The sequence below is a fragment of the Chamaea fasciata genome, unplaced genomic scaffold (assembly GCF_029207755.1).
Source record: "Chamaea fasciata isolate MVZ Bird 193981 ecotype frontalis unplaced genomic scaffold, bChaFas1.0.hap1 SCAF_4, whole genome shotgun sequence".
NCBI lineage: Eukaryota > Metazoa > Chordata > Aves > Passeriformes > Sylviidae > Chamaea > Chamaea fasciata.
In genome coordinates this window covers 24,484,110-24,628,288 of record NW_027094089.1, presented here as the reverse complement: position 1 = coordinate 24,628,288, position 144,179 = coordinate 24,484,110, and the positions used below count along the sequence as shown (strand labels likewise).

At 37.5% G+C, this 144,179-nt stretch overlaps 1 protein-coding gene across 7 annotated transcripts; it reads left to right on the top strand.

Moving 5' to 3' along the window:
- Window positions 1-25,074: 25,074 nt before the first annotated feature.
- Window positions 25,075-86,090, top strand: FGF10 (fibroblast growth factor 10). 7 transcript variants are annotated; one of them, XM_066181126.1, is made up of 4 exons: window positions 25,075-25,094; window positions 26,107-26,896; window positions 79,032-79,135; window positions 82,891-86,090. In XM_066181126.1, exons 2-4 carry the CDS (start codon window positions 26,560-26,562, stop codon window positions 83,086-83,088), a joined length of 639 nt encoding a protein of 212 aa, XP_066037223.1. In that variant the 5' UTR covers window positions 25,075-25,094; window positions 26,107-26,559; the 3' UTR covers window positions 83,089-86,090. The 7 variants fall into 7 exon arrangements, with proteins under 7 accessions (XP_066037223.1, XP_066037220.1, XP_066037219.1 ...); XM_066181123.1 differs by lacking the exon at window positions 25,075-25,094 and adding an exon at window positions 25,332-25,522; XM_066181122.1 differs by lacking the exon at window positions 25,075-25,094 and adding an exon at window positions 25,559-25,659.
- The last annotated feature ends 58,089 nt before the right edge of the window (window positions 86,091-144,179 follow it).

The following is a 144,179-nucleotide window of genomic DNA, read 5'->3' as shown; positions in this document are numbered from 1 at the left end:
GAATGAATTAGGCATTTAATTCCAAAATAATAGCCCTGAAAACTGTTCTTCAACACCTTCCTAAATTTTGCAGCTCTCTATTATTACGAATATCTATCTAAAATAGATAATTTACTAAATAACCTATCTATTAAATATACTACATGGCTTCTTTAGGAAGACTAAATAGCTTCTTTCTTAAGCCTTATATATTGATCCTTACTTAATTTACCACTTTCTTGTGGCCAGACAGAGACTGCAGCCAAGACCCTCCCACTGTGCTGTGGGGGTCCACAATACAGGTGCCCCATTCTGAAATGCCACCAGAAATATTTCTATGGTCAAGGGACATCATGTCACTGCAGGTAAAAGAGTTCAGGCAAAACAGACCTTCTCCCAGAATTTGCTCAGAACTATGGTACAGATTCTACTCATTCTTTTGTCAAAAAGACACTTACCTCAGACATTGATACTTAGAGATAGGTAAAAGAACTCTAGATTTGGGGTCACACTTCCTATGTTAACAAGCATTAATTCTCTGAGCATGTCTACTGAACACCAGTGGAAGTAGGACGTTCATAGAATGCAGTGGCAATCCCTTTCATTTGGAAGGTGTCTGCCTTCCCTTTTACACTAAGGGATCAGAGCATGCATGCAGATTATGAAAAAATAGTTTTCCATCTGTGCCAAAATCCTCCAGCTATTGGCTAGTCTGATGATCATGTCACATAAGGAATTGATAGTTCAAGACCCTCTTAGTGAAGCTTCTCCACTGAACAAACAAAACAAAACTAGAAGTTTATTGAGTTGGATGAAGACAGCAAGAAGCAGCAAGACTTTTTGCAGCTTGGTGTTCAAATCTCCGGTTTCCTGAGAAGATTCCAGAGGCAAAAAGTGCCAACTTTCTTTTCTACAGAAAACTTACCTCTCAGCACAAACCCACATGCCCACCTCTCATGAGGTGACCCTGCTTGAGTGTCACACCCACTTGGCACTCCACAAGCCTTTCAAAGTGAGATCCCTTTCTGAAATCCTAACTAAAATACATAAAACACTCAAGACCAGAACAAAGATACTACAAACTACAAAGAACAACACTGTATTCAGTACCTTTTACCTAGACTAACTTAGGTGACTCTAATCAGCTGTTTTGGATTCCATCTGGAGTTTTTTCTCCATGTGGAACCAATGCAAATTCTGGATTATTTTCCAGGCACTTTTTTGATAAGAAGAATGCAGCTTCCTTAATACATAGCTTGCTTTTGCCAATTTTAGACCTGACCTTGCACTGAAAGTCTGCTGTTTATACACTGTATCTGTATGGGAAGCCTATGAAATTCTCAGCAAGTGTTTTACTGTGTTATAGGAGTTTCTGAAGAATGGAGGCCAGAATTTGAAATTCTCCCTTGCTGACACAGATTAAAATAAGGACAGCAAACTGAATAAATATTTATTTTAAAAAATCAATAAAATCCTACATTACAGGATTATTAGACATAGAATCACAATTATTTAAGTAAGGATCACAAACAGTACATAATAAATCACAAGTCTAAAATTGTTAGCAATGCTTCTTTTATACTAAGACATCTTAAGTGTTATTCTGTTGCACTGATTAATAATTGATAGAGCACATTACATTGGTTTTCTTTACTCAGCTTTCTCTCACATGAAACTAATCCACACATACCTTATTGATAAATAATGCACACCTCTCCTGTTCACAGCATCTAAATAATGCAGAATTAGGAACAGCTGACAAACTAATACACATAATTGTCTATCCTAATAGATATGACTTTATTTGTAGCCAGTGGGGAACCTCACTTTTGTGTAAAACATACTTGGTGAACCTCACTTTTGTGTAAAACACAAAGCTTAAGATTGAAATGGAATTTTTCCATAAATGCCAGAACATTTGGCTTTCAGATTGATACCTGTCTCCTTACTCTTTATATTAGACTTAATACAAATATGCATGCAAAAGAATCGCTTGAAATAATGCAGCCTGATAAAAATAAATTTTTTGCAGTATTTTAGAGTAACTTGCAAGTATATCAGTACTATCTTGCACTGTAGTTGTCCAATCAACAATAAATAAATATCTACCAATGTTCATTCCTGCTTTCCTTTTACAAAACAATGCTTATTTTCATCTAGGAACTAAACACATCAGTATCACGCAACATCTCTCAACAGTCATGAAATATTTAGCACCTAAGAGTGTCACCCAGTACAGATTTTCAAAGCAATAATATTAAGTTACATTTGCATTGGGTTTCCAAGAGGAAGTATGAGTTTTCCTATGCAGATACACAAAGTCAAATCCACCTCATCTGTTCACTGAATTTACAACTGGAATGAATTTGGGCTGTATGCAACCACCTGAAAATGCTGACATAAGCACTAGGGCTTCTAACCCCAAAAAGGTGGCAGGATCATTAGCCCAGCAGAAATACAGCTACACCAGTCCACACTGCACGGAAAAGCAGCAGGACTCATTGTGCAGAAGGGAAAATATTACACAGTTGCAATAATAAAAAGTGGTGGGAAGAATTGCACAACTGGGGTACTCTATTAGAGGGCAATCATTCAAATGTGTTGAGTTATATTTGCATCTTCAGCTTTATCTAGAGCCAGAGAAATAATGGCCTGAGAAAATCCTCACAGAATATTCATTATTTAATAGTACAGTTTTACAGAGAAGTGAGCAAAATTTGGCATAAAGTTCATTATATGGTATATATTCTGCCTATTATGACTGGACAGCTCAGGTGAACAATTCATAGGGCCAATGACGTACATTGTGGGGTCTGAGGCTTTTTTGATCACTGGGGCAATACAAGTACAAGACAAAAGCATAAAACCCTAAAAGCAAGCCATTCTTCAAATACTGAAATCTAAATCCCATTTTATTATGCTGTCAATGAACTGCTGAGATTCTCCTTTGCTTGTTAACATGATAGCAGACAGATGAGAAGAAATAAAAAGTACTGGCGTGTGAAAGGCAAATCAAAAGGGGAGATTGAAGGGATTTCTCGAGTTACTCAGGTGAGTCTTTAAGCCCCAGCCAGTGACCCAGCCAGTGGTCAGAACGGTGCAGGTTCCGTTTGGTTGCTCCAAACACTTAGACACGGTATCCAACTGTCTGCCCAAAAGGCTGAGAATTTGCAGTTTCTTTGTAAGCTTACTGCACAATTAACAAAAGAAGGGAATTTGATACTAACTAAACAGAGAATGAATAGTCAATAACATTGTATAAACTTTTTCAAGTCACAAATCTTTATGCAGCAGGAGCGACTTTGCATGTTACTGGAGTCTTTTACTGCAAAGATTGCTTTTTGTTGTTGCTCTCTATTTAGTTGTAAAATGTATTTTTCTAAAATGGAACCTTCACCTGTTGGCAGATAACAAATCCCTAACATAAAAAGAAAGATAAACCACAGGCTCCACAGAAGGCACAGTAAATGAATAAAATGAAGAACACTGTGGTTAGATAGACCCTTAAATGTGCAGAACTGCAAAGTAATTACTTTTTGATTTTCAACATGGGTAGCATAATATTTATGAAAGAAATTATTCCATTTTTTAAAAAGTATATTTTTTCACTGCTGGATTTCTAATTCTTAATTTTAAAAAAGCATTCAAAGTACCACAACCAACATTTTGAATTAAAAAAAAAAAAAAAAACAAAACAACAACAACAAAACATGAAAAAAGTTCCATGCTATCGTAACAACTACAAAATGAGGTGGCACATGAAGAAGAAATTTAGCAGACAAAATGCAAACACAATTATATTTGTAAAACAAGTTTGAATGCAGTTAACTAGAGTTTATAGACCTCAACCTGAATACTCTTACAGTGGAAACATTATTGTTTGAATAATGGTGTATATTTCTCAGAATGCACTAGCTGTCAAGTTGAAGTAATACTTTACATACCCTTTTCATAACTGCACAATTAGCTTTATGAAACCCAGCTGTTCAAAATAAAGCCTGGACTAGCAGTGCCATCTAGCATCTTTTAAAAAACCCCAACAGCAACAAAATCTCTGTGCACTTACAGAATTCGTAGATTAGCATTTATTAAGACGATGAATCTTTGTAATAGATCTATGCATCAAGTCATAACCCTCAAGTGAGTAACAAGACATGTTTTGATAATCAGTGTATTACCAAATATAACATCTGTACATGTCACAAACCATCTGGACAATAAAAGTGTCAGACAAAATTCTCTAACCTTTGAAAGAGTTCTGACACTGGGAAGAAGGGGACTGCCTTTACTCATTCAGTGTTGGGTTATAATATGTGGAGAGTGTGGTGATAGTATGGGAAGAAGAAGAGGTGAGGTTTTCTATTGGGAACAGAGACTAAATATACAGACAGAGACCCATTTCTTAAGGAAGACTACTGTGTGGAGCCTGGGTTAAAGACGTGAAAGAAATCTTCCCACTCTGGTACTGCTCTCTGATTATTATTCATTCTTCTAGTTGAAAGTGATGAAGTTGTAACAAGAAATCTGAGGGCAATCAGAAGAGACTTCAGGGCCCTAGAATGACTGGTTGAGGAATCAGTAGCAAGTATTTTTCCTCTATCCTTACATTTTCAGAGATTGATAAGAGAAGAGTCGGAGACACAGCAGATCAATGCCAGTGTCCAAGCTTGGTGTAACCGGCAGAATTTTGGTGATTTTGATCCCAGGTCAGTCCATATGGCACCAGACCTGATCACAACAGGTGGGGCACACCTGTCTCAAAGGAGAACAGGATCGTTGTGCAGGAGTTAGTAGGGCTCACTGAAAGATCTTTAAAGTAGATTTGAACAGTGAAAGGGATAAAATCAGGCTCCCTAGAGGAGACCTGAGGGTGTCATGCCAATGTCAGAGGACAGTGTGGTAGTGAAGTACTTCAGTCTTGCTGTTTCAGTGGAGAGAGAGGGGGATGGAGATCAATGCAGCAGCAAAGATGAAAGGGCTATTGACCTGTTAGAAACCATGGAACCACCTGAAAATGGTGGCATAGGAATTAGGGCTTCTAAGCCCAAAAAAGGAGTTGGGGTCAATAGCCCAAGAGAAGTGCAGCTACACCAGTGCCCATAGCATGGGCAACAAGCAGGAGCCATTGAGCAGCAGGAAAACTATCACACAGATGAAATAATGAAAAGGTGGTGTGAAGACTTGCACAACTGGGGTGCTGTAATAGAGATCCAAATTCAATAGGCAATGAAGAACGGACTGTAGCATACCCCTATTTGTTAGAGAGTGGTTTGATTGTCTAGAGCTTACTGATGGTGACAATAGGGTTGCGTGTTTATGGGTAAGGATCAGGGAAAGGCCAACAAGGCAGATATCCTTGTGGGAATCTGTTATGGAGCACCCAACCAGGACAGAGATAAAGACAAAATATTCTATAAACAGCTCAGAGGAGTCTCACAATCACTAGCCTTTGTTCTCATGGGGAACTTCAACTTATCAGATTCTACTAGAAAAATAATATAAAGGAGAGGTAACAGTCTAGAAGGTTCCTGGAGCATGTGGAAGAGAAATTCCTATTATGTTTTACCCAATCAGCTGGTTTAGACTGAGATATATAACTTTACCAATGAATTGAATAAAGAGATCAAGTGCACCCTTAGTAAGTTTTCCAACAGCATCCAAGTTGGGCAGCAGTGTTGATCTGCTGGAGGGCAGGAAGGCTCTGCAGAAGGATCTGGACAGGCTGGATCATGGGCTGAGGCCAATGGTGTGAGGTTCAACAAGGCGCAGTGCTGGGTCCTGCCCTTGGGTCACAACAGCCCCAGGCAGGGCCACAGGCTGGGACAGAGGGGCTGGAAAGGACCTGGGGGTGCTGGTGACAGTGACTGAACATGAGCCAGGGCGTGCCCAGGTGGCCAAGAAGGTCAATGGCATCCTGGCCTGGATCAGCAATGGTGTGGCCAGCAGGAGCAGGGAACTGAATCCTGTATTGAGTTTTGGAAGAAAGACACTGAGGTACTGGAGTGAGTCCAGGGAAGGGCAATGGAGCTAGGGAAGGGTCCGGATGGAGCACAAGTCCTGTGAGGGGCAGCTGAGGGAGCTGGGGGTCTGGAGAAAAGGAGGATCAGGGGAGACCTTAGTGTTGGAGGTCTTTAAAAGGCCTGTGGACGTGATTCAGGGATGCAGTTTAGTGGTGGGCTCAGCAATGTTAGGCTTACAGTCAGACTAGATGATCCTAAATTTCTTTTGTAATTTAAACAGTTTTTTGACTCTATGATTCTACCTCTTCTTAAGCAACATAAAATACATACAATGCTCCAGATGGCCCAAAAAATATTTGCTGGTGTATATGCTTTTCATGGTTTATTAAATGAATTTAATCATCATCCTGAAATCTCATAAGCTTCTGCTTTGCACAGGTTCATACTGACATGTAAAAATACATGCAAAGTATATTAATTTTCTCCTTTGTATATGGAGTTAAAAGACTTCAGATTTGAAAAAGTGTAACAGTGAGCAAAATTTCACCCACTTTTATTGTTTGTTGAACAGAATGAATTGCTTGGCATTGCATAAGACAAAACATGAAAACAAATACTGCCTCTCAGAGCCTACACTGTAGAACACAGGCTCTGAAATGACAGGATGTACTGGGAAGCCTTGAAACACATTCATTAATTATTGTCATTGTTAGTAGCAAGCCTTTAGAAAGAACTTGAGTGCAAACAAGGATGGGAACACTGTAGCATATGAAGCTCAGGGAAAGAGAAGTAAGATGTTATTCCAAGTTCAGTCACCTTAGCTGATTAGTACTATCATATATAGATACAGATATATAACCACACATTTTAGCCCTATAAATAAGGATAATCTCTATATTGTGTAAAACAGATTAATTAATTGCATTACAGAAATGATAACGAGATTATGGATCTTTCAGTTAAAGCCTCTGAAGAATCATTACATGGTGAAAAATAATGCCTTAATGACTTTTAAACAGATTTCACCTCCCACAGTTTTCCCCTGTTCCTGTGCACTTTTGTGGGGATGCTCCCTAAGAAAGATTTTGTTGATACAGAACTCTAAATGTAAGATAAAACTTGCAGTACCATAGCTTGTTCTGCTCATGAAGGAAAATTCCTCCCCCATTCGATAAAAGTTTTGTTGGGATAGAAATAAAAAATTCAATGCAAAGATTTAAACAAATATTGTTGAAACAAAAATAATCCCATCAAATTTAGAAAATATAGATGCCCAGTAACTGAATTCAGACAACCAGTGTGACCAGTCTATGAGACACCACCAGTGAACTTTCTTTCTGAAGAAAAACATACAAAAAACCCAATCAAGATAGCTTAATATACATTCTGGCTCACATTTCAGAAATAAAATTATGTCACGTAACAGTTTGACAGCCACTGTTATATCCCCCCCAGCTATCTCAAAAGTTCTTTTAGAAGGCCTAGTAGAAAAATTCTGTGGCTACGTATATATATTAAGATGTAAGTTTATTTTCTTTCAAGGATCAAGTATCTTTTTCAGCCACACTTTACTATTATTTACAAATTACAGCTGGTATTACGTAAGGTTTTGTGAGCTTCAGCTACAGCTCAGCATTCAGCTGAGTTTGAGTAAAGACTCAAACACTAAATACATATTGTGATATTCTCATTTTCTGTGTTAGCACTTGGACTGTTTGTTTTCCAAAATATACTTTTTTCACAAAGAAAAATCTTCTCTGTAAGAAGAGTTATTTTTAAAATGCAATGTACTTTCAAAAAGACCAGCATGCCATGTGTAGAGAAGTGAGGCAACAGACTGTCAACACTATAGTCTGATAAGATGTTTTTATCTCCGTAAAGGGGAAAAAAAAGGTGGCAACATGCTATGTGTTTTCCATTACAATCACCCTAACCTTGGACCATTTTTGCCATTTTCGCCATTTTCTAAGAAACTTTTATTTTCCCTTCTTATTTTATTTCTGTTACAGCATACTGGTGTGATTGGGAATCCATAACCACTCTGTAATTCTCTGTTTCCAGACCTAGGGAGGCAAGATCCCTTCCATACACTAGAGCAGCTATTTATGCAGCTCACATCAGTTCGCTCACATCATATGCCTGCAGAGCTCAGGGCTTGAGATGAGTGTGCTCCCATTTCTCAAGCATCATCCCTTTAATGATTAAATAGTAAGAATGTTTACAAAGGAAACAACAAGTAGAGACTAAAATGGGGGGGGGAGGGGGGGGGGGAAGGGGGCATGGTACATTCAAACTAGACTCTCACACACACAACCAACCCACTGGTGCAAAACTGATTAGCTGCCTAAGGCCACTGAGAGCGCAGGCACAGGATGTTTTCCTAAAGGGAGGAGGGGCGAGCTTGACCTTTTAATTTATAAAGGGAAACCACACACCCAGGTGTCGCAGCTCTGCTCACAAAGAACAATTAGGACATAATCTAGGTTGTTTATTTTGTTGGGTTCAGAGGTCCATGCTGAAAGATCAAAAAGGTCTTATAGACACTCAGTAATCTCCATGCATGTGATGTTTTTCAATGGCCTTTTGTGTTGGTACTATTTAGTTATTTGTTTGTTTGGAAAGAAAAAACAGTCTCTTTAAGTAGGAAATCCCACTTGAGCTACAACAAGGCAAATTGCCCCATTCATGTTAAAGCTGGATTTTAAAGGAGAGGAACAGCTTCCTCAGAAGGGGAAGTGGAGGGGTAGGCACTGATCTCTCTGATTATCAGTGATGGCACCTGAGGGATTGGTGTGAATTGTGTGTCAGGTGAGGTTTAGGCTGGATATCAGGAAAAGGTTCTGCACTCAGAGGGTAGCTGGGCACTGGAACAGACTCCTCAGGGAAGTAGCCAGAGAACCAGCTTGACAGAGTCCAATAATTTTTTAGATTACACTCTCAGACACATGGTGGGATTCTGTGCAGGGCCAGGATTTGGACTCAATGATTTTGATGGGTCTCTTCCAACTCAGTATAATCTATGAGTTTCTATGAGAGTCTACGATAAAAGAAAGCATATAGGCATCAATTACAACAGATATTTTAAGGGCAAAAATGTCACAGCCAAAGCTGCACAATTATCTCTGCAACTTTCTCCTGAGGAAAGCATAAGGCCTGCATGGCTCTTCTGACCCAAACTGTGCCAGCAAGGCAAAGAAATTTGGGCAGCATTTAAAAAAAATTATATATATATATATATTTTTTTTTTTTCTCAGGCTGTCAGCACAAAATGAATAGTAGAGAAATAGAAAATACTGTGGCACCCAACCTCTGCTGTGTTCAATCTCTCCAAAGATTTATAGGTGCTGTCCTAAAATGACTGTCTGTCAGCAGGGTCCCAGGTTTCTTTAAAACAGTCCTGCATCAAAGATGTGCACAATGGACTTCTTGGCCATGGTATTGTTTCAGGGATAAATCTGACTGTAAAAGCTTGTGCTACCAGTTTGGGTTTTTTATAAGTGGACGTGTAATAGAGTACTTTAAAGATAATTTCTTCTGTCAGCCACACAGGAAATCAAAGTCCCTCTGCAGGACAAAACCTATCATTTATTATAGTTGTGTATGTTGTTGTATATGTCATTTATTATAGTTGTATATATGTATACAACTTTTAGCATAAAGTAATGTGCTGGAGAGTCTTCTAGAACAAAAGAGATTCTTTCCCTCTACTGAAGTGCTGAAAAAGTAGGAGAGTAAAAATAGACAATCTTCACAACAAATTCCTTTCCAAATCTTCCAGATTGCCTGTCGCTGCCTCTTCTGTGGCTGCTGTTCTCGCAGCTACAGGGGACTTTGGCCGACTGGATGGCAGGCAAGCCATACACTGGAAATTCTGAAATCTTGAGACTGGCACAGAAAGATGTCAAAACCCACCATCAGGGTTACTGTACTTCAACAAATAACTGGTTGAGATACCACAATCTGGTCACTTCTCTTGCAAAGACTTTACAGAACCTCAGGTTAACACACTGTTAGCCTGATTCAGAAAACATGGATAATAATGGAGACCTTTTTCCAGCTGATGTAACAGGCTGTAAGTTCAGGAATTATAAACACTGTACATTTTCTTTCAGTACCATTTCTTTCAGTGTATGAACTTAAATGAAGATGTTTATGATGGCAGCACTTTCCTAGGACATGTTGGTATACAGCATCCAAAAGTATTAGAACAGAATTAATACAAGGTGCATTTTTTTTCTTGAAATATTTGGTTTATTTCTAATGTTTGCTGACATTTAAACTAACAATAAGAATAAAGACAAACTGGCTCTTCGGCATTGCCTTTACTATTCAGAAACTTTCTCTCTAGAGTTTTTATAAGAAGAAAATAAAAACCAAGTCTAACATCTCAATCTTTCAGAACAACCAATAAGTCTGTAAATGTCTAATTCCTATCTTCCTTTTTTTTTTTATTTCCCCACAAAAATTTGAGCAAGTAAGTTTTTCAAAGAAAATGGCATACAAAAAAAAATCAACATTGTAAGATCTGATCCACTGCAACATTTTGACTCACACAAAAACCAGTGATGTAGAGATGTGAGACATTATTATTTTCTGACATTATCTGACATTAATATTTTCCACAGGTTTGATAATCTAAGACAAAAATTACAATGGAATCAGTTCTGTTATCTTTAGCTTCACTGAAGAAAATCTACAGCATTCTGTAGGATTAAAACTAATCTTTCTTTCATCAGAGTTAAGAAACAATTTTTCAGGACACAAAGAGCAAAAAGAGATAAAATCTGTTTCTGAATGCATCTGTTGATTATGAACACAAGTTCAGCTAAGTTTTTGTTCTTTTTAACTGATAGAGAAGATTAAAATGTCAAAAAATACAGCAAAAGCAGAAAATAAAATTTAAAAGTTTCTACATTTCATTCAAAAATAAATGTTCTGAATTTAGATATCAATTTCTTCAGTTTTAAGTAACTGGAACATATTTTCTATGTATAAATGTTCATTTTTTGGGGGTAAGGATGTTGCACAGAGTCATAAATTTCTAGTCCAGAAGAGAGTGGATGTCACCCTCAGAGAGTATTCCTTCCTCCTTATAGAGTTGACTTGACTCCACTGTTGAAAGCTTTTGAAGAGTTCCTTTTAACCACAAGTTATTAGATGCAGGGATTATGTGGAAGATACATGCAGGAAAGAGGAGCTTTCCACAGCGCATGTTAAAACACAAGATTGACCTGATAGGCATGGTGGTTACTCCTGGCTCTAGTATTAATGAAAAAAAAACGGAAGCTTTATCAGTAACAGTTGTAAATTTGTTACCATGTTTTAAAGAATGCCTACCAGGTACAAAGCTATGGAGCTACAAGGCTGGTAGCAATTTAAAAAGAAAGGCATATTTGAGAAAAAGAGAAGCAAATTAATGGTTTATTTCTTAGAATTTTAAACCACATCAGTTAAGCAAAAGAGCAAATGAATAAACACACAGGTGAACAAGACTTTGTCAGATATTTTACAATTCCAAGTAGACACTATATGAGAAGAAAGAACATGCTGCATAGATGAAGTAGCAGACTTAGATTCTGGAGATTTTGCTCTTGCTTCTGTTACTGGCCTTCTGAGTTGCCTCAGCAAGCATAGCTTGTAGCTCAGTTTAATAGATTTCACAGATTTCCTCTGAGAAGCACTTAGTGATGTCTTGGTAATCTGTCATAAATTGCAGTTTTTACATCTTTTACTGTGACCTTGCCCTTTGTAAAAACAAAATTTAGTTTGGGCAAGTGGGAGACAATTTATCCCCACCATGCTACCATTGGGCAAATAATGCTAAGCCAGGGTTATTTGCAGAATATGAAACGGGATTTAAGGCAGACTTTTGCTAAAAGATTGTTTAATGCTCCTAGGAGCATCAGGCTTCAACAAAGGTGCATTGGCACCTACACATCAACTTCTAATGTGTTAAAATGTACCTGAGCACCTGACACTGGACAGGACCAAGGAACTCTGCACACTAGTACATACATACCATACACACATACACACATATGGTGTCAGCACATGTCCTGTTGGAGTTCTGAAACTGAATCTCCTTATTTCCATGAGGTATTCAATCCAGTGAGTGTTAAAAAACAAACAAACTGATTGAAAATGAAGACAGACTGAATTATCAATGCCTGTTTAAACTGCCACTGATTCATTTTTCATTAGGTACTCATAAAATGCCTAAACATGCCACGGAGCAATAACTGGAACCCAGATCTTCTAGAAGAAAAGTTTAGCCTTAGACCACAGCTGGTATTTTTCTGGACACAGGCACACAAATTAGAAAAATTACATTAGAAATTATTAAGATGATAAAGAAAGATTTCACCTAACACAGCTTAAGCCCTTTTTATACTCTAGATAAGACTGAAATCTGCTTCAGGAAGAAGTATTTGAAACAAGAGATCCTATCACATTAGGAAGAACTGTGGATGAAAAGTGATCACTGCTTCTTCTTTCAGATCTGTTTCAAATTATTGGTTCCTACTTCATTTGAGCAAAGGTTTACTTGAAGTGCCTGTAAATTCAAATAAGAAGGGATCTTCCCCCTGTATGGAAACAGCACCCTGGCTGGTGTTTAGGTATCTAGATAGCTAGGTACAAGGTTTTCTCTTAGCTACACAGACAACAAATTAGATGCATCAAGCTGTAGCTTCTTCTAGGGGAACCAAGTATCACACTTAGGGACTGTGATGATGAACAACACAAGTGCTGAAACCCTTTATTGTGAAAAGATTCTCCTAGTAGCTGCATTGCAGAGAAACAGAGGTCACTCTTGACATGAAGATACCTCCAGATACGCAGTAATTTTTGGCTCTTGCAGTGTTTCAGCTGAAGTTCCAACTTTGTAATTCATATATTTTCTCATAAAAATGAATGTTTAGGTGTCTTACATTTACCAGTGAGAAATGACATTCTGACAGTCAAGTTATTATCCACAACCAATCTGAGTCAAATACTGTATGTGTCTGGTTCAGATCCCCAGTATCTTAACCTGCTGTCACATTTATTGCAGCTAACTCCTAGAAAGTTGCAAAAAGCTACTGGTAGGAGGGGTGAGGATTGAGAGTGTGTGTATGCACAAACTCTTCTAAAGAGTTTGATTTGGTATAAATTACAGCTTCCTGAGTTTTTATTATTGAATTCTTTGTTTAAATGCTGGCTATCTGATGGTGTGTTATTGGTGCAGTTCCCTGGTCCTCATATCCATTTATAGAAAATAGCACAAAATCTGGCTCAATACAATTAGCAGAATTACATTTTTTAATGCAATTCAAAACAGCAGAGGTTCCATGAGTAAAAAGGCTTCAGAACTGGTCTTGGACAACTTACAGGACCTGGATTGGTAACACAGCCTCAAGTACGAGTGGCAAATAAACAGCATCATGACAGAAGCCACTGCTCTGAGTAAGAAAGCATCTTGTGACTAACTATGCCACTTCTATGAAGGTTGATTATATCAACAGAAAAAGATTCCTCCTCTGACTCAGTACTAGAGGAGTAAAAGGAACTTAGATTACCTGTTATGATCTGCTACCACCATCCCCAGCTAAATACCTTGGTGCATCACACACAGCTCCTTCTTACGCTGTCATAGCAGACCCATGCCCAAGAAAGCAGAACAAGGGTCTGATGAGGTCCTCCTTTTCTCAGCTCTAAGGATGCATTCTTCAGACTAATTGGTTACAAATGTTCACTTAACAAGAAAAGTTATTCATATGATACAGCAATGCAATAGTGAGTCCTGATGACTCTAAATGTTGTTCACTTGTCTTTCTAAATCAAAATCAGACAGAAATTATTATGGAAAAAAAAATCAGTACTTAAAGAAAATGTCATTTTGAATCTAGGGGGAAATCATATCCCAGAATTTAATGGATTTTTTTTTTTTTTAACCAGGGTACAAACCCTTACTTAGCTAGGAAAAAACTCAAGGATTAGAAATAAAACTAAAAGCCTTTTCTAGTTACAGTATTGATCTTTTTCACTAAGATGTGATCAAACACTCATACTATCTCACAGGTATTCATTGCACTGTGTAAAACAAAATGCTAAATCAAATTCTTAGTGGATGTGTGCTCATGACCCAATTATAAACACTGGAAAAAATATAAGTCCAACGAAAAAGAAATCAGCATACATTGATTGAGCAATAATTGCTGTCTTCTTTAGTTAACACTGGGATTTTCCAGGGAATTTCTAGAATTGCCACACACTGATGTATCTTCTGCAGTTTGGTCAGTGCAGGAAAACCACACAGAATCTGTTGAAGTCATCTGCCCAGAATCAACTGAAATTTGAGTCCTGTTTATTCTCCAAGTTTAGCAGAATTAGAGTTTTACAGAGATGATCCTTATAAGAAGAAATGGAAAATAAATTATTGTGAAAGGATGAGAGAGCTTGTTCTGTTCTTGCTTGGGCTGTAGTTTTGCAGAAGTTAACACTTAGTAATGCAAGCATTTTGTTAAGCTTTTAATTGAAATCCATTTGTTTTCTTCAAAATCAGAAAAACTATAAATAAAGAATTGAGCAATCATTTAAACAGGTCCTTGCACCAGATCAGGTCAGCCTAGAGCAACCCAACAAATTCCTTTCAAATGCCTTTAGAAACTTGTTATGAAAATTAACAAAAAACTTACTGGTTCTTCACAATTCTCACCAAAAAACTGAGCATTCAGTCCATAATAATTAATTTCTCCTGAGAGGTGAGGATGCATAATGGCTACTTTGGTACCATTCATTCCAATTACAAGAATGTCAGTATCTTTCAGAGTTGAAAAAAGTGCCTTTTAGAAAGAATTTTATGAGTTTTACATTTTGGATAATTTTTACTATCTTAGAAGTCTTTATCATCTCACTCTTGAGATGCAGACTTCTACAAAAAGAATTCAACATCTGAGAAATTTTTACACTCTAGCTGAAAGTACGACTATGAAATGATTAATAATCTGCTCTAAGAGTACTTAACTGCACCTGTAGATTTGAACATAGGTGCTGTCATGTTGAAATTTATTGGAATATGCAGCTGCTTAAGCACAGGCATAAGAACCACAAAGAATCACAGAATGAGTGAGGTTGGAAGGGACCACAGTGGATCGCTTGGTCCAACCTCCCTCCTGCACCTGGAACATGTTACTCAGAATTTTGTCCAGAGGGTTCTTAAATAGCTCCAGTGAAGGAGATTCCAGAACCTCTCTGGGCGACCTGTTCCATTGCGTGGTCACCTGCACAGTAAAGAATTTCTTCCTCATGTTCAGGTGGAACTTCCTGTGCATCCATTTCTGCCCGTTGTCCCTTGTGCCCTTGGATACTTCCAAGCAGGGCCTGGTCACTCTGACTCCTCCCTGCAGACACTGATAGACATTGATATCACCTTGTCACCTTGAAGCCGAACAGCCCCAGCTCCTTCAGCCTTTCCTTGTAAGAGAGATGTTCCAGACCCTTAACTGTCTTCTCAGGTCTCCCCTGGAGACCTCACTCCAGGCATTCCACGTCTTTCTTGTCCTGAGGAGCCCAGAGCTGGACATAGCAGTCCAGACATGGCCTCACCAGGGCTGAGCAGAGGAGCAGGATCACCTTTTTCGAGCTGCTGGCACCACTCTTCCTAACGCAGCCCAGGATACCATTTGCTTTCTTGGCCACAAGGGCACACTGTTGGCTCAGGCACTACTTGTTGCCCACCAGGACTCCCAAGGCCTTCTCTGCAGACCTTCCCAGCAGGTCAGCCCCTAGCCTGTACTGGTGCATGGGGTTACACCTTGCCCAGGAGCAGGACCCTGTATTTGCCTCTGTAAGCTTCAGACAGTTCTCTGTCCCTCCCTCCAACTTGTTGAGGTCCCTCTGAAGGGTTGCACAGCTCTCCAGGGCATCAGCCACTCCTCCCAGTTTTGTATTGTCTAAGAAATTTTCTAGAAGGCTGGCAAAGGGCTCAAAGTTCTGCAGAGCCATGCCCAGTTTTGCCTGAAGATTTCTAACAGATTAGAGAAAGTCATTTATGGATAGTGTTTTCTATGTCATGATTTTGTGAGTTGACTTCTACTTACTTCTCTGCCATCAGTCTCAGTAGCGACCTCTTCATAGATACAACTTATATAATTACTCCTGTTGTAGAGGATAATACATTTTACAAATTAGCTGTTTGCTTTCGGGAAATCCAGTCTGGATGTAGTCATTCCTGGTGGTAGGCCACTCCCTACTCCCAGTTCTATTCAGTGTCCAGAAATGACATCTGTATGTGTCGCTCATCAATCAAAATACTGGGAGACAGCATCCTAGCCTCCATTTCTCTGCCAACATTTTATGTCAGAAATGGGATAGGCTGTTTTCAGGGTCCACAGTACTGTGAGTTTCTTAACAGAATTTCAAGGACAAGTTAACATTTTGGAGGATTTATGGCTACTCCTAAGCTGCCATCTGACAATACTAAACAATTGCAAGACATTTCTTCTGAAGGCCACCAGGGAACAAGCTTGTCCACTTGTCTAGGCTACCTGAGTTAGACTTCTGGAGGAGCACAATTTCTGTAAACCATACAGAAACTAAGAGCTTTAGTTTCTTCTTCTTCTCTCTCTCCTCAGAAACCCAACTTCTGGTGTTTTATCTGGTGACATGTTTTCTTCAAAAATACATATACAAATCCATAGAAAAATTGTTTGGTAATCAAATTGTATGGTTTGAATCAATACATTACCTGTAAATGCTTTTAAACTGTCATTTAGTAACCATGAATCTAGCTAGCTCTCTCTCATGCCCAGAGTTTTTTTGTAGGAAACATTAACCTGCCACTTTACTAGCTAACTAACTAACTAACTAACTAACTAATAGAATTGTTAATTAGTTGAAATGCCTTTTGATGTATATCTGACAAAAGCACCAACAAGCAAAGCCAACCTGGGGCTGTCTGAAGCAAGTGTCACCATTGTTTTGTTAAACTGTTTGTACAACAGGCTCACAGAAGTTCTGAAGACACTAAAAGCACTGGTCTTAGATGCCTCAGAAGCTAAGCAAATCTTTTTACCCATATTTAATCATCTGTGGATTTTACAGGTTAGCCTACCTATTCAGCCCTTCCATATGCTTTTAGACATTTTGAATGTAAGTAGTACTTTTTGCAGTCAACAGACAATATTTGCCACAACTAAATAACTTGCCCTTTCCTATTTATATCATTTAGATAGATATAAATGGCTCCAAGATGACATTCTCTTCACAGTAATCACATGAATAGAAGAACTTAATGATTCAAAGCTGGAAGGAATATCAGAGGCAAGGTAGCATCACAAGCAGGGTCAAAGAGAAAGAATGGATGTAAAACCCTCCTTTGCTCTCCTCCATTCTCTGGGTGCATGAAGTTTCTGTACACTTCTGAAAGCTACTCAGACTGATCTTATACCATATATATAGGCTTCTATTGCTTGTTATGATCATTATTGTCTCTTGGTATAACAAATACAAGTCTGCTTTAGGGGGTACATATGTCTGAGCTGCACTAAAAAAAAAACCCCACAAAAAAACCAACCCTCCGCCCCCAAAATGAAATAAAACAAACAAACCAGAACAAAACAAAAACCCATCTGAACCACCCAAAACCCAAACCAAATCAAACTAAACCACCAAAACCAAACCAACTAAAAAAAACCCAACAAAAGTAAAAACAAACAAACAAACAGAATAACAAAACCAGAAAAGAAGACCTGCAGCAATGTTGTTTGTATTTATAAATATCCAGGGAAGGTATTTTAGCAATTATTGGCATAAAAAAAAAAAAAAAAAAAAAAAAAAAAAAAAAAAAAAAAAAAAAAGAGGTGTGTTATTTTCAACTACATGTAGGATGCATGAGATGTGATGTCAATTTTACCTAATCTGGCTTTGAGGAGCTAATCATTATCATCAGTAAATAGCAACATGGTAAGGTCTGCAATGATTTGGATCTGTGTGGCCAGTTGTTACCCATATGCCATAAAGAAAAATAATCTCCTTAAGCCTTGCAGAATGGATGACTGCTCTTCAGAGAGTTGCTTAAATCCTTAACATGCTGCAAACATTTTAAATCAAGCAGGAAAGAAGATACCATATTGTTATCCTTTTTCTCTGTGTTTGATCTTAATAAAAAGCTAAACAGTCTGCTAATAAACATAGAACTAATTAAGCTGCATTTTCAAAACCATAATCTGCAGCTGGAGAGTACCCTATAACAGACGAAAATCATCTTTTAGAAGATCACAACTAAGCAATAGGCTGAATCTGGGGGACTCATTCTTTGACACAGAGACTAGAAAACAGCAGAGTTTGGCTATTCTTTTTGAAATCCAGGAATAAATATTAAGAGTGTATCTTGCTGGGGAATTATATCTGAGTCATCTTGTTCTTATGTATAGTATTAAGTGTCCTAGCATGTTGTGAGCTGCAAAGCATTTAGGAAAAAATCCTCTATGTTCGAGCTGACTCCACTTTTGGTTCTTGCCTTCATGGTATCTTTGGTGAGACACATTTGTCATCTATATGTGAAAAGGTATGGTTTTTGGAAAGGTGGTATCCAACCCTGCACAGCAATTATGTGGAAATGCAGGTGGAATGCACCCTGTGAGAGACACTGTGCTGCACATCTCCTGGGTGATGCCATGCTCCGGAGGGCTGACACCTGCCCAGCCGGGCTTCGCAGCAGCTCCAGACCTGCCTGCACAGTGGGAGACAAGGGGAGCTGTCCCTTCCTTCTCGGCCACGCCACTGGCTTCTCTACTAGCCAAGGGCTCATATCCATCTCCCTTCCTCACGCTGAGAGGTGCTTACTAACAGAAGTTAACCCAGTGACTGCTACAAATTAACTGACAAAGAAGAGGCAATGTGTGAGCTCCCTCTGCAATGTGTGAGCTATTAACCAGCTCAGAGGGAGCCCAGCTGGCTACCCTGGTCGCCTGTGGTGAGGCAAGTGTGTTCAGCTGTTGGGCTGATGTTCCTAGCTGTCAGCTCTGTTTCAAATTGCTACACGAGCAAAGACTGGAAGTGACTTATTCACTCCCTTTCAGTAGCACTCAAGAAGGATGGAGATGTGGAGTTTTACTAAGGCTTTACTGCCTTTCTAAAAGGGATTGTGTTTGGATCCAGGTAGAGTACTGAATAGTAGCACCTTTCAGGGTACATACCCCTGTGAAAAAAGTACATGTAACTTTTTTTCATTTTATCTGCTACATCCCCCACCAAAAAAACAAAACAAAACAAAAACAAAAACAAAAAAACCCCCACCAAACAACACCTTTCTCTAGTAAACAGACACCATTCAAAGACCCAAAGATGACATTTGAGTACCCTATAATCTGTTTCTGGAAAGTTTCTTCCAGGGAATGGAAGCTTTAGTGTCACCAATGAGCCGACACATTGTTCCAGCTGAAGGTTTGGGATCCTGGACTAGTGAAAATGTTTACAGTGTATCTTGAGAAAAAGTTGTACAAATAGTTAGATGAAATAGTAGCGGGGGAGGGGAAGAGGGGAAACATTACTACTGCCATTACATAAAATACTCACAGGTGTATGGGTTCATGTGGAAGGTATGTCAGAATGCACGAAGTATTTCCTCAAAACTTTAGTAGGATTCTCCATGGAAAATGTAAGCTTAGAAGACACTGAGTGGGAAGAGAAAATAATTTGCAAAGGCCTAATGGACATTTGCCTCCTCTTGGCTTTTTCTGGCCGGTTTGTTCTCAATTGCTCATATTTATAGGAAAATCTAAGTAGTCCTCATTCATGGTAGTACGAAAAAAGAAAAACAAATCCTCTAAAATTAAAGTACCTCCTTGAAAATACTGCCTTTTTGATTATATTTGTGCCACAGAGTAGGCAAAAGTGGCTGCCAGCAGACCATTACTAAACACAGTCATTGTCCAACCCACACACATAGCTACTTATGGCACTGCAGCTCTGTGTCTAGAGCTCTATAATCTCCTCTTGCTGACCTTCACAGAATGCATTTTTTACTTATTTCTTGTTCTTCTCTTAATAGCTGTATTTACCAAACAAAATTCATACAGATACTTTCAAATGTCATATAACTCTTTGTTTTTTCTTTTTATTTTAACAGACACAATGTAACTATAAATGCATTTTGAGGGAAATACTACAATTAGCATTTTGGAGCAAATAAACCACTTTCTTAATTGTTTGCTTGAGGTGCAGAATTCAGACAGTTTTGCCAATGCACCTGTGAGAGAGACACACATACTATTAATCTAAGCAATGCAGCAAAACCCTCCTGGTACCACAATTTATATGTCTATTCACAAAAAGATGACTTGTGCAGTCCTAAGAGCTGCTACCTTTTGTTTGTGTTTCTCAAAAGAAAAACACTAAACAGGGTATATTCCAGTTAATCATTACCTATCACCTGTGGTAGTGCTAGCCCAGCCAACACTTTGCTCTTCCACCAGGTCTCAGAGAGTGAGTGGCAGCTCACTCCTCTGGAGGACTCAACCTCAGCCTGGGCAGGACACTTGGCCATTCTCACCCCTGACTCTAGTCTGGTGGAACCAGCTCTGGCTTAACTCCATTTTGGTTATCTCAGACTCATTTTCCATGTCTCTGTTATGTCTGACCTACAAATGCAAGTGATTTTGAAATAAAAAAGAAATGGTAAAACATGCATTTTATTAACCTTTGCTAAACTCTGCTTGAGTTCTTCTCCAGTTTTGGATACTTGGTTAGAAAGGAGTGTTCACAGAGGAATATGCTCTCACTATGAAGTCCTGCTACAGGCAGCTAAAACAGTGCTCTAATTTTATATGTCTTATTCCAGCTACAAACACACAGATAAGTTACACCACCTGCAGTCTTGATCTTTGACAACTTAAGAGTTTATATGATACCTCATGCTATACATAATATTGGAATAATATTAGTATTTTGACACTTTCTAAATGTCATGGTAATACACGAAATGGTAACAAATAGAGATTAAATTGTGATTTTGCAGATTTTTCAGAAGAAAAAATGATTTTTTTTTTCTCAAGCTTTAAGACACATTTTATTAAATAAAATGCAATGGCCTTCAATCCCTATTGTTAGGGAGCATGAACTACACAGTGTTAATATTTCAGCAAGCAGCCCTGTATCTCAAATCAACTTGTCTCTTTGATGGCTGCTGCTGTGTGCCACTGTCTTTTCTTTGTAATTCAGAGATTCAGTGCTACAGGCTGGGACAGAGTGGTTGGAAAGGAGCTGGGGGTGCTGGCGACAGCAACTGAACATGAGCCAGGGTGTGCCCAGGTGGCCAAGAAGGCCAATGGCATCCTGGCCTGGATCAGCAATGGTGTGGCCAGCAGGAGCAGGGCAGGGATTGTCCCCCTGTGCTGGGCACTGGTGAGGCCACACCTCGAGTGCTGTGTCCAGTTCTGGGCCCTCACTGCAGGAGAGACACTGAGGTGCTGGAGTGAGTCCAGAGAATGGCAATGGAGCTGGGGAAGGGTCTGGAGCACCAGTCCTGTGAGGAGCAGCTGAGAGAGCTGGGGTGGTTTAGCCTGGAGAAAAGGAGGCTCAGAAGAGACCTTATCACTCTCTACAGCTGCCTGAAAGGAGGCTGTGGCCAGGTGGGGTCGGTCTCTTCTCCAGGCAACCAGTGACAGGAAGAGAGGTCATGGCCTCAAGATGCACCAGGGGAGGTTTCGCTTGGACATTAGGAAGAATTTCTTCACAGAAAGGGTCATTAAACATAGGAATGGGCTGCCCAGGGACGTGGTGGAGTCACTTGAAGGTAATTTAAGGAAAGAATGGAAGTAGCATCCAGTGCCATGGGTTGGTTGACAAGGTGGTGTTCAATCACAGGTTGGACTTGATGATCTCAGAGTTCTTTTCCAACTTAATTGAATCTGTGATTCTGTGATTCAGTGTTTTACAATAATACCCAGTTCTGCAGTTTGGAATTGATGTACAGAGAGAGGCATCTGAGCCACTGATGGCATTTGGCATTCTACACTTGGTTCCTGGCAGAGTTGTCTCTCTGGTAGTGACAACCCTGGCCAAAATTTCTCTCAATGAAATCACTGGCAAATTTCCCAACACCTTGAATAAGAACAGAATGGGGTCCCATGACCAGAAGATGCATGTGCATCATCATACTGTAAGCAGCAAATGTTCATGATTGCAATCTAGCAATCCAAACTGAGGGGCAAGTGACATCTGGGAGTAAGTTGATTATATTAACACCCAAAGACATAAACAGAACTTATTTACATCACCAAAAAAGATAAGACCTTGACTAACAGAAATCATGCAAGGCAAAATTTATTCCAACTACGTTAAAATAATCCTTGTCTGATCCAAGTCATCTTCTTAGGGAAAAAAACAAACAAACCCCAACCCAAAAAAAGCCCCAAATATCCCCATTTGCTAATCAAAAGACAAAGACATGACATAAGCTATTGCTATAAGTATTGCTATAAGCCTATTTTTCAATAAAATTCACCTGTGCAACTCATTTCCCTGAACATACTTTGCAGAGAAAACACTTCAAAAAGAAAATTCTTAAAATATATTTTCTACCTTTTATAATTTTTTTTGGAAAGTGTTTTCTTCATTTCTTTCTGGATGAGTCAATGTAATTCATCATTCATAAAACTGAAGTGCAGTAGATATTTCACAGAATTTTACAGTGGTAAAAGGCAAAACAGAAGCACTGTTTTTGAGCAGAAAGGTACCATTTCTAGTCTAGGACTTGTACTGAAGGTAGCTGCTTTTCAAGCTTAGCAATGGAACAATTAATAAAGAAACCCATTAAGGTCTGATTGTTGCTGCTAAAAAGGAAGGTTGAATTTCAGGCCTTTGAAGTAACTGAGAATGATTCAGGCCTCATTACAGAGATATAATCTACATTCATACATTTATGTTAGTGATTCAAATCTATTGGGACAGATTGAATTCCGTTAAATAGTGCATCTTTCCTGTGGAACTTTTCTCAGGCTTTCTCAGGCTAACCTAAGAGGTGACCTGACAATACAAAGTAGTGGGGTATTTAGGGATTCAACTGTGCTATAAAAGAAAGGCTATACAGAAAGTAGAAAAAAGAATGAGATATAATCTAAAAAGCTATGTCAGCTTTTCATTTGGACTCTGTTTTGTAAATGCCCTCCTTGTCATCACACAGGATAGAAAAGGACTCTGTGCGTTGCAGTAGTTTAAAGTACTGTCCTGAATATTGCATCTGCCAGAAGTAGATCTCATGTGAAATTCTGCATGTTAAATTTTCTATTCTTAAGCACAAAATCTTACAACGAATATATAGATAGTCATGAGATAGAAATATGTTTAAGCATAACTCTTCTTGAGTAAATTCAAGACATTACCTATTTTTAGGGTTAATTATAGCTGTTTAACACCCAAATTATTTCTAACTCCAGCCAGAGATCATAAAATGCCAATTCACTTCATTTTCCAGCATTTGACAGGAAAAAAAAACCCAAAAAACAAAAAAATCCAAACAAACAAACCCAAAAAAAGCAAACCAAAACAAACCAAAAAAAGAAAGATGTCTTCAAATCTAAAATTTTAAGATATTATAGAAATTGTTCATAATTCAAGCTGTTGGATTCAAAATAACTTTGATTTTAGAAATAATGTGTTAAATCCTTCATGACCCAGGCAGCACTCCTAACACTGACATAAGCTTTGTAGACACACATGTAAGCTGTCAGGCAGCCACAGAAAGGAGGGGGTTGCTTTACATTTTGGTTTTGTTTCTTTATTTTTTAAAATTAATTACCAAAAGGAAAAGCCTTTGGCAAAAGGAAAGCCTAAATCAGATTTGCAAAATGAGAGATTTCTGAAATGCTTTGCACTCAGTGCAAATACACGCAGAAGAAATACTCTGAAGTACCATAAACAACATCGTAAAACATATTGATTCTAACATTAAATGGTTTCATTTTTAAGGCTGTTTAAATGTCACCCCCAGCAGCTGAACACATAAATTTAAGAACAAACTCTCTCCAGAATAAACATCATAATTGGAGAAAATAATTTCTAATTTCTGTTGTGAAGTTAACAATATATTTAACATCCTAATCTAATGAATCTGTCTAATTTTAGAACTGTTTGTTCTTCCTGCATTTTCTGTTGTTTAAACTAAGATTTACTCCAAATGCCAAATGGAATCACATAGGAGGTTTTCCATTGCATTCCACTGATCTGCATTATTTAACTGCCTTTATTTAAAAGAAGTTTTTGGTTTACTGATTGAGCTACTCACTGTGTTTCTATACCTATTTCCCTGATATTCTGTTCTCTTAGCAAATGTTCCATCCACTTGTGTTCCACAGCAGGTATTTAACAACGCTAAATACTGACTGAAATACAATAGCTTGCATGCTGCCCATGCCCTGTCAGTTCCTGATGCTTTATTCTGATATTAAAAGATAATACATCATATGGAAGACGCTTGTTAATTACTGGGAAAGTTAACAGTTCAGAGACGGGCTAGAAATATGAATCTGTCATTCAGTATGTGAAATGATAAATCCACTAGAAGACATGGAATCATAGGAAAAAACAACAACATATGCCCCTCCAGGAAAATAATAGCTTGAAAAATCTCTTAAAATAGCCTTGCAAATGGAAAAATTGTTTCTTTCTGGCAAGGGAAACTGCATTAGTTTAAAAAAATTAAAACGACAGCAAAGTATTCAGACAGATTTTATGGGGAAACCTTTGCAATGCCAATAAAATCCCTTTTGCTTTGAAGTCAGACGCGTGATTCAGTAAACGACTCATGTTAGCAATTAGAATATGGTCATTTAGGGCCCTGATTTCTTTAGAGACAAGCAGAGTGAGGGTGGGGAAAGAGACACAATAAATCTTGAGAGGCTTAAAAGGAAGAGCAGGCTAAAGTGTGAACTTTTTATTTCAGCAACGGAAGCGAGAAATCAGTGATTCATTGAAGGAGGGAGAAAGACCTCCATGGAAGCTGGCAGAGAAGAAGGAAAAGGAGCTAATTATGTCTCTTCCCTTTTTACTCTCTCTGACCAGCATATAATCTGCTTTTCCAGGGTCTGCCTGTAGCATATACTCCTTTCCAACCTCTCCACCCAACCCCTCCTCCAGCGGGGGGGAGGGGGAGATCTTGCAGGCAACAAGCTCCAGGTGGCTTTCTCAATCACTTCACTGCCAAAAAAAATAAAATAAAACTCTCCACTAGAAAACAAGTTGGGGTTTGGGGGTTGGTTTTTGTTAGTTTGGGGGGACTTTTAGGGGACGAGGTTGGTTGGATGAGGGGTTTTTTTGTGGGGCGGGGGGGGGGGGTGGGGGCGGGAGGGAGAGTGGGGGAAGAGTGAAGGGGGAGGGAAGCCTCCCTGGAGAGGATTGGTTCAGCTTGGAAGACAGGGAAATCAGTAAAGCATGAGTCTCTAAGCCATGCTGGTGGCCGGCGCTCCGAGGAGAAGGACGCTTTAGGAGCAATTAGCAGCGAGCCGAAGGCGGCAGCTGCCGCGGCTGCCGCAGCCCGGGAGGAAGCGAGGGCAGCTCCCGGGGCTGCCTCCGCAGCAGGCACCGCTTGCTCCAGCTGCAAAAAGGTTTCAGATGTCCCACCACTGCCTGACCCCCTGCAAATAAGGGCTGACCACCAGAGGCACATCCCACCTCTGACTTGTAATCGCTGACATTTAGGCTACAGCTTCCAACCTGTTTACAACCAAAGGGGGAGGGAAAGGCAAGGAAAGGCGGGGGGAAAAGTTGGGATTTCTCCCTCTCTTTCTCTCGTTGTTGTTGTTGTGGGGGGTTTTTGTTTTGTTTTGGGTTTTTTGTGTGTTTTTTTTGGGGGGGGTGATTTTCTGGTTTTTGTTTGTTTGCTTGTTTTGTTTTTTTGTTTGTTTGTTTTTTTTTAATACTGTCCTGGAGAATTCAAAGCAAAACAAAGAAACTTCCTCCTCTGAGGTTGTCAGTGAGAAAAGGACGGGTTGTGCAACTGGTTTGGGATTTGCAAAAAGGCAAGAGGGTGGGGATCAGAAGAAGGTGCAAAGCCACGAAGTGTGAGTGCGCGTGTGTGTAAAGGTGTATGTGTGAAAAATCCATTCCAGCACCCCTCTCCTCTGGTTATTATTTATCTTAGACTTTGTTTTTGCTGTTGTCATTGATTTTGCTGTCATCTATTTTTCAGACCTTTCTGCATCTAAGATGGTGAAGAAAGGAGTGAGGAAGAGAACAAAATAGCTACTGGAAAGTCTCAAACCAGGTTGGGGAGTGTGTGTGCATGTGGGGGGGTGGGGAAGGGGAAAAGGAAAGAGGATTAACTACATCAACCCCCCCACCCAAAAAAAAAAAAAAAAAAAAAAACCAACCAAAAACCAACAACCAAAACCAAAAAACAAAACCAACAACCAACAGCTCTTTTTTTCTGAGGGAGGACTCGAAGGATTAAAAGGCAGCAACTTCTGAGGCGATTTGTCCCGAGTTATGGATGTTGGTGCACTTACTTCAGGCCAGATCAGAGCTCAGAGGAATCTAACCAGAAGCAGCAACCACCGTCTCTCCACTTGCCTTTTACCAGGTTTTACCCTTCCAGTATGTTTCATTTGATAAGACATTTTCCAGCGCCCAGAGTTTCAGTACAATGTGCAAATGGATACTGACAAATGGTGCCTCAGCCTTTTCCCACCTGCCTTGTTGCTGCTTGCTGCTGCTCTTCTTGGTGTCTTCCGTGCCTGTCACCTGCCATGACCTCGGCCAGGACATGCTGTCCCCGGAGGCCACCAACTCCTCTTCTTCATCCTCCTCCTCCTTCCCCTCGTCCTTCTCCTCTCCTTCCAGTGCGGGGAGACACGTGCGGAGCTACAATCACCTCCAAGGAGACGTGCGCAAGAGGAAGCTCTATTCTTACAACAAGTACTTTCTCAAGATCGAGAAGAACGGCAAGGTCAGCGGCACCAAGAAGGAGAACTGCCCGTTCAGTAAGTACGGCTCCGCTGCCGGGCGGGGGCCGCTGCGCCCCCGGGCCCGGACGCCCGAGCCCCCGGCCGGGGAGGGAAGGCAGAGGTGGCGCCGCGGAGGGGAGGGGGCGCAGGGCAGGGTTGGGGGCGTTCGGCTCGGCTCCTCAGGGACGCCGCACTCCGCCAGCCCGTATCTGCGGATCTCTCCGGTTACATTTGTTTTGCAAATGGCCTCGGCTGAGCCCCGTTTGTTTCTTCGCCCGGCAGAAGAGCAAATTAGAAAGATTTGCAAGGAAGTGGCGGGGAGTGTGTGGGGGACATTGTCTCCTGAATCTGAAAATCATTATCCCCTGTCATTAGAGTGCCTTGACGAGAGCGCTGCATTGGAACAATTAATCGATTTGCCCGCACGCTCCTCTCCCCGAGCCGCCCGCTCCGCGCTCCCTCCTTCCTCCCCACTCCCGGAGCAGGGGTGTTCATTCCCGCGGGCCGAGGTCTTGCCCGGGTGCGCTCCCCGCAGCGGGGGTGCCCGGCGGCGCCGGGAGCCGGTGCGCGGCCGCGCTGCCGCCCGCGGTGCGGCGGAGGCGGTGCCGGGCTGCGCCCCGCCGGTCCCGGGCTGCAGCGCTGCTATACCGCTACTCGCTCCATTGTAAACATCTGGGGCTGCCTTCCCACAGACCTCACACGCGTTTCATTGTCCTTTTCTTTTTTTTTTTTTTTTTTCCTCGCTTTTTTTTGTCTCTCTCTCTCTTTTTTTTAAAATAAATTATTTCAGAGCAAAAGTCATATGGCACTCTCCATAGCTGAAGTTTCGAGCTTTTCTCTAGAACTAATTAGATGCTTAGTAATAGCGTGCTTCTGGTAACGTATTTTTGTTCGTTAGTGTTAGAAATGTACCCTTTACTTGGTTTTCCCGCCTGTGCTATCTCAAATTGAATTGTACAAAATTACAATTATTGCTTTCTCTTGCAAATCTGAAGTGACTATGCCCCACTATAGGAACACGCTGAGAAAATAAGCACTGTTATGCAACCCGAGGAAACTCTAAGACTTTCTTCACTGGTGAAGTGGATCTTGTGTTGTTTTACATAAATCCAGATAAACCCAAGAATCAATCTGCTGTTAAATTAAAACAACAGAAAGTGAATTAAGTAGATCCCTTGTTAGATAATGTGTAAAATACGGAGTACTTCAGCAGGTTGCCAGGCTGTATGTTAGACACTGCTGTTAATTCAGCTGTATTTCTAGTAAATACCCATAATACCACCTTACAAACAGTGAGAAAAGGGCTGGAGTATCATGTGTCACTGCTTCACTTGCTCCACCTTGCAACTTCATGCTTTATCATGCACTCTAATGTTTGTAAATGCTTTAGATGTCAAAGCAGCTGAATCTTGCCACCTCCCTTTCTGTATTTTGTAGAAAGGCAAACTCTTAAAAAACAGAGCCATGAGGGAGGCTTAACTTTGATGAATTCATGTGGAATGAGGTCCTAGAATGGTGTTTCTTAGATTACCTTTGGATTTGGAGGGGAACAGCATCCCTAAAATGGTATTCTGAAAGCCTTGCATGCATTTCTGAGGACATCAAACCATTCTGTATAGCATATTGCTGCCAAAAAGGTCTGTAAGGTGCCCAGTCTGACAGTAGTGTACTCAGAGAAGTAACTACACATCTGAGCAGTCCCACTTACCCAGCAGAATTGCTCAGTGAGTAAACTAATCCACATGCTTGAACTTCTCAAAATCCTGCCAAGAAGTGATACAATACACTGAAATGCACGTATACATCTTCCTACCTTTTCAAGCTTCATGCAAGAACAACCCCTCACAACTATGGGAAGGGATGTGCGTGGTGTGTCCTGGTTTTCCAGTCAGTGCATCAGAAAGGGAATTGGCCTTCTCAGTGGTGTCATGGTTACTGTCACATCTGCAGAGTATTTGCTGAAAGAGAGGAGAATGTAATTTGTTTCATATAAAAGCAAAACAATGCCTTTATTATATATAATTGCATCCTATCACTGATTATATGCAGTGAAGAAGGGACTGCAGACATCTTAAAACTTGTAGCTTCCCTACCATACTTACATCACAAAAGCAGACCTAGTGTACATCCTTCAGTTCAAAACTATTACCACCCAGTTGGCAGAAGTCAGAGATCTATGTTGTTGATTAATAGTCATTATAATATGCAGTGTGAAATTGTGTATTCAGTAAAAACGTAGTCTGAGATCACTTAAAATGTATTTATTATGCCTTTATTCAAGGCTGTGTAACAAAATGTTGCAAGTGAATTCACTAAATCTGCTTCTTTCACAGCATCGTATGTAGCAGTGCTGTCATAATACTGCTAAAATCCCCAGTTGGACTGATTCCATACAAAGATATGGTATCTTTCATATGGTCTGAAAGAAGTAATTACATGTGAATAGATTTCTGCCATGCATTGAGTTAGCCAGAGAGGCCACTAAATTGTAGCCTGTTTAACATTACAGGCTACAATTACTATAACCGTTACTATTTAATCTCTAAAATTAGTTTCTCCCTCTGAAACCATGTTTTCCTAAACCAATAAGAGTGACTATTGACACACAAGAATGAAATATTCTAATTTGGTGGCTAATTTTCTCATACGCTAACGTTTAAAATCCATTTATGCTGCAGTAAAGCCTTATCAGTAGGTCTGTAAGATCGTGATGTGCTGCGTAATTTGACAACAGCTTTCATGGCTCACTGCCAATTAAGGATTATCAAGTAAGAAGAACAGTTGGAGAAAGTCAGAATAAACATTCAGAAAACAGAATTTTGTCTCCAGCCTTTAAACAGGTCAAGCAGCATTCATGGATTCACTCTGTAAATACTGTGTAGACTGCACTAAATTAAAGCTTACTCTGGCAGCTGTATTCCAACTTGGTTGCTTGGAACTATTCCATCATCCTTCCTCTACCTGTGGAGTACCAGGTGGTTCCTGGCTGTGCTGTCAGAAGACTGGTGGAACTTGCAGCACTTGGCATGGCTGGAGGCGTCTGTCACTAGATGGATGTAGGACACTTTATTTTATTGTTCCTTACATCTGGAAATTTGTCCTCAAAATACAACTACTGCCTTGTCCTGCAGCAGCACAGCTGTGAAGTCCCTTGCCCCTGTTCCTGACAGAACCCTTCACAAGCACAAATAACACACAAGCTGTAGTGTTTTCTGGAGGTTTACACACTAGAGGAGAGACAGACAAATCCAAAAGTCCTCCAGAGAGCAATTACAAAAGCTTTCACTATAGCTTGAGCTTTGGGATCACCAAGAGAAGCTGAAGACATATTAAAATTGAGAGGGAACTGCATGTGGTCAGATTTTGACTTTCTCTTGATTAAGACAGTGAAACTCTCTGGGATTAATGGTTGGCATGCATGAAAGCTACATGATTTATGATAAGCTGGTTCAAGAAAACTTGAATGTATGTCTCAGTGCTATACAATTTTCAGTTGACTTGTAAGGTTGCTATTCACAGTACTGTAAGGGCACACAGACTTCAGATTTGCAGGACAGACCTGCAGACAGTTCTATTTGAAGAACAATAACAAAATACACAATACTTCTCTAGCAGCAGCTGACCTGCCGTCTATGGAGGGAGTTCTGCCTGAGCAAAGGATCAGGCTTTTACTTAGGTACATGTTCAGGAATTGCAGTCTGTGTCACTGAGCCTGGAGATGAGTGGGAAGGATTGCTGGAGGAATTCCTGCGGGCTTTGGACCAAGCAGTGCTGTGCAAAACCTACAGTAGATGGCGGCACAGCCGCTGCCTGGTGTCACCTCTGCTCAAAGAGAAGGGCCTGCACCCTCAACTGTGTAAGCTAATTTAGTTCAAGCAAAGCCAAAAGGGCTTGCACCAGCTCTCTATTAATTTGCCTTCTGACCAACCCAAGTGGACTATTTAAAGAAAAAGGCACTCTGTTGCCGCAAGAAATAGCAAGAAGGAAGTAGCAAGAAATAATTAGCCACTTCCCACAAGCTAGCCTATTCTGGGCTTTTCTTCTGAGTATTCAATTATCTTTTTTACTAAGCTTTAGGAACTCTTGAAGTCCCTGATAGTCTTTGGTTTTGCTTTGTTTAGCGTGGGATAAGCTTAACAACACAGTGAGTGAAAGCAAGTAAGTTTTGAGCCTTATTCTTTCGCCCAAAAGATTGTAAACAACCACTCAACTAACTACTAGAAGTGCTGAACATTACTAATGAGGATTTTAATTGTGTGCATACATGCATGACATACAAATAGGTATTTGTATTATAGATTGGGTTATATGCAGAAAAATAGTATTAAATGTGTTCTGATTAAATATACTTCATTTGAAACTCATTTTTTTTTCACCATACCTCTGGTGCAGAAAAATAATGAAGTGCCATAGGTACCTTAACATCAGTTATGAAGCTCCAAGCAAATTAGAATAATTGGTAAAATGCACCCTTTTGCTACTGAACATATTGAACAGTTTGTAAACTAACAGTTTGGGATTATTGACTCCTTAGCATATGTGTTTGTAAATCAGTGTGAGAACTTTTCACTGTTTTTCTAAAGACCGATTAAGGTTTTGCTGGTTTATTCTCCAAAGAGTTCTGGTTTATGGCTTTACCAATCAAAATACTTAAAATAGGAAATAATAACGAGTGAAGTAATTTGAAACATAGTCTCCTTACTGTGAAATGTGTATGTTCTAAAGGACATGATTTCTCACTTTCAGCTTGTGTTGTTATTGTGGGTTTATTTTGGGGCTTGCTTTCTTTTTCTTTCTTTCTTTCTTTCTTTCTTTCTTTCTTTCTTTCTTTCTTTCTTTCTTTCTTTCTTTCTTTCTTTCTTTCTGGGTTTGGTTGGGTTTGGTTTGGTTTGTTTTTTTGGTTTTGTCTGTAGAACTCAGTTATATAATTTATAACCAGCTGTACAAAACCGTAGGCACTTAGGATTTATGAATGTGGAAAGAATTGTACTATTTATTGTCTACATGACACTCTCCTGTTACCCTTACTGCATTCCTGCCTTGTGGACCCTCCATGCTGATACTGTAGCCCTGCCATAAATCTTTTCAAAATACACAGTTGTAAGAAGTCTTTTTGTCTTCATAAATCTAACTTATAGCCACTTGGGGAAAAAAATCCCAAGAGTTAGGAGCAAATGGAAATTTGTTCCTAAAACCCCAGAAGAAAGAAAACAAGGGACATACAGGTTTATAGATGCCATGTTTCTGTTTTAATGGGAAGGTTCACAGGTAGTGGCTCGGTTGAAACTTCCCCTGAAGATGGCAATAGCTGAGTGAGCAGTATAGAATGTGCTTACAGTTCTGAAACATCTTGGATGCATTCACTCATAGGATAAGATCCTCTGTTTTGAAATAAGCCATTTTAAGATGACTTTCAGATGTCTTTGAACTGTGTGTGTGAATAGGGGCCTTTTCACTTCAAATGAAAGTCAGATCAGATCCTGCAATAGGGGAGTTCTCATTTATTGCAGAGATCCTTTCATGTAAAAAAAAGAAAAACCTTTCTATAGGTCAACCTTGTTAACCTGTGTCTTAAGTTAAAAATCGCAGGTACCTGTATGAACATGAGCAACAACTCATGTGATGTAGATTGCTGACTTTCCCTCTGAGTAAGTAATGATTGCACAAGGAAAAGTCTAAATAGGAAGAAGTGTATATGTAAATAATACATTTCTATTTTTAGGCTTAGTATTTGGGCTGATAGTGTCAACAAAGCAGAGAAATTACTTGGTCAGCTTGGGATTTCTTATATACTTCCTTCTCGATATTGACATGCCATGAAAAAACATTGTTTCATATTTTGTGGAGAGCTTTTTGAATCAAGTTCTTACAGTCTCTTTTTCCCCAAAGTAGCACCAGGCTGAAGTTTCAACTTGCTCATTTAAGCACTTGCTACTGCTTCTTGTAGTTGTGTACGTTACTGAACTACTTTACCCTAATATTCTGGGATATATCATCTAATGACCTCTTTGTCACTTGGAACAGCAAAAATATTTTGTTTATGAGCATTGCCAACCAGTGTCAGCTTGATGAGGCTGCATGGAAAAGTAACATGTACTCACTTTGGGCTGTGAATACCAAATTACCAGATAAGAAATGGAGGACAGGTTTAGTTAATCTTAGCACATTTCTTTCTCAGTTGGTAGGTGTATTAGTGCCACTAGTCTAACTGTGTATATCTGTCAAGGAAATTTTCTTTCTTTTGCTTAGACAATTTATTTTTATGTGATATTTGGCTATCTTGCATCCTTTTATTGCTGAGATCCTTTAACACGGAAAAGTATCAGGGGTGCTTTCAATGTTAATTCTGATAACTGGAGGGATCCTTCCCTAGCTCCCCTAATTGCTTTTGGTTCTTGTGCCAATTTGTTGTAAAACATCTCTGTTGGTTACAACATAGTAAAAAGGCGACAGGAAGCAGTGTTTCATGAAGTTATGAGAAGTCAGCCTGGGAAAGCTCTCTGTGTTTATGAAGAGAATCAAAATCTTCAAGGGTAGGAGTCAGAAGGAAGTGGCTAAATCCTTAAACACTGAATAGATATTAAAACTGGATTCATTAATTGTGCAGATTATTAAAATTGATTTTGGTGCTTCATGCGTACAGTGCAGCAAATTGAAGTTGCAGGGGAAAGAAATGGTTACGGGTAACCCAAGTCTCATACTAAATAGTGGCTTTTAGGAACTGTTTTTCAATTAGGTCACTTGTGTTCTTTCTTTGAACATTCAGTTCTAATTGCAACAGTAAATCAAAGAATATGCTCAAAGTAGATTCCCATGTGAGGTGGCCAACTGGACAGTGCCTTTTTACTGCTACTAACACGTGTATCCAATTACTGGGTTGATATATTCACAATGTCAGCTGTAAAGCATTCCCCTATTTTATAGTTAGCCTAAAGAATTATTAGCCTGTCCCCTTTCACATTTACCTCTAAATAATCTGTCAGTAATGTATATCTTCTACAGTTAAAGAGGAATTTTCACACACATCGAAGTTGACTTTCAAGAAAAAAGGAAATGTTGAAACTACACCAAATAGTTTTATTCCTTTTCTCTTTCCCCTCTTCCATAATTTCTGGTGTTGTCAAAGAGAGGAAAAGGTTACGGATGGTAGGAACATAAATGATTGTGAATGTTATATAAAAATAAAGATCAGATCATTCATAAACCTTGATTTAGGAAAGCAATATTATGCTCCTTTCATGGTGTAAAACATGTGTGGAGGACAATTAGCTGTGTTTTGCCATGTTGGACTTGTCTTCCTACATGGGGAGCAGAACTGAAAATGAGGGGGTTGTGCGGGGGGGGGAATTATAAGGAGTCTCTTTGCTCTTCTTTCTTCTGCCCCTGATATTAGAGGTTCAAACATTGCATAGAAATAAATGAAATGTAAGTTTTCTTTAGGTTTCTGACACACAGTTGTGCAGCTGTAGTCAGCATGTGTGGGAGTTGGGGAGGGAATGTTGAAGCATTTTGGAATAATTCAGGATGTTATTTAATTGGAATTAAGGCACAGTGCTAAGTGGAGAGTGGGTATAAATCAATGATATTGTGCCCGCATTAGAGGAAGTGGGTGGGATGCGTAACAAGTACCAGATCAGTACTAGAAAGGATGACAAGAAAGAAATAGGGGCAGGATGTGTCATGAGTGGGAGAGAAGTAGGGAGATGGGGAGTGTGGCTTACCCGTTTTGGCAGCTGTGAACTGCCAGAGATGTTGAGCTGTCCCGTCTGATCTCACTGTAACATCTGTTTGCTCACAGACTGAAACTATGAAGACATTAAGGTGCCTTTCGAATTTGTATAAAAGTATGTGCTTATTATTAGGGTACAAACTCGCGTCTCCAAATTTCTTTGTATCTTCACTGGCCCTATTTTGTAGATACTAGATACTTTTTGGTACCTGCTCTAGGGTTTTCCTCTTCATTTTATCCTCTTCAAGAGGATTAATAACCTGCTTTATTCCTGATATCAAATTCAGCATTGACTAATTGCTAGCAGAAGGGTGGGTGAATTTGCCCTTGAAAGTAATAAACTATTTGAAAGAGCTAGAAGTTCTGTACTAAAAAAAAAACCAAAAAAAAAAAAAACTTGGGGTTTTATTTGGTTGTTTTTTTCTTAAATTTTTCAGTATGCTAATACTACGCACTATATTTGTTAAGAGGAACATATAGCTGAAGGACATCAAGGTACCCTAGAATTCCATGCAGTTTGATTTTTGGAGCATGAAGTAGGGTGGAGTAGAGCGTTTTGGTTGCTGGTATGTTTAGTGTTATCAAATATGTCATATTTTGCAAGCTTATCATTAGGATTTGAAACAGATCTATAGCTACAAATTTGTTGCTACAGTGAGGAAGGGAAAACGTGTATTCTAGAATGGAATAGGAGATGACTGCGTTTAACATAATTAATGTTTTCTAAGACTGCATGTTTAGTGTCTTCTTTTCACAGTTTTATCATTACATTTTAGGGGATTCTAGAGCTTCTGATGTTCTCTGAAGCAGTCTTTTAACCTCAACAGAAGAAACTTTTTTCTCATTTATTTCCCAGATACTTAATTTTTCTCTATGTTTTTTCCTGAATGTAAACACCAAAAGTATAAACCATGACATAAAGCCATAGAACTGTATAATATCCCAAGTCAGAAGGGTCTCACAATGACTATTGTGTCCAGGTTTCCTGGTTCTGCACAGGGCAGTCTGGAAGTTGATCTGGAAGTACCTCTCTTATCCTCATGAATTATCCTAGTACCTGTGGCACGTTTCCCTTGGAGACAAGCTAATGAAAACCTTTCCCTGAACTGTAACCTGGGCTCATGACTCTGCCCCTCTGCTCTGTCTCAGAGAAAGCAGAGTGGTGCATGTGGTTCACATTCTGATGACAGGACACCTTTCCCTTGTCAAAACACTAGTGCTAATAACTGCAACACAGAAATTCTGGGCTCACTGAGAATCTGTAACTGCAAAACTAATGGTAACTTGAAAAGACGAAGAAGAAGAGTCTAGAGCTACCCTCATCATTCAAGGTGGGGTTGCTTTCTGCTTGTGTGTCTAGGCCTGGTTACTCCATCTCCTCAGATGCTGTAAAGATGACCTCCCATACCAGATACTTGTGTGGTTTTGGTGCTACCCTTACAAGCAGCTGGGTCAATAATTCATACTTTGCCTGAAGAGCTGAGTTAAAGCACCAACATATGTAAACTGGAGCAGAAAAATGTTACAAACCAAGTTTCACCAGGCATTCTGACATACAAACAATTGCAAGCTCTTTAAATTTTCACTTCATGTGGTTCTGACAGAAATAGCTTAGAAAGTGAATAGAATGGAAAAAATGGAAGGAAATTTCAACTACAGTTGGAAAGACTAGAACTTGTGTGGCTGTCATTTCAAAGCAAAGTTGAAGTTGTTTCAGCTTCTTAGAGGTGAAGATGCTGATGAAAGCACATGTGCAAGTCCAGTTCTTATGAACAGTGACATTTAATGTCATATCTGATAGCTTTTATTCGTAAAGCAGCAATGTTCTCTGCTTCTAAACACCCATGAGCACACATAAGCAGTGACTCACTTCTTAGTCCAATGAGTACCACTTAAGCAGCTAATAGAAAATTCCGTGAGGTACAAGTTATGCCCTTTCCGAGGCTTAAAGGTAGATTCAACATAAGCAGTTTTGCTGCTTTTCTTGGATTTTGGTTTGTCAGCAACCCTACTCCTAGGCCAAGAATGATAGAGGGAGATGCTGAGATCATGCAGGCTGGTGATTCTCTCCACCCTGGGAATGATGATGTTTCCTATTCCTGACATGCGGTGGGAAATACTGCAGGATAGGGAAAGGGGGACAAGGCAACACTGCAGGACAGGGAAAGGGTGACATGGCTAAAAAGAAATCTGTGCTCCAGGTTCTATGAACAGACCATTTCATTCACAGCTTTCTGTGTCTGAATAACCTGAGGGGTGGCAATTGGAGCTCAGCCTGTCTATGCCATGGCATTTAAACTATGTAACAGCTCTGTAGTAGTTATTCCTTGGTACTTCCTTTCCTCATATGACATAAACCATTCAAGAACAGTGACCACTGATTGCTTGAAAGGTGGTGAGTATTGTTTATTAAGGAACTACAAGACTGAATACACCAACATACTAAAAACATTTTAAGAATACTCTATGGAAGACAGAAAGGTTACTGTCAGTAAATACAGTGTATAAAATACCTTGTTATAGGGCTTTGGATGAGAAAATGCTTTTCATCTGAATGACATACCTCACAGACCAGCTATTCAGTTGAGTTTGTCTGGGAAGGAAAAGGTCCAACACCAGCTTTCTTTATAGAAGAGATTGCACTGTGTTTGAACTTTAGAAAGATTCGTAATGACTATGGTAGATTTTTTTCTCAAAACAAGACTGAAACAGATACGGACTGGAGTAATGATGTAGGATTACAGGAATGATTGTCCTTCACCATGTGCTGTGATAATACTGAGGGGATAAAGGAAGCTGAGGGAATCCTCAGAGTTTACTAATGGTCCTCATGGTGATTGTCAAGTAGCACAAAGTAGGAATCTTCTTAAAGACAAAGGGTAGAAGACTGGACAATTTGGTACAAGGATAATCTGCAAGAATTAAACTTTGAGTATAAGGAATTCCATAAAGTATTAGGAAATAATAGGTCTTAAATGTTGGTTATCTGTTCTTTCTCAAAATTTCTGAGAGTATTGAATCTAATTTTTCCTTAGCTCTTTGCTGCTCATAAAATGAAGTTAGCAATACTTCCTACACAAGCGAGGGTATTATGAAAGGCATTTCTTTGTGAGACACACCAGTAACACTATGATGAGTGCCAGGGGAAAAAAAAAAAAAAAACAACCAAAAAAAAACCCCCCAAAACCCACCCCCCCCAAAAAATTTAAAAAAAACCCCCAAAAACAAACAAACACCCCCCCCCCAAAAAAAAAAAAAAAAAAAACAAAAAAAAAAATAAAACAAAAAACACTGAGAGGGTAATATCCTCTTCACTGAAAGGCTTGAATTTGAGGAATAGTAAGGGCAGTTTTGTCTTCCGATAGAGCAGGGAAGAGTAGGCAACTTCTTAATTCTGTCAGACTAAGGTATTTTTGTCTTTCAACAGGAAAAACTTTTAAGTTTCAAAAAAATATATATTACAATATAACCCTTCTTGCAAGCATTATGCCAAAATTACCCAACAGATTTTTTGTATAGCATAAAACAAAAATTAATGTCAAGATAACTCCCAAGCAAATAGCGTGAGTGAAGGCACATACTGGATCTGTAGTGTAAAACTGGATCTGGTTCTGCTGCACGAACATTATAATCACAAGCAGTGTTAAAATTTATCTTGCTTTGAAGGTATAAGCCTTACAGTGTTTCAGCTCAAGGATCTGTATAATTTCCATGATGAAACAGTTAAAATATAATTGTTATTTCACTATCTTCACTGTCAGGCCTGTCACTAAAAGAACTTTGAGCATGATTCCTCCTAATATTTATTGTATTAAAGTACTATATATTTTTGTAAGTGCCTTTATTTCCCCAAAATGTTTTCAATCTATTGGAGTTAACCTACTGAAATTATTTTTCTGGGGTTTTATTTATTTTCTACTATTTTTTAAATTATTGTTACTTCCCCTTTAGTGTCACAGACATTATTCTTTCAATTTAATTTATTACAATTACTTCTGCATGTCACAACTTTGCTTTGAAATGACAGCCATCCAAGTTATAGTCTTTTCAACTTTAGTGAAAACACTTATAACGAGGCTGACACTTGGCTCATGTGGGATTAATCTGGTCTCTTGGTCATTTCTTCAGTTTCTCCTGCTGCAGTCAGCTCTCAAAAAGACATATCTGCAGCTGGGGAGTACATAAGATTAACTTCCGCCTCTCTGTGGCTTCTTGCCTCAGACCACACACCAAATAATTCCTCAAAGCATTATCCAGATTTGCTCAAAATTCACCATGCTTGCTTTATTCCTTTAGTTCTGCCACACATGCGTTGGTGGACTCTGCTTACAGCTGATTCTCCTTATGAAACAGGAAATATTTTGCAAAGATGCGTATTTAGAGACAAACACTCTTGTAAAATATCTGTATTCATTTTTCTGTAGCACTCTTCCTTTTTCTGGTTTTGTTAATTTTATACATGTACACAGTAGACCATAAAGGTCATCAAGACATAACTTTTTTGTTTCCAGCCATACTAAGGACATAATAAAAACTGATACAGCTTTTCAATACCAACTGAATTACAGTAATTCCTTTACTCAAAATGAATTTTTTAAATAAAAAGAAAAACACAGTGTTTATATAAATGAAGAGCTTTAGTGCTGTCTGAACTATTAAGTTCAATAATGTTATAAAAATTGCCGCTGGAGGAACTGGAGTCAGGTCTCTTACCCAGGGACCTCCAAACCTTAATTGCAGTTCAAAATCTTTTAGACAGGAGTCACAGATGTGAGGAATGCATTCATGTGCTTACACAGCAATGCAGACTCAAAAAGTATCTAATGATCAGCAAAAAAACCCAGCAGATAAAAACATTAATTCTTTCTATTACCTTGCGCTATATGCAAGAAGTTATAGGTTTGATTTCATTAAACCCATAAAGGGGAAGTGAACATAATTTTGGTGTTTGAGTCAACTGCAGCCTGGCATTTTCTAATACTCATAATATTGGGTTTTCAACTAAATATTTTTTTTCAGGGAGGTTTCAGAATGTTTCTTCTTTCCAAAGAGCCAGTATGTATAAATATAAGCTCTTCATTTATATGTGTGTCTTGTGTGCTAAGCTATCTAACTCCCTTTCAGAAGTGCAAAACTCCCTTTTCAGATATACTGACAATGCAAGGGTAGATTGCAGGACAGTGCAGCTAATGTAGCACGTAAAATGAAGTTTCCAAAGAATCTGTAGAGGCCTGACTGAAAAGCACACTTACGTTTTGCCCCAGCACGAGAAAGATATTTAGGTCTTGGAATGAGTCCAGAGGAGAGCCTCTAAGCTGATCCCAGGCCCAAAACACCTCTTGAGAATAAGTAGAAATATGTGCCGTTGTTTCAATATTTGAACACATGAGTACCTTCAGTAGAACTGTAACATATTCTTTACCTAGAAAAGGATGACAAATATTAGAGACTTCTAGACATCCAAAAGCAATTTCAGAATTTAGTCAGTTAAAGAACTTATCTGTTCTTCAGCTCTCTTGTTCCACTGGCAATGAGTCCTCATCAGCATGACCTTGTAGCAGAGTTTGTTGCTGTTGTCGGTTTTTTGTGGTTTTTTTGTTTGTTTGGTTGGTTGGTTGGTTTGGGGTTGTTTTGTTTTTTGTGTTTTTGGGGTTGTTTGTTTGTTTGTTTGTTTGTTTGTTTGTTTTTGCATTCCTTATCCAAATGGTAGATTTGTTTTCTGATTCTGAAGGAGAGCTGATACTCACAAGTCATTTGTCACAAGCCACTAAAAGTGTCAAAGTCTTACAGCAGGTCCTTGGTGGCTTGTTAATCTCTCCTTTTTTATCACCCTTCGTTTTTTAAAGGAAACAGATTAATTCACTTAAGCATAATGAGAGCCATGCTTGCTATAGCCTACTATGTCCTACCAGCCAAAGTAAAATCTGTCTTGTTTCTTCACCTCCTTTTCTTGGCTCCAACTTTTAAGCACAAAGCTGAAAAGCACAGGCTTTCATGGCACAGCTATTTCGTGTGTCAAATGAAAAACGGAGGCTGCCGTTTTCATAACAGAAAAATGTACAAATGTGCTTTTCCTTTGTGCCCCCCTCCCTTCTAAATTATCATCAGCAACATGCAAAAGATAAACCCCTATGTTAAATAGGGAGACCAGATGTATGTTTAACCTCTCACCCCCATTTTTCTAACTGGCTTCCATTAGGAACAAAAAGTTAATATATTCTAAACAAAAAGAACTGATATGGTAAGGTGAACTTTTCAACTGGGTAAGAGTTCTTTAGAAAGAGACAGTATTACAGAGTCCGGTGTTAATGCTGTTTTACTGTAGTAATGTGCAGAACAATAACTCCATGGTGACTTTTTTTTGATAAGTAGTGGCTGAAAGTTTGTTGAGGTGCAGCAAAACCAATTGTAACAAGTACTTAAATTCTCACGTGTGACAGAAAATCTAGTAAGTAATATGTTATAGATCCCAGGTTCACTATCCAGTGTTAGAATTTTTCTTCTCTACAGTCATTCCCTATTCCAAACTTGAAATATGGCTATGTTATTTTTCCTCTTCTTTGGAGACAGGCACTGAGGCAGAGAGTTTAAAGATCAGGATTTTCTCTATTTTATCTTTACTCAAGCTTATTCCACTGTAAAGCCATAGACTGATGATTCTACTCTGTTCATTATTTTGTGTTCACAATACAATGTTGATGTTCTCATTCTTATTAGATAGGGGAATTGAAGGATAAAGAGTTCTGTTCAATACTGTTCAAAATTTATAGCAGAATATTTCTCCAACCTAGATGTACATGTATGACAGACTAGATAACAAATTTAACAATAATTACAGATATAGGATACAGAAGAAAACTCTACAGAAGTGTTTAAATAGAGACAATAGACAATTCTGTCTAGTTACAGTGGTGTTGTCTCTTGGTAAAAATGTCCATCAGACAGAGTAAAGAAAGTTGGCAATGTTTGATAATGAGGTACTCTTAGTGAGCAAAGTTAGGAGCTGCATGTAACCTGTAAGATTTGTTTTATCAGGAAAGCTAAATGTTTAAAGTGCTGTTAGTGTGTTCACTACAGATATCATCTGTAGAGAGTCTGTCTTTTTGGAATTACAGTCGGAAAACCAGTAGATTTTGCATATGGGGCCTAAACTCATAGTTTTAATTGCTTCCTTTTTGTACTGCTAGGCTTGTATGGATAAATTAATGTTTAGAAGAGATTTAATAGAAGAGAGGATACTTACCCAGGAATCAGGGAGCATTGCTTACAGAACAACAGGAGAAACGAGTCTGAAAAGAAGCTACTGCAAGCAGGAAATCCTTACCAGAAGTAAGTAGAGAAGACCTCTAGGAACTTGTTCTGATTCCTCAGCTGGATGTTGCTAAATCTCACCAGCTCATGTTAGCATTTCAAATCTTCCCAAAAGCAAAATCATACATCCTAGCTTTACTGGCATAAATACAAGATTTCAGGCATTCTGAATTATGTTACCTAAATCAAGAATACATTGGAGTGTTTGGAGAACAGCTAAGCTCCATCTGGGGAAATAGCATAGAGTGGCTGGTATAGATTCCTTTTTGCTTTAGGCATGATTCATAAAGGGTATGTATGATGTTTTAAAAGGGGGAAAAAAGTAAAGGAGTGTTAAAAATTGGGTGACATTTGAAATAAAATTACCAAAATCCTTTACACTCTGAACAGAGAGGATGGTGTGTTGACCCAATCTAGAATCTCAGGATTTCAGTTATGTATTTCTATTATTTCTGTGAAGTTGGCAATGTAAAGTATTGAGTTTATTCCCACTGTGATTTCAATTTCTATCAAGAGTATCATTTCAACACCTTATAATGCCACCTTAGAACCTAGTCCAGGAGTAAATACCAGTTGATTTCATAAGCTGTGTCAGTCCTGGAAAAAGTTGCAGATGTCAGCTTTGCAGAAGGCTGAAATAGCCAAAGGAAAAGGTCAGTAGTGGGATAAAAAGGAAAATAAAATTAAAAAATAATACTTTGTGCTGCAAGGTGCAATGAGGAGGTAGGAGCACACTGAATTCCTACAAGAAACTTCTCAATTTTTTGTTCCTTCCGTCTACTGTAGAAACTCTGTCTTCTCATTATCTGCATAAATTTCAAAGGCTAAACCGTATTGCAACCATTCTTACTGGATAGTTCCAGCAGGCAGTTTCTTTGGAACAGCAGCCTATGCACAGCAGCAATGATACCTTTACCACACCTTCAGAACGTGTCATCCACAAGATAGGCAGCTCCAGATGGCCTCTCCCACGGATAAACATCTGTCTGTGGCAGTCTGGGAGCTGTGGGTAGGTGGGAAGTGGTTTGTGGCTCTTGGTCTAGAATAGGAAAGTTCTGTAAAGCCATGTAAGAAGTAACCAGTGAACTTAGCATATGAAGAACCAATATTTGCTTATCTTTTCCTGACTTGGTGCATCACTTCAAAGTAGCCAGCCAGGCCTTGTGTCCCAGTATCAGGAAGGAAACAGCATTGCTCTGTGATTTATGATGACTGGGGAACTCTGTTGCAGGAACAGCCTTGACACAGGCATTTGTTATATTTAATAAGTGTGTGTCTGTTAATTAAAAATGTGTCAAATCACAGAAAAGGTGGAGCAAAGAAAACCTCCTGGAAATTCTAACAACAGCTCCTGTTATCACTAGTATTCATTATACAAGTGTTTTCAGAATTAACAAATGCAGTCAATACCAGATAGGTTTGCTCACCATACTCCTTGGCTATAGGCTGTTCCACAATAGAAGGGCTACAAATAATTCTAACTTTCAACCAAAATGCTGTGAACAGGACAAGAGGAAATGGCCTCAAGCTTCACCAGAGTGGAGGTGGTTCAAGCAGACATCAGGGAGAATTTCTTCTCTGAAATGTTGATTAAACATTGGAATGGGCTGCCCAAGGAGATGGTGGATTCACCATCCCTGGAAGTGCTCAAGAAAAGACTGGACATAGCACTTCATGCTATAGTGTAGTTGACAAGATGTTCAGCCAAATTTTGGATTCAGTGACTTTGGAGGTCTTTTCCAACCCTAATGATTCTATGATATAGTGATAATCAGAGCTGCTTTTTCAGTTAATTCACCCAAGTAATATCTTTGACTGACCCAAAGATTTTATTCTGTACAGTTCACTACACAATGTACACGTAGGAGGCAGTTGTATTCTCTCCTTTTGCTTTTCCTTTTCCTCTGCTAAATTTAATGCTAAAACAGAGAACAGTGTGCTAAGACAACCCACTATCTTGACCCTGAGATTAACTCAGTTGGTCAGAGCATGGTGCTAATAACACTCAGGTTATGGGTCCAGTACCTGTATAGGACACTCATTTAACAGTTAGACTTGATGATCCTTGTGGGTCCCTTCCAACTCAGAATACTCTGCTATTCTGTGACCTTCCTGTTAGTTCTGAATGCAAAGCAAGATAGATACATTCACATAGGTTAAGGAGCTAGGAACCCTTTTGGAGATTTTTGTTACTATGTCACACCCTGAAAACATAGATTTCTTGTTTTCCAATTCCAGGTTTAATACCTTTTCTGGGGCAGTTTAATTTGAAGTATTTCTTGGTGATCTTTTGGTTGGATATGTCTGGACATGTTCTTTTCTTGTGAGGTAATGCTTTCATTTCCTGTCTTTCAAGGAATGCTTCTAGGTACCTGGCCTTAAACTAGAGCTTTGCACCATGTCCAAGACCTAAAAGAAGAATACCAAGATTGCCAAAACTAGTGAGCCATGATACAGACCTCATTTCTGCCACTTGGCAACGGCTGCTTTCTCCCCCATTCATAAAGCAGGCATGGTCTAGGCATGGTTTAGAGTGCATTTGACAGGGCAGAGTGTTAAAAATGTTGAAATACTCTTTGAGAGTGATTGTCAGAACACAGTGATGCAGACAAATGAGTGACATGGACAAAAGCGAATTTAAGACATTGTGTAATGTCAAAAATGTAGATCAAATTGATTTGCATATCAGACCACTTGAAATTTGTAAGGATAATACCAGTTAATGGGTGTTTTGGGGAAAGAACTTATTTTCCCTACTTTCTTAAATATGTGGAAATGCTTCAGCATTTTCCAAATAGGGTGGATAAGAAATATTGAGAAAGATTTTCCTACAAAATCAAAGTCCAAAATAATGTCAGTTTAGATGAAGCATGACATTTTCTGGGAATTAGTTAGAAATATATAATGAAAACTTTCCAATTGAATGGGTTTTTTTCACTGTGGTAAGTTTGACAAGATGTTTCTCTGTTTCTTTTAGAAGTATAAAAAATTAATTTTATCACAGTATTTAGAAAGTTGAATTGCAAATTTGTTTGAAGCCCATTACCTCTATGGGGAAATGAAATTAATTTGGTGATATTTTCAAATGAAATAATGTTTGATTTTAAGAGTTCCATGTACAGCTTAGTAATTCAAAAAAGGAAAAGGACTGAAGAAAAAATTAAATGCTCAGAAGACAGTTGTAGTATCCTTTGCCAAAATAATCAAGCTCTTCGCTGACATGATGCTAAAGGCAGAAAATAACTATGTTGTGTTTTGCACAGGCCTGTGTCCAAATTCTTGGTCCAGGCAAGAAGTTTCACAGTTTATAAAATGTCTAAGTCAGTACTTGAGGTTCAAGTTCATACTTTGATGCCTGTATGACTGAAGAAGTAGGAATTTCTAGCCAGTGCTTAGGTACCTTCTGTCACTGGGGCTTGAATTAGAAATACTAGAGAATTGCAGCTCATACCCATTATGGCTTAACACTGTACACAGAACTGTTGATTTTCTTGCAGAAACCTCCGCATGGGTCATTCTCTCTCTGTCCCACATGTAGAAGGGAACAGGCAGAGCTCCACCTTTACTTCCTTGGCTTCATTCCTCCTACTAAATGATTTGATTTGAAATAAACATTAGGAAATATGCTTGCATTCTTCTGCCCAAGGAAAGCATTACTTTCCTTGACATTTTTTAAGGAGAAGCAAGACGACTGCCTTTTGTGCAAGCTGAGCAACCAGGACGATATTTCATTAATTTGTATTTTTTATGGTAAAAACACATTTCATTTATTAAAAAAACAAATAATACTGTAATACAGGTCTCTTGCTTGTGTGTTGATGAGGAGAGAGAAGAAAACATTGACAATGTGTGTTTTTTCCATATTGTGACAAAAAAAGTAATATTTCCTGAAATCTTTAGGTATAATTTCACCTGTTCCTGTCATTCTAAGATGGATATATCAGCCAAAGCTATTCTTAGTCCTCCCCTGATGCATCAGGATGTCACAGAAGAAGTGTGGACTGTTGCAGCTGATACATGGGGATAATGGGCACCACATGACTTGGTTTTTTTTCTTTTTTTTCTTTTACTGTCTGTATGTCTGGGTTTAATCAGTCACTTCTCTGTGAAATGTTTCAATTGGGCCTGAACAAACTCTCTGCTCTTCTCTGATATAGACCTGTGGATTATAGGTGAAGCTACATTAAGAGGCTGCAGAGGTTAATTACACCTGAAGGTTTCCAGTCCTCTCCACATCAGTTGACACTCTCAGCAAACTATGTAAACAATCTGGGAGAAGCTATCATTAGCAAAGCATGACTGCTGCACTTGCCCAGCCCCTGCACTTGCATTTTGAAGCTTTCATGCATGCTTCTGCATTTTGCATGACCCATTTATGCACAGAAATAAAATCGTAGGTCAGCTGCATAGCCTCTGAGTGATATTTCCTTCATATATATATATATATATATAAGCAAAAAGTTTCCAACCTGTCCTACAAACATTTAACAGCCAAACAGTCCTTTTTAAAACCTTCAATTTTTGTTTTCAAGTACTTAATCTTTCTTTTTTTAATTAAATCTTGTATTAAATTTGGTAGAACACCTGCAGATATTGTACTTGTCAGGAACTTTTGAGGTTCTGTAGGCATATTTTTCAAGTTTAAGAAAAGTTTTTTTCCTCTGTTGAGCTGAATGCTCTTTTTTTTGGGAAATATTAAAACTGTTTAAACAGTAGTATTGTCAAGAGTGCAGTGTAAACGTCCTGATAAATCATTTCTCTCTTTTTAATGGAATCCATGTAGATATTAAGTTAAAAAACAGAAAACACAAGGTTTTCAAACAAATGCAGTCCTCAGGACAATCGTGTTTCATTTTAGATTATTTCAGACCAAACTCCACTTAACTCAGTTATCTCCTATACAAAACAAAGAAATGAAAGGGCAAGTAGCTGCTTCCCTTTATCTCTTGTTATAATGTTTTCTTACATTCCAACACCACTTTCTTTACTGTTTTTGAAGAGAGGAGGCAGTTTTATGCTTTGGAGTGTGCAGGAACAAGTTGAGGAAAGGCTGGAAGGTCAGCCAGTGAGCTCAAAGTGTGGCAATTCACTTCTGTCTCACCTCATTCCTGCTTCTTCAGAGCAGCAGCACAATAATCTTTTAAATCTGTTTGATATGGCTCATATGCTTGAAGCAACTTGGACACTGCTTACATAGGAGCTGTCTTGAATTTGCCTATATGAGATCACAGAAAAAAAATCCTAGGACACTCAAGGAATTCCCCAGGTTGCTAGATTTAATTACCAGAATTTCTAAGGAATTCTTTTGTACCAAAAATAATTGGATCATCATTTTTTAAAGTGGATTAGATACAAAAATATAATGTAAACCAGCCATTATGGTGAGGTATGATGTGGGACATTTTTAGCTGTCAAAATGTGCTTAGAAATGTATAACAAATGCCAGCATGATACTGTGAATTGTGAAAAGAAAAAGACGTGAGTTCTGCTGTTTGCTGTTGGCAGTAAATGTCTACTTTTGTTTGGACACTGTTACTACAAAAGCCAAGATAAGATTGTGATTTGCCAATTGTTGCATTGTGCTGTCCAGCTCTGGTTTTGAATTAAAATACACATATGTGCCAAAAAATATTTTTATATAATTTAGTCTGTAATTATATAATTTAGTCTTTAGTTGTGTAATAAAAGAGTATTAGGTAGTCCAGTTAATGAAATTGTTAAATTTTGGCAGTGTTGTTAAATTAAGTTTGTATTTAATGTCTTTTAGGACATTGGGTGGAAGGACAGTTGAATTCTATTTCATATTAATTGAAACAGACTAAGTCGTTGATACAATAATGCCTGTAAATAGCAATTAACTGCATTCTGACAGTAGTTTTTTCTAAGAGGATAACTCAGAAAGTGCTTACTTTGAAATAAAACAGTGTAAAGTGGAGTTTTTATTCCCCCTAAGCAAGAGCGTGTGTAGCCAACATCCCTTTTTGGACGTATTAGATGTTGCTGGTCCCAGGGGAACCACAAACTGAGGAAAATGTCTTACAACTCATAATGCAAGCCAAAAAAGGAGAATTAAATATTCAGTGCTAGAAGCTGGCCCATGGGATATTGCACACCTTTTTATCCTATGTCAGAGATCTTGATTCTCAGAGTGAGTGTGGCCTTTTCCATTTTTTTGAGTACATGTATAATTTTTAGGATCTCATTCTTTATATCAAAGCCCTATTGCAGTCACTTGGATAGTTTTCTTGAGTTTAAATATCACTTGGATGGAGAAGTTTGCAGGATTAGCTTTGGTTTCTTTGTGAGCTGCCCAAGCACTTTCAGTTGAAAAAAATCTGCACACCCCAACTTTTAGAGTTGTTTGTTGTTTATTTTTCCATTATCAAGATAACCAGTTATATGTTTCAAAAGTAGGTTTAAGAGTGTGGCAAACAGGCTGCAGTCGTCCCTTGTTTGGTTTGACACACTTCATGGACACTAACACTTAATTAGTCATTGTCTAATCCAAAGAATTTGAGTAGCTTGTTGGTTTTATTTGTTTATTCCATTCCATCACATCAGCAAGCAGAGAAGCATAAAACATATCTGGAAGCAGAAGATGATGTGAAATGTCCATGTTGAAAAATTTCTTGTCATAGGTAACAGAAGTTTTACCATTGCACCATTCTTAAATTCATATTCATTTCGCAATGAGAGATTACACTCTTGTAAAATACATATCAGAAAAAGCTGAGAAAAGCTTGAAATTATAGTTAGGAATAGAACAGAAAACTGAAAGTGAATTTAGACACTTTCCGAAGCAAGAAGAAAGTCAGTCAAAATTTGAAAATGTAATCTACTTAAGCTTGATTGAAATAAAGATGTCTGGAAATCAACATTAGCACTTTCAAAGGGTTTGTGCTGTTAGTCGAGACATATACTCCTCTTTCTTCTGAGCATTTGTTTTCTCGTTTGGGTTTTACTGAATAAAAATGTTGAAAAGATTTCCATGCAGACAAAAATACCAGCCCCATTCCTTTTTGAATGACTTATATAAACACTTGCAATAACTCCATCCCAGGATGTTCATTAAAGTCAACGTCTGCTAAGCCTCAAAATTTCTGGCTTTACTGTGAATATTTCCAGGTGTTGCAAACTAGGTAATTAGGTTTTTTTCCCTTTAACACAGCATATTTTGCTGCAGCAATAAGCAAAGAAGTTGGTAAAGAAGTTTTAAAGTGTCATTTTTTTGGCCAATCCAAGCCAAACCTTGACAGTTTGTATTTGTTTGAAACCTTTCCCTTCATATTTATTTTAAATTGGAAGAAGTTTAAAATCTTTGATGCTAGAAGCTAACCCTTTGGATATCTACTGATAATGTCATGTCCAAATACGCATACCTTAACACCTTAAACAAAAATATCACCACTGACATACAGATCATGAACATTTGCTTAGTAGAAATATTTATATAGATGACCAGATCTTACTGCCCAGCTGTAGGAGGGCATTAGTTGCCTTGTAGTGTTACCAGTGTACAGAAACCAAACTAATTGAAAAGAGTAGAGTGGGGTGTAAGATATGTTACACAAGGTGTTTACTGCAAAATAAGGACTTTTTCTGGGTTTTTTTCTGGGTTGGATGAGGGGTTTTTTTGGTTGGTTTGATTCTCATTTAAGTTTGGTTTCGTTTTGATTTAGTTTACTTTTCATTTAAGTCATTTGTGCTGTTATCTAGCTGCCTGGTTTTATTCTCCTGGCTGCAGTTGTTTTGCCCAGATACACTCATGCATGAACATTTATTGCAAGGAATTTGGAGGAAGGATTTACAGTAATTTACGGAAGTTAGCCACATGAAATAAAAGCAGGGCCATTTCTGTTAGAAACCTGGCTTCAGCTAGTGTCTGCCTAGCCACTGTTGAGTCTAATGAATAGCAATGGAACCTGGTATTACAAAGTGCAGGGAATCATCAAAGGTAATAAAACTGAGATCAGACCAAAGCAGCATCTGCGAGTGAAGTTTTAAGTGGCAGACAGGAATGTGTACTAATTATTGCATTGTTAATATGTTGCATGTGTTGGTTGAATAGAGATGGTGTGACAAAGGGCAGTCAGTAGCACAGCCAGTAGCCCTGGATTTTATCCATCACAGATTCTGTATTAAATCTCCAGCTGCTTTATAACTTTCCTAATGTGACATATTCCCATGCAAAACCTGTCTGTCCAACTGAGCACACCACTTCTTTCAGATGTCACCAAATTTATGTAGCAGCCTAGGACCACTTGGCTTCCTGCTAAACCGGATTGAAAGCTTAGAAAAGACAGCTGGACAATGTTTCACTGCTACTAAAATACTTGCATTGTATGCATCGGGCACTCCAGTTCATCAGAGTGCTTTGATGGCTCTTCTCCTATAGATACAGGAGGAATATTTAGTCGAGATGATGCTGCAGCACTGGATTCAAACACAGCATTCTAAAATGTTTTTTATCCCTAAAGAAGACTGTTCTTTCTCTGTATAAATCATTAGGCTTTGGAGAAAGTACTGTTTTCTCCTAGTATAAGGTGTGCCGAAAAAGTACAAAACAGGAACACTACACCAGTCAAAAACCCCTCTTTATCCTGAATTTACATGTCTATTATTTGAAATATCAAAACTGTGAAATTAAGTTTAATATTCATCAACCTGTTGAAGGGAGTAATATATAGCAATTGTAGTTCAAATTTTCAAAGCCATTGTAGCATAAGTTAATTAATGTTCTGGAAGCACAGGTAGCAATAAAAATCCTGTAGTGCTTTGAATGTGATGTAGCAGGACAACATAATCAGCTTCCTCATGTCTGCATGAGAAATAGTCTTGAACGCTAGCTGAAGTAATAGTAGTCATCATTTACCTCCATTTAGTCTTCCAATTTTCAGGCTTTTACCATCTTTGCTGTTCAAAATGCAGAAAATTCACCTGTTTATAAGTAATATGAAATGGAGTTAGTTTATCAAGAGGTTAAAATGAGGTATTGAATACTCCACTGACACTCCACTGATGTAGCTGGCAATCTGTGATGAAAACTTTTGGTTAGTGAGAAGTGGAGGGGCACTGAAGGTACAGTGTACAGTGGTACAGTGTTCTGAGGTGCATCAGAACAGTTAGTTATGGTTTTGGCTCCAGTCACAGAGCCATCAGGAAAGAAAGCAGCAGGGCATAGGCCACTGGCTTAATTATGGTGCTCTGGACTTGTTCAGTGATGTTCAGTCCCAAACAATCCAATGGCCAGATCCTAAAGACACTAAAGAATTCATATTTGAAAAGAGAAAGGGGAGGTGTTTTGTAGTTCTTCTGGGCTTTGTTCATTCTCCTGAATGCTATTTTTGCCAGTTTGACAGAACTGCAATAGGGTGTTCCCTATTCAAGTTTTGTTCTCTGACTCTAGGGATGAGAAAGTCTTATCTTTAAATTTTCCCCCCAACTCTCTAGAATTGGAAACCTATATTCTGACTGTGTATTTTGCTCTGTAACATGTTTTACTTTGGACAAAAATGCCCACACTGATTGCAGTGCTAGCAGTAGTTTGGTCAGCCTCCATGGTGCAGAATGGGAACATTTTTGAAATCTGGAAATGTTTCCTGGGCTAGAGAGATGGTTTCCCACCCAGTTCTAACTAGCAGTCACATATTTATCCATGGAATCCCCATATGGCTTTGTGGGTGGTAATGTGTAGAGGGCAGATTTCCCACCACAGCAGTTTCCCTCAATACAGATTTATTTCTTTTTTACTCTGCAGAGTTTTCAATCATAATCACTGCTAATCTTAGGCCTGGTGTTTGTATTAACTCTATGATGAAATAGTCTATATTGAACCTTACAGCTCCTTGTTTCCCATTTGTTACTTTTGTCTTTAAAATTGGATAATTATTTTGAAAGTTTCCTCATCCTGACTAGAGGCAGAATAGAATGTACAAAATCCTGGCACCAAGACTTTAATTAGAAGCTCCAGCCTGGAGGCAAATTGGTCACTCTGAGGGATGAAAACTTCAGCCATGCAGAAAGCAAAGAACCAACAAAAACAGAGTCCTCTGGCTGACTCCTGCAGATGAGAGCGCTGCACTGCTCTGTGTACATAGTGGGGGGCAGAGAGAAGTCAGCTTTTGGCATCTTTGTCAGCTCTGAAGTCAGCACTCCTTAGAAATTCATGGCACAGAAATATTAGAGCAAAGGGGTCATCCTGAAATTGATAAATACCAGCTTGAAAATGTCTTACAATGTATAATGATGGGCCAGAGCCATCCTGAGGGGGACATGTTTTGTGGTGTTAACTTGTGAGCTGAATCCAGGATTTTAGTTATGTACCTGACTTTTGCTATTAATATGCTCCCAGAGGCTGAGAAGTTTTTTTGGCTCCAGTCCAGTATAAACAGATCCTAGCTCAGTTAGAAGATAACTTTCTGGCAAATGTTGCTTATTCTCTAATTTTTAGGAAATGTTTTTTTATCATGGTGGGAAAGCAAAAGGATAAGGAAGGCGTGGTTCATTTGAGACCTGGGATGCAGGAGGCCTTTTCACACACACTGTGACCTTCCATTGTGGCTTGGTGCAAAGGCAGATGCCATGCCTGGAGATAGTGGGTGACTACCTCCTCTTCCCCGTCAGGGTGCATGATGGACTGCTGTTATTCCACTCCTACCACACTCATGGAGCCCAAGTAAATTATGAGTGCTGCTTTGCTAGGAGTTTTTCTTCATTTCATGGAGTTCATTGGAGGTTTCATACCCACAGGCCAAAGTGTTTCTTAAACACTTGAGCTTTTGACAATATTGGAAGATGATTCAATACAAAATATAGAAGCTGTTAGAGGTATTGGTGTCCATGCAGAAACCTCAAATTGGTGCACCAATGTTTATCATCTGGCTCAAGTTTGAGTTTTTACTTTTAAGACTGCTTTCAAAGTATTCTCCACTAAATGCTTAAAACTACATGAACATCCTCATCATCTCACTGTGTTTTATTACTTCACAAGTGCTACTACCAGGCAAAAATATTGTTGAGTGCCTCAGCCATCTCCTCATCCATTCTTACCAGTTTTCCAACATTGTTTATCAGAGGGGGTTACACCTTCTTTCACTTTCCTTTTGTGAGTCACATGTCTGTATAGAAGCCCTGTTATTCCTTGCACCTCTTGCTGGGTTCAGTTCCAGCTTGTCCTTGGCTTTCCTCACCCCACCCCTATGTAATCAAATTTTGTCTCTATATCTTCCCTGCATCTATATCTTCCCTGAAGCCTATCCTGGCTTCAGCTGTCTCTGTATTCACTTCTTTTTCTAGTCTGACCACAAGTTCCCTACTCAGCCATGTCAATCTCTTGCCTTCCTTGCCTGATTCCTTGCCCCTGGAGTTGTTAGTTCTTGCACTCTATAGAAGGTCCTTTCACTTGAGACATGGCAGAAGAGACCAACCTTCCTCTGGCCACAACCTCGTTTCAGGCAGTTGTAGAGAGAGAGATGGGTCTCCTGAGAGCCTCCTCTTCTCCAAAGTAAACTGCCTCAATTCCGTCAGCTGCTCCTCATAGGACATGTTTTCTAGACTCTTCACCAAGTCTGTAGCCCTCTTTGCACATTCTGCAGCACTTGCGTGCCCTTCACTCTAAAAAAGGGAACTGAACTCAGAACTGGACACGGGATTCGAGGTCTGGGCCTCACCAGTGCCCAGTACAGGGGAACAATCCCTGCCCTGGTCATGCTGGCCACACCATTGCTGATCCAGGCCAGAATGCCATTGGCCACCTGGGTTCACCCCTAATTCCCTCTCTGCTGGGTAAACAGGCTCAGCCACTCTGCCCCAGCCTGTGGCACTGCCTGCAGTTGTTGTGACCCGAGTACAGGACTCAGCACTTCACCTTGTTGAACCTCACACCGCTGGCCTTGGTCCATCAACACAGCCTGTCCAGATCGCTCTGCAGAACCTTCCTGCCCTCCCATCTAATATGTAATTAAGCACCTAAGGCCAGCAACTTCCTTCTTCTTAAAAAAACCAACTTGTAAAAGCATCTGATTTTCTGCTTCTGCAATTAAAGGAAAGATCTCCCTGAATTTTGTATGGTTTGTAGTTTAAAGACATGAGGTATGTTCTCCTCTATAGCAGCATTACCCTGATTCAGACTTCTCATTAAAAGAAATACTGAATATTTCTGAAAGTACATTTGAAAGAGATCAGGCTGCTTTTTCATTGTTTCTAGTTGTTTAATGATTTGAGGCAATTTTCTTTGTATGAAGTGGTTGGATTCAGGGACCCCAAGGGCTGATTTTGAGGTGCTGTGCAAGCACTAAGAAAGCACATTTTCAGTACAAGTGGAGTGTTTCACCTTTGCGTTTAGAAACAGCAAGGACAACAGCAGAAAGAGGACATGTCAAGAACTCTTATCAGACTGGGGATTTCAGGATTTGTCGTCATAATTGTGGGACCTTAACCTTACAAAATGATTTTACTTCTGCTTTCGGAACAAAAGTTTTCCTTCCCTAGTTGTAAGTTTAGTGTAAGAGAAGATTGAGTAGAACAACTGCAACATGCTCTGGAGTAAGCTGACTCCCAAATACATTTGCCAAGTTCGTTGAAAGATATAAGAAGAGGCTGATTCTTGATAAATACTCAGAGAATTAGATTGAACAAAGGGAGCTGAGCATTGAAAAGCCTTGTAAAGTGCCCTTGACCCTCTGTTTGCTTGAGTGACTTAGTGGCAGTACATTAAATATTGCATCTGATTGCAAGGGAAGCAGAAAGTTCAGCAGTTCATGCATTTTAATGCCTCTTATTTAGAAAAAAAAAATCAGAATAAACCTTAAAAGAGAAAACAATAAGCATAAATCTGAGTGTTTTAGTCAAAAGCACTAGAGAACTCTTTCTAAAATCCAAGACAAACGTTTTCTTTGTAATGTAAATCAAAGGTATCTTACCCTGACACTGTGATGCAATGTCTTATCAGTGATAGAGTAACAAAATATACACTTTTCATTTTCTTTCCTAAGTTGGCAGAAGTTAGTTTTTTGACAGAGGTAAAGTCAAAATAATGTCCTCAGCAAATTTTATGCATCTGTTTGCTGTATTACACCACAGTAAGAAAATAGCAGCTGGAATTTCAGGACCTGACAATGTTCTCTGTCAAACAAGCTGTAGTTTTGCCATTGACTTCATTGGGATTAAGGCCAGTTTACATTTCTTTAGTGTAAACCACTGATTTCTGAAGAAGAATGACACTTCTAAAGCAACACTTGAACTACCGTTCACAACCTTCAAGTCTTAAGAATGTCCTGCTGATACAAAATAATCAGTTGAAAAAATAGTGCTCTTGGTAGTCGCTGACAGAGGCATTCCCAAAGGTGATCTTTGTGCATAGCAGATCTCAGTAGAGATTGCTTCATTAGCAGCAAGGAAAACCTTCACATTTTCATCTTAGAATGACATCTTATTTTAAGCAGCTACTACAATAATGTAGCAATGTGCAAACTGAAAAATCTCTGTTGAAGTTGCTGAGGTCGTTTGTGTCTGTGTGTTTTTAAGTAGCCTCTAAATTTTGTGTCACAGAAATAAAAAAGGAAAACATTTTTCTGGACATGAGTTCTTTGTGGGTTACTAGCATTATTCCAAAAGTGACAGAAGCTCTGAGCATCCCCATTTGAAAGTCACTAAATTACTTAAATTCTAGAAAGCAAGTATTTCATTAGGCTGTTATATGCCACCAGTGTGTTTACACATCATCATGCTCACAAAATGCAAACAACCTCAGATTCAACATACTTTTTGTACTACCCACATGACACTAATATATGGTGCAATACCTCACAGTGACATAAAAGAGGATCTCCACTGATTCCAAGGGAGCAGCTTTGATATCAAGTAGATCATGGTTTGATGCCTTTATTTTACAGAGTTACTTAAGTTTTTGATTGGCTTTGTGAGTGGGAAATATTTTGCTGTTTTGATTTTGGTATTCAAATATTTCCCTTTTAGAGGTCAAATAGGAAACATCCCCTCATATATGTTTGCTGAGAGTTGTTGATAGAGTGATTACAATACTTTTTCTTTGAAGAAAAATATGTCCTTCACTGTAGATTGATTAAAAACAACTGTTGACTGTATTTGGCACAGACATAGTTGATCATCAACGTACATTAATACATAATTTTGCTGTGTTTTATCTTACAGGCATTTTCTGTGTTGTGTGTATATTTTCAGATTGTGATAAAGTAATATATATCTAATAGAGAGTTGAGTTTGAGTTGCAAGGAAATGGACTTCACTGAGATATGTGCCATTAAAGGATCCAGACTGAAGTTCATGGAAACTTTTCTACTGGCTCCAACGAATTTTAAATCTGATTCCTAATGAATTTCCAATTCAAGTTGCCTTATTTTCTTATATTACTCAGAAATACTGCTCTGTAGTTTCGGTTCACAACTGGACAGTAACAACATTTAGCTTAAACACTTGAGTTCCAACTCTCCTATGTAAAACATTATTTTATAAGAGAGAAGTTTGTTCCTGCACTGATAATGTGATATTAAAAAGCAGGTACTTCTTTGTGAGATGAGGAGATGGAAAAGTATTTCATAGATCTGGCTTCTATTTTGTTTGACCTTTGGTCCTTTTGTCTTCAAGAGCTCCTCTTTACCTTAACTTTTAAATGGGATCTTTAAAATCATGTTTAAATGCAGCTCCAGGAAAATCATACCTGTTTTACGTACAGTTTCTTAGAGTACCCCAGATGTGTAAATGTGTATCCTATTTAAATTATCAAATTACATCCCACCTCTCCACTCACCAGTCTCATAAAATGCTTCCTATATACTACAACTGCTTTATATGTCTGAGACTTTCCATGTCTCACAACCAATTTAATTTGCATTGTTGTCCAAGTTACTAGAGAAAACATGGAAAGTGTATCAACTTTCCTGCAATCCAGCCAGATAGATCCTATTTATCTTTCTTCTCAAAAAAAACCCAGTTACCGAAGACAATTATCAGATTACCTTGACATTATACTCTTTTGGAAAAAGCATTTTACATTTTTATGCTATTTTCCATTTATTTCCATGCATTTTAAGTGAATATAGAAGAAGAGAATAACTTTATACTATGATTTTTATATTATGTCAGAATTACTAAGAGTAGCATGCTTTCTCCTGAAACATAAGTAAATCCCAACATTGCTGTTTTTTTTTTTTTCTTGATAATATCCAGTGGTAAAGCATTCTCTTTATTTTTTTTTCCACTCTGTAAAGAATATGTAATGGATAGGTGTGGCCAGCTACCACAGGACAGAAGTCTCAGGATGCCACTTTTTTAGTAAAACCTGCCTCTGAGGCCCTATGTTTATGGAGCACCTCACCCAGTGACGTTTTTCTGAAAAAAAAGCTCAAATTCATCTTGTGGAAAAAAATATTACACCCCACACAAGCACATGGGCACTGTTAAGGGTCACAGTCTGTCCTTGTTTATCAGCAGATGGAAGCCAAATTGCAACCTTGCTGTCTTCATGCAATCCAGAAGGTGAATGTAAATGCATAAGTAGGAGATGAATATGTGAACAAAAAAAAAAGAGACAAAATTATTCCTCTTATCTTGTAATTATGCGTCATCTGAACTTAATATACACAAGGATTTCTGCAATTCCTCCAGATGTCAGAGGATAAATTCTTTGAGGACAGCCATTTGTCCAGCAGGACCCTTTGAGAGAAAACTGTGTTCAGATTAAGATGCTGGCAAGGAAGAGTTCAAAGTCGTGTCAGAATTGCTGTCTAAGATCATTTTTCAGGGGGATCTATGCTTGTCCCTAAGGCAAAGCAAGAAATTTGATGCTTTGTCGTCTATCCCAAGCATACAGTAATTTCTATGGTTCATTATAACTTGGAAATATAGAATGGCTTCACACAACAAGTAACTTAAGTCAACTTTACTACCGTTTGTTCTTTATACTATGATTTAAAGCATCTAACAGGAATGTGTAATTTAAAAATAAAAATTTTGCTTTTGTTAATTTTAGTCATTTAGTTGATTCCCAGTGTTTGAGAATGTTTAACACTCTTTTTACTAACCACAACGTATCTGCAGATTTGTATGTGCATAGTTATATGACTTCATAAACAGCTACTCAGATTCATAATTTTTCATGTCTGGTTTTGGTAGAAAATGGTAGATGATAAGTTAGTTATTTGCAAGAAAAATATTACGTATGGCTTTTGTCAAGCCACATTTGGAAAGAAACCAGCACGAACTAAAAATTTCAAATGCAATAATTTAACTTTTTTTTTTGTTAAATTACGTTAAATGACATTATGTTGGAAGCATAAAAATTTGTCAAAAATTGCTTTTCATTTAATTTTAACTAATTTATTAAGAAAAGAGGAGTAAGCAGTTAGTTGCTAAGCTAGCTGATTCTGGTTACTGTTCCTTTTTTTTCTTTTCCTTAAGCAGTAGAACTCCTCTTCTGACACCATATTTCTTATTGGTAATAATTGATTTCTTTCCTGTAACAAACTCCACTATTTTTCAAAATCCAAATCATTTCTTAACTTTGAATGGATGACTCAGTGACACATATAAGTAGAATAAATCCTGATGAAGTTATTTTCTCTGCTAAAACTCTGATGCCAGGTGTTTCATCCACATCCTTTACTACTTAAGTATTTGATACCTCACTATATTAGCAAGTGCACAACTGCATTTAATATCATAATTTTAGTTTCAGTCTTAATATGTTGTCATACAATTAAACATTAAATAATAGAATCATAGGACCACTTGAGCAACTTCCATTAATTACTTCATGGAAATACACTAAGCAACTTTGATGATTCAAAATCTCCACACAGCTAGTCAATCACTCCCTCCTTCCAGTGAGATGGGGGAGAGAATCAGAAGGGTAAAACCAACTAACTCATGCCCAGCCAGTCCCTGAGCAATGGCAGCCCCGGGCAAACACCCTGCCCAACCCAGTTTTATTGTTGTGCATGACACTATATGGAGTGGAATATTCCTGTCATCAGCTGGAGTCTGCTGTCCCAGCTGTGTCACCTTCAAATTTCCTGTGCTCCCATTTCCTCACTGGTGGGGCAGTGTGAGAGCCAGGAAAGGCCTTGGTTCTGTCAGCTCTGCTCAGCAGTAGCAGAAACATCTCTGTGCTATCAGCACTGCTTTCACTGCTTACCCAAAATGCAGCACCATGCAAGCTACTATGAAGAAATTTAACTCTATGTCAGCCAAAACCAGTAAGTTTTTAACACAAAAGGCCAGCGTTCCATTTAGACTTGTACACCCTACTACAATCATAGTATCTCTTGATGAACTTAAGGGCCAAATGCTCAATCTGTAGATACCCAGGATGCATGATATTCTAAAGAGATGGAGGGATGCAGTGTTGAAATGAATACTACAGTGATTTTTGTGTAGCAGATTTATCAATGAATGACCTTTTCAGATTTAGGCCAATCTTAAAAGTCATTGTGCATTTATCTTATATGACCGCTCTAGTGGCACAAATAAAATATTCTTGCAATTAACAAGGGAAAATAATGTTGCCTTGGAAACTGTGTGATGAACTGTGGTTTTGTGTACTATATTATGTAATAATTCTGCAATATTCACTAAACTTTTAATTATTCATTATGTTTTCAGGGCCCTCAGGCATTTTTCAAGTAGATTTTTTCCAGGATTAACAAGACTTCCAGGCAAGTGAAAATACCTTATGTGGTGAGGTCAGAGAACAAAGAGATTTGACTATAGCCTACACCTCTCTACCGAGACTTCTGTCACCACTGTATTTGTCAGTTGTGTTTACATCTCACAGGAAGAAAATCAATAAATCCAGCCATTTTGTGCACCTATTGTCAGATACTGCACTTCATTATTACATTTAACAGTTCCCTTTAGGCAAAGCCAGCCCAAGGTTTTTTGTCCAGGCATATTTTTTGACAGTGCTTTGGTGATGCAATTGCAGTTAGTCTGTGAGCATCCTGTGTGAATACACTTCAGCCCTGTGGTTTAGTGCACACTGGAATACAGTCCAGCACTTTCAGTTTTCATCATGAATTCACTTTTATGTCACTTCATGATGTTTCTACTTATTTATAATATACAGAAAAATCATTCATTGGGCAACTGGGAGACAATTTCTGTGGTATGGAGAAAGGTGAAAACACCTACATTAATGACCTTAATATTCATAGACTAGATTATCAGTAGTGATAATTACTATGATAATCACTTATCATATTAATGATATGTGATATCACAATTATTATTTTAGGGATATATCTGTGTAATCCTATGTGTTATCTGATGTCATCAAAACAAAGTCATGGTCTTCATAGATGCTTGGTAAAAGTTAGCTAAACACAACTCAGCTGAAAAGATGCCCATAATTAGTGAAGAAGCTTGGAATACTTTCTGAAAGATATCATTCTCTCATTCTAGCTGTTATTGCTTTTGTTTGGCCTGCTTCCAGATGGGAAATAGCTTAGACAAGATCTATCCTTTAGACGACATTGACATCTGTCTTGTGGGTAGAAATATGAGAAGGGAAGATAAATGATGTCTCATGCCTGTGCTGAAATATATCAAATTTTAAGGGAAACAAATTCACCCTGTGCCCTTGGGTTACATGAAATATTTACAGTATGTCACTATCATTTTGCCTGCATGTAGAATCCCTTAACAATTCTTTCTCTACATCATTTTTTGTATCAAAAATATTAATTACCAGCTTGGTCAGTTTATACAGGTTCAATCCTGATGGGAAGTGTACCAGGGATTTTGCATCCAGGTAAATGTACTTCAGAGCTAAGGAGTATATTTAAATAAAATGTGAAATGTTCAAGCTGTGTGTGTAAATATATGTGCATATATATGTCTTCATGAACAGTACATCAGTAGCTAGCATTCATATTTTTGGATCTATATTTTAAAATCAGCAACATAATGAAGTACATCTATGTACATTTAGTATGTTTAATACATAAGCAAAAATACACATATGAAAAAAATCCCTTTTCCTACATGCAGTTTAATGCTGTGAACAGTGAATATAGACACTTGCAGCTGCATCAGTGAAGTTGTCAATTCAGTATTATTGCTTAACTTAATTTGATTTTCTGGTGTCTTTTAAGTAAAGAGTAGCGTAAAATTTTTTGTGGCAGCTTAGCCTTTGCAGCCAGATGCCAGTCTACAAATGCTACCATTTAAGACATGGTCACATAGGAACAGAAGTGGAAGCATCATTGCTTAACTGGACCAATGGTCCAGCAGCACAGAGAATCAGATTTACTCAGACAGAAATGTTGAGCCTTAGTCTAGAGAGGAGACCATTTCTTCACTACAGGGTTACAAAGCTTTTTAAATTAGCTTTAAACAAGCTACCCTGAGAATTAACAGCAAGGAAACGCCTGGGCTGAATCCCTCTGCAGAGCTACCACAGTGGCATAGTGAGCATTTAGAAATAATTGAATGGTCAGGGTTGGAAGAGACCTTAAAGATCATCTATTTCCAATGCCCCATGGTGCTCATTCCTTTATGCTTAACAGCACAAGTACAAAATAAGAAACAGTTCCTCTGAAAAAAATTTGCAACATATATACAAAATAGATGTTAATTTATGTAATAAATATATTTAACACATGTAAATATGCATTTACATATTTATAATACATATAAAATTAAACACATTATTTGCTTGTTTGGGGGAAGTGGTATTTATCAAATACCGTGAAATGCCCCTAAATGCATTACATTCAAGTTGAACTCTTTAAATTAAGTAGTTCAGGCTTCTAGCCTGCCATGGAAGTTTGTCACACAGGTAAGTTTGCTTTCTCAGGTAGTGAGATGTCTTAACAAGCAGACAATGCCTGTTTTGGGTTTGTTCTTTTTTTTAATATTCTCTTTACTGCCTCAACTGTTGCAAAATCTTTGTAGTTCTAATTATTCTGGTAAGTGATGTTTCCCAAGTTTCTCTAGTCACAAACACTAATGAATTCTGAGGGTTTCAGAAGATCTGTATTTAGTTTAGACTGTGGTATTTTAATTTCTCTCTTAGAGCAAGCTCCTGCCTCAAATCTGTATATATATAATTCTACCGTTTCTAGAGTGCTACCTTTATTTGGTAGTTCCCTCATGTATGTGCTATGTGTATCACTTTCCTGAGAGACAATGATATGCAAATTTGGTTACAGATAAAATAGATATTTTTGTCTTAAACAAAATTTTTCATACTTGAGGTTTTCTCCTTTCTTCTGCCTGAAGTCTTTATTACAATTTTTTTCTAGAACTGGATTTTTCACAATGAATTCTATAGACAGTGTACAGCCTGTATATTCCTGATGCCCCCAAGCATCTATAGTTTCTTTCCACCACAGTGTGGAAAATAAACTAATACCAATTATTATAACAATTGTTTAATAAATTTATCTCATATATTATGGCATTTCTTATAATTGCTGAACTGTGGCAGTTGTATGTGGCAGTTCAAAGCTGCTAGAAAGCTTTTGTTACAATTCAGCTTTTTCATTATATGTTTTCTTTGAACTTGCACTGCAATGGGGAGGATGAAGAAAAGGCTCTACTGATATTTAAAACACATCAAAGGCTTAAGAAGCTAAACATGCAAGACAGATGCTTTTGTTAATGTATCTCATTTCACAATCTTTAGCAGCATCATGTGAAATCATGAAGCACATACAGCTTCATGATTTCACATGATCACTGTTTTCCCTTATTAAAGTGAAAATTTGATAGAGTAAAACAGTTTTTGTTTCAGTATAAAATTCTGATTTTTTTACTACAATAATAGCTTAAACATGCAATGTTGGGGAAAAAAAAAGAAAAAAAGGGGGCGAAAGCAATAATTAATTGCTTTAAAAATTGCTGGTATAAATCAAATCTTAAGGTTCTTTATTGTACGGAGAGATGTAGTCTGACAGTTCATTGCAACCTATTGCATGTAACACTAAAACAGAGAATATTAACTCCCACATTTAGCATCTGTGATATATGGCTAATCATATAGCCAGTTAAGCATTAATCTTGGGTTAGACATCAATATTTAGAAAAACTTCATTTTTTGTTTGCTAGGTGGTACCAAATCCCAATCCAAATTTTTCACTTAAGTAATTTCTTTCTTAATGAGTTTTCCTGACTTTGTCTTCTACAGTTTGATCTCTGCTGAGCCTTTAAGTATTTTACATTAGGCAGCCATCTTTTCTTTTTTTTTCTTTTTTTTTTTTTTCATTAGCAGAAACCTCAGCACAGAAATAATCCAAGAAGTGAGCAGAGTTAACCACTATGATTGTTAGAGCAAATTCTGCCTAACATAGGCCCAGCTCTGGACTTCAGTTCTGTAATTTGAATTGGAAACTGTAGAGGAGAGGAAGTTTAAGACTCCCCATTCCTGCATGTGGAAGAATGCCCCAGGCATGCTTCCCCTTGACCTCCTATATTATTAGCTTCTGATTGCTGGTGTCTTTTCTTGAAATAAAGTGATAGTTATGGTTAGGATATTCTAATAAATTGCCTAATTAATATGAACAAAATTGGCGAATATTGCCCTCTACTGCAACAGCTCTCAGGATGTGCACAGGTCCTGTTTACAGTTATAAGTTCAAGTGGTAGAGAGGTCTCTTACAGCAGAAAGAGCTGGGTACTATCCTCACTTCTGCTTTGTAACCACAAATTTGTTACAGTACTTCACACATACTGCTTTCCATTTGTAGACTTCATTGAAAATACTCATCTGTAAATATTCCCAGCTTTTCTCCTCGTTCAGAATATGATATACCCCTGGGAATTCCTTATCTTGTTTAAATCGAAAATGGGCATGGACTAAGACTGTCAGTTTTGGTTTATTCCATTATAGTTAAAGTAGCAGCCTTTAATCATTACCAGCAATATTAGTGCCACAACAGTGTTTACATCTCAAATATGCTTCTAATTTTCCCAGTCAAAGGCAAATTGTTGGTGATATCTTAATGTTTTTTAAGGTAGTTAATGCCAAAATGCAAGGTTATGATCTTGATCTGAATATTTCCCAGATGTGTGGTAAGGTGAAAGGTGGAACAGCTAACAGAACTTGACTTCCTATCTGTATTAGACTAAGTTAAGTGAATTCTAAGTCAGGCATAATTAGAGAATGAGACCCCTAGAAACCTTCACCTTCACAACTGTTTGAGATGAAAGCTTAGCGCTTGGGTGAGTGTAACATAATCCACATGTTGGAAGAGAAATCAGAATCAGCTGTCATTGTCTTCTGCATATGTTTTACAGTGCCCCATTAGCCACCTTCTTGTCAGACGCCAGTGATCTTCTCTGAGCTTAATGTTTCTAATTCATTTACAGTGGAATCGGGACCAGATTCTAAATCTGATGCCAGTTTCAACACAGTGCCTTCCACCGAGGTTTCAGCTTGCATATGACAGATCCAGTTTGGAAAGGTGTAGTTGATCGAGATGGATTCCAATGATCCTCAGTCACAGGAGTCACTTAACTCTTTTTCAAGACAACCACATCAGATATAACATAGATAATAAAAACAAGAAATAGAACAACATGTGAAAATTTTGAATTTGGCCCCTGGGGTTTTGACCAGCACACCTTCAAAGGCTTTTTCAACCTTTAGTAATGTCTGAATTGAAAAGCCATCTAGAAATCCCCTGTGTCCAAGAACATTGGAATTGTTAAGGTGGGATTCAGACAGTGATTCAAATCATTTGAGATAATTAGGAAAATTCAGTTATTGAATTATTGTAGTGTCACCAGATAAAACACTGACGTAGATTTCAGATCTCAGAGTCTTCTTCCAAGCTTTGTTATTATTCTGCAAGGTCACTGCAGCAAATCAGTCAGCCCTCTGAAATAACTGTTTGCTGGCTTTCCAAAATCGTCTTACTGGCTCTGATTACTAATAATCCTGCAAAGAGGGTCACACGCCTACCACACATGTGGTAATATGTATGCTAATATGTTAAAAATAAGCAGAATGGCATTCAGGGGCATGTCTGTTAACACTTACAGAGGCAATGGCCTGTTTTTAATGTACATGATAAAAATCTTTTCACCAGGGTAGAGTGAGAAGACATTGTAGAATGGTCTCATAACAAATCCATCACTGATTTGTTTTAGCTCCTTGTTACTGAGACACAAGCCAGGTTTCTTGAAGAAGTGAAGTTTAAGTATTAGTTAGCTTCTCCTAATAACTTTCACTTATGCTGGAAATTTTAATGCACTTTTGTTAATGAATGACTCAGAGTTTCCATGTAAATGAAAATGTAGCTCCAATGAGAAACTAAGCAAGAAATCCAAGAAGTTACAAATCTTTAGTTCTGCACTAAGAAAAATGGTGGGGTTTAATCCACCACAGGCTACAGATTTGCAAGAATGTATTTTGTAGTTTTCCAGGCTATATATGTTTCATTAGAAGCAGCACAGAAATTAGAAATTGCTGAAGTATCAGCTGCAAATTATATTGCAGTATAATCTGTGATAGTACTGGTTTCTGGTTTTATGTGTTACACCTTTAAGAAGAGATAAGCTTCTCTGAAGCCTCTCTAAAACAGAGCGTACTTCCCATTAAAATCTTTCTATTTCTGAGCATTGGACTTATAAAGTTTTTGAGCAAACAATGGTGAAATAGCTGAGAATAGTGACAGCCTGCTCACTTACCCATTTGTCTGGCATGCCCTGTTGAAATGGAATTTGAGGAGGAAGGGTAGATCTGGCATAAACTTACATCACTGTTTGGAAATTCACCATCTTGACAGTGTGTGGCTTGCCCTTCTTTGGGAATGTGGCCACACTTCTCCATTTCACGTGCCCCATTAGCACTGGAATTGTTGCTTTTGACATCAGAGATTGAGATTTAAAGTCATCAGATCAATTACAAGGAATTTCTGAGGTCAGTGGCCACTGGATCTCGTCAGCTGATATTTTGGCACTGGCACTGGAAGCTTTGAGATACTTAAGGCAATGTGTTAGATCCTTTTGTATGAGAATAGTTCTGTTTTGATACCAGAGAGCTGAAATGTGGCTTGCCAACAAGAATTTCACCATCTTTTTCCTGTTAAAGATTTTACAGAGCATTTGGTGTTGCTCACTATGTAGGTGAAACATATGAGACCTGGAAATTAAAAATCACCACAAGTAGTTTCAAATTATGTTACTCTGTTGTTATAACAAAGAAAATATTTGGAAAATAATTTTTACCCTGATAAGAAAATTTTGTCTGTGTTTCCATCCATATTTTTTCCTTCTGCTCTCTCTGAAAGTTTTTGTGTCTTCATAGGCAGCTGAGAAGGTAACTGGGGGACTGAGTGAGGTCAGGTAGTTCAATTGCTCTGTAGTTGCATGGAAGTGAATTATGATTGAGCAGATGCATGACAATAGATTCAGCAGTGTTGTAACGGTTGTTTATTGTGTTCTTTGAAAACCAGCAAGGAGCTCCCAAAGCATGATCTTGGCACAAAATTTTGCAAAATATGTAAATTAAATAAATAGACTGAGATTAAAGGAAGCCACTGTGATCCTTAGTCATATGTTTCGACTTACTCTTTTTCTATCAAGTTCTTTTGTTAGTGTCTACAGGAAAAAGGGTGGAGATTACCATGTGGGCTTGAGGATAAAAAGAGGCACTGGAAAGTGGAAAAGTAGGGGGAAAAAAAAGTAATTCAATAGAGGTGGGAAGAAAAACATGGCCATTAGGATTCAAATTTTCATACATGGTATCTTCATGCTCTGCCTTGTGGGTTACTTGCTATCTGATTTGTGAAAGGATACCCACATACTAATAATTCTTGTCAGAACTGCAGTTGGGAGTCCAGTTTCATGTACTGAATCACAGGTTCTGTAGGATTTACCAGGATTCAAACACATTTTTTATTTTGTTTTTAAGTAGAAGTCCCTTCACATTTCAGTCTAACAGGACTAGTACAGTTGTCAATTATTCCTTATTTACAGAAATCATTGCCTCACATATAAACAGCACTGACTGCAGTGTTTGAGTGGTTTATAATAAAGCAAAAAGGAAATATGCTTAATGTTGCATTTGATGAGATCATAAGCACAAAATAAGCTAATGAACAACATGGGGATAAGAGACATAAATCTCACAACTAAGAGGCAAGTATACAAACTATATGCTATCTATAAAGACAATGATCACACTCCTGCTATTGCCTAGGACTACTATATGAACTGTCTTCTGCTGCTGCCTGGGCCTTTTAATGTTTCTTTGCACTTCTGGAATTCCCGTGCACTAATCAGAAATACCATACAGTACTTTTGACTGGTTCCTTCATAGCCAAAAATCAGCAGCACACCATGCCCACTGTAAGTACACTGAAGTGCAAATACTGTAAAAAATACTGCTCTAAAGTGTAGTAAGTCAAACATATTCAGAAATTATTGATTGACTTTCCGTGTGGGAAAACACAGTTTAATGGGCTTGGAAGTATTCTCAAGAGATCATGTGGTACTTCCCCTTGTCCCACAACATATCTATCATCAACTCAGCTGGACACTTTTATCACCTGCTCTTAAAGTCTGCACACACTCCAAAGCATCTTTGATGAATAAAGAGAGTTTTTATCATCTTTATTAAAATCTTGTTATTCTTAACATCTTCCATCTTAACATCCTTACTCTTCTGTGTAGCTGAGCCCATTATTTCTGTTGCCTCTTGCATGCAATATTCCCTCCTCTTCATGAAAATTTTTAAGTATTTGAAATTTACTGTTACACATTTTCCTCCCAACTCTCCTCTTCCTAAGATAAACAGGATAACTTTATTTAACTTTCAGTTACAAATCTTGTTTTTCTATGCCTATCACTATGCTTGTTGCCCTCCTTAGACATAACTTGAAACAAGCATAGATCTCAGATGAATCCTTCTAAATGCTGGATTGTATGGAAGGACTTTCTTTTGCATTTTCAACATGTTTAGGTGTGTTAAGAAGCTATTTTCTTTTCATGTTACTCCCTCAAGGTCACATTGTACACCAGTACCCACTCCAACTTTTCTGCAAAATAGTTACCTTGTTCCTCTTCATCCTGTATTTGTGTTTCCTCTACCCTTCATTCCATTTTTGCAGTGAATCATTGGCAACAATTGTCTAAGTGCGGTTTCTTAGCCTGTTTTTCATCCCACTTAAAATAAAATAAATTTATATTAAACTAAGACGTTTATGGTAATGTAATGTAGTTGTGTGAAAAGCCTAACTGCATAGCCATTTTCATGACATGACCTGTTATGCTGTTATAAAATCAGATTAGATTTAATGGAATTTGCTCCTGACAGGTCTTTGGTGGCTGCTTCTCTGCTTTTTTTTCATTTCTCTTTATGGGGGAATGTATATGTAAGAATTAAAGGGTGACTCCACTGCTTCAGACTAAAGGTCAGTCTGGTTTCCTGTCTCTGACAGTAGCAGTAGGAGAAACCCCAAGAGGGGAAGGACAAGCATACAGTGCTAACTGCCTGCTATACTTCCCTAGGGTTCATCAGTATGAAACTCAGACTAATGATGGTATTGATTTACATGGCTTAGGAACAGATTTATGGAATTAATTGCTCTGATTGCTTCTCAGTTCAGGTAAATTGACATCCTAACAGTGGCTGCTCTATCCTAACAAGTGTGAAAAAAATCACATATTTTTTTTTAAATATTAAATTGTTGTTTTCTGGCCAGACAGATTCAGTGCATAGTAGCTCCTTTCACATTTTGTCAAAGTTACCTAGTTTTACAGATTTTCATTACTGAAGCCACCCTGTAAAGCCTGGTGGTTTAGTTATTCCTCAAATATTAGTTAATCGTTATTTTGGACCATGCATGTTGCTCTTTCCTGTAGTTTTTCCAGTTCTGGTCTATTTTTTAAGAGACAAGGGTAGCATTTGCATTCAAAATGCAATTGCGGATGGATTTAAACTTTGTGGATGTATTTTTCATTTCCTAAATATTCCCTACTCTTCTCCAGTAAATTCCTATATTTTTTTAGTTCCTATTGTAAGACCAAGAACTAGCAGCTGGGCCATAAGCCATTCTGTAATTATCCATGTTTATAAATCTAATGTTATTTTTCCCATATGTGTCCCTTTTTACAACCTTCACTTACACTGAATTTTTTCTAGTATTTCATTGCCTTATCAGCTTGGGTTCTGACAGTCTTTTGTAGTTATTCCCAATTCCTTCAGATTTAATGACCTGAATAATTTAGTATAATCAGCAGGGGTTTTCATGGCATTACTGTAAATCATTAATGGATACACTGGGGATAGATAATACCAGGATTTTGTTGATTACTTTTCCAAGAAAAAGTATTACTTTTTCCCCCTATTTTTAACCCACAACTTGTTTATTTATCGTCTTCTGTACACCAGCTACCAACATGTAGAAAAATAGAAGAATTGATGGAACCTGGAATACAATTATTGAGTTGGTCATGCACAAGTAATTGTAGATTTACATTTAATGTCTGTGCACAGGCTGTACAAAGAGCAAAGTACAAACTGATCTGACATTCTCAGGTGTTTCTGCATTCTTATGGAAAATCCCATCGTATGGCAGCTTTGTTCTTCAGCTGCTCATCTCCAAAGCTGTCTTCAGGTCTACACTGTCAAATGACATATTTCCCAAGATTACTGTTGGATGCAGAACTCTTGTTTTACACTGCATGTGTTAGTTCACACGTAGCTTTATTTGGCATGATCAATTTTCTCCTGGGATCAACTTCTGTAAAATTTTCAATATAATTCACTGCAACGACCATATGAGCAACACCGAGCCAGTCTTAATTCCTTTGGTTTTTAAGTTTGATGCCAGGCCTTGCAAAGCAGTGCCTACATGACCTTGCCATCAGACTACACAAAGAGCAGACTGATGGGCTGCCACGCAGTCTTCACAGTATGTCAGAACAGAAAATCCACAGGTGTGTCTGACATACAGGTAAACTCTCCAGAGGTAATATTCTGAGGAAAACTGAACCAAGCCCTCTCAGGGACACACCAGACCAACACCCTAGAAGGATTGTCAGACAGTTTTCATCAAATGTCCTAGGGATAGGTCCTGTTTGCAGTGTTAGACAGTGGTGTAAGCAAAGGTTTCTCCTGACACAGAAATATGTAGAGAAGATGGGACACTCTTTGCCTGTCCTCTACATGTTTCCTGGCATGGATTCTGCTGGCATGACAGCACAAGTCACAGTCACTGTCAGCTGGGTGGTTGATTGAGGTTGGTTGGCTGAGCATGATTTGTGCTGTTAAACTACAGAATGTTGAGCAGAAAAACTGGAAATAATGTATCAAATCTTGTGGATTGTCTTTTTAGTGTCCTAAGCATAGTTTTGTGAGCATTTGTGCTCACACTTACACAGTTCAAGGAAAAGGACCCCCAAAAAATTTCAGCAATCCAGGCTAGGGAACCATAGTTTTTATGAAAGGACAAGACATGGGTTGCAGGCACATGCAATTATGTCACATAATCCTGTTTGCAAAACATGCTTGTTAGCTGCTATCTGAGGATGTCACCAGGGAAGATGGAAACAATATAGAAGGAGACTTGAAGATAATGAAAGCAGAAGGGTACAAAGTGATTGTGCTCTTCTGATCAGCCTTTTAAGTTTCTGTGCAAGATTGACGATTTTGTAATCCTGCTTTTTTATGAGGTGTTGAATGAATGCTTAAGAAGACAGCACTTATCAGTGCTCATCAAAGTTTAAAAAGAAGTGTTTGTACTAGCGCTCTGAAGATACCAGGTCCAACCAGGTTAGAGACAGTCAAGTATTAAAGGTGAAAACACTGTGAAAGACATATATTAGGTGCTTGCTCTGTGCAGGCCATAGTTTACAAATGCGTGCTAGAGTACAGATTTTGTTACATGCTTTTACTGCACACCATTGATGGAGAAGGAAATGTACAAAATAGGTAGGGCAGAGTATAAATCTACCATTAAATATTGAGAAGTGTGTCACATAGCATTGTAACAAGAATAGTACAGTTATTGAATATTGTCTTTTTGATTGTTTGTCATTTAGGATGAATTAAGTACACAAAATTATTTATGTCAGAGAAAGCAAAGCAATTAATGGGTGAAACAGTAAACTGGTGATCAGAGGTCATCAGGTTCTTTTCAGCTCCTAAACTTCTGACCTTAATATCTTCTCATTTAGTAACAACATGCAATTAATTTTCCTTTCTTTACTCCAAGACTGTTGAACAAAAATTTTTGTAACAATTGCATCTTTCAATAAATATTTTGTCTAAAAAGGTTTAGACAGTAGTTTGTTTGCAAAGTACCAACCAGTTTATGAGCCACTCAAAATCACCGATCAAATCATATACAACATAGTCCCAAACTATATAAATATAAATATCAAGGTTAGAGGCCTCTCTTTTATTTGATCATATCCAGGCTGGTTAAGAAAAAAAAATTCTGGAGAAAAAAAGCCAGAAGGGACAAAAAACAGATGTGAATTGTAAGGAATTTTTAGATACAGTGAAATACTGTGTGCTTTGATTTTCTTAATACTGATTACCCAAACCATACAGCTGCCATAATCTACACTGCTCGGATGTTCATTCTATTCCCAGAGTTCTTATAAATCCTTCTTGGAAAAGTGATTATTATAATTACATAACATTAGGAATATTTGTGGCTTTGCCGAAGAAAACTGCTGGAAGTGTTGATGAGTAACTACCACCAAATATAATTCTATGAAAAAGGATGATCATTATAGCTGTCCAGGGGTAATCTTTCACTATAAAGATGTGGATCCCATATTTTAAAATACCATGGATTCCTTTTTCCTGTGTGAGGCAAAGACAGACATAAACCATTAGAACCAACAACTAATTGATGTTGTGGATTAGCGTGTTTGGCAACTTTCTGATTTGCAGGGAAAATGCTAAAGCATTTTTTTTTTTCCCAGAGAAACATAGCACTATTAGAATGCTGCTAGAAACTGTTCTTAATCATAGTATTTTGAAGAGAGGCCTGTAGAATTTTGTGATTTTTTTCTATTTTACCCCATTACTCAGTCATTACACCCATAGGGATTCAAGAGAAGATCCCACCTGTCACAGGCAGTGCAGTGCATACTGCCAAGTTTTGTGATAGCTATGCAGCTAGTTATGCTTCTGTCTCCTACCTTCCACAATAAGATTAAGTGTTTGAGACAAGGAAATAACAGACTATAGTTTTCCAGTCCTGTTTTCTTGCACAAAAGGGGGTCAAGATCCATCACAAGAACAAATGAGGTCCAAAATGAAACAAAACTGATGAAAGAGGACTGTTGTCTGACTTAACTGTTGTTCTAGCAGCCTTAGCTAGAACAACAGCCACAATATGTGTCAGACAGTCTCAGCAGCGGACAACAGAGTTGTCATTTGGATAAAGGTTGTTGGTAGATAAATTGCAGAGGACATCTGCAGCACACTGGGTTTTCCTGTCCCACAGTGTTACAATGCCTTATAAGAGTTTTTTTTTCATCTGTTTGTACATACTCTTGACTGCTTTAGCACCCTGGCTCACTTCCATCTACTCGTACTTGTCAGTGTCTAAATTCTGTTTGGCTCCATTTAATTGTCATTTGCACTCCATTTGAAAATATAGGTATAGCATTTGCTAGCTAATTTTCACCCATTAATTCTATTGCCAATACACTCCATCCAGCTAGAGACTCCTCCCTTCCCGAGGAGGGAAAGGACCAATTGCAGGTGATGTACAGATACTTCTGTCAATCATTTGGACTGTTTCTTCTGCAATGCTACTGTCTGTTATCCCTCCCTAGTCTCTTAGGATGGACATTAAATGGAATAGCCTTACCTCTATCCAGTTTCTTCCAGTTAAAGTTATTCGCTTTGGATCTTATACAAGTGGTAAAGTGCAGGAGGTGAATATAGTAATCATGAATGTGAAGGATAACTTGGGATTTCAGACAGGTTGAAATAGGTAGATCCACACAGCTCTCAGAAAATGTACTGAGCTGTACTACTCACTTATAAGCTTTCCATTCTCCTGCACGTTTCTGTGAAGACATGGAAATTTAAGATTTGGCAGAAATCCCGAGTGCCTGGTCCTGTCTACAAAATGGAAACATACAGGGACTGCCAAGTTTCGATTAGGATTTGGATTAGGATCCAAGTTTCCTTGTAAACACATGAAGTAGTCATTCTGCTCAAGTCAGTACCCATCAGGCCTTAGTTAGAACATTGGTCCAGTCTCGGGCACCTCAGTTCAAAAAAATTAGCCAACTGGAAAGAGACCAAAAAGAGAGCACTAGAAGATCTACAAAATATATAGTACTAAAACTGACTGCACAAACTTGGATTGTTTAGTCCTTAGGGGTTTAGGTTGATTTGTTTTCTATTGAGAATTTTTTCCAAGCCAGATCATTCCAATGATTTTGTTTATAGTACTGCTCCACAAACTGTTACATTTGAAGGGTTGGTGAACTTCAGCACAGAGGCAGGAAAAAGAAGCTGGGGGAAGGGAGGGCTGAGACTCCTCAAGCCATCTTTGTCAAGAGATCAAATCAGATAACTACAACCCTGCATCTAATCATACGTACTATACTGTGGTGGTGGTGTTTTGTTTTCTGTTTTTTCTCTTGGCATATGAATCACTACTCTTCCTTGGTTAGTATGAGTCGTCACTTACAGCTTCTCTGTCCCAAAACCAGATCAGATAATGCTACCCTGTCTGCGTCTAATCTAAAAGTTACCAAATCTTGCAGTGTTGGGGTCAAGCAGGCTGAGATGCTCAGACATCAACATTTTCCATCAATATTCATGTAGCTGTTTATATGTCTTCCCATCTTGGCTCAAAACACAGAGCTCAAGAAATCTGAGCTCTGATTAACACAACCAGGTACAGTTGGCTGTATGTGTAGCCATCCCATCTCAACAGTGTGAATTAAATCCATCTGAAGGAAGCAAACATGTTTATATTCCCTAGCACTTTGGCTAAATCTGATTACAGGCTTTTGTGTTAGTGATGAAAGTGACAGACATGGTGTCCTTGAGGAAACATCTGAGCTCATCGTAACTGACAACATAGATGTGTCCTCAAAGTCACTTCCAGCATTTCCTTTGCTTCAGTTTAACCCATCTGACTTTGGAACTTAATGGAGGGAGTGGTGGCGTTTAGAACTGTCCTTTGAAGTTGCCTGTCTCCACTGACCAGAGGGAAAAATGCAGGTTAACTGTGACCCTGAATTAATTGTTTCTGTTACATGACAGGATGTATACTAGCTGAATTGATTCCTGCCAATTTTGTAGCTAAACTGGAACTCCTTCTTTGCTAAGCAACAGCTGTCACTATTGATCACCACCAAGAGGTTCTATCATCCCAGGTGCCACCCTTTGATTTGCTTGGTCGACAGAGAACCATTGATTGAGTCATCTGGGCTCTGCTTTGAAATTAAAGCCATAAAAGCAGTAAAAGATGAAAAGGAAGTTGGTACAGACTGTGTGAATCTGAGAACAGGCTCTAATAATTAGTCTTTTGTGTGATTTTTATGTACTGTGGAGATATATACTGTCATGTCTGACGCTGATACTATGCTGATATAGGAAGGCTCAGAGGTTTCGTCACCAGAATCTTCCAGAAGTTTGGATACATATCTCAGGCTTATGTTAGATCACGTATTAGATGTGGGCACCGGACAGAAAAGTTCATGGAACATTTATATTTTGGCTATAGTTGATCTAAATATGACACATCAGCAGATTGCTTTGTGGTCTTTCAGTACATTAACTTCTGATTTAGAGTAGGGATGATGGCAGTTTCAAAAAATATCGAGTGTTAATAAAAACCACAGAACTGGTTTAACTTCAAATAAACTTTTATTTTGAAGTCAAAGTTTAGGTTATGCTTCAGGTTGGGTATTACTTGAGATTTCTGCCCATAACTGTGGCACTGTGGGTTGTGCGATTTGTATCTTAAGCTCCCTTCCAAAGTCATACACAAGGTCTGTGAGATTGCCTTTCAGTGGAACCAATTTGGATAATTGAAAAAGCTTTCAAAGTCAAGACTTGCTTGCACTCTTCAGTTTCCTTTTTTTTTTTTTTTTTTTTTTTTTTTTTTTTTTTTTTTAATCTATTAATCCCTCATGTTCCTTCTTCTGTTATCACTAAGTACTGGTAAATATAGGAATATCAGTAAATCTTGTCATTTGGGGATATTTTCATCTTGCTTTGCACAGGTGTAATTGGTGAAACACAGTGGAAACAGAGGCAGTGGGCTCATATACCTTAGCACTTCTCTCTTCCCCATGACTATATCCAACAAATCTATTTGCTCCAAAAACACTTCTTTTCAAGTCACCTACTAAGAACAGCCTTTTGAACTATCAATGCCTTAGGCCTGAACACCAACTTGTTTTCACTCAAGCCAATGGCATTCAAAGGCACTTCTTCAGAGAAATTCTCTGTAGGGCACAAAAGCCAAGGTTCTGAGAAGTCAGTTTAGTCTCACCTGCAGTCACACCAAGTCCAGTCTTCTCCAGTTACCTACCAAGAGCTGCTACTTCCTTCATGGGCCCAGCAGCTTCTTGTCACCATTTGGGAAACCAAAAGGTTTCACAAGGTCTCAGTCATCATCACATTCTATTCTGCTGAACTCACTCTTCATCTACAATATTTTTGCAAACAGAGGAAAACTCAAAGAAGGGAGGGATAGTTTGTGGGTTGCTACATACATGAGATAATATCTATTAGTGTTGGAGATGTTTTAAATGTGTTTATAAGAACTCTATACACAAATGATACAGCTACAGAAAAATGACCACTGCCTCACACTGCAAAGAAGTTGAACTTGGTCCCAGAATCAGGTGGTTTTTGTTGCAGACTGTGTCTGCACCCACTGTACATCTGCCTTGACAACAGATCTGATATTGTCAAATTGTCTTTGCTAAGAATTGTTTAACATAATTTCATCCAGTTTCTGGGATATTTTGTAGATTTTTTGCTTCATATTATCAGCATTTTTATAAAACATAGGACATTTTTAATTAACATATCTAATCAAGGAAGTGCAATTTTCACTTGTAGTTTTTACAGACCCTCTGTGCAAAGCAGGAAGACAAACAGTCCAGTTTCTGTTGCCTTGTAATACGTATAATGATCACTTTTATAAACTATAAAAATACAGTTTATTTAAGGTAAATACATTTGTGTTCTGTTGGGAATAAATTTAAAGCCTTTGGGACCTCAAAAGGGGACACATGCATAGCTACAAGGTACATGTCAAGTTGGTATTTGAAATCTTTCTAATTATAATGAATTGGAAATGGTTTGGATATTGAAAGCTATGCTTTTACAGTGGATGTGGTCAGTGGGGATAAGTTGTAATTGTTGGGTTTTACAGTTATGGCTGTAAAATAATAGTGTGCTATCTGGTTTAAAATCATAATAGAGGCCAGTGCATTTTGATTCTTTTTAATTAATTTATTTTCATTTCCACGTTCCTAAGAAGCATGAAACCAGAATAAATAACTCCCAAGACTTTTACCCCAATAATAGTTGTGGTTTGTTGGGGTTTTTTTTACTTCTTATTATCAAGAATAATTACAAGTCACATTATATCATGGAAATTATTTTCCTTACACCTCTTCTTGGAGCTAAGTCTTAAGGAATGGAAATACCTACACCCAAGCATTGGCATAAAATCAGAAAAAAGAACCATGCAAGTAAGACTGTTGAAATGCCTTTTTTTTGTTTTAGCCATAGAAAAAATAAAAAAGAGCTTCAATGAAAAGTTAACACTGATGGGACTAGAATAAGAAATTGAAAAAAAAAATAAAGGGAAAGGGGAAAACCCTGTAGTTTTAAGCTTCATACTGTATGTCTCAATTTCCTTTTTTAATATATTTCTGCTGACTTTAATAATGCTTAAAGAATAATCAAATGCATATTTGCACCCTTACATCAAATGCATTTTTACCTATTTTTATCCAAATTAAATTATTTCAAGGTTCTAGAAAATTCTTAGTCCTTCTTGCACATTCATGTCAGATGAGTAGATTCTCTTCTGCTGACCTTTGAAATTTGTCTACATCACTGAAATCAATGAAAGATTCCTATTGCCTTCAAAAGATTTCTATCAAACTAGAGATGCTTCTCCTGGGAAAATCTGTAAATAGCAGTGAATAATTTACAATTTAGACAAAATCTAGGTTTTTAACTGTGCTTGTACCCAGCAGGTAACTCTTGGGGGACTACAGATAGTAGCAAAGTATCAAAATATTCAATTAGGTCCCTATTACCCCAGGGTTAACAGATCAAGAATAAATTCATTTGAAAGAAAAACATCCATTAAAAAATCCACTACTCCCAAAAGAAATGCTATAGAGGATAGTGTATGCAAAATTGTCAGCAAAAATTACACATTTTTCAACTTTCAAGTACACAGAACACACTCAGTGAGAAAAAAATCCATGATTATTAGTGATGATACTATCAACATGATAATAACTTAGACCAATTCTGCTATATTTGGCTAGAACTAAATATCTTAACCAGCTGTAATCAAGCTAGTTGCTCTGGTTATAACGTAAATGTAGTAACATTTCTCCTCATGACCTCCTTACAGTCGCTGAAACAGGAATATAATGAAGTGTGAAATTGAAAACAAATTTTACCTGAAAAACCAAACTATATTTTCATTAATTATAGGAATACTTATGTTGCTTTTAGTTAAATATTTTACAGAAAAGCAGTGACATCCATAATTCCAGTGCAAGACATTTAAAACGGGCTAATTCTGTACAAGTTTCTTATTTAGGCACTGGTCTCCTTCAGCTCTTAATGAAATAGTTGAAATAACCTAATATGATGCTATTGTTACGAGGATAGTATGGCAAAATCTAAATCAGATTAATCCCTTTCAACATAAAAATTTATAATAGCACATGTTATGCCAGTATTTTTCTTGCTTCTTTGTTTGTGTTTTGGTTTGGTTTGATTTTTAGTCTTGTTACTGGTATTAGAAATGGACCCAGACACAGTTCAGAATACAATTCTGTAGAAAGAATTAACTGAATTCTTCTCATCAATTTTTGGCATGGGAAATACAAAAACAAAAGTGTCACTCATGGTGTTGTAGCAGTGTTTGCATCACATTCTTGCCCTCTAATAGTTTGCCATTCACAAGTCAGTCCACTTTACTCTGATTTTGAGCACAATTGCTTTAGCAGATGTCCCATGGGAGTGCTGCTTAGTCCTCTATAACAATGCTCTCTCAGAAGATCAAGAAAGCAACTTTGGCTTTTCTTTGCTGTGGAAATGAACATTTTAAGAAAAATACAGATTAGAGCCCTGCAAATATGGACTCACTGATCTCCTTCTATCAATGACATGGCCCTGGTATATATAAGATATCAAAATCAAATCAAGGAGGACAGTTTTGAGTTTTGCCCCTCCTGTAATTTCTCTATTGGTACACCCTTAGTGTACCACACTGAGTTAGCCAGGCTATTGATCCTGCTATTGCTACGTAAATGTCAGGAGAACAGGAGAAATGTTGGAGCCAGGCATGAAGACGTCTACTCCCAAATCAGTGTTCTTCTGGGCAGAAAACAGAGATGAAAAGGTGTGTCTCCTATTTCAGGGTCCCAGAAAGTATCTGTTTTAAAGGTGTTGGGGGGGAATCATATTTATTACAAATGGAGCAAAATATTTCCGATAGTGTGGCCATCAGTGTTGGTCCCCCTATTTCCCACATTGTCAACACACTTGCCAAAAGTAAATTTATCAGCTCAGTGCAACCAAGAGATTTAGTTTATCTAAATGTTTTACAAGGGTTTTAAAGACTGGGGAAAATCCAATGTTCTATTGACATATGCTATATATTTCATTTGATGCTGTGGTTTCAATGTCTCTTCTGACAAATTTTAGTAAAATCTATACTAAGAAGAATGGAATTGATTCAGTATCTGTGGGGTTTAAAATGCAGGGTTAGGAAACATGTTAATTGAAAAAATGTGTATATTCTTGCAGTGTTTAAAGAATATTTCTGCTGAATTTTTCGGTCAGTTGGTCCTAAATATTATAGTGCTTAGTATTTTTCAGCTTTATTGTCTTTTCTATAGTGAGAAAATCCTGTAACAAAGTGATTAAATAGCTCAATTTTTATTTTTTAGGCATATTGGAGATAACGTCTGTAGAAATTGGAGTTGTGGCAGTTAAGTCTATTAAGAGCAACTACTATTTAGCCATGAACAAAAAAGGAAAAGTCTACGGCTCCGTAAGTACCTTTTTCCATTCCAGATGGATTTCAGGAGTCAGCACAGTTCCCTTCCTTGCCTGTTGAAAACACTGCTTGTCCGTGCATTGCTACTAATTAGAGCCGAAATGAGCTGCTCATTAAAATTTCATTTGATAAACCAGGATTGCCGCTCTCCATAAGCTTTCTGTTTGCTAAGCTCATGTCATACCAACATAGCTGGTGGGATTTATCATGCTTACTGCCTCAGTCACACTGCTCATTAAGGAGTGCTCAGGAGAGAGGGTCTCACAAAATGTTAATGTTAAGGCTTGTTTTCCCTGATATTTTACAGTGCAATCACACTTAGCAGCAATTGGAGGGTAAGGGAGAGAGGGATAAAGTGTGCCTGGAATCATGGAAACTTGAGCTGATGGAGTAAACACACCAAATCATTAAATTAAAACTTTGAAGAAGATTCCTTTGAAGTAGACTAGCAGGCTTTAAATTGACTATATATATTGATGATTAAGATTATGGACAGTACAGAGAGACATGAATTTAAATATCAGCAGATAAGGTTTGTCTGAGCAGAATTCAGGTAACATTTGAAAGTTGTCCATATATACTTAATTTGTATATATGTAAGTTTGGGGTTACTGATACTTTCAGGGGAAAAAAATCCAAACACCAAAAGCCAAAAGTAATCAACTAAACAAAAGCAAACCAACCCAAGAAAACTCAGAAACAATCCAAATATTTTAATAGAAGGAAATATGATCTATAAATCTAACAACTAAACTCAAATATATCATCCCACATCCCAATGATTACAAAAACACCAGATTGTTGCGGTATTACATCTGGTTTGGTTTGCAATTTGGCAATGTTGTTCCAGTTCCTGGAAAGGTTATGAGCCAGTCTGCAGGTTGCTTAATGTTCAGACCATCCATATGCTTTATAGAAAGGAGGTCACATATAGGGACCAAGTTTATGGTTGAGCAATGTATCTAGGCCTCCTATTTCTGCCAAAAACAATGAAGTAATGATAATCTCAAGTGAGACTCAAGGGACCTCTAGTGATTTGGCCCTCTTTTTCAAGGAAACATTTCTACAGATTGTGTTTAGTTCATACAAACTATATAAACCGTCCTCCCTCACCTGCACCGTGTCTAGTCACTCCTGGTTCAACAACATACTTCTGATTTTCTAAACTCTTTGGCAGTGTCAGAGAATCACATTAAGGGAAGACCAGAACAAATAAATTTTTCTTATATTCCTGTAAGTGTAGATTTAACTTCTGATTTATACTGGTCAGAAATACAGGATGATCAATGCTTATTGAGAGAGAAAACTGAGTACTGAGGTACTCAGTACAGTCATTGATCATGGGTATGCTTCTACATGTAGGTGAAGGTTTTAGCATAAATCATCACCTTCAATTGTCTCAGTTGTGCACTTCAGTCATTTGTGTTGGTCCATCCCAAAGACCAAGACAGGCTTTCTTACCCCAGTTGTTAGCCTTGCCTGGTGCGGTGAGATTCTATTTAGAGTCTACCCCAAGACTATATATGTACAAAAGACATTGAAGCAGCTTTCATGTACCATAGATGGAAATTGCTGCCATAATATTCAGTAATTCATGGTGTATTAGAAATAATGTTGATAGGAAGATACAAATGTGGGAAGCCTTTTTTTTTTAATTCCAGCTGAGATAATTTTTCAATATTCACATCATAAAATCACAACATAATGATTTATCAAAACCTATTCCATTATACTTTAGCAATTTCAAGAATGCTTCTGTCATTATTTTTCCCATAAACCCAGGACTTGCAGTTAGGCTCATATTACTACAATGTGGCAGCTTGCAGATGGATATTAATACCAGAACCAATAAAAATTGTAAAAACACCCTTGAGCACGTGCACAATGGACATTGGTGCAGGCTTATGCTGAAATTTGCTTGAAATGAGTAAAGCAATCCTGTGTAGCACTCAGATCCCTGCCAGTAAAACTTCTTAAGCACATCACAACATTGTCTTTTCTTGGTTATCTGAGAAGAGAAGAGAAGAGAAGAAAAAGGTGGATTTGAGCACAATTCTGCATCTAGGAAAGCAAGTAAATCTCCTTCTGTGTTAATAAAATACTCTTCCATTGGACTGACTTCAGTTAAAATGAGAGGGAAAAGACTCACTATTAGGTTTCTTTAATAAAATGAGCTTTTTAAAGCTTTTTTAACAAATTGGCAGATAGGAGAAGTTACTGTGGTTTAAAACTGTGATTGATGAGAACCTGCCTTTTTAATACCTCGACGCCAGACATGTCATGTCATAGAAAATAATTGGTAAATTGTCTGTATGGTAGCTTTGTGAATGTAGGCAATATCAATAGTGGTCTTTTAAAGACTCTTGCCTTGCAAGTATCTTCCTCACTGATCATAACTACCAATCCCAAAATTAAATAGCACTTTGGGAGCCAAATTGAATTTGAATGTGTGCAATTCCATCAAGCAGGTCTTCCATGGTTGTAGAAGCAACTAAGGGAAATATAAACCATACACACAAAATTCCCACAGTATCAAAGTACTAAACATTAACTAGTTTAAAAGTTCTAATTTAGATTAAAAGGTATGGAAAATATATTTTAACTTGATTTCATTAACATGAAACTTGATTTATTATTCAGACTTATTTTGTCTTGTTCATAGTCACTTTAAAAATAGTGCGTGTAGTTAGTATTTCACAGTCTGAGGTTCTGACCTGTTTCTCCCTGAGCTGTGAAGTGACATTTTATTTTCTGAAATGCATAAACAAAAAAATGCTGATTTTTCATTTTAATTTAATTATGTTTCAAACACTCCACTTTTAAAAGCCTTCTAAATGCAATGTAAGTGTTTTGTTAAAATTGGATGGTTTTATACACAGGAATTACTTGTTTATGAAAAGAACTACTCTTGGCTTCAGTATAAAAAAGTGTATCTATGTAAAATTACATTAAACAATATAGGAAAAAAAGTAGCCTCCCCTACATGCTTCCACAGGCTTGTATTTTTGATTCCTTCTAACAGCCTGATGACTGGTTCTTCTTTAAAATAGTAAACGTCAATCCCTGGTCCCATACATACAATTATTTCCAACCTTGTTTAGTTAATAAGATATGGGATATCCCATGATACCTGATCATTGATACATGATTCCTTTTCAGGCTAAGCCTTTTCTCAGGTCAGCCAAGTGGATAGGCCTCACAGCAATTGTGATAGCAGCATAACAGTGTGTTGCACCTATCTGAAGAAATCCTTTTTTCATTACCAGTGTGGTCTAAAGATTCTTACTTTAAATAAGAAATAGTCCCATTCCATCAATATTTGTTTAATGTATGGTATCAATAATTCAAGAATTTTATTTGTTAGAACTGGAATGTGAATAATGATTCCAAGATTGCTTCCTCATACTTTTGGGTTTATGAATGAGAATTTGATTTAATATTCTTGCCATATTCCAACACAGAGAAGTTGATTTTCAGTTCTTAATGAATTATATAATTTAACTGCTATATCTATGCTTTGAATAATCAAGTATATCTTCTGTTAATTTCACTTTTTGCAGTCTAACTGATGCTGCTTTGTATGCTGTGGACACAGTGAAACTTTTATTTAAATGCACTGTAGAATTCTAAAAGAGTGTCACATACAAAACACTGCAATCTTTTGAAACAGTTTTTTAAAGTATTTGCCTTCAGTATGCTGAAATATTATGTTTGTTCTGAATTTGTGGGTTTTTTTCTTCCATTAACAGAAGGAGTTTAACAGTGATTGCAAATTGAAGGAAAGAATAGAAGAAAATGGATATAACACATATGCGTCCTTAAATTGGAAGCACAATGGAAGGCAAATGTTTGTGGCTCTGAATGGGAGGGGAACCACGAAGAGAGGACAGAAAACAAGAAGGAAAAACACTTCAGCTCACTTTCTTCCTATGGTAGTCATGTCATAGATAAACAAACTATTGTTTTGAAGCAGTTGAACCAAAGGCTGTTATGTCAAGAATATTTGATAATTCTCTTAAAAGGTAGATGTGGAGAATTAGCACAGACAACTGTATGTTTGAAATGAGAGCAGGGGAAGCCTTTGAAGGTTTTGTACTTATTGCTGGCACATGAAATACCTTTATTTAGTTCGTTGTCGTATCTTATAATCAAAATGAAGCTGGATCAAAGGGGATGGAATTTATTGCCAGTGTGAACTCTTCTTTTTTTTTTTTTTTTTTTTTTTAAATCACTGCAACAGACCTTGATGGACATAAAACAACCTGTTGCGTGATCTTCATGGGGAATGCTATTTATGGAATACTAACTCATATCAAAGTTCTTAATTGCTCATTCAAGCCTAGTGATTCAATGAACAGTTAGACACACAAGCATTTACTGGAAGCACTTGGGTCATATGCACAAATAATGACATTTCTGGAGAAGCCTTGTGGATGAATGGATAGGATAAGCAAAGTAGTGTATAACTGTTCTAACAAAATGAATAGTATGGTTTGCTTGTATGTCCTAAATTCATTTCTTTTTATTTCTCTCTAAGTTATTTATTTAATAGGATGTTAAATATCTTTTTTATTTGAAATGTTTCCTCATTTTGTTCTTTCTTATTTTCCCTTTTTCTTAGTAGTTCACAGAGAGGTTGATAGATTAAAATGTCAGAACCTCAGAAGTGCTCAGAGAATAGATATTAGACAAGGCTTTAAAGGCAGAATTTAGAGTGTATACTCCATTTTTTTCCTAAACTGTCTTGCACTTAAGCATAAGACCAAACAAGCAGTGCTTGGATTTATGGTATTGGGTGTCATTATATTGGAGAAATTTCTGTACTTATCAGCACTCAAGAAAAACCTTCAAGAAATACTTTGTTCAAAGGGTCTTTCTGCTATTTTGAATTTGAGAGAAGGGGCCACATCTGTACTTGGGTGTCAATGCATCGGTGTGTATATTCATCTGACTTTGATTTCAGTTTGGAGCTACGATCTAACACACTGCTATCAGTGTGATATTCTGCAACACACATTGGGCTATAACCCTGATGTGGTCAGCCCTGTTAAAATCACTGAGACTGCAAGTGTTAAAACAATAGTATGTGATTCCTAAGTGTAACATTTGGCCACTGGAAGGTAAGCAAGAAGGCAACATAACCCTACACACCTTATTCAATTGATACTCTCATTCAACCCATTTGCCTTTGGTACCAACTTGAAGAATCACAGGCGTACAGTGGGAGTGATATCTAACTAAGGGTTGCAAGACAGGAGATCCAAAATCATGCTCATGCATTTTTCAGAGATTATTACTCATGTGTATATTATATATGAGAGCCAACTGAAAAGCTGTGCTGGTTTCCAGCTTTAGCATACCTTTCATAATCATCACAGTAACTGAAGGCTAAAAATACATAATATCCAGCACATTTTTATGAAGTGTTACTCATCCCGTGGCTTAACTTGAGCAACTGCAGTATAATAAAGTTAAGCATAATATGAAGTCTGTTTAATTAAAGGTACATAAGGTTTGTTTTATATTTTGCTTTACTCAGTAATTTTAGAGAGCTCTGGATAGCTCACCAGTGTAACCATATTGAGATTCATTTTGTTAGAGCAGATAAATAGAGAACAGTACATCAAACAATTTGTACCACTGTCTTCACATTGTATTCCACTAAATAAATAAATAAGCCTTTGCAGTGTCTTTAGTAAGAAACAAAAGTAGTATAATATTATTTTGTTTTAAATACTTTAACTGATAACTATAAGATTATATTGATGCTGCAGTTTATCTTCAATATTTCTCGTTGTGAAAAAGTTGGTTTTATTTTTATTGTTTGGAGACTGTATTTTGGTACAAAGGAGAGCCTTGCTTAATGTGTCTTTTTGAGAATGTTTAACCTCTATAAAGGCTGGTGTTGTTGGAATCTTCTATAACTTATTTAAGTCAATGTTTAACCAGCACTTCAATCTTAATCTGTTATTTAAATATTAGCTGTTTTGTTTTTTTCTTTTTTAAAGCAAAAAAAAAAAAAAAAAAAAAAAAAAAGCTTTCCCATAAAATACAAAATGGTCAGATTATATTTCCTGTCCTTAAATAAAGTCACCTGTTTTAAAACTAGAGAAAACATTGAGACAAAATATTGAGAGACAACATATTTTTAGTTGGTTGCTGGTGTTGTATTTCATGGTACTTTATCTCCAGTTTTCTTCTTCACAAATGACATTTTTCTAGAAAGAGAAATAAGAATTTCAGATTTTAAATGTAATTGCAGCTCACAGCAAAACTTTGCTACCACAATAAAAGATTCTGTTGTTTAAATTTGTAATCAGTAATTAGAACTGACAAGATATAATGAACCACCCATACTGAACCTTCAGTATGAGTTTGGATGAATGCAGTATTGAATGACGACTTAAAGAACATTTAGCGTACAAATGAAATTCTCTTCTTACAGAATTACCTAGATGACTTGGTCAGGGGAAGATTATGCATAAATATTATCATAGTACTCAAAGCACCATGCTGCTCAAACAACAAGATCAGGAAATATCACTTTCCCGAAGTGAGCCAGGAGCCATTTGTGACATGAAGAGTGGTTTCTGAAAATTAACCAAAATAAAAAACCCTTGAAGGAATCAATGATTCCTATGTGTTTGGTATACTGTAACACCCACTATAGTGGGAGCAAACTTCAGATATTAGAGTATCCCAGATCCTCAACCATAAGCTCTGTTTTCTGTCACCTGAGCATCAGAGTCTCCCGAGTAGAAGGAAAACAGGGGGTGGGGTTTAGAAAATAGAAGGGATAAAAGGGATACCAAAATCACTGAGCAACAATGTATAGTATGTTATATTTAAATAAAAATAATAAAATGTGGGGATTAGAGAATAAAAGTATTGTCTTTGTTTGTTTTATTAACCGAAAATTGTACTGCACAATAAAAATAAAAAATAAAAAGATCTGTTGTATTACAGGCTATGATTTTGTGCTGTATAGCCCCCCCAAAAAAATCACTTGAACATTTCTAAGTATTTTTAATATTTTGTTTATGTGAGGCCACTATTTCCACACTAATAGCAACCAAATGCTTCAGATTCTTCCTGCATTTGAATCCACCTAGTTTTATATAGTGGAATAAAGCAATGCATCTAGAGGAAGCATGTTTCATGAAAGATTGAAGGGATTTAGGAAGAAAAGCATGTACTAATATTTTTTAAAGTCAGCTTTAGACATGGTAAAATAATTACATTTTGTATAAGACTTTATTCAAGACATTTCATGTTATGAAGTTCACCAAAGGTTGGCAAGTTTTAGAAGCAGGGGCATAACTTTGTAGTTCATGCCCCTCCTGAAACTGGTTGTCTCTCTTCAGACAAACAGTAACTGTTTAAAGTAGTGTCCTTGAAATTAATGTATGAAAACAACCCTTCATTTGAAGTATCAAGTATCATTATTTGCTCCGTTAAGTTCGACTGCAGGACCAAATTCATCTTCCTAATTTCCTATTAAATTGGAGAAAGAAAAGTGTAGCCTATAACAAACACTTTCTTCTCCATCTACTCAGTGTGTCCATACTGATGATATTTTTCAGAAAAAGATCCTTCTTGTAACAATTTCAGTGCAACTTCAACTAACAGAAGCAAGAAAAGTTGTTTCCTGTGGCATCATTACCAAAAAATAGGATATGAAAAATTAATTGGTTTTCAACCTATAAATTATGATTCATAGTTACCCTTACTCCTGAACTTTTTGAATCTGATGTTTAACTATATGGAAGCTTTCTTGGAATGAGTTTAGGATTTTCTAATGAAGCACAGTGCATCTCATACCTGATTTATTTATGTTAATCCCAGAAAAAAAAAAGTTATATGTCCTTTGTCTACTGCAACAGTTTATAAAAATACACTTCTTTGAAAGGCAAAATAAACTGTGACTAAACCTCAAGTAACTGATAAGGGAGTAGTGATTTCTGAGTTACTGCAGTAAAAAATGAAAAGAATTTCCACTCCTGAAATTCCTCACCAGGACCATATAGTGATGTCACTACATGCTATTTTGTTAATGCAGAATAGAATCATAGAATGTTGAGGGTTGGAACAGACTGTGAAGATCATTTAATCCCAACTACCCCTGCCATGGGCAGGGACACTCCCACCAGACCAGGCTGAACAAAGCTTTACCCAGCCTGGCCTTGAACTCTTCCACTATTGTGGCAATCCACAGCCTTCCTGGGCAACTTGTTCCACCACGCTCAGTAAAGAATTTCTTTCATACATCTAACCTAAATTTACTGTCTTTCAGTTTGTACCTGTTGTTTCTTGCTGTATCACTGCAGTTCATGTCAAAGAGTCCCTCCCCAGCTTCCCTGTAGGCTCCTACAGATACTATTGATACTATTCAGATACTATGATAGATACTATTCAGATACAGGTTGGTATGAAGTCTCCACACAACCTTCCTTCTCCAGGCTGAACAGCCCCAACTTTCTCAGCCTGTTATTGTAGAGCAGGTGCTCCCGTCCTTTTATGAGCTTTGTGGCCTCCTCTGGACTTGGTCCATCAATTTCATGTCTTTTTTATGTTGGGAACCCTATAGCTGGACACAGTGCTCCAGGTGAGTTTTCAACGGAGCGGAGCAGAGGCGCAGAATCAACCCCTCAACCTGCTGGACAAACTGCCCTGGATACAGCCAAGGATTCCATTGCTATGTGGGCTGTGAGTGCATATTGCTGGGTGATTCAGTGAGTGGAATGAAAATTTAATGTCTTTATTCCACTGTTTACATGAAGTCCAGGTATTTTTTTTATGCTTTCCTACATTAGAAATATTCTTGAAGTTTCACTTGCCCATGTTTTCAAGAATCATCAGGTGTCACTCTTGTACTGTTATGTGCAGTGCATTTCTTGTCCAATTATGGTCATTTCCTATGTTTTCTTCCTTCTTTTACATATAACAGCAAGTTTCATAAATAGTTCACTGAAGGAAATTACAGTACTGATGTCTGCAGTACATTGTCATCAAAATCACAAACAGAAGACTCATTTCTGGTTCCATGTAGAACATGACACAGAGAGCCTGTGATCCCATAATGTAATGATATCCCTTGTCTCCCTTGAAACTGCACATACACTTAGTAGTAAACATACTAATTAGGCGCAAAAGTTAAGAATGCATTGAGGATAACTTGGTAGCTTTAACAAATATGCACAAGATATGTTGCAAATTAAATATTTGCCACCTTCCTTCCTTTTCCATGGTTCACTCAAGGATATTGTGTCATTAGTATTATTGTTGGCTTTGTTGTTGTTGTTACTATGACTACAACTACTACTACTGCTACTACTACAATCTACTACTACTACTACTACTACTACAATCTTCATTGCTCTTATTAATTGGTAGCCAATACATGACCTGTCCTGGTCTGTGACTGAATCTTGCTTCAGTGATGAAATGGGATAGAGATACCAGCAATCTTGTCAAAAAAGGATCAGTCTCTTCATTATGGTCAGCCAATTCAACTTACTGAGTGCTACTGATTTAGCACACAGTTTGTGCTCACTTAAATATAACTTAAGCTATAAGATCCCAGCTTTGGAAAAAGAGATGTCGCTCTGTTTATCATGTTAAATGAGTACTGTATACTTTGCCTGACAGAGACAGATAAGATTTAATCCATTTATTTATTTAACTGATTGCTTCTTAAATGTTATTAAGTGAACTATATAGTGTGAGAGAAAAGTCTTTCTGATAGCCATAATTATTACATTTCTGTGGTAATTGGGAAATGCAATGGGAAGGTACAGTGTCAGAATTGTTGAAGTGCTTTAAGATGAAATACTGCAGCGAGGTTCAGCCTGTGTTCACACTGAAAGCCACCATCAAGTTGCAGATGAATGCCTGGGCCTCAAGATTGAGGAAGTCATTTATACAGAAGTTTTGGTTGGCCGTTTACTCCCCTGACTGGTCTAGTGTCTCAACTATTCTCCAAATCAAAGTCATAACAAACTTGAATCTGATTACATATACAGATGTAGAATGTGAAGCCAATTCAGAAAGTGACTGCAACTGAGTTTAAGTCACTTGCAGCAATCTTTTGTTTCTTCCCCTCCACTCTGTAAAATTTAACATTTTCCTTGGACTTTTGTCAGAGGCCTGACAAAGTTTTTTCCTCATTGCAGATGAAATGCCATACAGCATGAGGTTTCTAACAACACTTCCAACATATACCAACTAAGGATGAAAACTCATTTGTGAAGAAAATCAAATAAAAACCCTCAGGTAGAACCCTGAAAACACAGCCATTGCTGAAAACTGCCTGTGACACACAGGACTGTATGTAACAGCAGACTAGTCCTCAGCACTCGTGACAGGCATTACGCTTGGTTTTAAGACTTACTTGTATTAGATTTTCCTCAAGCTTGTCATCTATTTTGTTATAAAGGATGTCAGTAAGATTCAGACAGTCATATGAACATGTCCACTGAGGATGGTTAATACTAGACACACGGTTTTGGCCCAAGAGGTACTTGAGTTTCTTCGTTTTGGAAGTGTATTTTATAGAAATACTGTAAAATTTCTGCATTCTTCTGCTAATCCCTCTGGCTACAATTTTGTGCTCACTGTTACAGACAAAACATTTTAGAAGTTTTTTGTCTGTAAACTGATGAGACATGGGTTTGAGAGATGGTCTGCTCAGCAGAAAAAAATTGTGGGACAGTTACACTTAATAGTGTTGTGAAAAGAAGTTGTCCATATCATGACTGCCACATTTTAACACCTCTGTCAGCGACATGGACAGTGGGATCGAGGGCACCCTCACCAGGTTTGCTGCTGACACTGAGCTGTGTGAGGCACCCGACACAGGGGAGGGAAGAGATGGCATCCACAGGGACCTGGACAGGCTTGAGAGGTGGGACCATGCAAACCTCAGGAAGTTCAGCAATGTCAAGTACAAGGTCCTTCACGTGGGTCAGGGAAACTCCAAGCACAAGTACAGAGAGGGCAGAGAATGTAACAAGACACACCCGGGAGAAAAATACTTGGGCATATTTGGGCATATTTGTCCAAAAAGCTTATCATGTCAGGACAACACCTGCTTGCAGCCCAGAAAGTCAGTCACATCCTGGGCTTCATCAGGAAGCCTGAAGAGCAGGTCAAGGCAGGTGATTTTCCCCATTTACACTGCTCTCATGAGACCCCACCTGGAGTATTCTGTCCAGATCTGGAGTCTACAATACAAGAAATATGTGGTCGTGTTTCAACAAACCCAGAGGATAGCCACTAAACCGACCACGAAGATGAAACACCTTTTCTGTGATGACAGGATGAGAGAGCTGGGGTTGTTCAGCCTAGAGAAGAGGAGGCTCCAGGGTAACCTCATTGCTACCTTCCAGTACGTGAAAGGGGCTTGCAAGAAGGCTGGAGAGAAATTTTCACAAGGAGAAATTGTGACAAGTTGAATTAAGTTGAAGGAGGGTCGATTTAGATAAGATATTAGAAAGAAATTTATAATCCTAATGAATGAGATCTCAAACCCCACAATACTTATGATCATCATATGAGAGCATTTCCATATCACCATGTACATGTAGATTCATCTGATTTTGAGGTAGAACCTCAAAACTACTTAGGAAACATTAGATTAAATTACTTCTTCAAATATGTTGAGACCAGTCATAACTATTTGCACTGATTTTTGATACAAGTTGAGCTGGCAGTTTTGGTAGGTTGATAAGTAAAATATCCCTATTTTAACCATAGGTAACTTACGAATAAAATTATCAAACTGAATTAAGGGAAATTCAAGTTAAATTATTTGGAAAAATAATCTTATAACACTAAGAGCTCTGAAGTAAACAAATTTGAATGATTATACAACTCACTGAGTTTTAGGCATGTAAGAGCTATCAGGAATGGCTTACATTGCTGATTGTGCCACAGAGATGAGCATGGAGCAGATCTCTTTCAAAGTTCCTTATAGCACTATTTTGTATGATCCAACTAAACACCTACTGAATCTATATAAAACACAAGACAAATACCTGCAGGCATAATTTTCAGTTACTACCAACAAGATCAAACTCAAGGCAGTAATAAGTAGGGATCCTCTTAAAATTATCCAGAGCCATACAGTTGCCCAATTACTTCATACAAGTGTGTTGCAACAGGAAAGAAACATCAGTATTTAAAATCTTTCTAAGTAAAAGAAGTCAGAGTGACTAAAAGCAGCCAAAGAACAAGTTTTTTTGTCAGAGCATACCCTTCTGAGAAATGTCAGCAAACTTTTTGTTCCCACCTTACTAACCTTTGTAGAGACATGCAATCTGGTTCTGACTCAAGCTTCCAATGCACACTGATTGCAGAAGGCAATACTGACATGAAGTTACAGCATGAAAAGGTCAGTACCCACCTCCTTTCAACAGTCAGTAACTTGCATGAAAAGCAAAAGATGATTTTCGTAGATAAATACTATATTTTTCAGTGGTTCTTGCAAGAATGATAACACAATGAATAAAATTGTAAAAATTAAACCACTCCTCAAAATGCATGTCCTCCTAGTATGAGTTGACTTATGAATAGTGTTCAAGAAAATTGACTTATTTGAGCTTTAACTAAAAGCACTATAAATTAACCTGTAAATAGAATCACAGAATCTTAAATGGTTCAAAGGGATCTGTTATAAGAAATGGGGATGAACACCTCCCACTAGACCAGATTTCTCAATTCCCTATTCAACTTGGCCTCATCACTTCTAGAGATGTGTCATCCACAATTTCTCTGGGTAACCTGTTCCAGTGCTGTGAGGGTGGGGTGGTTTTTTTGGGTTTTTTTAGTTTGGTTGGGATTGTTTGTTTGTTTGTTTGTTTTCTAAGGTCAGGATGAATAGTACTCGGCAAACATCAAGCTCCAGTTTTGACTTTAAATATTTATTATATTTTATTTATTTACAGGCTCACATGCTGTGAGCTTAACTAGCAAGCTAGAGAAAAAGAGGTAAAATGGCATGCTTTTAACTCTTACCAAGGTTATTTAAGAGATAATTACTCAATATCATGGTGATACTTATATTACCTATATTTTTATCTCAATAATGACTGTCAAAGGTTCGTAATGTTTTTCATCTATTTACAGAAATAAATACTGTAAATACTGTACTTAAGACTATGAAGAAGAAGGAAGAAGAAGGTGAAGAAGAAGGACTTAACACCTCAAATCTTCCATTTTTAGTCACACATTACTATATACTAAAACTACAAATTCTAGGTTTCTAGGACTTCAACACAGTGCCTCACCACATTCACAATAATTTCTTCCACAAATTTTTCATGTTTAGTATATGTTTTTGATCTGATGGCAGCTTAATAATTTGTAGTGTTTATTTCATTTTTACTTTCTTCTGTTAATTTTGAAAAAGTGTGGTATTTGATCAAATAACAGACTGACCTTTCATTATACAGTCTTCCATTTATACTGGGGACAGCTCAGCCACTTACATTTTCTTCTTCTGATACTCTGTATCACTATTTTAATATACACAGTGAAAATGTTCATGACTATTGTGTTAGTGCTTTAACTCTGCAAACATGGCAAAGATTCAGCATAACTAAAATACAGAGAGAAGAGGGCAAAATCATTCTTCCAGTTAATTGAAGCACTAACAGATATGGATATATCATGAAGTATATACTATGCTGCACATTCTAAATGTCATATTCTTAAATTAATTTTATGTTTATGTATATAATATGTAATAATATTTACATCCAGCTGTTATAAATAACACACACAAGCACAGAGGCTTGCACCATTGGTAGTGTCCTGCTAATCTCATTCTATTGTTTTCAATTCTTTAGCTCTGGAGGAGCACCCATGTTATTTCCCTGCTGTTGCTTCCACAGCTCTTATAACTCCATTTGACAAAGTCTTGGACCTCAAAATCATTAAGGCAGTTGTTTCATTTCTCTGTATATTTGGCAGCTATCAGTTTGGCTATTCACAGCCAAAGTAGAGTTGTTAGCTACAGTCACTCCTGTTACCAAAACTCCATTGTTTTATATGCCAAAAAATAAAAGGAAATACAGATTAATGATCCAGTATGATTACTTATCTCTTTTTTAATATGGTGGAATATGGCAGAGAACAATAAATAAACGAGTATCATCATTAAAGTAGTATTATGCATACTTCTAAGATGTATCTTAAGGAGGTTAGGCTTATCTCTTTACCAAAGAGATAGAACTGAAGGCGTGATTTATTAAAAAATAAAGCAAGGATTATACAGGTTTTCATTTGGAGGATTTTGTTTTCTTCAGTCCAAAGGAAGGAACATAAAAAAGCCCCCCTGCAGACATACAGAAGGCAGAAGCAACAATCACAGAAAATTTCTCAAGACCTGTAAGTCATGTAAGACCTATCAGGGAAAGTCTCAGTGGAGCCTTTTTTATTTATGGGTGGGCAAAGATAGACAATTATTGAGTGCCAACCCCTGTGACAGAAGAAAGATTTGAGCAGCTGTGCTCTTAATACTGATAGGGACTCAGTGCAGCTGGCATCTGAGCCGAATAGCAATAGGGCATAATCCTTGAAGTACGTCACCATGATGGTATTTCAGAACACAGTACCTTTTACTCAAAACATTAAGGAAGGAATTAGAAGTAAATTGATATTTACCCATTTGGAATATAGTATCTAAACAAGACTTTATTATTTTAATTTAGTAAACAAAGTTAGTGATAAAAACATAGTAATTGTTTTTTGTGCTTTGGAAGAAAATACTACAAGTATTCCAGAGAAGCATAATGAACATTGGCAATGCACTGAAATGACCAACATAAATGCTCAGTGTTGTTGAGAAGTGGCAGGATCACCTATGCCAACAAAGAGTTGCAGAAAGAGGGGGTGGATACACCTAGAGTTTTCTTTCAGTGAAAATATTTTACCTCAAGTTACTTCTTATTTAAGCAAATTTTTATCTCAGAGCTATAATACATGAGAACAAAAGGGATTGTAGCAACACTGTAGAGCAGAGTTTCTTACCTTAGAAGGTATGTCCTGAGTGCAGCAAGATAATGTATGGAGTTCTATGAAAAGGAGATCACTGCAAAAAACAGGCCAGGGACAGGCATCTTATCAGGAAAGCAACATAAAAATTTAGATGTGACTAGATGTGGAACACAACAGGAAGATAGGAGTATTGGGAAGAACGAGTTAAATTAACGTGCAGAATCTCACAGCAGAGTTTCAATTTGAGTTTTGGGGAGTGTCTGAGCCTCAGGGAGAAGTTGAAATTTTCTTCAAAATCAGTCCTAGAAGTAAGCTGCTATTGGCTTCTAAATATTAAATTGAATGTGATTTTGTTTGTTTCAAGTCTTCACAGATTGTCCATGTTGTAAACATTTTCCTGGTAACATTATTGTGTTTAATGTAAATATGAAGAATTTTCTTAACTTGAGCCAGATTACCTTTTAAACAAGCACCATGTAACAAGGATGGCCCTAATTAAACAGAGGATTGCTGGCAGTACTATTGCAATACATAGAAATCTTGTGCCATTTCCTGTCTTTTTTTTATTGAGCATGAAATCCACAACAGATTTCCTGCCACCTAGGTAGAACTGAACAAGACACACTCTCACTTTTACTCTGCCCTGCAAATGCATAAGCCAGTACTGTACAAAGTCACAGCACTGGCTGTAGTTCTCTGCAGCAATCTGTGCTTACTTGATATGTGATGGAGTCTGTGCCAACCCAGAAGCTTCTACAGGGGACAATGAGACAGTTTAGCATGCATCATGAACCAGATCTCTACCATTGAACATGATTAGAAAATCCAAGGACTTTCTGAGGGAAGGGGTACTTCACTTCAGCAGCTGTTGCCACATAACGTCAGACTTTACTCTTTGGAAGAATAGCAACTTTCACCAATAGTGGAAGTAGTTAATGAGGTGCAAACAAGGCAAATAGATCTGAGGTAGTCAGTATTTTTCTTACACGTTCAGGTAAGGCCCTCACTCTGCTCTACACATTGCTTCCTAGAAAGACCAACAAGAGCAAAAGCATAAAAATTCGAAACAAATGATGAAGTCAAGACAAAAGAGAAGAGTTGAAGAAGAAAATGTAAGAAGCTGGCTGCACAGCGGGCTGGCAGACCTGGTTTTGTGTAATTATCTGTTCTTTAACTTACTGTCTGCAATGATCCATCAGTACAATCATTCCCTGGACACACTTCATGCTGCTTCCATTGTTTGAATGAACCACTGCTTCCACACTCCCACAACTGTTGTGCCTTTGATCATGAATATTTTAACAATAGTTTTTTTATAAAGATTCAGTTATAGAACTTTTCAGTAATTACACTTGCAAACAAGACAATTATTTTCTTATCTTTCTTCACACATCCAAAAAACATGAAACTAGAATGGAATATCACTTCATCTTCACCAATTTCTCTATTATGGCTGTATTTTCTCAACCAGACTGTAAGAGACTATGGCCTAATTTGTGCTTGACTGAAGTATATACACTTGAAAATTATCTTATCTTGACAGGAATATTTAAAGAGAGACAAAGTCTAGTTTTGTCCTGGTTACATGCTTTATTGAAATTGTGTTTTTCTAGTTTATTGCAAATCTTAGTTTCAACTTTCCTTTTACTTTTTCATTTTAGCTAAAAGGCTGAGACAGCTACTGTTTTACACTCTGTGAAGGACCAAAATCAAGTCACTCCTTATGTTTCTAAATAAAAATTCTTTCAGCTCAGCATATGGCATGTGATAAGTCTCCTCTGTTAAAGTTTACTTCTCTTAATTCTCCCTCTCTTTTCGTTTCTTGGGGTTTTTTTTTGTTTGGTTGGTTTTGGTTTTTTGTTTCTTCTTTTCTTGCTACAGCATCTCCAATGTCTACAGTACCCTACCAAAAAAGATACAAATCAAAAGTTCTGTTTTTTTCACCCCTACTTACAGGAGGAGTGGGACATAAGTTCAGCTTTTGCCACGGTATGTTTTTCATTACATTAGTTTGTACAGATCTGTAAGAAATTGATATTTATACCAGGGCAGTGATTAAAATCCTGAATAGCATCAGGCCTAATATGGAACTCCTGTATGTTCAGTGGATTTTTTTCTGATTATTACTCTTTGTCAGTATGTTTTACTGCTACTTCATAATTTTGATGGCTTTTTGAACTGCAATAAGATACAATGACTAATGGAAAGTTTATAAAACATTATATATCTACATATTACTTATACCTATCAAACTTGTTATCTTATTAAAAAATCCAATTTACTTCATAAAGTCTAAATTTCCTTTGAGGTCTATTAGCTATTACAAGGCCTTCATTCTCTGGCTCACAAATCTTGTTGAAAAAATTATATAATACTGTCTGGTTTATTTACCATGGAGTTTTCTCACATGTCTTTCAGACAATTGCAATTTTTTATGCTTTGTATTAGGGATATGATTTAATTCAATAATTTTGAATATAGTCTTTGTAGATAGTCCCCAAAGAATCTGAAGGATTAAGAAAAGCAAACATAGCATCTCAATATGCCTAATTTTCTAAATTTAAGTTCACATCCTCATTTCTAGTGAATCTGAAAATGAATTGAAAATTATTCATCTAATCATTAAGACAATATTTTTCTGCAGGAACATAGCAAACAAGAAAATTCATGCTACTTTTGTTGCTTATGAATCACTTACTAATGAGTCACACACAGAATTTGGCAATAACCAGTAAAACAACCAAGCAATTAATTACTGAACCTCTCTGGGAATTTACAGTTAATCTTCTATTTGCCTAGTATTTATTACTGCTACTATTATTTTATCAGTGAGTTGGAGATATAAGTCTGATAATTTTCTATTCCCAAAATTTTGTCCAAAGTATAATCTATACCTAATGTCTGATAGAAGTTCATCCAACAGTTTAACATGTCTACTTATGGAAATTCTGCTGCTTTTTCAAGTAGCTTGCTTGTGGGTTGAACTGGTCTTTTGAAGTGGAAGTTCCTCTTAAATCCAATATAAATGGTCCTAGCTACCAATTAATTTAACTAATTCACATTCTGTCTATTACAGAGATGGAAACACTTGACCACTGTCCTCTTCGCAATAACCTTTTATGCATTTGAAACCTGTTATCATAGCCCGTCTTCATTTTTCTCTTTACCAGACTAAACAAATGAAATTCTTTCATACCTGCTTTGGAAGTCATGTTTTCTAAACTCCTTATCATCTGTATTATTTATGACAAGTTATCTCCAATTTCTGTGTCTTTCAGCAGAATTGTCCCCTCCCCTGAAAGTGCTCATGGTAGCATGAAATAAATCCATCTTAACTCTAATGAGAGACATGCTTTTAATATCTTTCTGAAATGGCATTGGCCTCTTTTATAAATTACATTCAGTTACATGTGTCCCCAACTTCTTTCCCACATTTTCCAAGCCAGTCCTTGCACATTCCCTATTCATGCAGTCAGTGAACAAAAGTCAAGATAATTTTCAATCATCAGTGACCTCACTCAGTTTCACTGACAGCCATAAGACCTTAACTTGCTTCATGGTGGATCAGAAGACTGCATGGAAAGCATCTAACCAGTACACATAAATTTTAATCCAGAGCCAAAATTTGTATGAACTAACAATTTCCTCTCTCCACCCTTCAACATTACTCACTATAGGCTTGTAGCTATGTCCTATCCTTTTCCTGCTCTAACAATTTAGTTAATACATTTGTTTCTTGAGAGCCAGAAAGTAAGCCAAGCTAAATTGGCTCCATTTTCATGTAAACCTCATATAGACAACTGTTTAATTTAGTTTGTTTACTCTAGCATGTAACACATGTAATATGTTTATGTTACTCTAACACTTGCCAAGCCTCAGTGTCTAACAGACAGCTAAATGCATCTATAATAATCTAGAGCTATCTTACAAATCCCAGATATTGTTTTAAATAATCTCTAAATAAGCAGTTAGCCTTTCTGTTATAACAGGCCATTTTCTGAACATTAATTCTAATATTATAGAATAAAAAGCTCAGGAATATTGTATATAGTTACTAGCAGGTAATTAATTGAGTTCAGCATTAGAAAGCCTTAAGGTTTTTATTTCTCTGCCTTAGGACAGGAGCGATGGAGTACACCCCTGAAATGCTCCCTATTCAGTTGGATAATGGTGACAATTTCTTCACTGAAAGGGTTTTCAAGATTTGAACAGAATGTTGCTTTAATTACCTGTCACTTTTTTAACTATCACCATGCATTTAGTACATAGGTTTTATAAATAATGATTTACTTGGCTTTCTTTTTTTTAATATCACATACCATGCACTTCTACACCTACAACCTGCAGTGTTAATTCCATATATGCAGAATCAGACCATCTGTATCAAAAATTAATTCTTAATTTTCTTCTTTCACTTGCTATGTTGAACGATAGACTGTTCTTTTTTACTCTAAAAATTACTCAGGAGATTCCATTAACCTATTGGAAAAAAAGCAGCAATTCTTAAGCTGCAAGGTCTGTAAGTATTTGCAAAATTTATAGCTAAAAAAGAAGGCACCCTTCAATTTTATAAGACATGCAATGTATTAGACAATGTTTTAGAAAACATTGTAAATACACCTGCTAACACTTCTGCTACATGCAGTCTGGGATGTTCTCTATGAGACTGTTCCAGTGAAGCAAAAGGTAAAAATACTCATCATGCTGGTTGGAAGGGAATGGAAGTGAGAGAGACCTTTAAAACACATTGGCTTGTGTTTAGGTGATAAATGAGCAGTATGAAGATTAGCTTATCTTTAGACTAAAAATCTGAAGAGGCTCTGATGTTATGGTACATGCTGAGAGCAAGCTGCTCAGTATAAACAGTGTCTGACTGAAACCTACTTGATGCTGAAACTAAGACATCAAGACTGGTGCCCTGATGTGATTTAAATCTGTGTCTTTAATTACAAAATTAACTGTTCTGAACTTAGAGACTCAAAAAAGCTTGTTTTTTAAACTCTGTTTCAGCATTGTCTTTGAGTGGTATGGGCACTGAAATATTGAGGAATCTCAAATGATGAAAGCAGCTTAAAAATATAAAAGTGCTATTTTATTTGGCTCTTACAAAATGAAACTTTCTTTCTAGCTGAAGCTAGGTAGGATGGGGAAAGTCCATACTATATGCATTATTGTAGCCTTATGCTACACTTCTGAAGGGCAACTGTCAAGTGCTAGATCCTCCTGTCACCTCGAACTAAAAGCTATCCCTCTGAAATGTTTACTCTAGAAGACAGGAAATCTGTTTGCAATCTTAAACACAGACCAAACTTTTCAAAGGATGTCTCTAGTGTGTAAGCATAAAGGTAGTCTTGTGGGTAAGACATAGGACTGAAATTCTGCCCTCAAATCTCTGCTGCCAGAGTGGCTGTATCGGACCTCGGCAAGACATGCAGAGAAAAATAGAAATAAAAATGCCTATGAAAAAGATTCAAAACTGTGTCTTTGGCAGATATGGTAACTGCATCAAAATTTTTAATTTTATTTATTTGTTTTCAGAAACACCATGTAGTTAGTAAATAGGTTTTATAAGAAATGTATTACTCAGCCTTCTTTTCTTTAAGGTCACACACCATGCACTTCCACACTTCTAACAACCTTTATTTGGTTACTGCTTAAATTCCATAAGCACTTCTTTCTTTTTGGTCAGGATTCCCAGCACTCAATATATTTTACCTCTTACTGTGATCCACCCTCAAAGCTTCAAGCTACCTCCCAAAAATGCTTTTCTTCTGTGTTATATGGTCACAGTAGCTGAGGATTTGGACACCTAATCTTACCGCAGAAAAAAAAAAAAATCAACAAAATATATGTGGCAATTTTGATTTGACACGGAGTGGAAATTTCTCCCACAGGGTGGATGAATCCCTGAAAAATTCATGCTTGACAGAGCTCTGAGAACATTCTTCTGAGTGATAGACAAGGAAAACAACTCTGTCAGTCACTGTGTTGTGGAAAACAGCACACATAATTGAGGCAACAAATTACAACAAGGTGTTGCTAAAAATTATGACTTCTCTAAGTTAACACATTATTTTAAGCAATCAGTTTTAATATCAAAGAGGAATAACTGATATTTTCTACTCTTTGCTGTCTACAGAAAGAAAGTAGTTGCTAGTTTGTTATTTCTTTGGTCAAACTGGATTCACTGGTATGAATAAAAATCTCAGGACAAGATGAGATTAACCTGTCTAGAAGCAGTTAAGCATATTTCATGAATCTCATACTGAAGCTCTAAAGTGCAGCTCCTTCATTCTGATACCTAGGAGGTCTATTACGGGGTTTATAAGTTCTTGTGTTTTACAAGCCCATCTTTAAATGGTCTGTTTGATGCTGTTGTTCAATGCTTAGGATCAGAACATTGTTCCTGGATGTTCATCCCAAATCAAAATACCACACCATTAAACATTTTCAGCCGAATAGAATAGCTAGAGAATGTTCCACATGTTTGGCCAACAGAGAACAGCTTATAACACTACAGCAATTACATCCTCTACAGATAGCACATGCTGTATGAATTACAGTGTTGCTTGTTCTGTTGCTTTGGACTCAGTTTGAATTGTCACTGAAACATTTGAACCATAAATCAATTCTTCTCCCACTAAAATGAAAATAAAAAAAGTATTTCAAAGGAAATTTTGTGCAAAATGGCAAGAGTCGGGGGTCTAGGGTAACTTTTCACTTTGCATCAAGGACGAGGGGCTTGCTGAATAAAACAAAGAGGAAGTGGCCTCTTTTATTTAACCATTTTTTTCACCTGACCTCATACTTCAGAAAGAAAATCTTCATTGGAACAAACTATAATGGAAGGCAGACCACGTGTTTTGTATAGATCTCCAGGACTGGCAATTGTTCTCAAGAACAACTTTTCCATCAGTGCAAAACTGAGCCAAACTCCTAGTCTTAAAACCAAAGTGTTCATGGCTAGAAGAATTGTAAAATATTATTAAAAAATGGTTTTCAAACTGGGTGTTGAGCCACATGACAAGGTAATGTCATGGCTTGATCAAGCCTTATAAAACTGTTTAGGTATGCGGCAACATTAACTATCAATTGCTGTCTCTCACATTTACCTTTATCCATGAACTGATCATCAGAATTACTGTATTTAGAAAAATGGTTTAGATAAAAATGTCAAGTGATTTTTGAAAAAATCTTTTAATCTTGATCTTGTGTTGCAATTACTCCCAGACCTTATTGTGGTTTCCTGCACACAATTATATCCTTAAGCATACCAATCAGCATTTAATATAGACACAGGACAAGAAAAAAATCAGCAGCAGGAGACAATATGTTTTATATGTGCAGTTAACTTTACACAGTGCTGGAAAATATTGGCAAGTGGCACTTAATTATGTTACCCCTGAATTCTTAAAACATATCACAGAGAACACAAAGGTCCAAGGCACTTATTTACTGTAGTTTGGTTTGGGAATGTTTCACAGACATACAGTCTTTGCAAATTAGAATGCAGTTTCAATATGTTCTAATTTTGCTAATACAATTATATGTTCTCGCTTGTGTTATTTGTTTACTATTAAATAACTTCCAACTAATTTCTATAAAAAGTGGTTTCATTTGAGGCATCTGAGAAATTATTCCAGACATGAATTCCAATATTTTTACCATGTTGGCTCTGGGTCTGGGAGGTAGAGGACGCAGAGGATTTTCTGATCCATTGCACTATGTCTTGATCTGTAAATAGTATCAGTGATGGAAAGAACCCTATAAAACAAAAATCTGTGTACATATATACCACCAGGAAGACATTTTAGTTTGTGGTCTACTAAGACAACACATGCTAACATGAAATTGCTGGAAATGTTAAGATGTTTACAGTAAAAAAATGAAAAAAGGATATGATGGTCAAACCTTCATATTTTCTGCTTAGTGATACTCTCAGATTCCAATGATTTATTCCCATCTAGGCGATATTGACCAAACTTGTATGCAGAAAAAATATCTCATTTATTTTATGTCTTGGTAATTGTTCTAACAAGAAATTAAGCTGTCTTAGCACAGTCATATCACTAATTTAATGCAACGACAGCAAAACTTACCACCTGACAGTAATTGTCTGATTTAGTACCTTGAGAAAAAAAAAAAAAAATTATGTATTAACATAAAGAAAAATACTCAGGACAAATAAACACCATCTGAAAAACGTGACCACTACGTACACTGTGCAATTCCTCTTGTCTGAAAAAGACTACTTCAGGATCTGATTCAAGACAGTCTGAAGGAAAATCCAAAAATATTTGATACAAAATTTTCAGTTTAAGGTGAAAAATGTAAAAGGGGATAGCTGTGAAATACCTTATTTTAATTTATTAAAAAATGCCTATCACCTACAAGAAATTCTCCACAGATATTTACTTACTTTTTCATAGATGATTGACTGACATATACTTAGTTTTTTGATTGCATTTTATTAGGAAAGTAATATGTTAATTTCACATGAATTCTGCAGAACTTGACAATGCTGTACGTTTAATATTGTGAATGCATCTTAAGAAGTACTGCCCTTACCTTCAGTTACTGTCACACATAGCATAATTTTGCTCCATTTAAAAAAAAGTTGCTGCTACTCTTGCAGAAGTGCTATTGAGTTATTATTGGATTCAATACTGTTAACTCTTGAGTCACATATTTTTTCTTATGAGCCCCATGTTTTGACTTTATGGACAACATTCTAGTTTTGCCAGTTTGATTTTAAAATACCGACAATTTTCTCATTGCAAAATCTTCAGAAAAACAGCCATTTCTGCCACTTTTTTTTTCAGTTTTCTTATTACTACCAGGACTGCACATAGCCACAAAATTGCTGTTGGCAATTTTTAAGCGCACATGGGGATGTGGGGCGTGCATGACACAAGGCCCTGTTGAAGCGTCTACAGTTCTCTTAAATCATCCTGTTGAATCCATTATGGCTAGCAGAATAAAAAATTCTGGGATTAGTGTTGTATTTAGATTTTTTGAAAACATTTACATTTGGTCTCAGTTCTAAAGGAAACCACAGAGAAGCCTATAACTAGACCTTATACCTGTTTAGGATCCGTTTCAGCATGTCTGTGTTAACTCCAAGGTAGAACCTGAATCTGTGTTGAGCTCTCCTGCAAAATGAAAGCCACAAAATTAGCTAAACAAAAAAAGACACTGGAATGTGAGAAACTGGCATGTGTTTTCCCTCCAATCTTACCTAGGGAAAAATGGCTGCTGTCTCTGAAAACCTCAAGGGGTTTTCAAAGTTCAAAATGTAATTCCCAGAAAATGAAGACAGCACAGATTTAGAGTCCCATAAACCAAACAACTTTTATAACATTTAGATTTTTCATTCAGGAAAAGTACTGAGAAATCCTGTCTGACCAGTTTGCACTATAAAAATTGGAAGAAAGGAAAGGAATTCTGCCCTGTATCAGCCTGCTCAAAATTTCTGTGTGCACCTGTATTCAGAGATCTGTATGGCTAAAAGAAATTTCACCTTTTCATATTTTCAGTCTCCCTCATATAAAAAGGAAAAAAAAAATTATCACTGTAGGCATTCCTGGTACGCCTCTTATAGTAAAGATCCAGTAAAGAGTACACACAGATGCAGGTATTTTACAATGAACTTGCAGTTACGGTGGCAGCCCAGAAGATGAATCTTTATTTTCCACTTATTTATTTACTAGATTATGACACATCAAAATAAATTCCTAGTTTTGTTTTACTCTACTAAAAATTACTTGCAATTTGAGAACACAAACATACACTTCTTCATACAGTTAGGAGTATTGTTGCAACGCAACAATGTCGTGTAATTTCACATCACAAGAAAATCAGGACGCAAATGTTGATCCTTACCATATAAATTGAAATTAGACTGACTAGGATTTGCTCATGACATCTGGAAGAATGTTATAATTCTTTGTAGGAATGATACTGTGGGTTTATCTCACTTTAATTACAATGGACAGTCTGTCAAACCACAAAGATGTAAGTAATTAAACTTGACTTTGATCCTTTAACATACTATCTTATTAAGCTGATACACTTGCAGTTTCCACTGCCTTTTCTGAGATGATATATTATTGTTTTCTATATATTTTATTTAAACAAAAAGTGTGCTAGGTATGAAACTCCTTCCTGAAGTACATTTTTAAACCTGTTGCTTCAGATGTTACAGGAAGTGTTATAAATATATGTTTATCTGATTTATATCCTGCCATCTAAATGGCAACAGGAACTATTCTTTGTTCAGTATATAAAGTGACATTTTAGGATGCTATAAGTCAATCTTCAAAGGTAACAACTTGCTACCATTGATCATCTGGGGTAGTCACTCTGACTAAGATAATAAGTGCGAAAAATCTCACCCTTATTTGTAAATGGAATGAAATACATACTTTCAGATATACCAACAGGCATTCTTTGGACATGTGGCACTTTATAGTCATGGGCAGAAAAAAAAAAAAAGAAAAGACACTAAAATCAAGTGATGTGTAATATACACATCAACAAAATTTTGGGGTTTTTTTAACTGAGCATAAACAGAATGGATAAGGGAGATTACAAATACCTTTGATATGATTACACTATGGCTATCGCTGTGAAAGTAATTTCTAAGCAGATATCTATTCTGAAAATGAAAATCTTACTCCTACTACTTCTTACGTAGTGTATCAAGAACTGGAGACCTTGAGAGGAGCTCTATTCAGCCCATGGAAGAGCATAAGGCATCTGAACAAACCACATATTTTCAATTATTAAATCAACTGAAACATTTGAAATCCCTTACAAGACTTTACAGGTATGGAATTTTAAATCACTATCATCTACTGATATACAACATCAAGCCCATAATAGGAGTGAGCATTAACAGGTAGTTAAATTTACATAAGCAAAAGTTAAAGCAGGTCTGTTCAATATTCCACATTTGTGGCTGCTTTTTAAAATTTCCATTTTATAATAGTTGCTGCATCTTAAACTACTTAAACCACTATGAAACCCATATACATTTATACATATTATGTATATGTTCAATTATTCTTTTCCTGATCTTTATTGTTCAAAGTGAAAATATACAATATGTGAAACTCCAAAGAATACAATGAAACAGGTTAAATTGCAAGCTACATATCAGACAAATTAATAATGATGTACAGGACTGTTCTAATGTGCTCATTTGATCCAGAATAATTTTCTTCAAAGTAGCCAGTACAGGGCTGTGGTTTGTATTTTGCTGAGAACACTGTTGACTATATAAGCATGTTTTACTCACACAGGGTGAAGGTCTTTTTTGCTTCTCACCCCACCCTACCAGAGAGGAGGCTGTGAGTGCACAAGAAGCTGGGAGGAGATGCATTCAGGGCAGTTGCCCCTAGCTGACCACAGGGATATTCCAACCCATAGGGAATCATGCTCAACATGTAAAGCTGGTGGAAGAAAGACAAAGGAGGGACTTTTGGAGTGATGGCATTTGTCTTCTCAAATCACTGTTATTTGTGAAGGATGCTGCTTTCCAGGGGATGGCTGTACACCTGCCTGCCCATGGGAAGTGGTGAATGAATTCTTTGTTTTGTTTTGCTTGTGTGTGCAGCTTTTGCTTTCCCTATTAAACTGTCTCTGTCTCAATCCACAATTTTTCTCACTTTTACTCCTGTGGGGGAGAGTGGGTGCTCTCCCCAGTTTTCTGTCGGGGAGAGTGCGTGGCTGTGTAGGGCTTAGATGTCAGCTGGAGTTAAATCATGATGGCTATTCACTCACTTCTGAAGACATTGAAGTCTCTCAGACGTTGGTCTGCAGACTAACACCACATCCAAGAAGTATATCAGCAACCTGCTAATGTGCACCCCTGTTGTGGAGTATTATTGTATGTCTCAATGCAACTTCCATATGTTCCAATTTTAAAACTGTTTGACATTTCTCATTGAGTGTGTTGTGGCTAGACATGTGCAGAAGCCATGTTTTTCCAAAATTATGCATTTAGTTATTTTAAAATGTTTGTTTCTCTGAGTAACCAGAAGTACCAGTCCACAACCACTACAGAGTAGATTGGAAGAGCTTCCAAAATTACATTTAAAAAAACAATGCAATGCTTGAATTAAGAGAAGTGTGGAAGAACATCTGAAAGCAGTAACTTTCTTTTCTTTCTTTTTAGTTTTATTTCTATTTATTCATTTGCACTACTGTAATTTGAAAAAGAACCAAACAGGTTTTTCAAATATTATGAAAACAAATGTGCTGCTGGATTGCATACCTAAGTGTCAGGCTGGGAAAACATTTTTACAGCCACATTATAACTCCCTGAAAGGTATCAAATATCTTATTACTGAGTAGGCAATAACTCTAGTTTTAAAGCAGTTCTGTTCTGGTTTGCATTGTTGTGTTCATGCCTAGAGCTTCTGCACTTTGAGTGTGCAAGAGGGCAAATATATTAAAATGTCATCATTTATTGTAGAACTCTTGTGATCTGAATGGAAAAGAGTCGTTCACTTTTGGGCAATTTTCTTTAATACTCCTCTCATATTTTAAGACAATTTTGTTCAGCACTTTGAGAATAGAATGTTCAGTTTGTTTGTTTGTCATATTTTTCTTTTGTCCTATTCTGCTTATCATATTCTTCTTTTCTTTTTGTACCTTTTCCATTTTTTATTAGGCCACTCATATTTGAACATTCTCCTTCCATTAGGGATCAAGCAGAATTGACTGACAGACTGGCAATAATAACCCCTAAAAAACCTCTCACTTCTATTCTCATTCTCCTTCTACCTGACTGCTGCTTCATTTCAGGAAGTTTAATTACAGCCAATTGTCATTCTCACTATTCAGTGTTTCCTTACTAACATGCAAAAAAAAACCCCAAAAAACAAAACACCCACAAAAAACAAAACAAAACAAAACAATCCAAAAACATTTCCTTGCTTTTGACCTTACTCTCAGTTCTTACTGCAATCAAATTAAATCTGTACTGCTTGCCTCCTCACCTACTCCCCATCACGGAGTCTCTTGCACAGCAGTGGTTATGTTGGCAGATGCAAAGACCTCACAGCCACCCCAGTGAAACTCCAATCTTACCAGCTGAGAAGGACTTTCCTGCCCTGTTGTGGATCAAGACTGCACCATACTATTGTGGCTATTGTTTGCCCCAAAAAGAAAGCATGCATCCTGAGATAACCCATTACCAGCCTATTCTTCTCTTCAAAAATGAAGTACCTTTTTTCCTCCTACTTCCTGGACACGGTCTGCATATCATCTCCCAGCAGATGTGAGAGCTGATCCACAAGAGAGGTATATGAATTAGGATTGGAATCCATATATTTCTGGCTATTCCCCAGTCCATAAAACCTAAAAAGAGCACCACTCACTTCAGTGTACCTTTGATGTTCTGCAGGATTTGGCCTGCCCACACAGGAATGGAAAAAAAAAATCAAATATAGTTGATTTTTATGCAATAAACAAGGATTGTAACATTAAATTTCTGAGGAAATTATTTAAAGTTGCACTTAATGTGCCTAAAAATAGAAGCAAAAAATTATAGGAATAGAAAAGTCTCTTACTTGTAGAATTAATAGCTCTTGGTCATGGCTCATTGTTTTAAAAAAGGCACAATAATACTTCAATTCTAGTAGAATTACAAAATTTGCCTGTGGTCTTAAAAATTAGATCAACACTAAAAGGCAGACATGATTCTGACATTGAACATTGTTCAAACCAGACAAAATGTAAGCCAAAATCATATTACAACATGCACTGCAGAACATCCTAATTAATTTCCTGAAACCATCCGGCTTAAAAGAGAAAAATATTCAGAGGATGGTAAGACATGATCAATGTTTACATCTGTGTATGAAATTATATTTGCACGAAGTATTTATGATTTGAGATACAAACCCCAGGGTACAGCTCTCAACCTTTTTATAGAAGCCTTCAGGTACAGTCTGAAAATTCTGGTGGAGACTGCTGCTCTATGACACTGCCAAATTCAGTTTTTGCCCTTATCATTCCTGAATGATGCCTTTTGGACACAATTTTTAAGACGTTCAGTAATGGAGATCCCAGAATAATCTCAAAAAAATTAATCTGGTCTAGAATTTATCCATCTTTATAGACTGCAGGATCTCTTTTTCACATTCACCCTAAATTTCCCATCCTGTTGCACAAACACATAGATTTTTAAAAAGAGTTTATTTTTTTTATTTCAATATCCTTCACATTTGTAGAGAACAAATTTTTTTATTTCTAAATTCTCTTCTAGGTAAGACTAATTAACAATGACTACTCAATCTTTTCTTATGGAGAAATTCCAGCCTTGGTTCAACACATATACTGTGATCCACTACATAAAGTTAAGCATCCAAACCACTGAATAATGGGGAACAACTCAATAATATTGAATACTATTTTATGCTGAGTTTAGCAGCTCTTACCAAAGCTTCTATCTATTCCTATTGCAGTTTGCAATATTCTTGAGGTACTCTGCACAGGATCATTAAAACTTTAAGCATACTATTTTTAATAAAAATATAAAATCAGTATATCTTTTAGTTTTCAAAACACAGCAAACTGTGAAAATATATTTAACAAAATGTATGTAGATACAGACTGTACCTCATCACATTAAAACTTTTGCATATTTTCATCTTGACTTATTTCCTCATCTTGTAAAATTTCTTTGCCAAGTTCAGTTACCATGTATCTCCAGAGACTATATACTAAACTGTGAAGAGAAAAACTTTACAGTCTGGTGTGCTGTTGATCCACCAAAAACTAAAAAATGGTCTGAAAAATATCTACTAGAGACTAAAGCTACAGAAGCAAAGCATGCTGCTATTGCTTTTGGAATGGCAAGGCAGATTTTTGCCTAAATTAAATTGCTGAATGACTCACTGCTGGTCTTACATCACAAGGAATAATTTAATCCCTCAGGTTTGGCTAAGTTAGAAGCTAAATGTCATGAAGTGACTTCAATGGGTCTTCAGTTTCATAGAAGTTTTACATTAAAGGACTAAATTTATTTCAGTTTCCTAAGAATCAATACATAATATTTAATGGTTTAGCGATGAGGAAATTACTAACTTTATAGTAAATTAAAGGATAAGCTTATGATTTCCATGACTCTTTTTCTTGTCTTGTACTGAAAACATCATTAGCTTTAATGTGTAATTAAGTAATTTTTTCTATCACTTTATGTTCTACATCCCACTGTAGAAGGAATAATAAAAACCAGACCAAGAAAAAAAAATTATTTGCAGAAGATTTAAATGCCAAAACAATGGAGCCTGGATGTGAATGGAAAAGGTTGTAATACAAAAAATAAGGTTGCTAACCATTATTGTATCTGAAGACAAGGCAGTGTTCAGTAGTCCTGGCAAGTCTGAATGCTTCAAATAGCATTACCAAGACCAGTTAGTCCAGTACTTTTTGTTTTGTGAAAGGACGGAAGGACTCTTATTTAAATGTGAGTCCACCCAAACATTGTGGTTGTCATGTTTGTTTTCCTTCTAGTGGAATGAGGGAGGGAGACAATCCTGCTATGAAAGTGAATTTAAAATGACTCGGAGAAAATTGCACATAGAACAAGAAAACAAATATAAAAAGGCACAGAGCAAAGAAGGAACAAATAAAATTCAGATGGAAAGCCAACAGGTGGAAGAAAATCAACTAGTAACAGCAATCAGGTTATGCTATCCCTGCAGTGTCACTCACACCTTAAACAAGCCCAAGATTATTTTTACTTTAGCTAAAAACATCACACAGTTTTAACAATAAGTTTTTCATGCACCTTCTAGCATGCCTAAATTTTCAGTGTTTATTGTCTCAACTGATTTAAGATACAAACAGGACAAGTGTAGCTCTTCCTTTCATTTGCCAAAGCTTTATATATTGGAACAGTGGGTTTATAAAACTATATAAAGAAAACTACTATAAAAGAAGTAATTTTACAGCTTGATTTGAAAACCTTTCCTTTGTTTTGGCATGTAATCAAGAAACTGAATTTTACGTGCTAGTAATTGACTGAGCCACCTGTTTCCCACTGTCATGATTCAAACTGACAAATACCGGAAAACAGTCTTTACACAACTAGCAGTTCAGAATGTGAGTGTCTTTTAGACATGCCTGAGTCTGAGATGTTCTGACTCCTAGTCCAGTGCCATAATCATGGTTGAAACTTACTCTCAGAGAGTAGGTATACATATATATATATACACGTACATGCACACATGCATACATACATACATACATATATATATATGTATACATACATACATATAAATACATATATATATACATATATATGTATAATGTGACGTCTCTGTATATAACAACTCAAAAAACATTAATATTCAACTTGCACTTTGCTTCTAAGACACTTTAAAAATTAGCACTTCAGAAGAAAACTTACAGGATGTACATTTTAATGACCTTAGACTTCAACTGGGATAAGTCAGCATTTCATTGATAAATCAATAAGTCAGTTTTGTTGACTTCTATTGGCCAAATATGACCGCAAATGTTTGTAAGCTATAATAGCTAGAACCATAGAATCATAGAATTGTTGCAGTTGGAATAGGCCTCTAAGTTTAAATCCAATATTCAACCTACCAACACCATGGTGACACTTCTAAACCATGTCCAAAAATGCCATAAACATTTTTTCTTTTAACGCTTCCAAGGATGGTAACTCAACCATTTCTATGGAAAGCCTGTTCCAAAGTTTGACCTTGTTTTCCATTAAAAAAATTTCTTAATATCTAATATAATCCTCGCCCAGAGCAACTTGTGGCCATTTTCTCTTCCTGTCATGGGTTGCCTGGGAGAAGAGGCCAACCTCCATCTCACTACAGCCTCCTTTCATGGAGTTTTCAACCTCAAGCCTTCCTTTCTCCATGCTAAACAACCCTGAGTCCCTCTTCATAAGTCTTCTTTCTCCAACAGACCCTTTCCCAGGTCCATTGCCTGGACTCACTCCAGCACCTCAGTGTCTTTCTTGCAGTGAGGGCCCAGAACTGGACACAGCACTCGAGGTGTGGCCTGACCAGTGCCCAGCACAGGGGGACAATCCCTGCCCTGCTCCTGCTGGCCACACCATTGCTGATCCAGGCCAGGATGCCATTGGCCTTCTTGGCCCCCTGGGCACACCCTGCCTCATGTTCAGCTGCTATTACCAGCAGCCCCAGCTCCTTTTCCACTGGGCTCTTTCCAGTTACTCTGACCCAGGCCGTGGCACTGTCTGGGGTTGTTGTGACCCAAGAGCAGGACTCAGTGCTTTGTTTTCATGAATCTCTTGTCATTGTTCCATTGAGCTAGCCTATCCCAATCCCTCTGTGGTGCTTTCCTATCCTCCAGCAGATCAACATATTTCATCAATGAACCTTACAGTAATTTCTACTGCAAAAAATCTTTCTACTGTAAGAAAAAGCAATAAAGAGACATTATATACTTATGTGTATGTGGTCTAGATTTTAGATCTAAAAAGGATATACGGTCAATAGCCCACAAGCCAATTAACACCAATTAAGTGTCCAAACAGGGGCAGCTCCAATAGCCCCAAATACCACATGATGTGTCTGAGAGAATTGTCCAAATGTTTCTTGGACTCTGGAAAGCTTATTGATGTGACTACTGCCCAGCAGATCCTGTTCCAGAGCCCAACCACCCTCTGGCTGTAAAACCTTCCCCTTACATCTGACCTAAACCTCCCCTGATACAGCTTCACACTACTCCCTCGAGTCGTGTCACTGGTCAGAAAGAAGAGATCAGTGCCTATCTCTCCACTTTCTCCTCACGAGGAAGTTGTAACTGCAGTGAGGTCTCCCCTCAGTCTCCTCTTCCCCAGGCTGAATGGACCAAGTGACCTCAGCTTCTCCTCATACAACTTCCCTTCCAGGCCCTTCACAATCTCTCCTTTGAATGTTTTCTAATAGTTTAATATCTTTTTTGTATTGTGACTCCCAAAGCTGTCCCCAGCCCTGGAGGTGGGGCCGCCCCAGGTCAGAACAGAGGGGACAATCCCCTCCCTTGCCTGGCTGGCCGTGCTGTCCCTGATGCCCCAGGACAAGCTTGGCCCTCCTGGATGCCAGGGCACTGCTGGCTCATGTTCAACTTGCCATGGCCCAGGACCCCAGGGCCTTTTCCATGGCACTGCTCTCCAGCATTCCTCAGTCTGTCCATACATCCAGTTGGTGCATCCTAGGTGCAGAATCCAGCATTTTCCCTTGTTAAACTTCATACAGTTGGTGGTTAGCCAGCCCTCTATTGTTCATTGAAGTCTCTCTCTCCTTGTCATAAAAGGAAATCAGGTTTGCTAAGCAGGATGTGCTTCTCATGAGGGTGTGCTGGCTGTGACCAATGACTGCATTGTCTTCCAGGTGTTTTTCAAAACCTACCAGAAAAGTCTCCTCCAGAACTTCACAAGGTGTTGAAGAGACTGACAGGCCTGTAGCTTCCACATTCATCCTTCTTGCCTTTCTTGAAAACTGGGACAATATTCACCAGCTTCCAGTCCATTGGGACATCTCCAGATTCCCAAGACCATTCAAAATCTTTGAAAGAGCTTGGAGACAACATCAGCCAGATCTAGGAATTCTTGAATTAATCCCATCGGGCCCCACAGACTGATAGGGATCCAGCTCAAGCAGCTTGCAGTAAACGACAAAACTGGAAAGAATAAAAAGAATAGGAGCATAGATTTCCTTGCATTCTGACACTTTCCACTTGTGATTTGAACACAATTGCTATTTTAGACTTTCCAGGTAACCAGAGGTAATTATTGCACAACACTTCTTGCATCAGTTTTCACAAAAAAATACGAGGCAATGCCTCCAAATTTATTATAAACTTTTGAGGAGAAAATTCTTTCATGTGGAACATTCTGTTCTTACAAAATGAACAGCAGTGTACCTTGCTTGTCATTACAGTGGAAGGATGCAAAGGTAATTTTTTTGCAACGGGCTGAAACAGTGATTCTCAATAGTACACTGGTATGTCACAATGACAGATAATTTTTTCTTTATCCCTCCTCTAAAACAGAAGTGACTAAAATAAGTGCCTCTAAAGTCATTCCTATGACTTCTGTCCTAAAAAAATTTGTAAAAAATTCATAAACAGTATGATCTTGAGCACAGCAAAGACTCTTAAGAGCTTGAATCCTCTCTGAGCCTGCCAAATTAGGTCACCTCACTTAGGTGACCCCATAAAATCTGGTCTTAGTGAAAAGCTCAGACAAGGATCATAATACTTTTTTTAAAGCTTCACATCATTTTGTCTAGAGTATCTTGACTAAGTGCCTTAGTATGAATAAAGTTTTGTCTTTCTAACTTGCTAGACAATTGCCAAAGTGTGCAACCTATTCTAAATCAAAATGAAATAGATAAAATCTGCATGGGTTTAGAGCTATTCACTGTTTGGTCATTCAGGTTACTTCCTCTCCCTTGCTCTTATTCTGTATCAAAAGATAAAATGAGCTTTGCAAAATTCAAGACTGCTCCATGTGTCAGAGAGTCTACAAAACCAGCAGGAATCTACACTGTGTCTGTGTCAGCTGGCATGGGATTGGAAAGACAAATGTTGTCATAACCTCCACCCACTGGAATCTGGTTGTTGGTTTAGTTAACACATCCTCTGGCTATTTGAACTGGTCATCCAAGAAGTCAACAGTAAATCAAGTTGTCATACATTCCTTATTAGTCATTTCCTCCCACAGCTGGATCTTCTGCATTCATGTTTACAAATCGACTGAAATCTTGTTTGTGCTTCGAGGATGAACTGAAGACATTAGAAGAGTATCTACAACTCTGCAAACTAAAATTTAGGTTCTCCTATATAAGCTAACTCCATCAACTTTTTGCTTGCCAGCTGTCTGGCTGCTCCTGAATTGAATGAGTTTTACAGTATCTGGGATTTTATTTCTTTTGCTTTGTTTGTTTGTTTCTCTGGGGATTTTTGGAGGGGGAAGGGGAATAGAGGGGGAGACAGACAACACATCCTCTGAGCCCTTCTGTGTAGTACTTAGGGAGGAATTTCAGCTATTTTCAGTGAAGGAAATGCTTGAACTGTTCTCAATGTGGTAGCACTGAGCAGTTGTGTTTGTACACATAAAGAAAGATGCACATATAATTACTTTTCTTTACTTAATTAAACAGCTATTTGTGAACAATTTTTCCAGCTAACTTGGCAACATTGAGACCTTGAGTTGACAAAACTGCTTACTCTTGTTTATTTTTACAGAACAGAATAAAAATTCTACCTTTGGGAATTTCTTCACTTTACTGAATGAAGAACAGGCAGGATATAAGAGACAGGAAAAATGGGCATTATATAAAGGAGGAAGCTGGAAAAGTTCTGGCCAAATCTGGCTCATTGTGAATGATATTTCTCTTGACATACTGCACTTCCTGGCAAAATTATTCTATCTCTTCCCTCTAAAGAGTTACCTATCCTCATCCTGCCACATCTGACTAGTGTGACTGCCCTTTCTATGAAGATTAAACAGAGAAGACTTAATCTTTCCTTATTTTTCCCCTTAAGTATTCTCACTGATCCTATCTGGGTGTTGACATACAAAACCAAAATTAGCAGTATGAAGAATTGCCTGGAGAGAGCATAGAACTGGCTGGAGAAAGGCAGAATAAATTTGCATTTAAACAAAAGCAGAAATAAACAAATACGTCCAACTGATTAATTATTCTATTCTGAAAGGAACACTTCTTATACTCTAGTCAGAACAATTTTATAAATACATCCTTTACATATTTAAAATTGTTCTCTCTGATTAGCTAATATCTAATCACCATCTTTTTTGAGAAGTGCTTGTATTCTATGGGTTTTTTAAATGACATCTCATTTGCGGCAAATTAATAAATAGAATACCTGAGCTGTGGAGGTCAAACATGTCTACTGACATGGAACAACAGAATCTAAGATTCACAGTTTTCTCTCTACAGTCTCCCACCCCAATGCCATCATTCACTTGTAACAGACTTACCATTAACAGGTTCTATAAGCAAAGTGATGCTATAAGCAAAGAGAGGCACACAAGGTCCTGCCACTGCCCTATCTCCATGTCCGGGACCCAATCACCAAAAAACCTGAAGATAAGGCTTCTCTAACTATCATTGGAAAATTTCATGGATTTCCTGTCATTCAGCAGAAAAATGACATTTCAAGATATTATGTTATGCTAAAGCTCCAGAAAAGAATCTTCCACAAGACTCTTAGGCAATTTTAATTTTACAAGAGTCAATTGACTGTTATGGGCCACAGAGATGAAAAGTTAAATGATTGCAAGTTTTCTAAAATGGTGAAAATTCTCATATAATGTTTAATGGTTTTACCATCAGGCATCTTAAGGGTTTTTTTACTTAATAGAAGGTAAATGCAAAATAATCCCATTGCTCGTATTAACAGAGTTGCAGCAAAATAGATGCCAGTTTCATTTATGCATATTGTGAAATAACTACAATTCATAAAAATGTCTATTTACTTCCTCAGGATGAGAACTATTTTCTCAGAGGTCATCTCACAGAGCCATTTTCTTAATCCAGATAAAACTTGTCTTGAACTAATGACATATATATTATACAGCTATTACACCACATATCAAGACAAAATAAGGGCTTGACACTGAATGCTTTCTTGTGTGCTTGTCAGCAATTAAATATCACAACAAAAAAAATATCCCTATTGGCACTAAAAAAAATTTTCCCTTGACAATAGAGGGTTGCATTCACACACAGGACTTTGTAAAAATTCACATTTGTGCTAATATTTTGCAACCCCTACTGCTGCTTCTGCTGATGTCCTCAAGCAGTTACCTTTCTTGTGGTCCATTGTACAATTGGGCTTATTTCCATGAACTGATACAAACTAAGTTGTGGGATCATCGACTAAGCCAGCACACGGAAACAAGCAGAAGGAGGAGGGATATATGGATTCCAATCTCTGTTTATGAGAACATCCTTCCTGTCATCAACATCCACATACCATTAACGTATGGTTTCAATTCTGTCTTTGCAATGTGGTTCAAGCACAATAGTCAAATCATATATGTTCCAGTCAAGCACATTTCACTTTATATTAAATCAAGTAAGAAGGGATATCATAGCTGTTTCTGCAAAAGCTCTAGCTGTTTAGTAACCTGCTGCTCCTAATAATTTTCAATGGTACTGCAAAGCTTTTCCATTACGTAAGAGTAAATGCAACGTCTGATAAAATGTTATGGATAATATCCATGAAAAATAAGATGTACTCCAAAATGCTTATGGTTTTCATTATTTATCTAGTTGTTTAAAATTTGCATTAGTTAAAATATTACTCTCAAAAACTTGTTTGAAAGAGCACAAACTGAGAAAAGAAACCTCAAAGATAACAGTTAATCATTAATAAATCAAAATCTCTATATAATTTCCTTTATTTCCATAGCATGTACACTGTATCCAGGTTCATGGCCTTCAAATAGCCTTAGGAAAATGTTTGGAATGTGAACAGATACTGCAAAGGAACTGAGGAATCTATTATAAAGGTATTTGAAGGTATATAACTTTTACTGTAGCTTGAATTGTTGGGGTCAGCTCTAGGGTATGCACTAGAGCCCCAGTGTCTGTGATAGAAGTCTGAGTACAGTGTACATGCAGACACCTATATATAACCACCTAAATCTAGGTGTGCCAATCTGAAAGATGAATTCCACATAAAAAGGTCTTACAAGGCAGCTTTAATTAACCCGGGGATGCATCAAATAGATGTCTTTATTTATGTCAGCAAACTGCTGCCTATATAATCCTAGAAATATTTATACAGGCTGTCAGGAAGACTTGAAGGTAAGTTTACTGCTTATAGTAATTTTCCAAAATCAAGAAGTCAGATATCTTTGAAGAGCATTGCATCACCACATGCATATAACTGTCACCAAGTATGAGCTGAATCAGACCTAGGGACAGGATCTGCTTAAATTTTTTCCACTGGCACAACCCATGGACAAGAAAACAAAATCACCTTGATCTGCAGCTCTAGTATTTTTTCTAATAATTAAATTTTCTTGAATAATGTGTAAAATTTCAGTAGAAATTTGATCAGAATCAATATTATTGATGATTGAGTGATTCCTGGACTTTGCACCAAATTGTAGCTGTGTGTGAACCCATTAGACTACCACACGCCAGCCTCTACTTTCAGATAACATACATTCCACTGTGAAAAAAGGATTGATATGGTTTGAATGGCAGACAATTTCTCTTATGCTGTTAGGAATTACTGAAGACAAGACAATTTTAATGTCGGGAAAGAATAGTAGCATGTTACACGTACCAGTGATCTCTCATCTCTAATCTCTGTTATCTTTTCTGAAGCTTCCCATGACTTTTGGAAAATTTGTTTCTTGCTAATAGGATATAAAAGAGGATCAGACTATTGGTATTGCAGAAACAGTATTTACAAGAGTGCACCTGGATGCTGAAGTAGCATTTTTCTTGCTTACACCAGGTGCAGTATCTAACTTAAGTCTGCTTGGACAAATTGAATAGTCATAAAATATCTTACATGTTTATTAAAATGCTTTCTTTCTAGTCATTGCGTATGTTAGATCTATTTATCTTCTTTAGAAATGAATAGGACCAGGATAAAATATTTGGTTTCAGTAGGGTTACTCCTGATTCACAAAGCTGAATGGCTCCTTAGCACAGAAGTTCAACTACGTTATGGGCATTGTCCAAATGCCTCCTAAACACCGACAACAAGGGCACTGACCACATTACTAAGAAGACTGTTACAAAGTTTGACTACCCTCTCAGCAAAACAGTGCTTCAAAATATCCAGTCTAAACCTCCTCAGCAGAGCTTTGAATCATTCCCACATGTCCTGTCACTGCATACCAGGGAGAGGTGCTCAGCACCTCCCTGCACCCTTCCCCTCCTCAGGAAGCTGCAGGGAGTGGAGAGGTCACCCCTCAGCCTCCTTTTCTCCAAACTAGACAGGCCAAATTCCTCCATTCGTCTCCAGGACACACTTTCCAGCCCTCCCACCAGCTCTGTTTCCCTCCTCAGGACGCAGTGAAGGACCTTCCCCTCCCTCATCTGCAGGGCGCAGCAGGGCCCCCTGAGGCCGCCCCAGGCTGAGCCCCGCGGGGCCATCCCCAGCCCGGGCCGGCTGCGCCATGCTCGGTGCTCTGGGATGGGGTTTGTCCTCGGGGCTGCCCGGGCACTGCTGACCCACACTGAGCCCAGCACCAGCCAGCCCCACCTCCTCTGCAGCTGTCCAGACACTCCTCTCCCACTTTATCCCAGCATCCAGATGTTGGATAAATCCACAGAAAAGAACTGACCCTGGATAGGAGCACTGAGAACACCACTGGTGTGACGAAGCACCAGGCAGATGTTGCCCCATTCACTACAACCGTTTGGGTTCAGTTCCCTCAGCCAGTTCTCCATCCACCACACTGTGACCCTGCTCATCCCACAGTTCAACAACTTGCCCAGAAGAAAGCTGTGAGGGACACTACTGTTGACAAATAGATACAGTGCAGATAGCCCTGGGTCCAGCTGCAGTGGAGCTGCAGGCTGAGCTCTGGATGACAGGAACTCCAGGTGAGAGGCCCCACATCACTGACCTTTCCTTAACAAAGGGCATAGAGACCTGCAGTCAGAGAACTGACACTCAGAGGCGCAACAGTAGCAAAGGACCTCAGTCTCTTGCAAGCTTATACTTGTGATGATATAAAAGTCCAGGGTTTCCTTCATTTGAGGTCCCTCCTTGGAGGCATCCAGCATGAGCTGTGATTTTGTTATTTAGTTATTGCACTGAGATTAAATTACTTTAAGAACCAAGATGTCTGAGATGCTACCATGGAAAAATATGGTGTTGAGTCAGTGAGGAAGTCTTGTCTGATGATGTGAGTGTGGTGTGTGTAGGGAGACAGCAGGGCACTTAGCAGCTCTGGAGCTGCCCATTGAAATGGGCTTCTGTCCCAGTTCAAGTGGCACAAGTGTGACTGCTAGGGTGGCTCCTAGGTGGCAGGAAAGTTTCCTTAACAGTATCTAAAGCCTAACTAAAATCCAGGGAGACTACATCCCCTGCCTTTCCTTTCTCCACTAGATGGACCTTGTCACAGAAGGATAGGAAATTAATTAAACAGGACTTTCCTTCTGTAAAACCATGCTGACTGCATGTGATGATTGCATTATTACATGCTTTTTAATAGTACTTAGTATAATCTTCTACATAATTTTTCTAGGAACTCAAATTAGTTCTGTCTTGGTTCCAGTCAGGACAGAGTTAATTTCTTCAGTAGTCTGCAGGGGGCCTAGGTCCCAGAAGTTTTTCTATACCAGCTCATTGGCAGAGGCAGCATGAAAGGAGTCACTTTCCAGAAGGAAGGGTTCTTTTCTGCCTGGGGTGACATGGGTGAAGACAGGTGGTAGGCTCCACAATGTATATTTTGGCACATGAATCACTCTCTCTTTTGTACAATTTTGTTATTAATTTTTTTGTTGTTACTTATTCTTTTATTTCATTGCTGTTTTCAGTAAATTGTTCTTACCTTAACCCATAAGATTCACCTCTTCTGCCTTAATTCTCCACTCTACCCCACCACAGCTGGGAGTGGTGGGGAAAGTCGAGGAGTGAGAGAGTGGCACATGAGTTAGAGAGCCTCAATGGGAGCACTGAAGTGGGGAGTATGATTCCTAAACCATTACAAGTTCCATGGCTCTCCCCTCAAACTTTTTTTTGTAAATTGGAGTACCACTGGCACATTTCCAATCAGCAGAAACCTCCAAGATCTTTAACAGGTGATAAAGAGGAGTCCTGCCACAATATTCAGTAATTCCCTCAGTATCCTGGAACAAATCCCACCAAGCCCCATGGACTTCAGAACAGCCAGCTGATACAGCTGGTGCCTCCCAACTTCAGTGTCCAAAAATGGAAATTCACAGTTCCTGCACTTGTGGTCCACAGACTCAGGGCACTGGTAAGGCCCAGACCTATTATTAAACATTGAGGCAAAAGCCACATTGAATTCCTTCACTTTTTCTTCATCCCTAGCAGTCAGCTAACTATCTTCAACAGGTATTGGTCCAATATTTTCTTTAGAAGACCTCTTGTTATTAACATACTTAAAAAATACTTTCTTGTCTAGCAGATCACTGGCCAGACTCAACTCTAATTGAACTTCAGCCTTTTGTGTCTCCCTCCTTTGTGCATATATGAAACATAGCTTTGTAACTTTCTTGCAAAGCTTGACCTTACTTTCACAGGTCATATAGTTTTATTTTCCTCTTGAGCTTCTTGAGGAGTTCCCTGTTCAGCCAAGGGGGTCTTTTGCCCCTCTTGCTTCACTTACACTGCAATTCAATTGCCTGCTTCTGTGCTTCTCAGAGACAGACCTGCCCACACAGACTTGTAAGCCCTCAAAAGCAAATCTCAGGATAGTCCACTAAATGGTTTCTTGAATATCTTAAAGTTAGGTCAGGGTGGCAGCTCTACTCTTCGTTTTTCTCCTTACACTAAACACACTGAATCAAGTCATTTCACAATTGCTGTGGCCAAGACACCCACCTACTGTCACAGCCCCCATGACTTCTTTTCTATTCCCAAAGAACAGGTCTAGGAGGGTAATCTTCCTAGTTTGCTCACTTAGCATCTATGACAAGAAGCTGTCTGCTAGAACCATCAAGAATTTGAATAAACAGACAGAAAAAGAGGAGGGGAAAATTATATTTCCATTTACTAAGTTCATTTGTAGAAGAGACTCAAGCATTCTGGAATATAAACAAAACTGTTTTAAATAAGCATGTCATCTGAAAGTTTCTTGTGAGCAAAATAGCTATCATTTTCTGGAGTGGAGCCTAACTTTAATAAAAGTGACTCCAATACTATGAGAAAGAACTGGAGACTGGAAATCTAGGGGAAAAAAAAAAACCCAACCAAAATCATTTGACCACATGTCAATATTGTGATGCAGGAAGTGAAGGGCAGACATAAAATTACCTGAAACCCTGCCAAAGCTTGCAGAGGAGCTGTCAGTTCCTAAAGAACAGGGTGTGCCTCAAAACCATTGAGTAGTTCTTGTAGGGACCAAACAATGAAATTCATTTCTCTGAACTAGTTATCCAGGGGCAGGGAGTGCTATTTTCACTATTTTCTATTTTCCAGTGCTATTTTCCAGTTTGGTGTCCTGGGATTATAGCAATTGAAACCTAAAGAAAATGTTTTTTCAACCTGTGTCACAACCAAGAGTTTCTGGTAGTATATTTGAGGATGTATAATTTTCTATTAATTCTTAGGCTTCTCTCTGTATGCAGCTAGAGACAGATATCTATTTTCTTGCAGGAATTCAGATGCTGTGAATATAATTGGATCAAATACCAAAGACAACACAAAGAAACCACATTCCCAAGTTGTTTCCATTACTTTGAATATTGATTACGTTCCTACTGGTAACAGCAGTTACAGTGCCTCAAAATAGGTCTTTGTTTATGAATATAAACAATTAAAGAAAGAAAAGAAAAAGTGAATTTCACCAAACTCACATTACTTCTACTGGATCAAATCTTACTTCTGACACTGGGAAATCTCCCTGACAGTGCTTGAGTTGATGTAAGTCCATTTCATGGCAGCAGAGTGTTATGGGCACCAGGATACAGATATCAGGACACAGAAAATAGGAGTGCATGGACCACAGTTTGTGGAGGACTGGGCAGTGAGTCACAGGGTTATGAATAACACTGATCATTAAAACCAGGACAGCAAAAACAGCTGTTGGAACTTCTACAGCTTCAGGGTTTCTTTTCACAGAGCCTGTCAGTTGGAAATAATTAATTTGAGATGATAGAGTACAACTGGCCTCTGAGGGATTTTGTAGGTTTGTAAATTATTGCAGTTTCATATCCATAACTAAAGCCTTTATTGCTTGTAGTACAGCAAGTTAGCTGAGAAAATCATACAGTAAGCAAGGCAAATTAAAGTGGACATGACCTTTGCTTCATTTCTTGCACTACAATAGAAATATGGAATGAAAGGCCAAACCTGAACAAATGCTTAATCCCACAGAAGTACTTCCTATTTTTCTGGAAATTTTTCTGTAAGATACAAAGAAAAGATAAATGCTGGAAGGCACTGGTACAAGGAACATGGCAAAAATACTACTAAGAGAAAAATGCAACCTTTCTCAAGAAATGCTAGGCAACAGGAAACCCTAGCAGTCAAATGGAGCATGTCACTCTAGCACCCATAAGAGTAGACCAAAGAATCCACAGTTGGAAGTTGTGTGGATAGGAATTCAACTAACCCTATTAATATTTCTAGAACTGATAGTGGAAGTACCAAAGTGGGACACTAATAAATTATTCCTCAGTAATTCTTTCAGTCCTCCTACTGAAAAAAACAATAATACTACTCAAACTATACAGTTGACACAATAGCTCCAGCCAGAGACTTATAAACAAGTACATAATAGAGTTAAAGAACATGACATGTTCAAGGAGAGATTCAAACCAGAGTCTAGGAGAACTATAAAATATCTGTTCTCTAGAACTAAGTGATTAACATCTCATTACTAACAGTGAGCAATGAACTGAACAGAATTACTGGCAGCCTTCACTCAAAATTTCTTTCATTTGCAGAGACACAGATATAATCAGACAGGCCTGTTGACACTGACCTGTGAACTGCTTATTAGCACAATCAGCTTTGCTAGCAGTAGTGTTCTTCTCTGCCATAGGCTACCTTGGTGTGGGTTCTTACTCCTCTCACCATTTTCTGCCCTTCCTTGGGCAATACAATAATGGGCAGAGTATCTTTCAAAGAGACTCCATGGTGTGTCCTGGAGGTTGGTCACACAGAAAGCTGTCCTCCATCACTTATGAAGAAAACCCAGCAATATTAGCAGCTGGACAAATGTCTTGATCCAGTGGGTACTGAAATAAGAACCTGAATTTTTTAATAGAATTCACAAATCAGTATGAGAATTATGAGGAGATAAATTAATTGTAGAGTGTGGTTTACATTCTAAATAGAAATAAATACAAAATAGGTGCTTATTCCTCCAAGAAGCAACTGTAAAGTCATGATTTGGAACTCCCATTTTGCCAATGTTTTGTGGAATCCTCACCAAAATTATTTCAAATTTGCTTGCTTTTCAAAAAAAATTACTTAACTGGTCTATATTTATAAGAGCAACCTAAAAATTAAATAATTGTGTGACAGTCAAGACTTTATATCCTCAAAGGCTTTGAAGAACTTCCTTTTAGTCAATTTCCATGTGAATTTTACCTACTACAGGAAAAACTCTTAGCCAAGCAGAAACTGTTATTCAGAAGGGTAACTAAACTACTCAGATGAACTAATATGCTCATTGGTTTTGCCTTGTCAGATATAGCAAATATGGCAATGTGATGTTATGTTTATGGTCATTCCATATACAGGAAATCTGTATGTTCTTCTCTGTGAAAAATATATTGTTTCTAATTTCTTGGGAAAGGAACCCAAGAGGACCACTTCATCTGAAACCCGCAGCTGCAATGAAAAGCCCATAGAAAAGGAAAAATCAGCTCTGTAAAAGCCATTCATAATCTTACAAAGAGCAATACTATTTTAAATTACTTAATATTTTTCCTAGGATCTGTAGATGTATCATATTTGGAGAAGTACATTGTCAGGCTCTTTCCACATCTATTAACTAGATTAGGCTCTACTTATCCCTAATTATTGACTTTTAAGGCATAGAAAACCAACATTTAAATTCTTCCTCCAGTCAATGAAGAATTATTAAGTATTCACAGTGATAAGCATTAATAGATACATGAGTCTGAGATACACTCAATTACTTGAGTGCAATTCATATCCTTCTGGGAGTGTTCAAAAATCATCTTCTCTGGGCAAAGCCATGGTACTTCACCAACCCTGAAGGAAGTCTTGGTACTTCTATCTGTTAGATCCCGTTAAATTGAACACATTAGTCCATCCCTAAATACCACTAGTACTTCAAAGCCCATTAGACATTTATAAGTTTTTATGCTCAATTTTATTTAAACTTTGACTTTTAAAGCCTGGGTTTCATGCTAGTTGCTTCCTTCATTCAAGTACAAGATTTTCCCTACTGTGCAGCCTTCAGCAATCTTAAATCTAACCCCTAATGTTCTGAGCAAAAACTGAGGTCCTCTGTGAAAAGGTGATTAACCTCGTTTATTAAATTTTGGACTTGTTTTTTCCTTTAACAGATGGTGACCTTCTCTAACTGCCAGGAATTCTCATGCACGTGCTGACCTGTAACTAGTCATTTATTCCAGGGAAAGTGTGCAATAGTTTGACTCTACACATTATCCTGACTGACCTACAAGGTTTTTCCTAATGTTCCTACTCACAGCAAACTAGACTTTTCACTATATGACAGTGACCTCAGAAGCCAACCACATAGTCTGTTAGATAAACAATATGTTTTCAAGATAAACATAATGGTGGATCAAAGCATAAGTTTTTCCAAAAAGGGGCAAGTTAGCTTTATTATTTGTTATGCAATTATCCTCAGTTTGTTGCATCGCTGATTTTCTTTCCCTTGCGTATTAGTTTTCTTCTGTATTTTGCATATCCATTAAAAACCGCCATATACTCACTCCAGCAGAGATTAAATGTCTAAAAGATGGATTTAAGTTCATGATCTCTCCTATTTCTATGTAATTACATTGCCTTCCATGTTGCAGTACAGGTCTCAAAACAACTCCTCAGTTCCCCGCAATCAAAACTCTCAAGCTAGTTCAAGTTCCAGGAATTCAGCCTACAGAGAGCTCAAACTAAACAGACTCTGGCCCGATGAAAATCAGGCACTTTTCCAAAAGGTGATAATGGATAGACACCAGATGGCTGATGGAGGGGAAAACAAAACTCCTGGTATGTGAAAAAAAAAAAAAAAAAAAAAAAAAAAAAAAAAAAAAAAAAAAAAAAAAAAAAAAAAAGGGGGGGGGGGGGAGGGAAACAACAACAAAAAAGGCAAAATGAAAAGTGGATTAAAAGATTGGGATCAAAGGGAAATAGTAAAATGCAACAAAATGTAAGGCAAGGGTGCTGCCTGGCAGATGGAACGAGCCAGAAACAGAGATGAAGACCAACAGGATGCAGGAGTTCTGGAGGACAGGGTCAGGTTACAGTGGCAGAGTACAGCCCAAAACAGAGCTGAGAAGAGAGGCAGAAAAGGTCCTGGTGGCCCTGCCCTGACAGCAGACGGTCCTGGAATGTACCAGAGGGAGTAGCCATATTAGAGCTGGGCAGCCTGGCCAAGCTTCCCCTGTGGGCACACTGTGGGTTGTCCAGGGAGGAGCAGGAGTGAAGCCAGCCCGGAGCAGAGAAAAGTCTTTCCCGGGGGCAGAGGGCAGGCTGCATGGCAGCACTGCAGGTGTCTGGACAGGGAACCAGACTGGGGCAAGCCATCCTTCCCCCTTGCCCTGCAGGCAGACACAGGACCTCCGGTAAAGTGTGGCCCTGCCTGAGTTATCCACTCCCTGCACAGCTGTGATTTTTAAAAGTTTGCTGTTCTGCGGTTTGTTTTTTTTTTTAATTGCATGTTTTCAGTTTAAAACATAGCTTTAGAGTTTAAAAGTCTCCGTTGGTTTTTGTTTGCTTTCAGAGAAATGTGGCATGAGCTGCCTCAGAGATTTACTTGACAGGGAATTCACCAGGGAAGAAAGGTGGCATCTCTTGGGGACAACACAATAGCTCAACTGCAATAACAAAATTGTTGGAAATATTACCCTAAGATTCACTCTAAAATACTCTGTCAATATCATTTGGGAAAAAAGTGTAAGATATGTGGTCTGAGCTCATTCCCAGTGCAACTACAGGTAAATTTATGGGATTCAGTTGCATATTTGCAAAGGTAAATAATGTCCATTCCCACTTTAAAAGTCCAAGAAAATTAATAGAGCATCTGCAGAGCTGGGATAAATTATTATCCCAGAAAATAACTGACTTCACCATGTTAGAAACTTTGAAGTAGGTATACAGTTGCAGATATCTGTGCTGATTTGAAAATCAAATTCTACAAATAAATAGAAGACCAAGAAAGACCACAGATAGCACAAGCCATTGCATATTTCAGAGGATCTTCCTACTTTCACTGGGATTAAATAAATTTAATGGAGTTAGTGGATTTTTTAAAGAAAAGGCAAATTTGTCCATTATTTCTTCTGCTATTAGAGGTTTTAAAATTTTGAGCTTAGAAGCTGTAAATTCCATGTACCTTGGCTACCACCTTAAACAAAAAAGACTGTAAGTTTTCATACTTCAAACTACCCTAAAAACACATATGTATAAAGGCATGTTCATTTATATCAGTCAGTTTAAAATCTAAATACAGTTAGACTTCAGAATCGAAAGGTGCCAAAGTACGAAATTTCCACAGCTGTAAACAGTAAATACCTGAAGTGGGGAGAGTAAGAATGCATGAAACTTCCAGTTGAATGTGTTTTGCATTAATGTACACAAATCAAATGTTTTGTGAACGATTTAAGTAAGTGAATGAAACATCAGGAATGAAGCAATATAATCCAGTAAAATAAAGCATGCATACCCTGAGGCAGAAGTGGTTTTAGTTTTCTTGTCATAGCACAGCATTTTGTTGTGTGTTTGTAATGAGGTAGGGGACAATAGAAACAAGGAGCTGAACAAAATTCGAGAAAGTCTTTGTAGATATTTCTGTTGCTAAAAAACAAGTCTCTTTTTAGAATCAAAATCTATACACTTTGAAAAAGTTGTACTTTTCCTCACATAGGTTTTCACTTTTCCCTCTGTTCTAACCAGCAAAGCATTTCCCTGCCTTTTCCTGTATGCAAATATAATGCAGATTGCAGACAATGTATACTTGTAGCACTGCTTGTTTATTTTTTACCGCCACACTCAAGAATCCATTTTCATTTGAAACCACATTTTCCTTCATTCTTTTTTTCCTTAGCTCTGAGCTAAAGAATTTAGAAATGAGGCTGCAGTGTTCCCAGGGCTGGGAGTTATCCACAGACCCAGTCTTGTGCTTCCCAACAAGGAGTCCAGGGAGAATTGGAATACCCAAGATTTCTTTAACTCATTGCAAGATCATGCTTCATACTTAAATTGAGACAAAAATGCCTGTGTAGACAACCTGCCACCCACTGACTTAGCTTTGCAGAGTTCAGACATTTGCTGTAAAGTGTTATCTTCAGAAGAACTCCTTTTAATTAAATGTTTGGTTCCTATCTTTGCCCTTTGGGTTATATATCGATGTATTCACTCTTCTAACAAATCATCTCTGTGTTTCATTTCAGGTTCATACGTTGTTGATTACCTAATTACCAGTAGTAAAATACACAGCTTGAACTATGTCTTTTTGAGGGAATTTTTCAGGGAATTTAAAGTCTTTAGAAGTAGGGTAAGACTGGCCCTTTCCAAAAACTGGCTTGGGATGATCACTTCTGTACTAAAAACTTGAACTTCAGGTGTTGTGCCTTACTGCACCATTTATTTATAGAAGCAAAAACTAGTGGGTTTCACCAGATTACTTGTCACTTCTTTTTCAGTTGTTCTGAGAATATATATAAGGAGCTAGAAGCTGGATAAATATCAAGACTTCCAATATATTTCTGCATACTTTATTTTCACAAAATTAAATATGAAGTGTTCTTCATTAGCAGCCCATTGGGAGAAGAGGTAAATCACAAGAAAGTCCATCTGTTTATGCAGTGACTTTTATAAGAAAAAGACTTGTTCCTCTTATGTTTTACCTTTCCCAAATCACACAATTTAATCATTATATTTTCAGACCTGTCACCTTACTGTGTCCTCCTGTCTCACAGACTGATAAGAGATTGTGGGCCAGGAAACAATTTTTCCACTTTTTGCAAGAAGATGGGCAGCACATCCTGTGAATATTCTGGCAGGATCACTTTGAGCTGCACTACCCAGCACTGGGCTGCCCAGAATGTCACCCAGGTGTTATGACACATGCTTTGCTGGTCAGTATACTTTCTATGCCACCTTGGTGCTTTTCACAGTTCAGGGTGACTCTGCTGAAAGCCCATTTTCTTTGATCTCTCACAGCTCTGCTTTTCAATGTATTTTTATATACAGTGGAAGTAAGCCACTGACTTTTTTTCTCCTTTTTTGAAGAGGGCTTCTCACATGTTGTTTACACTCTCTGTGAGCTTTAGTGGAGTGTTTCTTCTCCACTGAGAGGAACATACTGTTCACGTGCACTCTTTCTACTGCTCATGTTTGTGTTGCCTGGAAAAGACCAATTTTCCCTAACTGCATCGCTATAAATCACATTTGTGTCCCATTTAAAATATAAACCACAACAGACACAGAAGAACAAAAGGAACCACACGCTCAGCTTTTTTTTGTCAAAACTCCCACACATTGATAATTAGAAGCACATAAAACCATACACAAGCTAGGAGAGCTTGAGCGGCTGTCATGCCTCATGCTGTCAGTCTTCTCCACTTTCAATTCTGCCACAAAATTGCCTGGAACAGTAAAAAGGGCAGGAGACGATTAACATAAACAATCTGTGAAACAATGGAGATTAAAATAATAGTAAGGATTGCTTGACAAGTGTGCATTCATGTGACTCTGGGAAATCTTTGTTTTAATTAATTATCTGCACTTGTCCAAGGGATATCTGAAGCACTTAAACACCAAACGGAGAACAATGTGTTTTAAAAGCTATCTGTAACACAAATAGTTGTTGAAAATGTTTTAAGTAACTTAGTGCATATGCAATGTGGATAGAGGATTCTGGCTGCGTAGTTTTTAAATTTTGCAATCGGCCTTTTTGGTGCCATAGACTTGAACCATAACCCTGTGAACTCACATGTATAAGTATTCCCACTAGACTGAACAGAAATGTTTGAGGGACTGGATTGTGCAGTTTGTTATATATATTACCAAATGTCATTAATAGCACTCACTACATATTGTTGCTGCTGCTGCAAGGCTCCATACATTGTGCTTAGGCTGTGTAAGGCATGGTGAATCCACATGCCTCATACCTCCCACCACCCTTTTAACTGCCGAAACCCCTAAGAAGAAACCAAACATGTTAAACAAGTGTTGAAAGAGAAATAATGGTTTAATGGCTAAAGGATTTTACCCAGGCATGTTTAACAGGTAAAAGACAAAGTTCAGTAGAAAATTAGAGCTCTTCATTCCCCACACAGTATCTCATACTAGATGGCAGTCCCTACTTCACACTAGGATTTATGCAATGTGTGTATTACAACAAGTATGGCATGGCAGAGAGGTGAAGAAGAACCCCACTGATCTCAGTAATGTAATTATGAATATTTTATTAGTCTAAAAATTACCAGCACTGAGCAGTCTCATTTATCAACTTAGATAATTTTGACACCAACACTTTCACAGTGAAATATATTTATCTTACTTTAGTTTCACCTTCTAAATCAGGTGAATAATGATTGATATGACATAACCATCCTTAAAATAAAAGATGCCATCCCCTAAAGTCCAATTTTTAATGGGTTTTTTTGCTTATTTTTAGAGTTGCTGTTAGCAAATCTATAAATAGGAACTCATCAGTTTCAGTGTGTTACAGGTGCTCATACGAAGCAGTGGGGATGCACTTGAGGAACTTACACAAAATCACATGAACTTTGCACCTCCAGATCATCCTGCCACATATTCTGTCCCATTTGCTCACTTTGAGCAGTGCCATCTTTCAGGAGGCCATAATTTCCCCAGAAGTACCAAGAATACCTACTGAATGTAAATTAATGACCCTGTTAATGACTCTTATAAATAAGAGCCATTACTCTCACAACATATTTACTTCTCTTATACATACAGTCAGAAGCAATCAACAAGAACGATTATTTAGTTTAAGACCCTAAATTAGTGCTGAGGTTCATGTGGATTGCCAAAAAGACCGTTGAAAGTTAATTGGATATATTTGCTAATTTTTCAAGTGCTAGCGAAAAAGACACTCTCATCCTGAGATAAGTGGCCTTTTGGCCATTTAATTTGTTCATGATTGCAAGCCTAAAAGGGCTTGCTATGTCCCAGGAAAAAAACAGCCATATAAAATCCTGTAACATCCTATCACTAAGCCATAAGAAAATTCAAACAGCCCTTTGTTCACGATTCAAAGAAACAGATAAGAACACCAGAGAAAAAAAAAAGAAGAAACTAACCCTTTTAAACATGGAATTCTAGAAAAGAAATTTTTGACTTCAAATATCAAGTAAATAATAAGAAAAAATTATTTTTCTCTTCAGTTGTCTGGAAGCCAAACAATGACTTATACTTTAGCTCCAATAAAATTGAAATCATCATGAGTTCCGCCTCTTCTTTCAATAAAACATTTTCTTTTCCAGCTATTACTTTCTATTCCTCCTGTCTTTACTTCCAAATCTTAACAGTTAAAGTTTATGAAGAGATTTATATAAAGCTTTGCTCAATATTTAAAATATTTTAAAGCATAAATAGAATATTTGTTGTATCTGAATTTGTTCATGTGCCTTCCAACAAGAGACTCTATGTTATAAATTTTGCAGTTGACAGTTATCTTATGCTATTAATCTAGAAATTGATCACAAAACAATGATGCTTTATTAACATCGGTCCATAACTCTTCAGTTAAACTTATACCAAACTGAGACAGGATATGCCCTCTTTTTTTCCCTAAAAAATCTTGAAATAGAACGTATTATCGAAGAAAAGACAATTTTTCTTTTTTCTGTCTAGAATAAGGACAAAACCTGTAACCCAACATTTTCATATATTCATAGTGGTCTTTGGAATTGCAACTTTTGACCATAATACCAAAAGCTATTTTCAAACTTTTTTTTTAAAGAAACAATAAACAAAATTGGACACATATATGTGTATACCCCAATTTTGCATACCTTTTAATAACGAGTTTTCATGTTGTTTTTGCTACCTGTTTTATTTTAACCTTTCTATAAGAAGTGTTTTTCAATGGATTTAACTGTACTTTATTCTTTTCCGATTTGTTGTTACAGTATAAAAGAATTATAACAATGCTAAACTAGTCTAGGAAGTAAACCTCTTATGTGCAATCTACTTTCACTTCTCCCAGTGCTTCACACTTTCTAGCACATTTAAGGTAGAATCTTCACAAATCAAAAATGCTTCATATAAGCAATATTCAAAGCTCAGCTGTGTTTGCATATTTTATTTTACATTTTTCTTTAAAATTCCGTGTAGTTAAGTAGATACTGATGAAGGTAGCTGACTTGAAAATCACTTCAAATTACATAAATCTTCTGTTTTTTGAAAAAATAATTTCACTTGCAACTGATAAAAGCCATCTGATTCAGACCATTACAATTTCTGCATATTCTCAGCTAAGAAAATCATAACGGTTTTTCTGGGGGGCTTAATCAGAACTCTCAGAGCTCACAATTGGGGCCTTCCCATATGCCAAAAAGGAAACTTAAAGCAGCCTTTCAGTAATTCTCCATCATTCAGTAATTCCTGTTCAAGAAACTTTATTTGAATCAATTATTTAATGGAATTTTTTCCTTAATAGTAAACTCAGCTGGTCATTTCCATGTTTTTCTTAACACAAGATGAGGCAGAGTCCTGACCCAAGAAATCGTAGCTTAGAGGTCCCTCGTTATGTGGTCAGTCATTTGTTTGTGGAAATAAAATTGAAAGAATATCTTAATTACTTATACAGTAGACACTTCCACCGACTGAAACTGTTCACTGAGGACACACATGTGCACGTTATATTCCACAATTTGCTTCATTCAACCTACATGTTCAATCTTGCATGAAAATAATGATGTTATGCTGATTGTTCCTTTTAAATATAATATTAATCTAAGTTATGATATTTGGGACTGTAATTTTTTAATGTTTTCTGTGACAGAAGGGGAGGAAGATTTTTTTTTCTTTCTATTTAAAACTGTTGGAAAAGGAGGGAATTAGAAATCCAAAGAAACAGAGGTTATATACAATTTAAAACCAAAGCATTCATGTCGTTCAGTTGACATCCAGGAAGAAAAATCTAGTGAGACATCTTGAAACCTTTAAAATAATAACTTTCAACCCTGAGGAATTCTTGTATTACCCATACTAAAAAAAAATAATAATAAAAAGGAGTAAAAATCCTTTTCTTCTATTCTGTTTTTCAGATCACAGTTAATATGTATTATATGTAGTGTAGGTGTTATTTTAAGGTCAGTTGCCTGATACTGTATTCTAGGCACTTTCTGTATGGGTCACTGAGAGTTCAGGAATAGACATCCACTGCTACTCTGCTGCGTGGGTAGAAAGTGTCTTTCCCAAGGCCTTTTTTTCACAGAAACAACATTTGAAGTTTATAAGACATTTTGAAGGTTTGTTGGTTTGTTTGGGGATTTTTTTTTTTTTTTTTTTTTTTTTTTTTTTTTTTTTTTTGTAATTCTTAACACTCCACTTATGAAAGTTTTCATCGTCCCTGCTTTGTTTTCTCTCCTTTGTAAGACAAGAAGCCGTGTTGGCTAGGAATTAATTAGCGTAACTTCCCAGCTCAAGAGTAATTGACCCTTGGAAACAAAGTCTAAAATGCTGGTTCAGCAGAGAACCCATACATCAGGACTGTTTCAGTTTAAGTGTTTCTCACCCTTCACAGGCACAAGGACCACATGAGATGATGGAAACCCTCTGCACATGTTTCATAAGCTTGCCAAATTATTCAACTGAAAACTTGGTAATTACATGTAGCTATTCCTGCCCATTTTAAGCAGAGGCCTCACGCAAACAGATTTCATAGGTCTTTAGCCTAGATGATTGCTAATGACACATACTCTGTCAGAAATTTCCTTCTTCTCTGTCTACTATACTGAGCTTCTGTCTATTATCCTCTTGGCAAGATAAAGTATTCTTCTCAAGATCTCTCTTGATCAGAGCTTCTGCAGCACTATAAAAAAATCAGTGTGATTACCTGGCATGTCCGCTTCTCCTTCTGCCCAAACACTCACCTTGGAGCTGCATTCTGCTGCCCTCCTGCACTTTCTGTAAGTTTTGCTCACCACTGTTAGAACCAGATTGGTTAGACCCCTTCAGCTGATGGATGGATTAGGAAAAACTTTAACAACTGCTCATTTCAAGTGCTATGTTTTTGAAAGCAGTTCATTCGTTCCATGCAGGCAGGATTAAAAGCCAATCACAAGTAAGCCAAGCAAATGGTAGCCAAAGCATAAATCATCATTACACGCTGGCAGCTGGCTGGAACTACATGACAACTATTCACAAACAGGATGCTTGGTGCCCTTTTATGTGGATGTGTTCTTTGCACATGTTTGTTCCACATGAATAGTTCCGTTGGAAATACAGGGAGAGAACTAAGGTGATGAGAGAATAATAAAATAGCTCATTGTCTCCTGCTGCCTTTTTCCTTGGAAAAAGGACCCTTTTATTCATGGATAAATTAAGATTTGCCAAACTGATACAGAGATAAGCAAAACCAGCAATATGTCCTTCAGACATGATGCACAAAACATATAAGTTCCTGAGTCTTTGCCACTAACATAAATGAACTTATAAAGGGTGGGAACTGCAGCGTACTCACCAAGGTTTCCATTCACAGCACAGTACCTCTCCACAGTTACCTGGTGTTCTCTAGCTGTGTGGTATTTCTGCCCTACATTACGGTCATTTTAGTCAGAAAATGAAAAATAGTAGTAAAGGGTTCCCTTCTTGGAGTCCCAGCAGTATTATTATATGAGTGATCATCTCTCCTTCAGAAGAGATGTTTAAATTAGTGTGCTTATGTTGCTGTGTTTTTAAAAGTCATAGTTTCGAATGAAATATGATTTCTTGGCTTGAGTGACTGTGTGTTTTTCTAATTTTTTTTGCTATCTTTTCACCACTTCTAATTGCCTTTCATAAAGAAGTAAAGGATTTATGTATTTCAGTGACATGCTACATAAATTTGTATAGTTTCACCTAAAAAAAAAGCATACAGAAAACCTTGTCACCTGCAGAATATATTTTTTCCCTTCATAATTAAAACAAATATTTGTGGTATGATTCCATGCTAAATGTTATGCTTTATGGTATTATGTCATTAGTAGGATACAGAGACCCAATACCTGTAATGAATACCCCTCATAAAAAGTGTTAGAAAAATCTCCAAAATTAACAGATTAGCCACATGGCACACTCTTTTCTCTAGATGTATATTCAAATATATTCATACCTCCTAGCACAGAAAATATTTTAGGAAAACATTATAAACTATCTCAAAGTATTGCCAAATCTGCCATTCTGTAGTCCTGCGACCAAGTTCAATATCCTATCTATGATGGCTGTAAATACCAGATGCAAATACCAAAGAAAGATATTTGAAAGGTGTAGGAATTTCAGCATAGGCATGTGTTGGATAATCATCTGTCATGTTAGCTTTCATTTTGAATCCTAATCTTTGACGATGGCTCATGCATCAAAACATTTCACTGAGTCCTTTCAAAATGTGTAAGTTTTAGCAGGTGTAAATCTGAAATTCATAAATGTAAATGCAAATGTAAATGTAAATGTAAATGTAAATGTTAATTTACTGTTAATGTAAATGTTAATGTAAATGTTAGTGTAAGTGTTAATGTAAATGTTAATGTCCTGGAATGTATTCAGACCTTTCTGAGTGCTCCATCTCATTGTCTAGAATAGTGCTGCATGGATGTTTCATGGAATCATGGAATCATTAAGACATCTAAGATAACCAGGCCCAACCATCAACAAAAAGTGTGTTCACCACAAATTCATGTTTTCGAGTGCCGTATCCACACATTTTTAAACACTTTCAGTAATGATGTGCCCCATGACTCCATCACTGCCCTAAACAGCCTGTTCCAATGCATGACAACTCTTTCCATGAAGAAATTTTTCCTAATCTCCAATCCAAATCTCCCCTAGTGCAACCTGGGGCCTCTTCCTCTTTCTTACTGTTTCTTTCCCATGAGAAGAAACTAACTTGCCCTTGATTACAATTTTCTTTCTGGTAGTTGTAGAGACCAACAAGGTCTCCCATGACTCTGCTTTTCCTTAGCGTAAACCCCAGTTCCCTCAGCTGTTCCTTGTAAGACTTATGTTCCAGACTCTTCACCAGCTTTGTTACCATTCTTTGGACATGCTCCAGCACCATCTGCAGCTCTCTTCCAGTTCAGTAGACCTATTTGTTACTGCTGAAATCTGGGAGGTCTTGCCAAAATATATTTCTGTGCTTCTGTTTTGTTTATAATCCTCATTTGGTTAGACCAAGAAATATTTACAGATATCCCAGATTTTTAATTCCACAAATCTTGCAGTTAGAAGAGACACATTCATCTCACAGAAGAAATTTATATCCACAAGGAAAATCAGAGCCTCAGTAAAGTCCATTTATAAACAATGCTATGAAAAGAGCTTGACATATTATAAAATCTCTTGAAAAAGTTAATGCAATTTTTCTGAGTAAGATATATCCTATGTGACTTTGTGAAACATTGATTGCTTTTATGCTTTTATTTTATTACGAAAATAACAAATTTCTTTCAAATAGTCTTAATTATTAAATGTGACACTGGTACATTTAATCTACATCATTGCATTAAAGGCACACTAATCCCCTGATGTCTTCCTTCCCAATATTTCATTTTGTCCTAATACCTAACTGTGCAAATGTAAGTACCTGAATGCTTGATTACTCTTACACATTGTAACTATTGTCAGTAGTTTCATGCCCTGATAAAACATTAAGTACTATGAAAGTTGTTAATTCTTCTAGAGCTGGAAACTATTAAAAGTACCTGAAAGTCGAGCCAGAGAACAGTGCTTTCTGTTAAATTCCCAGCAGGAGTGACAAGTCTATGAATCTGATTAAATTACCTCATAATTTCTGGTTGAAACCAAGGCCTTGTTGGTCTACATGCACATTCTGTCCTGACACAGCTCTTCGAGATTATTTTAAGCAAAAGTTGTATTGATAATCAGCTAATAGTAATCCTTTTATTTCAGTAAGCCTGTTTGTTGTCCTAAAGCAGGTAAACCAAAAGTACCGCTTTTATATTTACATACTTGTAAACACAGTAGTAACTTTTATGTCACTGCAGAAGTGTCAGTAAGACAAAGAATTTTAAGCATCTGTGAAATGCTGGCAGAGGGCCACGTAAGCTTCAAAATATTCTTCAGCGAAAGATGATGTCTCCTGGCTTACACCTTAGCCCACAAGACCTTATGAGTGTGTCTAAAACCCACTGAAGTCAAAAGGCTTTAAAACACATGCTAACTGTTAAAATACACATTAGCACCGTTTCTGAATAAAAAAAGCTTTCTTGAATAAGGGCCACAGACAGGCTCAGAATTTCTCTCTGTGACCTGGTATTCCATGTGTGCTGCTTCTATGTGTTGCCCTGAGGAATTGGAACTGGATATAATACACGATGATTCAACAATCAACATTTTTCCAATTTGTGCTGGTCCTTTATATTTCCAAGAATGGGTGGTCCCATCTGGCATTGCCCCAGTGCTAAATAAGGTAAAGGTGTATCAAACAGCAAGTCTCAGGAAGGTATTACTATTATACTTAGTTGTATGGCTTGTAAAAGTAGTTTTCTTGCCAGCAGCAACAACAGTAGCAAGTAACTGGAATTGTTTCATTTCAGACTAATGGCAAATAAAAATAAAGACTTCTATGCTCGGAAAACAACAACCCTGTAAGTTAACAGAAAACAGAATAACTGGTAGCTTACCCTCTAAGTAACAAATCCAGTTCAAAAACAACCCACATGTATGTCTCAGAGGAATCTTTCTGCTAAATATTTCTCCCTAACTCAGTTACTGTCTACAGGGATACTACCTTAGGTTTGCTATTTTGAGCCGTTCCAGCAGCTTAGAGTAAAAAACATATATTACATAGAAGAACTAAGTTAGCAAGTCTACCAAATCTGTACTTAATTGTTTCCTTCAGTTGTAACTGCATTGTTTTATAACACGATCAGCTTTGATCATAGCTCTTTCTGCACCATAGAAAAAGCAATAAGACTTAGCTCTTGATGAACTTTTCCTGTGGCTGATGAACAGGCCAAGAAACTATTGCAAAATAGGATTTAAAGTAAGATTTGAAGCCTCCTTCAAGCTAAAATCCTCCTTTGGTGGACTACTTTTTGATGGCTACCCTCCTTCCTTAGACAGCTTTTGTGATGCTGTCACTCTAAAGTAAAATTAATTTATTTTCTTCTGTCATAAGACTGTAATAAGCAAACATTTCCATCTGTTTTGGTAGACAAATGATTAAAGATTTGCCAGCAATGGAAGTGAGTATGGATACAACACAACCCGGCTCCATCCCCAGACTTAATACCCATAATCGGAGAGGCAATGCACAGAAAAGAGGACAGAACACAAAGCAAAAGCTTGGATGTAAATGATCCAGAACCGACAAACTGACAAGCTAAAATATCATTCCAAACTAAGTGACTTGATCTCAACCCAATGTGGACTGAGACCGGGTCCATGACTGCATTGCCTTGCTAAATGGGAGCAGAGTTGTGCCACAGCCCTATGTCTGCTTTGAGAATAAGAGAATTCAGTGTTGCAGTCTCGATAACTTAAATATTAAATGCAGATTGAGCTAGTAAATTCAGACTCTCAGTCTTGAGCAATATGGGAGGTATATGAATCCAACACTGAGTCAGGCCTCAGGCTCTTGCTGTTAAGCCAAAGCTGTATGTCTGCCTAGTATGCATTTGCAAATTCTTTACATAATGGTTCTCTCTCTCCATATTGCTAGTTCTGAAAAACCTTCTCCTCTCCAGCTTATTCTTTTTATCTTCTTCTTATTCCTTGGATTGTGTTTATTTTTCTCTTTTTGTTTTGGATTTTTTTTCCTGCACTTTGCTTTACACTTTTTCTGTATGGCTCCTCTATTGCTCATTCTTTTTTATTCTCTTTATTATTTTACTCTTCCTTTACACAGATTGGCTGTGTGGGAAATGACTGGAAACATCCAGCAATCTAGTAAATGGCATAAAATGACTGAGTCCGTCTTATCTGAAACACAAAGAATCTCTGCAATTCCTTTTATATCCAGTGCAAAAGAGATGCTCACCATCTTTAGGAATCAGCCAGAGGTTTCTCCTTTCTATATCCTAAACTCCACTAAGCTCACAACGTGCACTGGTAAGGAAAGCAAGAACGCAAAAGGTAAACAGATAAACAGTTCTGGGTGAAACTTACAGCAAAGAAAGCAGGTTCCACATCCTAGACAGTGAACTTACGGATGCAGGAATTTATGGATTGAAGGGACGTCTGTCAAAGTCATTAGAAATAAGGAATGTGATGCTCTGAATATCACTTGCACAGATGCAGAACTAAAGATGGAAACAGCAAAACATTTTTATTAGATTTTTAGGAGTATATTCCAGGAAAAATAACAATGACAATGACCTTATACTCTTAATCCAGAAATTATTTTCCATAAATTTCTATGCTATGTTACAGGGAGAAAAAAAATCCAAACATTTCATCTGAAGTCATTAGTCCTTAATAAAATACTCGGGCGTGGTTCTACTTTGAAAAGGAAATCCATATGACATTTCATTTTTGCATGCTGATTTTTGCATAAATTATCACTTTACAAGTACAATGAATCAGGTATTTGAAGCATCCTGAGCCATCTATGAGATTTTTTTTATCCCAAACTGCCTCTTGGAGACAATTAGGCTAACAGTATCTCATTATTTTTTCTTCTCATTGTCATGAAAGTGTTCTATGATGTATTGCTTTCTACAGCATCCACTTACACATTTTCTTGCTTATTTAGACTTTCAATAGACTTTACTTATTAGCTTTAGAATTGTTACCATATTTTCTGAGCCAGAAAATGCGTATTTATATAAATGCAGAAAATATACAGAAAATCTGTATTCTCAACAGATGTAGATGGATATGTGTCATATGAATGTACATTGTATTAGAGATAGACTATAGCAGGGTTTGAAGGATGGAGTTGATGAGTATAAATCACTGAGATATTACATTTTCCCTTGGACCTCAAGACAATTCTATCAGGCACATGAATTTCCTTGTCAGCCCCAGAATCTCCCAGATTCCCCAGTTCTGCAAAGCACAGTCACGCCACAGTAGGTTTCTCGCTCAAAACTCCATCCCAGCATGCCTTTCAGAAGAGGACTTGCAAGAAGATCCTCAAAGACTTCTTTATAACAGACTACCACAGCATTTGCATGATGAGAAATTAGTTTCTCAAGGGCACCTTTAAAGGAGCTGGACCACCAGTGAGATCTTGAGCCATAGCTTTCTGCAAAATATCTAAAACATTAAATCATACATGCAATTTTTCCCCCCAAAGCTTTTAATTAGGCTGTTTCCAATGCTTATCTGAAAAACTCCAAGGTTGCATCTTCCTGCTGACTTGCCACTGTGTACATTAACCCCTTTTTTCCTTTCATTTTTCTAAAGCAAACATAAGCAGTACTATGCTTTTCATACAGTGATTGTTAAAGTTGCTGAAAGTGATATGTCATCTGCATCTACCAACTGAAGCTTTAGTGAGCTAAAAATGTCAAAGTGGGAGAAGGCTTGGCTACTAACCTAGACAGTATGAAAGGGCTCTGAGAATGCCCATTCTGGATGTTTCACTGGAAAACTGTAAAAAGCGCATACCGTACAGCTTCCAAAAAATCCCACAGTCACTACCAATGGGAAAATTGGGAGGCTTTTAGAAATCAACCTCAAAATTCTTCCATCGTCTGTCTCCCTGGACATTGTGTTCCAACATTAGCTCTAGAAATTGAAAAAAACAAATTTTAAATAGCTTGACACAAATGAAATTAACGTATAAATTACTACCATTCAACAAGATTTTTAAATCATATTTTTAATAGATTTATGAAAAACACAATGTATTAGTGCATGTGCTTTCGTATCAGAGAAAAGATTTTGCAACTAGGAATGGTGAAATTGCAGACTCACAGATTTGACTTTCGGAAAGGCCAGGACCCCATAGCCATAGGAAGGCCTCAAGGACAGAGTGTTTTCACAGAGAAGCATGTTTCCCAGACTGGTCCTTTCTTTCTCAAGACAGTCAATAGCCTAACCTAAGAATAAGTTATACTCGAAAGGCATTTTCAGCAGAAGATTGATGCTACGTCTAGACTACATGAATATGCTGTGACTCCTTCTGTAATTCCTTCTGTCACTGATTCCCTCTGTGATTCCTGTGTGTCTGGGTTGCTATCCTGTGCAGTACAATACAGAAGAGAAAAAAGTCTGCTTGGGCCTCAGGCTGAGGGCAAGTTACCTAGAACAAACAATATGGATGCAAGGTGTTAGTCTCTGGAACATTCTGAAATCCAAAGTGCTGGTGAGAATACCCTAGCAAGTATCCCTTTCTGAGGATTTCATTCTTCCTGGTTGTCATTTTTCTAAACTTCTACTGCTAACTTTTAATTTTGCATGTCATGTATGTATGTATGTATATATTTCCTACATTATCTAGAATATAAGGAGAGGGAAAAAGAGTTATTGTTTATCCTACATCATGAACAATGTACTTAATTCTTGTTATTGTTCATGATAATTGTGTATACATAGTACTGCACCACAAAGGAAATGTAATTCTTCTTCACTGATGAAAAAATAGTGTTGACATACCACAGAATATGATTTGCTAATACTGGAAATCAAACAGCTATGGTATCTCAAATAGACACGAAGAGAACATATTCACTGAACAGCCAGCTGCACTTAAGTGCAAATTCATAGATACTGATTTTTTAAAAAAGTTCTGTCATTGCAAAAGTTTTCGCAGTACTGAGCAGTAGAAAATATAACCAAATAGCTAAAACATGACAACCTGACAAGTACTGCAGTAAATCTATGTACCTATGCTTACAAAAACATAAAAAGATCAAAATCAAACCACATTCATCCTGAAGAGAACACATTCCAGACACAAACACTAACAGAGCCACGAAATCTTCCAATTCAAATAAACTAGCACCTTTTGTAATGTATAAATCACTAGTATGAACACGTGTTAAAACTAAATACAGATTAACACACTAAATAATTTTTTCCAAGTGTAACTCTTGGAATTATATAAGTCACTGTGGTTTCCAAGAAGACAAATGGTCTGGAAAATGAAAAATAAATTAGTTCTGTGACTAATTGGAGTCAGAGATTGAAGGTCAGGCTTGGTTCTGCAGTTGACCCTGGTGACCAGTAAAAGTCCAGCTTGGCTCACAGTACAACTTTCTGTATTTAAGGGTTGTTTACAGTAGAGAAACACTGAAAGTGTACATTAGAAAACTTCCTCTTACAAATCTAAAACATATGCTAGTTCATAGGCAAGTAATAAACTTATAGAGGGCCATGTTGACAATTTCAAAGTCTTTGGTAGGATCCTGAGACTTAAAATCGGAAACATTATAATAAACATCTCTTCTTTTAAATTTTGCTGCTTGTCCTAAGATACATAAAAAATGTATCAGCTTCTTAAAGAATTTCATGCCCACCACTCTTTCCCATCACACAACCAAAAGTATCATTCAACTTTGAGCATATTTTGTTCATTTATGAATCTTATTTATGGATCTAATCCAATTCTTTTAAGGTCAAGAGAGTTAAACTAGTGAAATAATGAAATAAGTTACTCCAGAATCATGCCTCTTCTTTTTCACACAATATGATATTAATTTAGTGCTTTGACTTGGACTCATAATGGTTGATAGTTTTATTGCAGTGCCTAAAGTAATTTTCCCCCTTCAAAAGTGTTAGAGTTTTTTGTTTATAAAATGCATCTGCCTCCTTGCATTATGTAATCAATGATGATAAACTGTGTTTATGAAGCATCACATATATAACATGTTATACTATTTCTCAAAGCTCTCATGAGCCTGAGACTCTTTAATTCAAGAAAAGCCTAGCTCTCCATGCACAAGCAATATTATTATTATTATTATTATTATTATTATTATTATTGCCATTATTATTAATTGAATACACTTGTAGCCATAAAAGAAGAAAGCATTTCCCAGTGGAAAAAAATTCATCAAAATAAAATCTTCCATTACGCAAAGTCCTACGTAAATAGGTGATACGACAGATGGAGAAACTAACCCAAAGAGAGCAATCTGACTTAAGAGCTGGGGCAGGAGCAGGTGCCTCTCTGACTATACAGCAGGGAGGGAGGAAGCTCCATGGTCATCAAGCTTGCATCATCAAGTAAGTGCTAGGATAGAGCGGCGCTCATCTTCACCAGCTGTACTTGCAATTTAAGATTTCTTCCTACTTTTCTGATTTCATCTGGCCTATTCCACTTACTTACTCTACACCTTATCCAAATTTCCTGCACATTCCTGGTGCTCCCAAGCTACATGCAAAGAAGCAGAGTACTGCTTGTTTTCTTGGCCTGCGGAGAGGAAGACAACCACAGTAGCTTCCAAATAGCAGCATATTTCAGAAAATGTTTGAAATATTATTTACAAATTATTCCTTTTCCCTATACTGATCTATGACAGTTTGAATGCATTTGCTGGTCTTGCCTCCAGATAATTCTCAAAGTACTGTGGATTCCATTTTTAACTCAATCATATCACAAAAATAGCCTTCCAGAAACTGTCTCCTCAAGAGCTGGAAGCTGTGATTTTTCCATGACTAATAAATTCCGTGTCTGTTTAATCTATTTTAATTTCAGTGATGCATCCATTTTTCCCCTTCCATTGTTAAGCATGCCACTGGAGTGCTTAAATGAGTTACTTCTGTCCTTGTTTGCCTCTGGTTTGGAAATGTCAAGGGTACAGACCCTATACTTTCACTATTTGCTCACAGGGTAAAGTATTCTCTGACCTCCAGTGTCTTATCCAGTGAGCAATCCAGAAGTTATTAAACAAAGAAATATTTGCAGCATAAAATATAATTATTTCTTGGACACTACTATAAACAGATGACTCCTCTTTAAATTAGTGTCAGTAGATCAACTGATAATGGGTAAATAAAAATTCCTTATACAGCAAAAGTTAGGCAACTAATTTATCTAAACAAATATTCAGGGAAATAAATGCACCTTGGGGGTTTTTTGTGGGTGTTTTTGTTTTTGTTTTTGTTTGTTTGTTTGTTTGTTTGTTTGTTTGTTTTTTTAAGGCAGTGACATAGAAGATGCAGAGGGGCTTGCAAAATAGATACAAACTAAGTACCTATGGATCAGAGAGAACCCAGTCCTTTCAACTCAGAAAAGATTCTTTTAAGTCATCCAAGTTTCCAACCAAAACCCAGGATCTGTTTATTTGGGAAGTCTGTGAGGAACTTATCAAAGCCTAGTACTCAGGTAGCCAAAGAAATATGAAATTCGAAGGGATATTTGCCCAGCAGCACCATTGTAAGAAATAATACAAATTAACTTTCAATAAAAATTTACTCTCATGTGTTGGTCATGTACAAAGAATTTTCCACTTTCCCAGAATTGAGACAAAAGGACCTGCCAAATGCTAGACTGTAAGTCACAGATGAGACAGGCAGAAACTGAGAAGGTACTGAAGTGGTGTCTACCAAGGTTTTGAACCAGCTTTACAATCCTTATTCCACGCCAGCAAACAGAGAGAACATAGACTGAAACTCATGCTGATCTCAGCAGTGTGGTGGATGTGATTCATGTGCCATGGTAGCTGTGTGAATTTCCAACTTGACTGATCACAGCACATGACTCGATGTCTTCAAAATACTATCAAAATCTCAAGGCCCCTGACTGTTCTCAAGCCTTTGCACTGTCCTGCTCTTGTCCCATAGCTCCCTCCTCCATGCAGGGTAGAGGAGATGCACATCCCTTTCATAAACTGAAAGTGCAATTCCCCCACCAACCTCGCCGGCTGTTCACTCACACCAGGAAGAACACAGCAGCTAGCCAGCTGTTCTCTGATGAAGGAAAACCAAAATGCCTACAGGATATTCAATAAATGATTTAGCATTTACTAGGTCCCTGAAGAAAAATATCTTATAAAAAAGAAAAACTGTTTTTCATTTTCCTAGATCCTTCTTGAATCTCTATTAT

Coding starts and splice junctions, on each gene's coding strand:
- FGF10 (XM_066181126.1), top strand. CDS start 26,560: ATGTGCAAATGGATACTGACAAATGGTGCCTCAGCCTTTTCCCACCTG. Junction 26,897..79,031: donor GAAGGAGAACTGCCCGTTCA/GTAAGTACGGCT, acceptor TTTATTTTTTAG/GCATATTGGAGATAACGTCT. Junction 79,136..82,890: donor AAGGAAAAGTCTACGGCTCC/GTAAGTACCTTT, acceptor TTCCATTAACAG/AAGGAGTTTAACAGTGATTG.